The 144,179-nt window shown below is 40.1% G+C and overlaps 1 protein-coding gene across 8 annotated transcripts; it reads left to right on the top strand.

The window, feature by feature from the left end:
- Positions 1–18,713: 18,713 nt before the first annotated feature.
- Positions 18,714–71,613, top strand: LOC101678473 (myelin associated oligodendrocyte basic protein). 8 transcript variants are annotated; one of them, XR_006609316.1, is made up of 8 exons: positions 18,714–18,854; positions 25,614–25,690; positions 43,437–43,646; positions 43,908–44,153; positions 56,501–56,720; positions 56,840–56,881; positions 67,436–67,519; positions 67,633–71,613. XR_006609316.1 is itself a non-coding variant. In XM_045089183.1 (5 exons), exons 3-5 carry the CDS (start codon positions 43,441–43,443, stop codon positions 56,538–56,540), a joined length of 492 nt encoding a protein of 163 aa, XP_044945118.1. In that variant the 5' UTR covers positions 18,714–18,854; positions 25,614–25,690; positions 43,437–43,440; the 3' UTR covers positions 56,541–59,092. The 8 variants fall into 8 exon arrangements, 1 of the variants encoding a protein (XP_044945118.1); XR_006609315.1 differs by having other exon boundaries at positions 56,501–56,881; XR_006609314.1 differs by lacking the exon at positions 56,840–56,881.
- Positions 71,614–144,179: the final 72,566 nt, after the last annotated feature.

Below are 144,179 nucleotides of genomic sequence, written 5' to 3' on the forward strand. Positions count from 1 at the left end.
AGATATGTCTAGAAGTGCACCGCACCAGAAGAGGTGTCTATCTATATTTACCTGGGTAAATGAGGTAACCAGAATTTTCCTACTCTTCTTCTGCAGTATAATAAAAAATGCATTTGGTTTTTGCCCCTAGTTCCTGGCACAGAGCTCCTAAAGCCCTTGCAATTTCTTAAGCAAGAAGAAGAGGGCCTTGTGTGCTATTAAGATGACTCAAGGTGGGAGCCCCTAAATAGCTTCAGGGTGGCAGCTGTTCACCCCAAAACCAACCAGATGATTAGAGGACCAGAGCTTTCAGGCCAACCCCAAACCCCAACCCTGTGACCTCCAGGGAGGCCAGAGAGACCAGAGATTTTGTTCAATCACCAGTGATGGTGATTAAATCAATCATGCCTGAACAGTGAAACCTTGATTTAAAAAAAAAAAAAAAAGAAAGCAGCCTTTAAAGGGCTTTTGGGTTGGGGCACCTCCTGCCTCAGTCCATAGAGCATGCGACTCTTGATCTTGGGTTTGCAAATTCAAGCCCTACGTTGGGTACAGAGATGACCTAAAAAAAAATAAGTAAAGTACTTATGGGTTGATGAACACATCATTGTTCTGGGAGTGTGACTGTCCCAGAGAGGACGCAGAAACTCTGTGCAAACCCCCACTCTGATCCCCAACAGATCATGGCACCCAACATCTGTTCTGGTTTCTGGGGCACTGATGGCCAGAAATCACTAATTTCAAAAAACAAACTACCTTTGCTCAGCTTTGGGACTAAACTCTCCATGTAACCAAGAGAAAATGTCATTGTTTTTCTCTGCTCACGTCTCCTGGCCTATTTCTCTAGTCTCTTATGAACATCTTACCCTCCAGTCACACTGAGCTCATCTCTCCCTTCTAGGACTTCAAAGTGCTATTCCCTCTCCCTCTGCAGCTTTTTGTTTTGTGTTATATATGGTGGCTTTCACAATTTCCCTTGGAGGAAAGGAAGGAGAATATATTTTTGATTTTTTAGTTCAAAGTATGTTTCATGTTTTGGGTCCCTAGCTGGTTCGGTCAGTGAAGCATGCAACTTTTGATCTGGGGGTTTGAGCCCCATTTTGGGTATAGAGATTACTTAAAAAATAAAAGAAATTAAAAACTACCCCCCAAACCCTACACAAAATATGTTTCAGTAACAATGAAATACCATATGCCAATAACTCAAAAAGAAAAAAACTGTAATAGATATTTGGTTCAAAGATGCCCCTGAAAAATCTTTATGTGATCTGCAATCTCTCAATTATCTGTGCCCAATTATTTATTCTACAGAATCCTATCTGTGGGAAAACTTCCAATCCCAGTTAGCTCCTAGCTTTCTCTCTAGATATAATACCTGGAACTCTTTATTTTCAAGTTAGTATATTATCAGACCCTGCAAGTAACTTGAATGTCTGCCTAAGGAAGCATGAATCCATCCTAAAAATCATAGTTTTCCATAGCTTAGTTGTGCTTTGTAACCAGTTTTCTCCAATAGTCACAGAAAGCTGAGGTAGGAAAATGATGGGCTTCAGAGCTGATGGCCAAGAAAGAATTCTTGAGACATCTTTGGTGCAATAGGGTGGTTTTATTAAATCATGGGGGGACAGTTGCCAAACTGTGCAAAGAGCCAAGATGCCCTTCACCAGATGAATGGATAAAGAAGATATGGTCCATATATACTATGGAGTATTATGCCTCCATCAGAAAGGATGAATACCCGGGATGCCTGGGTGGCTCAGTGGGTTAGGCTGCTGCCTTCGGCTCAGGTCATGATCCCAGGGTCCTGGGATCGAGTCCCATGTCGGGCTCCTTGCTCGGTGGGGAGCCTGCCTCTCTCTCTGTCTCTCTCTCCTCCTCTGCCTGCCTCTCTGCCTGCTCGTGTGCTTTCTCTCTCTCTGACAAAATCTTTAAAAAAAAAAAAAAAAGAAAGAAAGAAAGGATGAATACCCAAGTTTTGTATCAGCATGATGGGACTGGGGGAGATTATACTGAGTGAAATAAGTCAAGCAGAGAGAGTCAATTATCATATTCACTTATTTGTGGAGTATAAGGAATAACACGGAGGACCTTGGGAGAAAGAGTGGACAAATGAGTTGGGGAAATCAGAGGGGGAGCAAACCATGAGAGACTGTGGACTCTGAGAAACAAACTGGGGGTTTGTTTGAGGGGAGGGAGGTAGGGAGTTGGTTGAGCCTGGTGGCCTGGTGGTGGGTATTAAGGAAGGCACGTATTGCATGGGAAACTGGATGTGGTGCATAAACAATGAATCTTGGAACACTGAAGAAAAATAATATAAAAAAACTCGTAGGGACAGGACCTGTGGACAGAAAGAGCTGTACTGGGGTTGTGGGGAGTGAGTGAATATATACTTTCAAGGTTGGAGGGTATTAGGGACAGCACAGGCCTCCCAGGTGTTTTGGAAACAAAGTTTCCAAGATTCTGAGGAGTCTAGCTATTGTTAGGAAAAGGTCATTTATTACTGTTTAGTAAAATCTCAGTCATGAGACCCTTTAGATGTCTATCAGTGGGCCATATGCTTGGAGGATGATTGCTAACGTGTATCTTGGGGGGTAGAGAAAAAGGAAGTTGCCAAAGGAATTTTTATATGTTAATTGTTTAAAAAGCTTTTATTTATTTGACACAGAGATAGTGCAAGTAGACAGAGCAGCAGGCAGAGGGAGAGGAAGAAGCAGGCTCTCCACTGAGCAGGGAGCCCAATGTGGGACTCAATCACAGAACCCAGGATTCATGACCTGAACCAAAGGCAGCCACTTAACCGACTGAGCCACTCAGGTACCCTGGAATTTTTATATGTTAAAGTAGACACAGGATTTTGGGGAGGGGGGTCAGGCTAAGATTGCCTCTTGGCCTTTGGAAAGTGTCAACACCAAGGCAGCTGAGTTCCTAGAGGAAGGTCACTCTGTTTCAAGGACTTGTCGGGCTGTAAGTAGTAAGGAAATTTATTTATTTATTTATTTATTGCTTTTGATGTGGGGAACAAAAGCAGACTCAGCTGTGAGTCTGTTTCTCTCCTTCTGCCCCATCACCTTGCTCGTGTTCGCTCTCTCTCAAATAAATAAACTCTCTTCAAAAAAATCAAAGAGGGGCACCTGGGTGGCTCAGTGGGTTCAAGCCTCTGCCTTCAGCTCGGGTCATGATCCCAGGGTCCTGGGATCGAGCCCCACATTGGGCTCTCTGCTCATCGGGGAGCCTGCTTCCTCCTCTCTCTCTGCCTGCCTCTCTGCCTACTTGTGATCTCTCTCTGTCAAATAAATAAAATTCTTTAAAAAAAAAAGTCAAAAGAAAATCTTAAATACCATAAGATGTTTATAAAGAAAGGCATTATAACTTGCACTCTATCTTGCAGGAAATAAAAAATGGAAGGAGTGGTTGAATGCTCAGCTTTGAAAACTGTAACATACCAATACTGGCAGTGCAGTCTGAGGACCCAAGGTGGGTGTCCAGCAGGATCAATCAAGAGGGTCCTTGACTTCATGGCTTCATGTAGGATGGAAATCAAACGTGAGCCAGCAGAAGGCAGAAGCAAAGTTTATTGAAGGTATATTTTACTGAAGATACTTATATCTATATATTATATAAATATATATTACATAATATATTCATTTATTATTATATAATTTTATATAATTATATATAATATAATATAAAATATAATATATAATATAATATTAGATATATATCCTCATATAAATATAATATATAGATATATATCTATATACGGATATATATGAAGATATATATCTATTATCTATGTATATATCTGTATGTATATATACATATATGTATCTATATAGAATAAATATATCTATATAGATATATTGTACATATAACATACATATAGATATATAGCGATCGTATATTATATAGATAGATATATAGGTACCTATCTATATAGATATATATCTATAATATACGATCGCTATATATCTATATGTATGTTATATGTACAATATATCTATCGTATATATTTATATAGATATATATCTCTATATAGATATGTATATGTATAAATATACATACAGATATATATAGATAGGTACCTATCTATATAGATATATCATATATATAACATATATATAGATATATAGCGATCGTATATATAGATATATTTATGTGTATATGTATACATACAGATATATGTATGTGTATGTATATGTAAAATATCTATATATATATAGATATATATATATCTTCAGTAAAATACACCTTCAGTAAATTTTGCTTCCACCTTCTGCTGGCTAACGTATATACATGTATGTATATATACATATATACATGTATATACATACACATATACATATGTATTTATGAATGTTGTGTATGTATATACATATATGTATATATAAATAGATATATATCTTGTATCTCTCAATTATACATATATATACAAATTATATATATTATATATTGTATTATATATATATACACGCATATATTGAGAGAGAGAGAGAGAGATGAGATACAGAGTCTTGACTTTGTTCAGAGTCTGGAGATTTTACTGAGGATGGTGGTCTGATATATGTGCCCTCTCAGGCATCGAGGAACTGATTGGAACAAAGACAAGGGCGCGGTGTTATTCCTTGGAGCCAAGGGGCCTTGGTGTCCAGATGTCTAGCTCTGGTGGTCTGGAATAAATAAATAAATAAATAAATAAATAAATAAATAAAAGCTTTATCTGGTCATACTCACCTAGTCCTTCTTTAGATGTTGTTTTTTCTAGGGAATCATTAATTTCTTGTCCCTTACAAGGAAGACATAGATTACATGCATTATGTATGGTGTATGTGAGGGGTTCAGGCATGTGTACCTTCTATGTATATAGTGAAGTGGGGGTACAGATCTTAGCAAGAATAGAAGCTAGAAAAGAAGCAACGGAAAAAACAATTTTCCTAAATGTCTCAGAATTTACTTGTACCCTTTCCATGCTCTCTGACCACTATGTTGGACATTCTGTCCATTGATCTAGCTGTGGATAACTGCTAATTCTTACCAATCAGCTATTGTGAACAACAAACAGAAATGGTCATTTCTGAAATATTTGAAAGCTGGGACTCATTGCACCCCCCCCCAAAATCATTAAATTACCACTTATACGTATTAAATGCAGCTAAAGGTAAATGTATTTTAGACAGTCTACTAATCTCTGGACTGTTGGATTTTATAATTATTTATTTTGGTCAACATAATGACGACTTTAGTTCTGGTATGACCAAATGCACCAGTTAGGATTTTGCCCTGAGCTTTGCATGATGGAATATAAATTGTATAATTAAAGCCTGTTTTTTCACTTGAAAACACTTGAAATGCATTGGCTAAGAAAAATATCCTCAATACAATGGGTCATGTTTTCTTTATCCTTTAAGTCAGTGTTTTTTACAATTTTCTCCAGCAAAGAAACCCCTCCCCTTTAGAGGAAGAGGAAGAGACAAGTCTCAACTCCAATCTAAAGGTGTCTGGGAAAATGAATCCAAATAAGGAAGAAGGGTATTTTTTTAAAGTTATTGTCTTGGGATAACCCTGGGGTGGCTCAGTTTGTTAGACTTTCCACTCATGACCTCCTTTCCACTCAGGTTATGATCCAGGGCTCCTGGGATAGAGTCCTCAGGCTTCCTGTTCAGCAGGGAGTCTGCTTCTGTCTCTCCACCTGCACCTCCCCCCACAGCAACCTTTCTCCCCACCCCCACTCATGCTCTCTCTCTCTCTCAAATAAATAAAATCTTTTTTTTTTAAAAAGCTCTTGTTTTTGTTTAAAATCTCTTGTTATTTTACTCCATAATACACATGAGTAAAATGGACACTGCTTGAAAATCAAGTCATCGTTTTATTCCTGAAGCCTCAACTACCCTTGGGGTCCTCTTACTCTTGACCTCAATAAATAAAGCATAAACACATTCTCCAAGTCGTGCACAATCCTAACACCATTCAGAATTAACAAAACAAAGCACACACATTTTACTTAAGACTGGGATAAGAGGGGCACCAGACTGTCTCAGAAGAGCATGTGAATCTTGATCTCTGGGTTATGAATTCAAGCCCCATGATGGGTGCAGAGGTTATTTAAAAAGTAAATAAACTTCAAAAAATATTGGTGTAGGAGACACTTTGTTTTTATGTACTCTGTCCTTAAACATTTCTAGATAGAGGAGGAGCAGCTCCAACTTTTTTTTCTAAAATTCAGTGAAAATGCAGAAAAGATTAGCAGGTGAATTTGAAACAGAAGCAAAATCCTGTGGCCATTTGTATTTTCGCAATAGCAAATAAACTACCAGCTGAGAGCTTTCCTGTAGTGCCAATTTGAATTACTTGTTAAGTACCACCAACAATCCCTGGTAAATTATCACATTAACTCTGGAATTATTGCTAAATTGTTAGGTATGAGAATAACATTATGGTCACTCTTAAGAAGTCTTGCTTTGTTAGAGCTCCATGCAGTGAATCCATATAGTGCTGATTTGTGCTAAGAGTAATTTGATGCCTGGGATTTGATTTTTAAACTTCTGATCCTCCACCACTCCCTCCACCAAAATAATGTGTATGGGCGGGGGGAGATAAAAATGGAGTAAATGAAACAAGAAAAGAAAATGTTCTTATTGGAAATAGGTTAAAAAAAAAAAAACCCAAAAAACAAAAACCACAGAACTCCCCTCTACTTTTGTATATATTTAAAATTCTTCATAATAAAAACTATCAAGTTATCAAGCTGAGCCATGTAATTCACTAAAATCTACTGAGAAAAAAATAAGATCAGATTAATATCCAATATTTAAGTGAAAATAACATACAATACAGCTTTCCCTGTATGTTTCCTGAAATAAAGATTCTGTGTTCAACCAAAGTATTTTCTGGATCTTGGGTTTGGCCTTGTTTTTGTTTTTAAACCAATCACTGCTATTAAGCAATATTCAAAATGTTAATTATTCATGAGTTCAGAATCCCATGTTATAAAATAACTATAATTGCAAACCACCATGCTCAAATCTCTACAGAGACTGAGGACATTTGTCACTGGAATGTAAAATCACACTTTGTGTGACTAACAAAGACGCTGCTAATGTTGAGAGATGCCCCAAGTTCCTTATTTGCATGCCTGAGTGCCCTGCCTTGCAGTATTTCTTTCTTCCAATCACTGGTTCCATGAGACCAAGTCTATATCCTCCCAAGTGTGGACTTCACGGCTTTACTTAATTGCTTTATCACTATGGTTGGATATTTGTCTATCTGTAATCTCCAAATGTTCAAGCATGAAGTAGTTTTCCTTCAGCAATAAAAGAGAATGTTATACTATATGCATAATCTGTTCAGATTATCTTAAACCTTTATTTTTATTTTTTTTATTTTTTAGAGAGGGAGAAGTGTGGGGGTGGGGCAGAGACAGAATCTAATGAAGGCTCCAAGCCCAGTGCAGAGTCCAATGCAGGGCTCTATCTCATGACCTTGAGATCATGACCTGAACTGAAATCAAGAGTCAGATGCTTAACTGACTGAGTCACTCAAGCACCCCTGTTCATTTTTTTTTTTTAAGAGTATTTCTTGAAGCTAACAACAAAGTAAAACTAAATGATGAGTAATGCCTCATATGGGGATGTCCCCAGTCTTAGCACCTGTTAATGGACAAGTTAGAGCAGCAACTGGTTATATCTGCTTTAGCAGCAAATGGAAGCAAACACCTGGCTAAATCATGCTTAAGGTTCAGGATGGGAGTCTTGACTGGTTCAGTTGGTAGAGCATGCAACCCTTGATCCCTGGGTTGTGAGTTTGAGCCCCACCTTGGGTGTAGAGATTACTTAAAATAAAAATAAAATCTTAAAAATTATGTACACACACATCACATAGGTTCAGGATGACCTTGGGCTCTGTTGATCTAGGTGGGGAAATCCTTCCCATACAAGGCAGACAAGTTCCCCAGGTTTGATGAAGCTCCACATCATACGAAGGGAAAAAGGGCAAGGCTCACAGGAAGACCGTTCTGTGGTCTGTCCTTAGGTTGGGATCCCCCTGAAGCAGACCCAGGGACAAGAATTCTAATACTGGGGAGACATTTCCAGAAAGCTTGTGCACTTAGGAGAGTAGGGGATGGGAGACTGGGCTGGCCTGTCACAGAGCAGGAAAGTGGTGTGGCCAAGTGTGGCTGCATCCACTGGGGACTCTGGAGACAGGGAATCTCAACAGAGAGGTGTTAGGGCAGGGTGGGAACTGATTAACAAGTTCCTCAGGTTTAATGATAATTGTGATTTGCTAAAGCTTCAAAAACTCAAGTCGCTTGGTGCTCCGTTCATTGAATATTTTGATTAAAGATTGATTTTGAACAAAACACAACCAAAATTTTATTTTTTTAAAAGATTTTATTTATTTATTTGACAGAGAGAGAGACAGCAAGAGAGGGAACACAAGCAGGGGCAACTGGAGAGGGAGAAGTAGGCCTCCCGTAGAGCAGGGAGCCCAGTGCAGGGCTCGATCCCAGGACCCTGGGATCATGACCTGAGCCAAAGGCAGATGCTTAATGACTGAGCCACCTAGGTGCCCCACAACCAAAATTTTAAACAATTCATTTACAAAAGTGAGTAGAGACACTTAATTTGATTTACAATGTAGTTTTGTGAAGGCTCCAACATCTCTAAAATCTGAGCATTAAACTTTGAATGAGAAATCAGCAAATTTAAAAGGACAGTCATTTGGGGGCACCTGAGTGGCCCAGGTGGTTGGCTCTTCAGATTCTTGGTTTCAGCTCAGGTCCTGATCTCAGGATCAAGGGATTAAGCCCCAGTTGGGCTCCAAGCTCAGTGCAGAGTCTTCTTGAGATTCTCTCTCCCTCTCACCCCTCCTGCTCATGCTCTCTCTCTCTAAAATAAACAAATAAATAAACCTTTAAAAGGATAGTCATTCGATCTAAACAAAAAGTCATTTTCATGGAGTGATCTGTAAATTGCACGTTCTGTGGGTGTCCATGTTGAAGGGCAATCTCAGGATGTAGGCTTCTCAAAACACCGACTTATTTTTGGAGTGGACCTTGCTGCTCTCTCAGCATATTTCTATTGTTTTTGGTGGGGGGTGTGGGAGGACCAGTGACAGCACCGGATGTGATGTGGGCCTGGAGAGAACGGTCAACAATTCCTGAGATGTTTTCAGTGCAAAAGGTGTTTTTATTAAAGCTTGGAAACAGGACCTCTGAGCAGAAAAACCAGCTCTGGGGATTGTGAGGAGCTTGATTATATACTTTTAAACTGGGGAGGAGTGGAGATAAAAGTAATTTCCAAAAGGATTTTCACATGTCAAAGAAGACTTACAGGATCCCGGAGGCCTGGTTATTGTCCAGCTAAGATTGCTTTCTGCCTCTAGCATAGCATTAACATTAAGACCGTTGTGAGTTCCTTGAGGAATGTCACCCTCTGCCTGTCTCGAGTATTTGTCAATGGGCTGCAGATTGTAAAGAAATTTAATATTTTCTACATTTCTTTTCCCTTGGTTCTCCTCACCAATCTATATGAATATGTATGTAATATATGTTGTGTTATATATGAAAATCACTTCAGAAGCATATTTAACATAGTTGTGATTGCTAACATGTTCATTGTTTACTCTGTCCACTGAAATAGATCACAGAGTTTGGATGAGATACATTGGATTTAATAGTTGGTGTATTCAAGTTTTATGACCTGGGTATTGTATTACAAGGAAGAATCAGTTGCATCTGTGTTGCCTCTTCTCCATTCCTCACGGAGGCAAGCTTGAATCACCTTAAAAAAAAAAAAAACCCAAAACATTTTATTGCTTTATTTGACACAGAAAGAGAAAGCGAGTGCACAAGCAGGGGGGTGGCAGAGAGAGAAGGAGAAGTAGGTTCCCCACTGAGCAAGGAGCCCAGTATGGGGCTCCATCCCAGATCTTCCAACCTCTGGATCATGACCTGAGTCAAGGACAGATGCTTAACCCACTGAGCCATCCAGGTGCTCCTTGAATCACTTAAAAAAATGGTGTGACTGCTGGTTACAGAGACTTAAAGTAACAGCAACTTCATTAACAAAGGGGCCTATTTTTCACTCTTATAAAGTGACTTCCAGAGCCTTGCAGCTCAGAGACTGTCGATGTCCTAGGGTCCTCTTCTTTGTGCTCTGCCTGCCTTAGTTCTTATTCTCCCGGTTGTAAAGATGGCCACCATTCCCTGTTATAGGCAGGGGGTGAGGGAAGAGGCAGGGAGAAAGGTTGCCTCCTGGCCAAGTGAGCCCCCTTAAAGACTCTCCCAAAGGCCCTCAAAGCCTCTGTCTCCACGTCATTGGCCACCACTGGTGGGAAGGCTGGGCTGTGCCAGTTTTCTTTAGAAGCTAAGCACGTGATGGCTCCAATATGAGAGGGGTACGGTGACTGGGGAGGAAAGCTGGAAGAGGTATGAGGGAGCCAATCAGTGGTTCCTGATGCACTGCCCTCCCCAGAGATCCCAGGATATTCAGAGGATCTCTCTCGAATTCCTACTGTTGTCAACCCCGGGGCAGAGGGTATCTGGATCAAGGGTTTAGAAAATTCATGTTGTCACATTTTTCATACTGTTCTCTGAGGAAACATAAGGATCTGGAGAGTTGGCTTCAAGAGTTTCACAGACAATAAATTATTTCCTACTGAAAGTGAAGATTTAATGTTCTTGTGAGACAATTCTGTCATTTTTATAAGTTTTATACCAATGATTCCCGATTCAAGGAACCTTAGTGTTTCTGTGATTTTTTTCGTAGCACCAATAGGCCAAAAGAAATACCTAGGGGCTCCTCTTACAAAGTAGCCAGGCCCAAATAACTTAAAGATTTATGTTCTAACAACTTAGTGGTGATTTGAAAAACATACATAAACTGAAAGGAATAGTATTTTTTATTGTTAGATGGCCATGATTACTTAGTAATGGGACATGTATACCTGTTGGGCACTGCACAACTTCTCAGATTTTGGAATCCGATTTTGACCCCACCATGCTCATGTTTTTCCTGTGATGCTTGCTTTTTAACAAGCTAATGTTTAAAGAGTAACCTTTCTAAAGATAATGACATCAACTAAAGGAATGCAGTACAATCTGCTGCTAAAACAGCAAACTATCTGAAGCTACTGGCCCACGGAGCATAGGACAAAAGACTGGTATTTTGGTGCATGCTTCTTGAGATTTTACACCCTCCATAGCACCCCTAGGGGCTTGTGGTGGCTCACCAGGGCTTCATGCACAGCTGGAAACCATGACTTTCACATACAGAATGCTACCTGAGATCCGGAGTGACCCACAGCACCTGTCAGCTTGGCTGGACTGAGAACACAGAGGTGAGGTTAACATGATGAAGCCATGAATGCGCCTATGTGCATATCAAACCTTTTTTTTTTTTTTTCCTTTCCAAACAAGATTTCCAAAACTTGTAAGACAACCCTGAAGCTGGATAGTCACTGCATTTGTCACTGTCGCCATGAAGGTCTGGGCAGCACTGTGTGAGAGAGGACATGCCACAGAAGGAGAAGGACAGGCCTCAGCAGACAAAAGCAGGGACTTACATATACGTTGTTATTTCACTGGGAAGGGATGGAGGATTCTCCCTGTAAGTAGCAGCTGCTTATGACAAATATTTGGTATATTCGCTTGACCAAGGGCAGAATTTCATTCTGGGATTTCTTTTTATAACGTGGAAAGACATCGCCCTTCTCTTTACTTCAAATATCACGTGAAATTCTCTTTATGGGTAAATTATTTCAAGGTATGTTTTGTGATGCTTCCAGCTCTTCTCTCTCTTCAGGTAATGGGGAGGTTTTAGGCTCATGAGATAATTATTGTGGGATATCTGTGGGAAAAACTGAATATTTCTCCTCATAAAGCCCTTTATAAGTGACTGTCTATGTAACTCCCTCCCGGAAATCAAAGCTGACCTGGCCATGTTTGCTTTGAATGAAAGTTCACTCATCACTGGCCTCACCGGGCATTGACCTCAAAACTTTTTTATTTTATTATTATTTTTAAAGATTTTATTTTTAAGCAATCTCTATACCCAACCTGGGGCTCAAACTCACAACCCCAAAATCAAGGGTTACCCTGAACTTGGAACAATTTTAATGGGTGGGGATCTTTTTTATGGGAAGGAAATCTTGCAACAGTTGTGTTGTACTCTTCAACCTCTCTGAGAAATGTGCCTAAGGCAGTGACTGAGGCAGAGTTGCTGAAGAGAGAGAGGCTGAGAGAGAGAGAGAGACAGAGAGAGACAGCAGGTGACTGGTGGTGCTGAGAATGCCCACGGGGACAATTTCCTTCCCGGAGCCTTGTGAGAGAGTGAGGTGGCTGGCTCCATGCTACCATGGAACATGGCAGATGCAGACCTTTCTCTAACGAGGCCGCTCTTGCCCAGAAGCCAAACTTGGAGTCGAGGGGAGAAGAAGAGGGCCACTGGGAACTTCAGATAAAAGCTACAGTAAAGGTTGTTAAAGATAGTCTGTTCTCGGTCACCTGTGTGCTATCTACACGTACTGTGCACTTTAGATTTACAGTATCAAAAACTAGATTTTTAGTTTGTTGTGGGACAATAACCCAGAGTAGCCAGCTTCCATTACAGAGGTAATATTACCATATTACTGCATGCCATTTGGTGCGATGGGCATTTTTTTTTTTTTTTATACATTGCATGGGATCTGTGATTTTCTTGAGGCATTTACTGAACAAACCACTAGATAATCAAATGGCTGTTTGGCTGCTTGGTGAGCCTAGAATTAAAATAAAGTTGGTTCTTTGTTGTTGTGTTTTAATTAAGATTGTTTCCATTACGTTGGGTCCCACTTCACTGTGTGATTTCTTGTTTCTGGATAACTGATATCAGTAACTGAACCCAGGGATCCCTCACTGCAGCACACTGACCCGTGAGACACCCTCCTTAGCCAATTTCAGTCAGGCTCCTCTGGACCCTCCTTCCAACCTTGGGACTTCTGGGTCTGTCTTTGCATCAACCGATTTTTTTTTTAAATTAAAAAAAGTTTTTAGTTTATTTATTTTTAGTAATCTTTACACTCAATGCGGGGTTCAAACTCAGGACCCCTAGAGTAAGAGTTACTTCCTCCTCTGACTAAGCCAGCCAGACATCTCTGCACTGACCAATTTAAAAAAAAGAATTTAATTTCTTTCTTTATTTCACACACACACACACACACACACACACACACACAAACATGCGCACGTGTGCACACACACACAGAAAAAGAGAGAGAGAGAGAAAGAGCAAGCACAAGCAGGGGGAGAAGCAGGCAGAGGGAGAGAGAGAAACAGGCTTCCTGCTGGGCAGGGAGCCCCATGTGGGGCTCGATCCCAGAACACTGAGATCATGACCTGAGCTGAAGGCAAATACTTAATTACTGAGCCACCCAGGTGCCCCTCTTCCCTGACCAATTTTAACAAGAATGTTACAAAGTTAGTTTAGGAAGAATCCCTCACCCCTAAAACCCCCAGGTGATGCCTGATCTCCTTGGCTTGTCTTCAACAAGAATCTGGTCAAATTGCTTTAATCAGGAGTATTAACCAGAAAATTACCTCTCGGTAATTTTACCACTATCTCTTCCAGCCTGCTCCTTGGCTACAAATCCCCACTGTACATGTTATATTTGGAACTGAGCTCAGTTTTATACTGAGGTTTCTTTCCCCCTATCACAATAGTTCCTGAATAAAATCTGTTTTTAATGTTACTATTGGGCTCTGGTTTTCTTTAACACATCACATTGACACATTCGTATTCTGAGTCTCTGTTTTTGCTAGAATCCTTGCATTTGCGACCCCATGTCCACCTTTTCCTTCTCCAGTGGTAATATTACAAGGGGTAAAATCCATGCCGGGGCGAGGAAGCTGAGCACCAGAGACATGTCTTCCACAGAGTGAGTTTTAACACAGCAAGTTGGACAAAACCAGATCCTTAATTAGGGAAGAACACAATGTACATTATTACACAGGTCCCCACTGGCCAGAACACAATTGTGACTGGGCCTAGCATAGTGCAGAGGGAGAGGGAGACCTTGGTGTGCAGCTTGGGAACATAGAGGCTTTGTCTGAGCGTCTGGCAGCTCCGTTGGTATCACAATCCTCTGTTTACCACTGAAAGCTGGGCACTGTGTAGGTAAAAATGTGTAAGATGAAGGTCAGAGTCTTGGAGGAGACAGATTTGCTCTGAAAGTGAAGATTGAAAGGCAAATGGGGAACCATTTAGGTTTGTTTCTCTCAGGTTTGATCACCCAATTCATTAGTAAATTCCATCTGACAGTAATTAAATGGTCGTATAGCTATTTATAAAACTTTGCCCCCCATATTTTTACAGGAAACATAGCATTGTTGTCATGAACCTGAAAATCTCTGACTTGTCTTTTATCGTTTTAATAAAAAAACAACTTTCACAACACATATTTTGATACATAATTTCTTCAGAAGCAACTATTGTCTAATTGTGGATATGACTTTATGTACCTTTCAGTTTTTAGGTGAAATGTGGGGATGTCCTTATCTCACCAATGGCTTTCCTAAGGTAACTTTCTTCCATAGATAATTTACTCACTTTATAATAATTTTCAGTAATACCCCTAACAAAACGTTTGCCATACTCTCTAACCCATTGCATGCTTGACTCTCTATGTGCTAATATAAAATGGTATTGTGTCTGACTGCTAGTGAGTCTCAGTTTATTTTTATAGTGATGAAAATGTTATAGAATTAGGTAGTGGTGATGCCTCCACAACCTTGTGAATATACTAAAAATCTCTGAATTTTATACCACAAAATTGTGAATTTTATGGTATGTAGATTATTTTTTAAAAAACCAATTACTTCATTTTTTGTTTAAAAGTGGCAGGTTGGAGCATCTGGGTGGCTCTGTCGGTTGAGTGTCTGACTCTTGATTTTGGTTCAGGTTTTGATCTAAAGTATTGAGATCGAGATCCATGAGTGGCTCTGTGCTTAGCAGAGAGTGCATTTAAGATTCTCTCTCTCCCAGAGGGCACAGATTGCATGGAGCACTGGATGTGTTGCAAAAAACAATGAATACTGTTACACTGAAAAGAAATAAAAAAATTAAAAATAAAAATATCAGAAATTTGAAAAAAAAAAAAAAGATTCTCTCTCTCCTTCTCGCTCTGCCCCTCCCCTTGTTTGCCTGTGTACTCTCTCTCCAAAATGAATACATCTTTACAAAAAAGTAATATGTTGGGGGTGCCAGGCTAGCTCAGCTGGTGAAGCATGGGAGTCTTAAACTTGGGGTTGTGGGTTTGAGTTCCATGTTGGGTGTAGACATTGCTTAAAAATAAAATCTTTAGGGACACCTGAGTGGCTCAGTGGGTTAAGCCTCTGCCTTCAGCTCAGGTTATGGTCTCAGGGTTCTGGGATGGAGCCCTTCATTGGGCTCCCTGCTAAGCGGGGAGCCTGCTTCCCCCTCTCTCTCTGCCTGTCTCTCTGCCTACATGTGATTACTGTCAAATAAATAAATAAAATCTTTCAAAAAATAAAATCTTTTAAAAATGCATTTTAAAAAGCAGCAGATTAATTACACATGCTTATTTTATCTATTCTCCCTTCCAAAAAATTATTAAAATTATAGCAGTAAAAAGTATATTTAAAAAAAGTAAAGAACTAAATATTTTATTCCAGAGGGGCAGTAGAGAATTTTTTTCAAGGCTTTAGCCCCCCAGGAAAAGGAGACACTAAAAAGTGAGAGATCATAACACAGTTTTGGGATATAGAGAGTGAGCAGAGGATGGTAAGTGATTTGGCAGAGTTGGGGAAATTCCAATTTAAGTGTTTTCAGGGCTGATGTTCAAAAAAATCAGGCCAAAATATGTGCCACTAGGCATGGTAGGAAGCAGGACAAAGGCCTGGTGAAGCCAACATTCCTAATGGGTTTCAAGCTTCACTGCACCAGCTTGGTCTGGTCCCTGGAAGTTTATTATGGAGAAATTTCCAGACTCACAATCTGTGGAGAGCACAGGAGAGATGGGCAGAGCTTGAAAAGGGGATACATCCACACAGTCATGTGGTCTCTTGTCTCTCTTGATCACAGGATCAGTAGCAAGATGTTCAAACTCCCATACCTTTACTACTCCTTCCAGTCTGGAAAGCAGATTACTCTTCCCTGAAGAAACTGAATGACCCTAGGGGAAAATCTTCCAGCCATTTAGACATTGAGCTCTGGACAGTATGGCTGTCCATCCTCTCAGCAAGCCCTGTGCTTGTACTCAGAGCATCCAGTCACCTCTTGAATGCCTAACAGACAGAAATGGACAGTGAAAGATCACTAGACAAAGGAAAAGGCTTTCAACAAGAAGGAGAGAGATGAAAACAAAAGAAGGATTAAGGAAACTGAGGTAAGCTGACTAACTCGATTCAAGGAACAAAGCTAACAAAGAAGCAAACAAGCAAAACAAGTAAGCAAGGAACCGCCACACAGTGTAATTACTATTTTCTTAGAGTTCAGAGAAAAGACTATGTGCTTTGAAAAAAGGAAAGTCAGCAAATAAGAATGAGGTCTTAGGATTTAAGAATCTGATTCCAAAAGAAAATATAAAATTCAATAGGAGGTATTTGGTGAATAAAATAAGAAAATGTCATAAAAGGCAGAGCTAAAAATCAAAGAATAGGCAGTTTCCTAGAGAGAAGAATGAGGAACAATTTAGAACAATTTAGTTTTCTGTCTTTACTTTTCAATAGCCAACTAATAAAAATTTTCAGACAGAAGCAAGAAAATGAGAGGGAATATATTAATAAAAAAAAACAGAAAAAGTACAGGATAGAGTGTTATAATTTTCCAAAGGATAATGATTCACCAAATGCAGATGAAAAAAGACTGATATTGAAAGAATGGGGGAGTTTTAGCACAACTGGGGTAAAATAAGATCTTGGACATTTCCAGAGATTTTCAAAAAATCAGAAAAGAATGGAAATCTGAAAGGTCTAGAACTTCTCAACAACAGCACTAGAGGGAAAAAAAAATACAGAAAATCAATACAGCCAGAGTTTTGGCTCTTATTTTCAACCCAGAATTCTATACCCAGACAAACATGCAACCAAGTAGTGAGAATAGAATAAAGCAGTTTTCAGGCATTCAAGCACTCAAAAAGATATACAAATATAGATAGAGATGACAGAGATAGAGATAGAGATAGAGATAGAGTTAGAGATATATTGTGTGTGTGTGTGTGTGTGTGTGTGTGTGTCTCCTTTCTAAGGAAGATTAACTAGAAGATGCGCTTCAGAAAAATGAGGGAGAAAACCAAAAATGAGAATGACATGGGATCCAAGGCACAGGTGATCCTTTACAGCAAACCAATGAAAGGAAGCCCCCACCTGCACTGACTTTGAGAGCAACCAGTCTAAAAACAGAACATAAGAACAGAGAATTACAGAAGACAATAGATGGAAATGATTATTTGATATATTAGAATGCTTGAGAAAATTATTGGAATCTGTTGGAATATTTGGGGAAAAAATGAGTGACACATAAATAAAAAACTAAGAAAATTAAAATAAACAAATGAAAGCAAACACAGGACAACTATTAACTCCAGGAAAAACAAAGTTGTAAAGAGAAAGAAAAAAATCACAGTTGATCAGAAGTTTCTGTAGGAAATATTTACATATTTATAGGAATATAGATACTGAGATAACTACATTCAGTGGATGAAGGAGATAAGAGAGCAAAGAGGAGAGAGTAAGAAAACCAAATCCTCATCAAGAAGCCAAAGGCCTTCAGTAAACAAGTATATAAATGGCTGTTTATGTAATTATTTAGCAATGTGGAAATAAATATAGAAAAAACAGCTTAAAAAAAGTTAAGTGTGGTTCCCTTTGGTGAGTGGGATTATGGAATAGGGTGAGGTAGAAAAAGGGCTATTGTTTTTCAACACAAGCCTTTTAAAATGGTGTATAGTTGACACACAAATCTTTTAATAACATTATAAATAACTTCATGCTAGTATTATTTTGATAAATACAAAAACTAATTTAAATAGTACTTACAGGGACTATGGTATATTAGTTTGCTAGGGCAGCAGTAACAAAATACCACAAATGGTGGTCTAAGTAACAGAAATGTATTTTCTCACAGTTCTCAAGGCTAGGATCTGAGATCAAGGTGTCAGCAGGAGTGGTTTCTTCTGAGGCCTGTGAGAGGAGATCTGTACCAAATCTCTCTCTGTGACTTATAGATGACTGTCTTCCCCCCATGTCTTCTTATTGTTTCCCTTCCATGTGCATCTCCATGTCCACATATGTGGGCACTGGATGAAGGGTGTGTGGTTTGTTGGTAGAGTGAGCCGGTATGATGGTTTGTTGGATCTGTCATATGGTTTGGTGTGAGGAGTTGGTGTGGAGTGTGCCTTCGTGAAGGATTTCACATGGAGTGGATTATGTGGGATGTAGAAGGTAGGGGACTGAAATATGTGGATGTGTGTAAAGATATAGCATCAGTGTGTGTGTGTGTGTGTGTGTGTGTGTGTGTGTGGTATGGCTGTAGCCTAGCTTAGCTTTTGTTTAGATTTTCCTTTGCCCTTTGTTTTAGTCTTTGTTTTTGTCTTTGTTTGGCCTTTGTTTTGTCTTTGTTTCACTCTTTGTTTAAACTTTCTTTGGCTTTTGTTTGGTCTTTCTTTAGCCTTTTGTTTAAAGTTTGTGTGGCCTTTTTGTAGTCTTTGTGTAGCTTTTGTTTTTAAGTGGATCTTGGCTGAAAACCCATCAAAAATACCTTTTGTAATGAAAAACCCGGATATATAATCTCTCCCTATATATTCTGCATGCATTGAGGTAGCCTCAACTCCCCCAGGGACCTGGCACAGATGTGGAGCCTGTTTCACACAACTGTTACTTGAAGGTAAGGAAATCCCATAGGTTTTCATCTAACTTCAGGTTGTCCTTCATCTACAAGTGGCAACTGCATATTTTTGTGGGGGCCATTTCATTATATTCCAGGGGGAACTTGCCGTAATAGCAGTCAAGATTGGGAGAACTTAAAATTGATAGAGTTATTCTAATGGGAGCAGAGGTCTCCTTCTGGAGTGTTCCACCTAATGTTTGGAAATTGTCTGAGCCTGGGGAGAGGCTCCAAACCCACACTCAGATCCTTTCAGATTTAAAGCCTCATGTTTCTAGAGCTAGATTAATGGAGCTATTGGCTTCTTCTTTTTTTATTTCTTCTTTTATTATTTGTCATGATTTGAAAATGAGTTTTTTCTTCTTATCTAGGAACAACTTCCCTCATGCAGCTGGGTTTATCTGTGGGGTATACTAATGGAACAAGAAAGCCCAAATCTTGTAAGAATTTTGCTCCCTGTAGATTAGCAACCTTAGATGGAAAGATGTTAATGCTTTGTCTTGTGCAGAATTTCTTAGAGAACAGAGTTTTCCAGTGTTATGGTGGCTGGAACAAGGAAAGAAAACATTATGTGTCAAGGGAATAAAGCAAGGAACTTGCCAAAAATATTAGGAGAAAAATAGGGAAAATTATTTTTACTGCTTTGTGAATGAAACAGGAAGAAAAAAGCAGATTGCTGTTAGCTGTATAGCAATGCTATTTTATGTTTATTTGGATTAAAAGGACAATGCCTTAGTGGATTTTAAAAATTGTTTCAGGGGCACCTGGCTGGCTCAGTCAGTAGAGCATGCAACACCTGTTCTCAGGGTTGTGAGTTCAAACCCCACATTGGGTGTGGAGCCTACAGGAAAAAAAATAATGTTTCAGGTTTGCAGAAAAATTGGAAACTATACAAAAATTCCAGATGTACCCAGATCACTGAAATGTTGACATTTTGCCACATTTACTTTATCATTCTCTTTCTTTGTATGTACACATACATATTATTTTTCTGAGCCATTTGAGATTAATTTTCAGATATGATCAAAATCAGAAAACAAACATTAAGAAAATACTATTATCTAATCCACAAAAATCTAGGTTTTATCCACTGCTCCAGGTGTCATTCCCAGATCATGCATCACTTTGATTACCATGTGTCTTTAGTCTTTACCTGAGATGGGCATTCTCTTTCATGATCTTAACAAGTTAGAAGAGTATAGGCCTGTTATTTTGTTAAATGTCCCTTGTTAAAAAAAGGAAACAAGATAGGATTAGGAGGGAGACAAATCACAAGAGACTCTTAATCTCACAAAACAAACAGGATTGCAGGGGGGTGGAGGGGTAGGGATAGGGTGGCTGGGTGATGGACATTGGGGAGGGTGCTATAGTGAGTGCTGTGAAATGTGTAAGCCTAATGATTCGCAAACCTGTACTCCTGGGGCAAATACTACATTATACGTTAATAAAATAAGTAAACAAACAAATAAATAAAATTTTAAAAATAAAAAATAAATGTCCCTTGTTTTGGGTTTGGTCTAATGTCTTCTCATGATTAAGTCCAGATTATGCAGTTTTGGAAGGAATATGCTTGCATTTCAGATCATACATCTCCAAATTCATACTTGAATCTGACTACTTACTTTTTCTTTTTTTAAAGAATTTTATTTATTTATTTGAGAGAGAGAGAGAGAGAGAGAGAGACAGCATGCAGTGGGGAGAGGGAGAAGCAGCCTCCCTACTGAGCAGGGAGCCCGATGCAGGGCTCAATCCCAGCACCCTGGATCATGACCTGAGCTGAAGGCAGATGCTTAACTGACTGAGCCACCCAGGCACCCCTGATTGTACAGACTGTTAATTTGAAGTCTGGTTTCTTTAATGGTCACTAGAATTTTAAATGAGTACCTAAACTCTTACAAGAAAATACAAAAAAAATTTAAATCAGAGCTTTTACAGGTAATTCCCAAGTATTCACCAAAAGTGTGTAACTGTTGCCCTGTATTAAAAAGGATAATTGCAACAATATGTACATGAACTTGATAGTCATATAGTAAAGTATTTAACATAGATTCTTTGCATGTGCTAGGTTCATATCTACTGCTTTATGAGTGTTCATTTCATGAACCATCTGCTGAAAACAGATACTGTTCACAAGAGTGGTCCTGGATGGCCACTCCAGGCTCCCTGGCAACCATTAGCATGCTGGCAGGGTGCTGAGAAAAGAAAGAACTTCCATTTTGTTTGTAAGTTAGAAAACTTCTGTTTGTAGGTGGCTGGCTGTTTTATTGTTCTGAAGATAGAGACCAACTTCCTAGCAGACTTCCTTTGTTTGGGGAAAGGTATTAAAATAGATTCTTAGGATTTCCAAATATAAAGCATCCATTCCCTCCACCCCCCACGAGGAAATGCCAAAGTCATCATAAATATAAATGTAGGGCAGTTCATTAACATGTTATATAATCTTTGTAGTCAAGTAAATGTATTATGGCTTTAATAGGACTGCTCCCTGGATGAGGTAGATAAATACTTTATTTTCTTAATATGAAATTAGATTAGAAATTTGGAGTTCTGCACATGCTACAATTTAATGTTGAGAAACTCAGCTTTGGGGAAAATAAACATTAGTTATTTTGATTGCCTTATCTGGTCCACAGAGATCACCTTGGAGTTTGAGAAAGAGACTTTTTCTTAAAGGATTGTATGTTCTCATGATGAGCCATCCTGGATTGGGAAATGAGGGCCTCTTTTTGTCATTCAGTAAAGAATTAGGGGCCAGGACATGGAAGGTTTGCAAAGCCAGAAGTGTCTTGTGGATAGGAATTGAGCTTTCTACAACCTAGAAATCTGCTGGGCTGGCTGGGACCATAGGATTAGGTTCCATTGTATAGGCTCCAAAAGCGACCTCTTTTGTTGGTTTCCCAGTCCTCTCTGGTTTCTGTTGCTCTGTTACCCCTAGTGCATTAGGTAAAACCTGGTGGTGTTAGCTGTGCTCTGTGTGGTTAAAAGACGAATCTGGGTTTTTTTGTTTGTTTGTTTTAAATTTTTAATTTAATTTAATTTAATTAAAAAAAATTTTTATTAACATATAATATTTGCCCCTGGGGTACAGGTCTGTGAATTATCAGGCTTACACATTTCACAGCACTCACCGTAGCACATACCCTCCCCAATGTCCATAACCCAGCCACTCTATACCTATTCTCCCACCCCCCAGCAACAATGTGGATGGAACTAGAAGGTATCATGCTAAGTGAAATAAGTCAATCAGAGAAAGACAATTATCATATGATCTCTCTGATATGAGGAATTTGAGAGGCGGGGTGGGAGGTTGTGGAGGGTAGGGAGGAGAAAAATGAAGCAAGATGGGATTGGGAGGGAGACAAACCATAAGAAACTCTTAATCTCACGAAAGACCAATCTGTTTTTAAAAAAGGTACTCAGGATTTTGTTTTCATTCATGCATGATGAAGGCAGCAGATCAGAAGATGATTGCCATTGTTACTCACGGTTCCGAAAAGGAGGATGCATGCTTGACCATGCAGGAAGTACCATTGCTGATCAGGAGCCAGAGAGAATGAGGGAAAAGCATGGACAAGAACTTTATTGCGTTTTTTTGTTTTTGTTTTTTCAGGAAGGACTGGGTGAAGTGAGGTAAACAGACTAGGTGAATTTAGGATGAGCTAGTTTGAATAATTTCAGTGGGTTTTGGTATGTGAAGGCTGTCCTGAGTTTTCTGGTTCCTGGCCTTGGGGTGATTGGGACAGAGGACTGTTGGCTTGATCTGTGGGACCTTGATCAAAAGGGTAATTGGCAAGTGTAGGCTCTGGATTGGTTGGTTTGCATGTGAAAGTCACACTCTTAGGGGAGTCCTTTACTCCCTAGGAATTAGCTACCCTGGGGAGGCACAATGTCTCCAGGATCAATAGGTGCCAGGTTATCAAGAATACAGAAAAGAAAATATAGTTCATACACAGCAGCCACATTTGGAGTGAATGTGCGTGGGGAAAGTAGGGCAGCATTCAGACGCTTGAAGCAATAGCTTTTAAGACCCAGGACATCTGATGAAGACAGGTTCATGGAATGTGTATCTATTTCTTATGCCAGTTCAAAAATTAATTATGAAGATAGATGGGTTTTCAGTGATGCACAGCAGTGAGAATATTCATTTTATATTGTTGTGTAACAAATTATTACAGAGTGTGTTAAAAAACCATGCCTGTTTATTAGCTAACAGTTTTGTAAATTAATTATCCTGTAGGATTGGTACTCTGCTTAGGGTCTCACAAGGCTGAAATAAAAGTGTTGGCTAGCTAGGCTCTTAGCTAGAGGCTCTGGGGCAGAATCTATACCCAAGCTCATTCTAGGTGTTGGCAGAATTCACTTCCACATGGCTCAGGTCCCTGGGCCCCTCATTTTCAGGTCAGCAGTGGTGGATTGAACTCTTCTCATGCTTCAACTATCTCTGACCTCTTCCTTTGTCATATTTCTCTGATTTCAGCCAGAGAAAATTCTTGGCTTTTAAGGACTCATTTGATTAGATTGGGCTCACCTAAGTAATTCAGGATAATCTCCCTATTTTAAGGAATATCTGCAAAGTTTCTTGCCATGTAAGATTATGTAATTCATAGGTGTCATCAACTAGGATTTGGAAATTGCTTGGGGGGGCCACGTTGCCTACCCCAGAGGGTTTATGATTAAAATGTTGAGCACTTGGTTAAGAAGGTATTTGCAAGAATCTCCATTATAAAGTTACAATTTTAAAAAAAAAATTTAACTTATTTATTTTAGAGATAGAGAGATACTTGGTGGGGGGAGGAGCAGAGAAAGAGGGATAAGCAGACTCCATGCTGAGCACAAAGCCCAATGCAAGGCTTGATCCCAGGACCTCAAGATCATGACCTGAGTTGAAATCAAGAGTCAGATACTTAATTGACTAAGCCACCCAGGCGCCCTGTTTTTAATTAATAAATGTTTACTTATTTGCAAATATCTTCTCCCAATTGATTTCATTTTGTTGATGGTGTTTCCTTTGCTGTGCAAAAGCTTTTATTTCACTGTAATCCCAATAGATTATTTTTGCAGTTTATTTTTAAAAATTAATTTAAATTCAAAAGGAACATACTCATCTGATTTGACAGAGAAATATTACGATAATTTTTACAGTTAGCAATACAGAGTTGTCAATTGCATCATTATTACTAAGATTAGTTATCACCTAAGATAAATTATCAACTAAGACAACTGTAATATTGTGATTTATAAGAAATACATATATTTGGTCATTCACATGACCAAAACATATTTCTGTTGTGTGTTCGGTCTTTGTCTATGGTTTCTAGTTCCTAAAACCTTTGAAGGTTTCTTCAAGGGCATTAAGGTATCTTGTGTTGTGATAATAAAATGAGGTTGGAAATGCCTTAGATATATGAGGATGGGGGCAGGGTGCCAGGAGAACCAATCATGTGTTAGAGAGATGGAAATCTCAGTCCTGCTCCCTGGCCTCTGGGGAGGGGAGAGCAGTTGAAGGTTGAATTTACCAATGGCCAGTGACTTAGTCAATCATGATTGTGTAATGAAACCTCTATAAAACCCCAAAGGTTTGGAGAACTTCTGGGCTGGTGAATGCTTGGAGATGCGGGGACAACATGTGCCTGGAGAGGACATGGAAGCTCCTCCTCCTTTCCCCAAACCTCATCCACTGTGTCTCGTCACCTGGCTGTTGATAGTAATAAATGTTTCCCCCAGTTCTGTGAGGCACTCTAGTAAATTAAGGGAGCGTAAGGGCAGGAGGTGGAGTGGGGTGGAGGTTGTTAAAACCTCTAAGCCATAGCGCATTGGTCAGAAGCATGAGTAATAGCCTGGGGTTTGCCACTGGCCTGGAGTCTGAAGTGGGGGGTGGTGGGGAGGCAGTCTTGGGGGACGGAATTCTTAACCTGTGGAATCTGATGCTATTTTCAGGCAGATAGCATCAGAACTGAGTTGAATTCCCTGACACCCTGCTGATGTCCCAGAATTGCTTGGTGCTGTGTGCGTGATGGGGGGACATGCCCCTCTTCCACAACATTGGGATTGGGTACAGGAACCTTAAAAGAACAACCACTCTGAATGATAGGTTTCTTTTGCAGGTTATTTTGTATCTAGAAGACCTCTTTGTTCAAACAACACTCCCAAGATCTGATATATAGTAAGAAAGAAGGGGCAAATGGTTATAGATGGCCACAAATCTCCATATTGCCCAGGAAAACAGGATTGATATTGTGAAGTTCTCAATTTAATGCCTTATCAAATTGGATTCCTTCCTCGAGTTTTTAATGTAAAAAACACATCTCTCTTCCAGATCTCCATGGGAGGAGGACATTTCAACTCCTTTCTTGAGATGCTTTACTTAATTGCTATGATTTGCGTTTTTAAAGCCAGACACCAAAATTTCATTTATTTTAGGACTTCCATTCATTAGTGTTATAAGCAAAAATCAGATTTGTAGACATCAGATTTACTAGGAGAAGTGATTGAAGACTGTTTATTTAATGACAGTGAATTACCTGGACATACAGCATTCTCTATAATGATAAATTAAGTTTGCATACAATTTTGTTATTATATTCTCTTTCTAGTCCCCAAATGACAGGTAATATCTTAATTAATCATCATATCCTTCCTAGGATGGTGAAAGTGAATCTCTGTGTATAATATAATCTCTGTGTATAATACTTTTGGATTAACTACAACTTAACCAAAATGCTAAATTAACCAGAACACATTCTACTGCTTCACTTTTAGGAAAAAAGGAGCAAATGATACCAAGACAAGCTCATAACAAAGATCTAATCACCAAATGTGTACGGATGAAAATACAGGTACAAATGAATTTCCTGTACTCTTTTGGATCTGCATCTAAATTACTGTATAATGATTACTAGTATTTGAAATGTCAAAGTAGAATGCAGAATCAGCAAAAGACTGAGCAATCAAATTTTCATTAAGAGTTAAACACTTTAGAAAAACTTATTCCAGGTGTTTCACAGTATCCTAGGTTTGGGGAGGTAGAAATATGGGAAAAAAATGTCTCTGCATGAGAAGGATAATGACCTCAGCCACCATTTATCCACTTTTGGCAAACTCATGCACTATGAATGCATGGGGGAAGAGCCATTCCATGAAAGAGAGACTTCCTTTCCCTGTATCTTCAAATCCTACTCAGGAGATTCCTTCTATTTCTTTGTTTCAGCTGAACCTAGACAGTCTTCTGAGAACAAGCTTCATCTGTCAGCTTGTCAAATGGGGAATATTTACACTCCAAGTGGCTCCAGAGTTTAGTGGACCAGTGTCCTCCCCATTGCCACTGTCAGGTCACTACTCCTTCCCTCTCTGGCTAGTCTTCTGTACTTTGAAACTTGTGCTTCATTCCTTGTGCCGGTCTTCACCTGACTTCTAGTCATATCTTCTCCACTGATGCTTCTGTGGTCAGCCCCCTACCCGCTGCCCTCCCACCTCCATCCATCAGTGTACGTGACTTTATGTCCATATGAATGAACTATTTATCCCTCCAGTGAATTACCCACTCTTCTTCATCCATCCATTGCATACTATGGAACTTGGCAGTTCTTGAAACTACTCCATTTCTGAATACAATGGTGCAAACATCTAGCATTCATTCACAACCCTCCTTTCCTTCAACTTGTTTTGTTAAGTACTCCACCACAACTATTCTTCTACTAGGTACTTGAGTTGACTTTCCCTTCCATTTCTCCATCAATTTATGAATCTGTTCATCAATTGTTCCTTTCTTCCTATTTTCTTTCTATTACTTATAGATTCTGGAATCCATCTTTTCAATTATTTTCCTGCAAATTATCTCCCAACCCTAGATGAACCATATGTCTTCTCCCTGTATGCACCCTGGCTGTTGAGAGCAACTGGGAAAACCACTACACATTAATGGTCAATGACCCGACCCAGGTCATTACTATCTGGCAGCCTGGTCTTCAAATGTTTACAAAATCTCTTTTATTCTTTTCAAATTTTCAGCTTTGTCATTCTCAGGTACATTTGCTTCCCATTTCACTAGAAAAATGGAATCCATTAGATGAAAACTTCATGCAGTCAACTGTTTTCCCTCTTCCAACAAAGGCTAACACTTCTACATGTGCTCTGTACTACATCTCCTCAGGGTTTTCTTAGGCATACTAATTATATTCTCTCTTATTTTATTTCAGTCTCTTCCTTTCAGCACTTATGCTTCTGATCAGTCTCATGATAACAAAGAAGTCAAATCAAGAAGCCAACCAATTCTCCCCCATCCCCAACAACAACAACAACAAAAGTCTGGAAAACACATACTCCTCTAGCTACTACTGCTCTCCTGCCCTTAGCTCTCAGATCTCTGGCCTGAGTTGTCTACAGTGTCTTTCTCCATCCTCAGCCACTATTCTCTTCACAAGCCCTCTAATTTACCTTCTGTCTCAGCCATTTTATGGAAACATTATTGTCAAAGTCATCAGTTATCTCCATATCACTTAATTCAATGTATTATTTTTCTTTTTTTTTAACTTTTATTTATTAAGTAATCTCTACCCCAATATGAGACTTGAACTCATGACCCCAAGATCAAGAGTTGCACGTTCTACTAGCTGAGCTGGCCAGGTGCCCCTCTATATATTATTTACAGTCCTCATATCACACCACCTCTTAGAATCATTCCACCAAGTTGACCACTCTCTCTTTTGAAACTGTTCCCTTTGGCTTTTATGATACCACACATTCCAGTTTCCCTACCCTACTCTGACTCTTCTCTTTACTCTTTGCCAAACACTTCCCCTCCACCTGCCCTGCAAATGTGGGAGGGCCCTGGGGCTCTGTCCTACCCTCTCCTCATTCCACGTTCTGCCACCAGGCAATCCCATCCATGCCCCTGGGTTCAATTGCTATCTATACTCCCAACATCTTAAATTCTGTCTTCTACCCAGATTTCTCTTTTGAATTGTTCACTTGCTATCTCCATCTAGATGCCCCTCAAACACCTCCAGTGAAGTGCACCTAAAACTGAACTCACGATTCATCCTCTTTCCTTAAAGCTTCTCTTCTAGAAGATGCTTCTACCACTCACCTAGTTCCATGAACTATACACCTTGGACTTATTCTTGACCCCCATTCCTGCTTGTTTGATTAGATGAGTGCTTTCAATATAATATAATAAATATAAAGATGGGAGCATAAAAATTACAAAATGGAACAAAGATAAGTGACATTTTATCTATCTGAGGAAGTCTACCAGTATAGCTGCTATTGGGTGAGTCAGATTGTAGCCTTGGACCCAAAAATTCAATAATCTGGTTCTTATTTCAGCTTCTCTCTGGCTGGTTCTTTTCTTTGTCTTCCTGAGACTGATGCCCTTTGGAGAACCCAGTTTAGCAGCTCTCACTTTACCCAGCTGTCAGTGGAGCAATAAATCCGTCCATCAGTTAATTTAGGTACCCCCTCCATCGCCCCCCCACCGTTGGGACCACAGGCCAAATTAACATTTAGGTTTTTCTATAAGACAATGTAAATCTGGAAACTTGGTTCCCTGTACAGGAAAAAGGTGGGTAGGGACCAAATCACAAGGAGTCTTGTGTGACATATTAATTAAGAAGCACAGGACTTCACTTTGTAATTGCAGGAAGACTCTGAAGTTTTTAAGTAGAAAACGGATGCATGAGGAAACAAACTCATGCCTTTAGTTCTTTCTCTTGGACTCTCCTGCCCCCTGTTTATAGAAAATTGTGGAAATAGTCATCCACATAAAATTCTAGTGGAAGCTTCCCTACCCATACACCACAGCAGTGTATCGCATAATTTTTAGAAAAAAAGAATGTCATGTTATCAAAATTACATTCAGAAAATTACTACGCTTCTTACATGGTTATCTGCCACCACTATAATAAGCAAGGTTTTTGCTTCCAAAACATTTGCTGAATATATTAGCTATGTCCTAAGGATACCAATCCTAGGTCACACTTGCTCCTTTTCCTATAATAGCAGGAGTAGGTAGTTTGTTGTCAGAAAGGGCTCTGCATAAGTCTATGCAAGAGTGGACCACTGTGCTGTGCCCTTGTCGCCTGGCACAGAGCAAAGCAAGCAGGGCTTTGTTCTCTCTCCAGATGGGCTATCAACCCCTAGACAAACCGAGGCCCTTTTATGCTGATATTTTAAAGCCTCAGCTGCTTCCCAACTCAGTGCTGGAGTTTGGCAAGGTCCTGCTGTCTGTCGAAAAGCACCCTGATTCCAAAAAAATATCTCTATGAAATGTGGAATAAATTTGCGCCACAGTGATATTTCTTTTTGTAGAGGAGGAGCTGGGGCTGAGCGGCCTTTGGAAAGCAATGGTAGGTGAGTGAGACCGCTGAACCTCCGGGTTTTATTCCAGAAACAACTCTTCCACAAAGCATTCCTCGCGTGCCAGCAGCAGGGGCTCTGACAGCCCAGGCGGTTCCCTGGGCAGAGCTCCAGCCCAGTGTCTGTTCTCTGAATTCTCACCCCCTGCGTGTCTCCCAGGCCCACTGGTCCGCTGCCTCTTGCTCACCTTTCGCAAAGACCTTCTTTAACTCTCTTTTCTGGGGGTCAGTCCAGCCCTTGAGTCTTCCAGAGTTAAGGGTATTTGTATAGAATTACTGGCTTATAAAGATAATTCTCAAAAAAAAAAAAAGATATTTCTCTCATATATATATGAGAGAGTTTTATATATTATATATATAACACATAAAATTCTTATTAGGGTTATTAGCCGTCTCCCTTTTGAGTCCATTTACCAGTTAAAAAAAAAAAGTCCCCTATGTTATGAACCATACTACTATACCTATGTGGGTCTGTTTCTAAGCTGTTTGGTCTCATTGATCTGTTGGTCTATTTCCAAGGCAATACTTTATTGTTGTTGTTGTTTAAGATTTATTTATGTATTTATTTGAGAGTGAGAGTGAGGATCAAAGTGAGAGAGAGAGAGAGAGGGAGCATGAGAACAGGGAGATGGAGAGAAGGAAAGAGAATCCTCAAGCAGACGCCCCACTGAGGGCAGAGCCAGAGGTGGTCAATCCCAGGCCCTTGAGATCATAACCTGAGCCGAAATCAGGAGTCCCATGCTTAACTGACTGAGCCACCCAAGTGCCCCAATACTCTATTGTTTTAATTAGTATAGCTTATGATGAGTGTCTCCATCTGGTAGAACAAGACTCGATGTTTATTCAAAATTGTCTTGACTCATCTTGGTCTCTTAAAGTTTGATAAGAATGATGTAATCATCTTGTCAGTGACATGAATATTTGACAATTATTGGACTAGCAATAAGTTTACAGATTTATTGGGAGATATTCAGTATACTTACATTGACAGTTTCTTTTGCAGCCTTCAAAAAAAAATTGCAAATTTCTTCATGAAGGTCTTGCATTTCTTTTATTAGATATATTTTTGCCTGAAGGTGTTCTTTTGCCTGAAGGTAGCCAGCTTGAATGAAATTCTTTTATTTTACATTTCTAGTTCAATCTTCTTAATCTATAGAAATGATTTTGATTTTGGAATATTGATCTTGTGTCCAGAAATCTTGTTTTTAATTCTAATTAGTTTGTAGAGTTTTAGTGTTTTGTTTTGCTTGTTGTTCTTGTTAAGATTTCACTAAAGTACAGTGTTGAATAGTAAGTGAGAGCATTCTTTCTGGGGAGTCTGATTTAGATGAAAATATTTCTCAAATTCCACCCCCAGTAAGTTGTTATTATAGATATTTTGGTAGCTAGCTTTTGATAATATTAGGAACATCCCCTTCTCTTCCTTCTATATTGAGTATTTATCATGATTCAGTATTGAATTTTAGTGAATGCTTTCTTAGTATTTATTACCGTTTTTATTCTCTCCCTTATTTTGTTAATATGGCAAGTCATAATTATAGACTTCCCAAATCTAAAACATTTGAGATTTACCCTGTCTACTTTGCATTATGAGACATTTTACCTATCAGATTGGTAAAAATCTGAAGGTTTAATAACCTAATCTTACTGTTGAGGTGATGGGAAAATGGGCTTTATCATGCATTGTTTGTAGAATAATAATTTGTACAAATCCCATGGAGAGTAAATTGGAAAACATCTATTAAAATCTTCAGAATTACAAGTGCACAGATTCTTTGACCTAGTGATCCCACTTTTAGAGATACATCCCTCAGATATTGCATGTGTGTGAAATGATGGATGCACAACTTTATTCACGAAAACATCATTTATAATAATAACAACAGATGGGACACAATCAAACTGTTAACTTGTAGGAAACAATCTTTGTTCTAACCCTTAGCAATTTGGAGGCATCTGCCATGCTTCCCTTCTGCCATGTGTCATCATCGACACTAGATCCTCATAAGCATCTCAGGTTTAACATGTTTCGCACACAGTATGTTCTCAGTTAATAGGTTGAATAAACGAATGTTTCTCCCCTCTCCTGCAGCTTTCTCTACCTCAGTAAATGTCTCCATTGGTCATTTGCTCAAGCCATAACATCGAACCCCACATCTGACCCATCCTCAAGTTCTATTAGATTTCCAAGACCCACCTCTGCTCCCCTATCCCGACTGGAGTCTGTCCTCTGTCATTGGTCTCCTTGCTTCCCCTCCTGCCTGTCTCCAGTCTACATTGCAAGAAGCCTGACTGATCTTCATGGAGCAAAAGTGGGAAGACTTACCTCCTCCAGTCAAGATCTCTCAATGCCTCCCATTCTTCCTATTCTTTAGCTCACCTTCATAGCCCTGCATGGTCTTCCCAAGCCTTACCCTGCAGCCTCACAATGCTCCAGCTATATCCTTTCTCTGTTTTCTCCAGTACATCAAGTTTTGGTACCTTTGTCTGGAACTCTGTCCTCCCCATTCATGGTGGACTCCGTTCATCCTTCAGATCTCAGACAGATGTCTCTTCATCAGGAGCCCTTCCTTAGCCTCCAGTCTATAGTGGTCTTGCCACTGTAGTCTCTCCTAGTACCCCACTCCCTTCCTCCAGAGCCCTCATTACATTGCAGTCATACATTGGCTATTCTGTTCCTGAGATGGTCTGATGAGTCTCCCTCCCTTGTCCCCTGAGCTCTGTGAGTACCCAAGCTTCTGTCTTATTCATCCCCAGCACTTCAACACTCAACAGATGTTCGAGAATGGCTGAGTGTTAGTGTTGTATTTAGCTTCACTTACTTCAATCTTGTTCTGTATATCATTTTTACATGTGCAGCCTGATGTCACCTGGACCCCTCTGTCACCTGTGGTCACAAGTTATTTACAAACTCCTCCTGACACTTCAGAGAGAGGTCACCAGCTTGAAAATTTGCCCAAGATTGCTTGAGGTCTCCAGACCAGTATCTCATCTCTTCAAGACAGGGTCTGAACATGCAGCCACCTTGCTGAAGGCCCCTGGCTCCTGTCCCAGCTCGTGTTGGAGCTGCTACCACTGGAGATGTCTGGGGGTGCTTGAGACACTATCACATGGGCTGTGAGCTAGCCTTAGTTGGCATGGCTGGCTTCCTCGGGTTGATGCCATGCAATAAGTAATCTAGCTTCCAGTGGCTTTCACTTGATATTTCAAACGTATTTTCTATGTTAATACATCTTCTTTCACCTTGTAAGAGGGTTGTCTAATATTCAGTCAGTCTTCAAATGGCTCCCTAATAGTTCTGTGATTATCATTTATAAGAATATTAATAATTAAACAAAAATAAAAGCCTTACTGGTTCCATTGTATTTGTACAAAAATGCTAAGAATCTCTTGCCCTTCTTCTCTCCTTTCATAAGCTAGCCTGATTTTAAGAAATCTTTAGAATAATGAATGCTGTACTTTCTCTGTTCCAACAATTTCTTGAAAGAGGATTCCCTCTTTCTGGGGAGTATGCAGAAATTAATTTGGGGATTTTCCTACCATTTACCCAGAAAATGTCCCTCCCAGTGAGTAAAGACCTACTTACTATTTCCCTTCCATATTCTTATATGATTACTGAAAATGTATTTTACTTCTGTCTCTTCTCATAGAATTACAGTTTAAAAGATTTTATTGTTAAGGGGTTCGTTTTTCAAAGGGTAAATGTTAAATTGTAAAATAGAGGCAAGTTTTGACAGAAATTCAATCAAGATTTGTAAGTATTCTAAGCCCTTGAAGTAATTCTCCATGATTTGAAATAATTTAGTATTTTTAATTAATTAGTTAATTAATTTTTAAGATTTTATTTTTGAGTAATCTCTACATGAGGCTCAAACTCACAACCTTGAGATCAGGAGTTGCACCCTCCACTGACTGAGGCAGACAGGTACACCTAATTTAGCATTTTAAATATTGGACATTTCATCTTGTTCTTGAAACCAGTCTATGAAAATTGCAATTCCTGGTTATTCCTATCTCTTCCTTACTGCTTTCCTAATCACTTGAAGGCAAAGAGGGTGGCAGTGGGGGCTTTGATAAGAATTGATAGCCATGTACGGGGAGAAGTTGGGTAAATGAAAGAAAAGGCCTAAGAAGAGCATGTCATTATTTGCTTAAGCCTTCTCCACTTTGTGAATTTATGGAGGAATTCTGCACTTTGTGAAGCTTATTCAAGGTAGGGGGAGAGAGGGCAAGCTAAGGAGGAAACATTCATATTCTCTCTTTTCTCCAGATGAAGTTTCAGAATCATGGCAGGAGATATGTTATGGTGCAGTGGAATCATCCTCATAGGTTTGATATTGTGTGCATGTGTGTGTGTGTGTGTGGGGGGGGGGTCCTGCTGACACACTTGAACAGGAACAGTGAGGATAGGCTGCAAGCCCCCTGCCCTCAGCCACATCCAGTGTGATCCATGAGTGAGTGCACAGCTTTGGTTGGGGAGTGGTCTAGGCCAATGACCCCAAGATAGAGCTCTTGACAACCCACCTGTAATGCAGGGCGTGCATGGGATCCAGATGTTGCCTCAAGTTAGACATGCAGGAGATGAGAGGACAGCTGGACCAGAACAGGCAACTACTGAACAGGGACTCTGATAACCAGTGGCTTTGCTGGGGTCAGCAGTAACTTGTCATTCACACTATGGCACTCCACGGCCAGCAGAGGAGGATACTACCCAGACCAGCCATCCCACCCACATGAAGCCATGAAGACTACCAGTTCTCCATACCCTTATCCACCTTTAGAAGGATCAGAGGGAGGCAGGGAATAGTTCTGTCAAGGTTCTGAATTTTCTTTTTCTTTTTTTTTTATGATTTTATTTATTTTTTTTCAGAAATAGAGAAAGACAGAGAGAGGACAAGCAGGGGGAGTAGCCGGCAGAAGGGGAAGCAGGATCCCAGCTGAGCAGGGAACCTGATGCAGGACTAGATTTCAGGACCTGAATCGAAGGCAGACACTTAACCCACTGAGCCAGTTAAGCTTAACCAACCGAGCCAGGCATCCCAAGGAGCTGAACTTTAACTGACCACTTATTCGGAAGAGATAATTTTTGCCAGAAGTGATCAAGGCAGAATAAATTCAGAAATTAGTTTTGTCTCTCCTTTCCCAGCCAATATTCAGCATGCTATGTATTTGTAATACTGTACCAGTTATATAATTATAGCAAAATGTAAAAGTCCTTTTTTGGGGGGTACAATGGAGATGCTTGTGAATAAATTAAAAATTTCTTACTAAAAAATAAAATAAAATTTCTTGCTTTGGTATTTTTTTAAGATTGATTTATTTATTTGGGAGAGAGACAGATTGAGAGTGAGCACAGGGCAAGGTGGAGGGGAGAAACAGAGGGAGAGGAAGAGAGAAACTCAAGCAGACTCTGTGCTGTTCATGGAGCCAACCAAGGGCTTGATCTCACGACTCATGAGATCAGGACCTGAGCTGAAACCAAGAGTTAGACACTTTACCAACTGCACCACCTAGATGCCCCATCTTACTTTGGTTTTTAATTAAAAAAATTTCCCAAGTATATATTAAGCATCCCATTCCTTAATTCATATAGCATATTAAGTCCTTGGGACTGATCATAATTTTCCTTTACAGTTTTGTTTTCTGAAGCCAGAATATTGTTCTCGCATAGGCATCAGACTCTGATAATCAGGGTGAAGTCTGGTCTCCTGTCTCTCCCATGTTGAGTTTCTTAAAGGAGACAAGTGCAGACCCTTGCTCATGGCTCTGACTGACAAGAACTGAAGGACTGTTCTGTTTCCCCCGTACTGACCTGCATCCACTCTTCACTTCACAGAGCTTGTACCCATTTCTATGTTTGACTTCCTGTGATGCCATAAAGAATACATGGCTGCAACATGTCAGCTCACTATGTGCATTGTCTTTTCTTGCCAGAGGACTGTCTGAGACAAGGGTCACATGCCACTTCTATTAACTAACCCATATTCCAATTCTCTTTTAAGAAAACATGGTGGAAAGGAAGGAAGGAAGGATGGATGAAAGGAAGAAAATCCATTTTATATTTAGGGTTCTAATATCCACCTGCAGTCTCCTTAGGGAATAGTGAAGCTATATGTAAAAGCAGCTGGTGATTATATAGAGCTGCTAGTGTCATCTCTAGAATGTGTGATTAAATTAAATGTGTGTGTTGACTAAAGCTTGCTAATTAATTTGCATGAATTAAGAAAAGATATAGTGGGTTCACAGAGTCTTTAAAATTTTTTTTTCTAAAGAACCTTGTTTTTATAACTTTCAAGGTCATTTGGGGAGGTCCCTTTCTGTGTTGCCCTTCTCATTGAAAAGATACTGTTGTCTAAGCCAGAACAGAGGTCCCTATGAGGACATCTGGAGACAGCACTTGTGGGAGACATCTTTGTTCATTCTCTCATTTTAATCACATGTCAGGTGTCAGAACATTGTTCTGAAACAGGCATTCAACAAGGACAGAAAACTTAAGGAAGCAGTGAAACAGTAAGGGTAAAGTAAAGCTTCCAGATTCTTCCCTAGAATTATGTATAGCACACCAAGTTCGAAGCATGAAAGAAGGAGTGATAATTTCTCTTTGGGTTAAGGGATGCTCTGGAAAGGCTCTAAGAAGTGACCTGCCTTTGGGCAAAGATGATGGAGGTGTTTTCTGTTTAATTGTTGGGTGAGAAGGAAGCAGGGGAGTCCTATGGATCAGACTCCAAAAGCTTGAAATAATCCTACCTCCTGGGAGCTGGGTCCAGCTGGTTTGGGCTGGATGCACACACCAGAGAAGAGTCTCTTCTTGAATAAAGCCTTATTACTAAAGAAAGGTCATATCCTTATGGACTTTTGCCTACATTTCATTGGCCAGAACATGATCACATGGGATTCTGTAGAGATTTAACTGGGCCTATCATGGTACCAAACAAAATCCAAATTTGCTGTTGAAGGGAAGAGTGGATATTGGGCAATCAACTAGTCATACTGACTGTGACGAATTTGTTATTTTATTATTATTATGATCTTGGAGCATTTACTTCTTCAGCCTTCAGTTTCCTCATCTCTAAAATGGGGTGAGTAGGGAACTACCTAAAATGATTATCTTGGGAACAAAAAATAATGGATATAAGGATCTGGGACATAGCAGTTATGCAATAAATAATGTGTGTGGGGGGGGTTCTTGTTCCTATCCCTTTGGTTCCTCTCCTTCTCTCCCTTTATCTCCTTCTTCAAATATCTGCCTTACTTTCCCTCCTCTAAGTTTTAGGATATATGGAAACATCTGGGAAGTGTGGAAACTATATTTTACAGTTTCTAATTAAAATTCTTCATCCTGCCAGATAGTTCATATTATATTTGCTTTTCAATTAGGTGATATCTTTTTTGAAAACATCATGTAGTGTTTATAATGATTTGTCTTTAACCATTAATGTAAATAAGGATGTAATTAATGCTTGAATTAAATGTCATCAGAGATACATACTGAGATTCTAGAGAATGTGTCTGGAGAAGTCTGTAGAATTAGGTCATTTGAATTCTTGATAAAAGGGGGATAGAATTTATTAAGTAAGTGATTTACATAAGGCTGAGCTCTAGGTTCTTTATCCACTCTATTTAATATTTTCAAAGGCTCCCTGAGGTATTATTATTTGTTTGTTCTTCCTCTCTGTTAGTGTCCCTAAAATTCATACGTTGAAATCTAATCTCCGATGTGATTGTGTTAGGAGGTGGACATTTGGAAAATGATGAGGTTATGAGGGAGAAGCCCTAATGAATGGAGTTAGTGTCCTCATTAAAAGAGACCCCAGAGAGCTCCCTTGCTCATTCCACTATGTGAGGACATAGCAAGAAAAATGTCATCTCAAAAATAGGTCATCTTCTCACCAGACACTAAATCTGGCATATTGATCTTGGACTCCCAAACCTCCAGAACTGTGAGAAGTAAATTTCTATTGTTTGTAAACCACCCAGTTAGATGAATAAATTGAGCATATTTATTCAAATTGTATTTGCTTGCTTGTCACTGAAATAATAGTGGTTAAAATGAGGTGGAAGTTTGACTTTTCTCTCATGTAAAATATGTCCAATTTTTTAAAAAGATTTTATTTATTTATTTGAGAGAGAGACAGTGAGAGAGAGCATGAGTGAGGAGAAGGGCAGAGAGAGAAGCAGACTCCCCGTGGAGCTGGGAGCCCAATGCGGGACTTGATCCCGGGACTCCAGGATCATGATCTGAGCTGAAGGCAGTTGTCCAACCAACTGAGCCACCCAGGCGTCCCAAAAGATGTCCAATTTAAATGAAGATGTAGATTTTTTAGAGGTTAGCCAGACTGGCTCTTGGTTAAGGGACAGTCAAGTTGTAACCCAGCTATCCTGTGACCAGAAGTTGGAGTTTTGACCACAATGCAAGCTGTATCCTGTAGGTAGATATATAAGAAGATTCAAATGTTTAGGTATTAGGAAGCCCCCTAAATTAAAATACATTTAATTTATAATGTATTGTGAACAGGTGCTTGGATTAGACTTGTTTATTAAATATCACACTATCTTAAAAAAAATTAAAAGGATGTTCAGTGTTCAAGAGTTAAACTTAGAACAGCAACTCCACAAGTCAGTGGACTCAGGCTCCTCTAGTCTTTGTGCTCTTCCATGGGGCTTCCTCTGAGGTGCTGAATGATCCAAGATGGCTGCTGTGCCCAAGAATAGATTGCTAGATGGTAGTTTGTGTCCATTTTTAACTTCACTAGATAATACCAAATTGTTCTGAAAGTCACAATCTTTTCAATCACATAAGGAACATTTAAAAATATTGACTATGAACTAGGCCATAAAGCAAACCTCACACATAAAGAGTCATTATCATACATGCCACTTTCTCTAACTAGAATGCATTAAAATTAGAAGTTAATTTACACTTGGAAATTTTGTGACAGTTTTTTATAAATAATGGATGAATCAAAGAACTCAGCCATATTTAAAATGGAGTAAAAATGACTTACATGAATATCTGTGGTATCCAGCTGAAGTTGCACTTAATGGAAAAGTTATAGCCATAAAAATATAGGTGAGAAATGCTTGACTCAATAATAGAGAGGGGAACCTGGCTGGACCAGTCAGAAGAGGGTGTGACTCTTGATTTCAGGGTCGTGGGTTTGAGCCCTCTAGTGGGTGTAGAGATCACTTTAGAAATAAATAAACTTTAAAAAAAATAGAGAAAAAACATGGACATAAACCTAAAAAACTTGAAGAAAAGAAATAATACCTACAGAAGCTAAAAAACTAGAAAAAATAAGAGCAAAGACAAACAAGAAAACCAAGAGTTTGTTTTTGAAAAGAGTAATAAAGTAGGATAACTGCTGCCAAGATGACTGAAGAAAAATGAGACAAGATGCAAATATATGATATGGACTATAAAGGGGGCTATAACTATAAATTTATCACAGCTTTTAAAAGCTGTAAGTATGCTATAAATAATGTATATATCTATAAAACTTAAGTAAATTAAATAATTTTCCAAATATGTAAATCTGAACCATATGTAAGGCAAGGTCCTGCGTTTTATTAACTATATATTTATATGTAAATATTATCAAAGAAAAAATGTTAAATATTTTGTAAGTGGTTAACTATGGGATACAAATTTAGGAACTTTTATTTTTATCCATCCAAGTTTTCTGATTCTCAAAAGTAAATATAGGTTTTAAAGCCCACTGAGGGCTGGTTGAGGAGGGATGGAGAAAGCTCGCGGAGTTCACAGGATGCTTGGCGTTCACATTCTCGTGTCCCATCATGCACCTCTGCTCTGACAGGGAGGTCCAGGCCGCTGTGCTGTGTGACATTCCCAAACCCATTCTTTACCCTTCCTTCTTCAGTGAGCTGTTTCTCCAACCTACAGGTTTTCTTACCCTAGGACAGAGACCCTTGCTTCTATGCAGCCTTATCCCATTCCCCTGGACAATCTCCAGTTGCCCAAAGTCCAGGCTTTTTTGGGGACAGAAGGGCTGAGCACAGGGGGCTCAACAGATAGTGTTGGGCCTGGTCAAAGGACACAGGATGTTGGAGTCGCACAGACATGGATTCATACTCCTTGCCTGCCTCTTTCTGCTTTCTGAAGTTGGTCCTGTCCCTTAGCTTCCCTCCTCTTCCGTTTGTTGGTGATAATGGCCATGTTCTGAAACGAGGTAAAGAGCCTAAAGCAACCACCATACAATGGGTGCTCAGTAAATGTGAGTTCTCGCCTTTGCTGTTAGTTATTTGTCTGTAGTTATAACTAATTTTCTGGTAAGTCTGGAGTGTTGGAAAAGGATGATTCACCTGTGAGCTGCTGTTGCTTAGTGTGTGGGGCTCAACATTCCTAAACTGGGGCATGGCTGGAGCAAAGAGTTGGAGAGCCAGTGCATATTCCCTATTAATCAGGTTACCCCAGCTAAACGCTGTATTTCCGCTACCAGGAAAAACAGTAGCCAGAACCTTTCCACAGACTATAAACACTTCACTAAGGAAAAGAGGGTATGAATTTTCAGCTGATTGCCCCAGAAGAATGTCAGTGTCCACGGAAGAGAACTGCTTTTCCTTTAAGGAACTACGCAGAGGATAGCAGAAAGTGAGGCTGCCCCCTGCTGGACATAGTAGGGGAAGGCAGAAGGTGAGAAAAGTCCTGGAAGGAGAATTTGAGAACTTTGTCCTGATGTGCTGGGGGAAGAGATGGCTGGATGAAGGTCTGGACAGGCATGGGGTTGGACATGGCATCACATCAGGTGAGTGGGAATTGAGAATTCAGTCAAAGCAGGAATTCAGAGTCACGGGAGACTTTAAATCTCCCTCTGACCCCATGCTAGTCATTCTTAAAAATTTGGGACACGTGCTAGATCTTCTGCTATTTGTGATGAATGCCTGAACCATTTGGGAAAAGAGGATTCCAGAAAGCTGGAGGAACTGGCGGATGTCCGGGTTGGCTGTGAAAAGTTGAGTAACATCGTCTTCATGTGGTTTGTCCTGGAGTGTTTCAACATTTCCCCCGAGAGCAGAAACTTGAGCTGAACTTTGCCACATTGTGCAGGACTTGGGTAAGAATCTGGCATATCTTTAAGGGTTTGATTGGGTCTTACGATGAATCAGACCCCAAGAATCAACCTTAGTTTCTCATTGGTCTAAAAATGCCTGTTTGTATGAAGGGTTTCTTTGGGTACTGCTAACCATACCCTTCTCTGCGAATTTAGAAATTCCTCTTCTAAGAGGCTGCTGCTCCTCCCACCTCTCTGGCTGCCTCTGCTGCTCCTTCTTCCCTTGACCCTCTCCTGGCAGTTTGAAGGTAGGCCCACTACCCATCCTGGGAGCCTTCCCTCGCCTGACTACTCACTCAGTTCATATTCACCACATCCATTCCCAAGGTTGTGCCTCTTCCGTAAGGTGAGGGACTGTCAAGATGAAGACCATAGCAGCTGTGGTTTGGATGCTCACTTCCCAATGAATGTCCTGAGAGCCTTCAACTCACAGTATCCCAGATAATGAGATACTCTCCTTCCCTCTCATCTATTTAGACTACTGATGGTCTGATGGCCTGACAATGTTCCCAATCACTAGGACTAGATCCTTCATGGTGACAGGTAAATCCTGTCCTGCCTCATCACCTGCATCCAGCCACTCTCTCATCTCCCACACTGTACTGCAGACAGTGTGGGCTCTTGGGGGGGGGGGGCTGTAGTTGGCCTCTCTGTGTCTTTCTTAGGTATCAACCATTCCCATCCCTCCACAAACTCTTATCTTTGTCCAAACCTTAGGGTGAGATGTAATGTTTGTCCCTATGATGCTTTACCTAATTCCCCAGCCCAGCATATTGCCACTCTCCTATGGACCCTCTACACAGTTTACCCACATATTATCATGTTGCACAGGATGCTTTCTTTGTACCCTCAATCTACACTGTGAGCTCAGTGTCAGCAGGATGTTTATCTGATTCTTGCCCTTTACTCCCTCAAGGTCTAGTATATAATTTGGGCCAATAAGTAGGTTTTGTGGCCATCAACACCTTTTGTTTATCCTTGCCTATCTCCCCAGCTTGTGGATAACTTTCTTGAGGACTGGACTAAGCATGATTCAGCTCTGTGTGGCAGCAGCTGAGCACTGTGCTGGCTTGACCTAAGTATAAGTGTTGAAGTGAATGGTTGAAGGTAACCCCATTAATCACTTAGTGTTTACTGTACCTCGAAGAACTGTAACATTAAAATATTTGGATAAAGCAGGGGAGCCTTTGTCCAAATGATAAAGAGGGGCTAGAGATGGAGATGGGACTCTAGGAGAATGTAGTATGACAGGAGAGGAAGACTTTAGATGAAGAGAGGAATCAAAGAAGAAGACAACTAGTTTGACAGCATGGAGGTCATTGGGAGGCTATGGAGATTGATTTTTCTTTGGGTGGAAGGAACAAGAGTCATTTTGGAGTACACAGAGGAGGAGATGTAGAAATGGACAAAAATAGTATCAATAATTTTTCAAGTACTCTGCCTATAGAGAGGAGGAGTTATAGAGAGGGGAAAAGATATAAAAGTGGGATGGAGAGTGACTTTTCTTTTACAATGGGATACACCAAACTGTATATGAAAGCTGAAGGAGTAGATAAAGAACTAAGAAACTTAACTACATAAAAAATATTTTTGCATGATACAAGCAGGTAAAACTCCTGGAAAGAACATTTGCAACACACCTAATAGGTGTAATGCATGGTTTGGACTATACAAACTGAGATGCAAAAAAATAGTTATTTTATTGTCTTAACTGCATTCAACTTGCTCCTCAGCCCTCATTTCTGTTTGCAGAAGACAGCCCCATCAAAAAACATAACAATTAGAATATCCTTTCAGTGTAACTTAGTTGTTTTTAATGTATTCATCTCTAAAGCCCAGATCATCTTTTCTATCTTCAAAGAATCCATCCCTTCTCGGTGCTTCCCTTGACTTTTGTACATACTTCTCTTGATCGCCATCACACAGTAATTACATACAGCACAACTGTGTGTCCAACTTGACCTTGGATTTGTTGAGAACAAGGACTTTCTCAGGGTCTAATATATGCATGTTACATGTGTATATTTGTTGACTCCTGTCAGTTAATAGTCGTTTAAGTCCCCCATGTTCTACAGTGTTTGTAGTATTAGGTGGGACTATTTCTGCATTTGCCACATTCCTAAAAAGCATGTTGGCAAGACATTGATCTTCCAGATTTATTCCTGCTTGGGAGTTTTTTCAAGTCTCAAATTTCTCTTTGATTCCTCCTCCATCCATTCCTCCTCTTTCTCCTCTTTCTTTTTAACTGAAATAAGCTGAAATAAACAGAAAGATGCACAAAATTTAAATGTGTACTCACTGAATTTTTTTTTTTTTTTAATTTTTGGAGGGGGAAGGGGCAGAGAGAGAGAGGTGGGAAAGAGAATCTTAAGCAGGCTCCACACCCAGCACAGAATCAGAGGTGGGATTTGATCTCACTACTTGAGATCATGACCTGAGCCAAAACCAAGAGTCAGATGCTGAACCAACTGAGCCACCCAGGTGCCCCAAAGTGAAATTTGACATGCATGTGCACCAAAGCAATCCCTCTCAGACCCAGATCCAGAACATTTTCTGGCTTCTTTGATGCCCCTTCCTAGCTTCTCCAAACATAGCTGTGCTCTGATTTCTAACACTATAGACTAGCTTTGTCTGTTTTTGAACCTCATGTAGATTGAGTCAAACACCTTGCATTCCTTTGTGTCCAGCTTTTTTTGTTCAACATGATGTTTGTGAGATGCAAACATATTGATCATTCTTTTTCATGGCTATGATGTAATTTTGTCTGAATGGTGATTATGGTTTTAGTACCAAACTAGTATTACTATTATTATTATTTTAGAGAAAAGGCCTTTCCTAAACCTAGACTAATATTTTGCTATAGATATGTTTGGTTTTATAATATTTTTCCTACCCTAAATGGCTCATTAAAACATAAATGAAAAATTATTCATTTTCAGAAAACATGATTAACAAGTATGCAAATAAAAATAAACCCTTAATTTAGTTCCTTTCCACAGAGTTGGCAAGACATTGATCTTCCAGATTCAGGATATAAGGCAAGGCTGAATGTTAATTTTGGACTATGGAAATAGTGGGAAGTAGGCTTCTTGAGTAGGAAGCTCCCTGCCTGATGTGCTGTTTTATGTCTCCCCATCACTACTTGCTACAACGATTTCTAGTGAGATGAGTCAGAAAACGACTAAGGAGGGTCCCAGACTCTCCAAGAACCAGAAGTTTACAGAGCACTTCAGCATACATTGCTGCCCACCATTCACCTTCCTCAACTCCAAGCGTGAGATCGTGGATCGGAAATATAGCATCTGTAAGAGTGGCTGCTTCTATCAGAAGAAAGAAGAGGACTGGATCTGCTGTGCCTGCCAGAAGACCAGGTAAGTGGTCTGCACCGTCCGGTCTCTCTGCAACACGCCCCTCCCCCCATCCTGTTCAGTTCGGTGATTTCTGAGCTGTTAATCCCCTAATGCCCTGCAGTCCGCTCCCTGTTAGGTTCTGCCCCTGGAAGGTACTGAAGGGCTATTGAAAGGCGGGAGGGGGAGCAGGTCCTGCCTCCCTGTTTCCAGCTCCTGTCAGTGTCCCTTAAGCAGCAGAAGAGAGCCATGGCGCCAGCCTCCAGCTTCTTTTGGCCCCCTCAGCACCGGACGCCGTGCAACATCCCCTCAGAGGCCCAAGCTCCAGCCAGCTGCACCCCCCGCGGTGGTCAGAGCACCAGCCAAGCCACGGTCCCCTCCGAGGTCTGAGCGTCAACCACGCCCCCGCCCAGAGGTCCGACCACCACCAGCCAAGCAGCGCCCCCCTCAGAAGTCCAAGCAGCCGCCGCGCAGCAGCCCCCAGAGAGGGCCAGGCACCAGCCGTGGGGGGTCCCCCATCAAAGCTTCTAGGTTCTGGTAACACCATCTCTTCCCTTTTGTTCCCCCAGCCCTAAGGTTAGTAGTTGCTCCTGTGTTTACTAACATCTGGGTTACCTCAGTGGCCCTCTCTTGACCTTACCAAACCTGTGTCAATTCCCTGCATTAAATCCCCTTATTGGAAATACCTAGTGTGGCTTGTTTTCCTCATAGAGCTGCCGGTACACTACTTCAGATGGCAGTATCCATTGCTTATTTTGTCTAGGAGGACTGCAATTAATTAATTTATCAACTCAGAGTATCCACCCCAGTAACAGATTGTGAGACTGAGGCTATCCATTGCTGTGCCCTAGAGAGGAGGAAGGGTGACTTTAGGGATGTGCATGTGTAAAAAATGCATGTATAAAAACAGAGAGGTTTAGCCAGTTCATTTATCCATCCTCCTGACACACTTCATCTGATGTTAATCTCAGTGGCAAGATCATTCATTCATTTATTGAGTCATTCAACAAACTTGATTGCATACCAGAGTTCCATATCTCATGCAGGGGGATGGGAATACAGCAGTGAACAAGCTAGGTTGTGACTCACCAGGGTGAAACAAGAGAATAGTTGGTCAAAGTGTAGGGCAATATTGCCTTAATATTGTCATAGTCAGTAAGTATACTGGGCTGTAGGAGCCTGGAGCAGGCTGCTCATCTGGAGCCTCACAGAGGAGGTTAGGCTAGGATAAGCAGAGAAAAAAAGGAGGCTTTTTTTGAGAAATTGCAGAGGGAAACAGTGAGCCAGAGACATGTTTATCTGTCCCATCTGAGACAGGTCAGATTCTTCCTCCTCCTCTTCTCCCCTCCTTCTCCTCCTTCTTCTTCTCCTTTTCCTTCTCCTCTTCCTCCTCCTCCTCCACCACCTCCTCCTCCTCCTCTTCCTCTACCTCTTTCTCCTCCCTCCTCTTCTTCTTTTTTTAAAATATATTTCAATTTTAGATCAGTTTTAGGTTCACAGCAAAATTGAGTGGAGGGTACAGAGATTTTCCATACATTCCCTGCCAAAGCACATGGCAGGCCAATCTTTTAGTCCTTTTAATATTTGGAAATGAAACTGTTTTTTGGGTTAATAAGCGGGTGCTCATTGTATTTGAGATTTTCATACTTATTCTGCATAGCATGTTACTGTGTGTGCATGTCATGCACTGTTTGCCAGTTAAGGATGCAGAAGAATCAACTCAGGATCATGTTAGAAATACCCCCAGAGAATCTAATTCCTTGGGTCACCGATGAGGTCTGGAGATATTTATTTCCAAAAAGCAGCACCTCCATCCCAGCATAGTGACACAGGTGGTACACAGACCACCCTTTGAGAAGCACTGATGCTTCCATCCATAATAAATGATCCACATTATCTGTAATGTGCAATAAAGACATGTGAAAGGGGCCATGTGTATGACACCAAAAGTGAAAGAATTAAAAATATGCAAGATCAGGTGAGGTTAATTTGTGAAGGAGGTAAGAGGCTGCCATCTTTAATTCTGGAATATTAAGTTGTATACCAGGTTACCTAGTCATTAATCAAGATGTCCCAGGGAGCCTGAGTCCAAGGGTGATGGCCAGGTAAGTTAAGATATGTGGGACTGGTTACGAAGTGTGAGAAGCAGAGGAAACTAACTGGATACATGGCAGGTCATCTGCGGGGGTGGCTTCAAGCCACCATTTGCAGTGAGTTGTGTGATGGCTGCTTGGGCGGCTGGGAGTTCAAGCAGGACACAGATGGAAGACCATGAAAGCCAACTTATCTGTCTGCACCCATCCTGCTGGTTTTATCCACCTGAACTCCAGAGACATCCTAATGTTGGTGTAACTTGATTCCCCAAGTTAACTGTTCTTATTAGGTTTCAGGCTGCCCTTGCCTCCTCAGTCCTTTTTGTTCACTGGTACAGGGGACCTGAAAACACCTGTTTGTAATGGTCCACAACACTGAGGGTGCACCATCTGAGCCCTTCTTGAGACACTCATTTTTCCTTCTCAGATTTCTAAATGTTCTGAGGAAATGCATTAGAGCCATTGCTTCACCACACTGTTTATTCCCTCTGTTGCTACTGGTTGGCTGTTCCCAAATCAAAGGGGTGGGAAGGTTAATGGGAAAAAAAATAAAATCACTCTTAAGTAGAGCTACTAAATTGCACTTGGAGAAAAGGTCAATAAAGAGCTTCTAAACAGACTTTCTGAGATAGTGCCATTCCCATTCCTGAGTTCTGACCTTTAAAGGTTAAATAAATACTGACAGAGGCCTATTGTATCCTTAGTAGCTCCCTTGGATAGATCTCAAAAAACAGAAAATATTCAAATCTTAGGATCTGATTGGTGTAATTCCTTGCAACCTGATTGAACATGGTAGCATTCTTGTATCTGATGGGAGGAAACCTTGGATCTTCCTCTTAGTTTATTCTACTTTCAATTCCTCAAGATTTTAGGATTTCACAGGTCATCCTTGTTTAGGGTTAACACATGTTTCCTGGGCCAAGCCTCTCTTGGCTCCTCGGTGCTCTGCTTTAGGTGCAGGTGATCTGTGGTTTTGTGATTGATTTGGGACCAGTCGCACAACTTTCAGCAGTGTGCCTTTGACTCATTCTTTCAACAAAATGTCTTGTACCCATTGAGCCCTGCACACCAGAAGCTTGGAGAACCAATCTATTTCTACATGTATTTTCAGGCCTATTCATCAAGATCATGTGCACAGCACTGCACCAAGCTCTGGGCAATCAAAGGAAATGATGTATGCCCCTGGTCCAGCTGCTCATGGTATTTGTGAGCGGCCCCTCCCTCGGTGATGCTGCTCTTCCCTCCAGAACTATGCGAAGCTTGGCTGCTTCCATTTTGCCTGGTCCCTATCTGGTCCCTCCCCTCCTCCAGCTGCTTTTTTACTCTCTTGTCTCACTTCAGCAGATGATAAAATCAAAGCCCAGGAAAGTAGCTGATTGGTAGAGAGTTAAGGTTCTAAGTGGTTTCAGGCTCTCCAGAGAATTTGATTTTTCAGAGAAAGAGTGCTTTAGCTTTGAGTCTCATATTGAAGCAAGCAGGGTTTGGTGTTTTATTGACCATGCATTGTCCTGAACGAGACATGGCACTGCATTGCTTCTAAAGGTTAGGACAAGCCCACTCACTGAATGACAACATGCTGGTTACATTGGCAATGGAGTATTAAACAGTATTAAACAGTCTACTTTCCCTTTGTCACTGTAGAAGAAGATATATATATATATATATCCAGCCACACTCATCCCACAAATCCTTATATATAAGTACACACACACATACGTATATAGCTGTGAGCTTGCTTGGAATTATTAGGACTGACAAACAACATGCATGTTTATAATGCAATTGTAAACACTGACATACTCGACAAGCTAGAATTTACTTCTGAAGATCACTGACCCAGAGCAATTACTCTGATGGTCTGATGGTCTGAGTGTGCACTGACAGAACTGGGTATTGGGGCTAAGCTTCAACTGTTAGATGGGAGTACCTGTCTCCTTTTCAGGTGTGCAGACCCGAACTTACTCCAGACAATTTCTATGTCCTCTCTTTGTCCTTCCTGATACCAAAAGGTACACTCTGCACTTTGTTCTTCTGGAAAACCATAAATCATTTTCTCTTTGTACAAGACTGGCTAAACTTGTCCTTCCAGTCCCTTTTCTGAGCCTTCCCTGTATTTACACAAGCAAAAACACTCACTTTGTACTCATGTCTTAGAAAAAATGTCTTACATGCTTGTGGAAAAACGTCACCCAGACATATATTATGCTTAATTGTATCTTTATGTTTACACCCTGGCAATCTATTTTTGGTCTCATCAGCCAAACAGAATCAGAAATTCATCTACCATTTCCCAGGTAATAGCAGAGTTCAGAAAAGGGCCTGAGCACTTTGCTCTTAGATCAGGCTCTGGTGTTTCTGCCTGCTTCTCAGATCGCATTATTGCTTTTATGAGTTTGGATAACTGAACCCTTAAGTCTTGCCCTACCTAAGTCATTAATTCCTTCCTGACCAGAAGCAGGCTTCTACACATCGTGGCAGTCCCCAGACAATAGTGCCTACGTAGAGCAAGTACTCACAGAGGCCTGGGTAAACCAGAGAGTTCTCTGGTTCAATGAGTTGTGTCTGTTCTTCTATTCTGACAATTCCTGCCTGGTCCCATGTCCTTAATTTAGACCACATGATTAACTACTTTCTCTAACAGCCTTAATGCCATTGTTGTCCATCATCCAGCCACACTCATCCCACAAATCCCTCACCTAGATCAAGCTGATGGTCCATGTGCTCTACTCCAACTTCCAGACGCTGAGTCCATTCATAGATGTGGAGAGTTGCTGAGCACAGCTAGGAAAAGCCTATAGCTTATAAGTGTTGGTGGATGAGCACCTGCCTCTCTCCAGACTAGTTTTCTTCCACCAGACCCAACATGTTTATTATGATATGCATCTGTCTTTCAATCCTTCTTGTTAGGGGAGAAAGAATTTTTTTCCTGAGCAGTCAACCCCTCGTTTCCTCTGCTTATGTGTGATCTGTGTAATCTTCCTCCCCCCACTCATGTTTCTTCCAGGGTCTTGCTGAACCTCCCTGACAACTTCAGCCTTTTTCTATTGTCTAAAGAGAAAGCACTTTAGCTTCTGAACATGTTGAATTGTCTCTTAATGACTGAGTTTGCCTCTGGCCCTGTCCCATCTCTCCTCTTCTCAGGTAATTTTCTTTCTTTCTTTCTTTCTTTCTTTTTTCTTTCTTTCTTTTATTTTCAGTGTAACAGTATTCATTGTTTTTGCACCACACCCAGTGCTCCATGCAATACGTGCCCTCCTTAATACTACTTTGGGTAATCCCATTTGGTTTCTGGTTTCTTTCTTTTATTTTTATTTATTTTTTATTTTCAGCATAATTAGTGTAAATTCATCACCTTAACTTCTCTACATTGCATTAACTCTTCAGCTCACTTTGCTCTGCTTCTTCCCATAGCACCTCAATGGAGTTTCTCCTATGCAGGTTCCTACAGCAGCAACAATGCAAGGGCAGGCAGTTCACTGGGGCAAGGAAGGTAATGCTGGTAATGCTGGTAATGCTGAAGGTAATGTCACACAGGGAAGTGTGACAGGAAAGGAAGAAGCTGATTCTATGTTATCAAACCAGTTCTCACTGTGGGTTCCTGGGGCTTAATCCTGCTAAAGAGCCCTAGAAGCCAGTGTAAGATGTGCACTCAGTTTTCCTATCTAAGCAGTAGGTGAAGGAACTGGGTTATTTTTACACCAGGTCCTGTCAGTCATTGGTCAACCAATGCTACTTCAAGAGTGGAGGTATTAATTCCTTGGCCCTTTGGTCTACCAAGCAGATGGCAAAGTGGGCTACAGCAGCAGGAAATAGCCCACAGACAGAGAAAGGTATCTGGAAATTCAGCCAATGTGCATACAGTGGTAAGGGCAAGGAATTGTAGACAAAGCCCCAATAACATCTGCTCTAACGGCTTCCCTATGCTCTTTGTGCTGCTTTACTTGATGAATGCTGAACCCCGTCTTTATATCAATGGTACTGTCTGTTAAATTTGTTGACTACTCACTCAGTCATTAATTTTTTGTACTCTTGCCTTCCATGACCCTCCTGTTTCGTAATTCTCTTTGTGGACTTTCCTTCTGTCCTTATTGTGAATCCTTCCTTTCCTGCAATTGATAAACCTTGGAATCTGCTGGGGTTCCATCCTGAGCCTGCTGCTTGGGAGATTTTCCTTCTTTCCCTTCTTTTCCTTCTTTTCCCTTCTTTCATGACTAGCACACTGATGACTTTCAAACCTTACTCCAGCCCTAACATTAAACTCACATTTGGCCTTTTTGTCTGGCAGATCACTCTGGATGTTGCCAAACCCAGCTGTTCCCACCTGACTGCATTCCCATGAAGACGTGCTCATTCTCTCATTTCATCTCGTTTCACCCATGTTGAAAACCTAACCACCATCTTAACTTTCAAACATCCCCAACAAATGACGGCTAATTTTACTTCTAGAATTTTTTTTGAACTATAACTTAGAGTATGCTAAAAGTTGATGAGAAGGTGTATCGACATGAGAGTGAGATTGAAAATATAAGAGGGGGAATGGAGATCATTGATAGAGTAAAGCTCCTTCACAGTATGTGTGGAGACTGGCCTTTGATGGGAGCAGGAAAAACCATTCAGTTTAGCAAAGGAGAGACACATTAATAGTCATTACGATGAAGGCAAGTTCTAACCAACGATGAAAGAGCTGGGGAGAGTTGAGAAAGTTAGGGTAGGTTTTGAATACCAGAGACCAGGCTGGGAAAACTACTGAGAGCTAGCTGAGCTCTGATCCTTGGAGCTGCATCTGAATCTTTTGTTCTTATGGAATTTATTCTCCAGGGAGGGAAACAAATTATCATCTCCACAATTGACAGTGGAATCATTCAACTCCACATCAAGTCTGCTTTTCTTACAGCTTGCTTTGTCTAATGTTTCCACAGCTGTTCTTAAACTTCACTGGGTGTCACTAGTGGTCTGACCTTTGTTTTTCATTCTCCATTCATTAGACTCCCTTTTTCCCTCTGGAACTTTGATTTTTATATTTATTATATTGTATAGTACTGTATTGTATTAGAGATTAGCCAATTTATTTAAACTAAAAAAACCCCAGCACTCATTTCTCCTGCCCCCTACTCCCCACCTTCCGCTTTCGGCAACCATCAATCCATTCTCTTTATTTCCCTTAGTGTAATGCCCTTAAGGCATATCCATGTTATTGCAAATGGCAGGATCTCATTCTTATTTATGACTGAATAATATTCCACTGTATATATAAGCCACAGTTTCTTTATCCATTCATCCATTCATCTATTCATCCATTGATGGACACATAGTTTATTTCCATATCTTGGCTATTTTAAATAATTCTGCAATGAACATGGAGGTGCCTATATCTCTTTGAGTTAGTGTTTTCATTTTTTTGGGGTAAATACTCAGAAATGAAATTTCTGGATCATATAGCTGTTTTATTTTATATTTTTTTTGAGAAAACTCCATGATGTTTTCCATAGTGGTTGCACCAATTTACATTCCCACCAACAGTGCACAAGGGTTGCCTGTTCTCCACATCTTTACCAACACTTGTTATTTCCACTCTTTTTGGTAACAGCCATTCTTACAGGTGTTGATGGTATCTTATGTGTTTTTGATTTGCATTTTTCTGTTGATTAGTGATGTTAAAGATCTTTTCATGTACCTGTTGGCCATCTGTATGTCTTCTCTGAAAAAAAAGTCTATTCAAACTCCTTTCTTCACTTTTCTCCCTCTCTAAATTAGAAGCCATGGCTCGACATTTTAATCTCTTTCAAAAGCACCCTGAAGTCCACTACCCTCTAAATATCTGTCTCATGTCTTTGGGAAAACTCTAACTTTGGGTGAATCCAGCCATCTGTCTTCACCATGTCTATTTCCAGGCAGCTGTGTCTCATTGGAAAATAACACACATCAGGACAGTAGTAGTTGGGTATAAGCAGAATTATGCTCATTATATCACTTAGCACTATTAACTTTTGGGCAGTCATAGTTCAGTTATGTGCATTCAGATAAAGGAGAAAGGCATGGACCCCACAAGTGTCATATATATGTATGTAATACACCCACCCATCCCAAACATAACCTACATATATCAGGTTTATTGAGATATAATTTGCATGCAGCAGCATTTGACTTTTTTGGCAAACAGTTCTAGACACACAATCATGTAACCGCCATCACAGTTGAGACATCACCTCATTCCCCCACCAAATTTCCCTCGTATTTCCTCTTTGCAGTCAATCAACAAACACGTGACAACCAATAATCTTTTCTGTCCCTATAGTTCTGTCTTATAAGTCTAAAATGTCATATAAATGGAATTGTACAGTATGTACCCTCTTGAGTCTGTCTTCTTTAACTTAGCATAATGCATTTGAGATTGAACCATGTTGTTGCATGAATCAGCAGTTTTTTCATAATAAAAATTGCTGAGTAATATTCCATTATATGCATGTACCTATCGTAGTTTTCCATTAACCAGTTGAAGGGTATTTAGATTGTTTTCAGTTTTTGGTGATTATGAATAAACCTGCTGTAAACATTAATGTGAGTGTAAGTTTTCTTTTCTCTTGAGTAAATAAGTAGAACTGGTATTGCTGGGCCATGTGGTAGATATATGTTTAAATGTGTAAGAAACTGCTAAATTGTTTTAGACAGTGGTTATATTATTTTGTATTCCCACTAGCAATGTGGAATGTTCTGCATTTTGTCAGTTTTTAAAATTTTACCCATTCCAATAAATGTATAGTGCTATCTCATTGTAATTTTAATTTTGTATTTTCTTAATGACTAGTGACATTGAGGATCTTTAAATGAACTTATATATCATCCACCAAAGATGGGTGGTATTTACTAGTTAAGTGTGTGCTCAATCTTTTTGCCCATTTTAGGGGTACCTGGGTGGCTCAGTCATTAAGTGTCTTCCTTCAGCTCAGGTCATGGTCCCAGGGTCCTGGGATCAAGCCCCACATCTTTCTGCTCATTGGGAAACCTGCTTCTCCTTCTCACACTCCCCTGTTGGTGTTCCCTCTCTTGCTGTGTCTATCTCTGTCAAATAAATAAATAAAATCTTTAAACAAAAGATCTTTTGCCCATTTCAAAAAGTTGGTTGTTATTTTTCTTATTGTTGTGCTTTTGGAGTTTAAAAATATATCTGGATATATATTAAATATATAATCAAATATATGAAATTTAATATATTTATCAAATATATGTTTTGCAAATATTTTCTCCCAGTCTATGGCTAGCTTGACTTGTTTTCTCATTTTTTTAACAATGTCTTTAGAAGAACCAAAATTTTAAATTTTGATGAACCCCAATTTTTCAATTTTTTTTCCTTTTATAGATAATGTTTTTTGTATTATATGTAAGAATTCTTTGCCTAACCCAAGGTCCCAAAGATTTTTTTCCTATGTTTTCTTCTAGAAATCTAAAACTTTAAGTTTACATTTATATTATTGTCCATTTTGAGTTAATATTTTGTAAATAGTGTGAAGTATGGATTGAGGTTCAATTTTTTTTTTTTTTTGCATATGGACATTCAGTTGTTCCAACACCATTTATTGAGAAGATTCTCCACTGAATTACCTTTGCAATTTTGTCAAAAATTGGTTGACTAAATGTATGAGTTTATTTCTGGACTTTCTATTCTGTTAGTTAATTTACATATCCTTCTTTTACCAACTTTATTACTATAGCCTTACAGTAAGTATTGAAATCAGTTTAGTGTGAATTCTCCAACACTCTTCTTTATTTTTGAAATTTGTTGTGATTATTCTAGTTCCTCTACTTTCCCATACAAAATTTAGGGTCATTGTGTGAATTTATACAATATATTCTGGTAGAATTGAATGGGGTTGTGTTGAGTTTATAAATCAACTTGGTGAAAACTGTAACAATATTGAATCCATGGACATGGTATATCTGCCCATTCATTTAGACCTTTTTTGTTTTGCATTTTCAGCATACGGATATTGTACATATTTTGTTTGCTTTATAATGAAGCACTTCATGCATTATATACATAAAATATATACTATATATAAAATATAACTGATATATAATGCATATCAATGTATATAAAATATATAAAATATAATTGTCAATATATAAAATTTATTTAACAATATATAAAACATAATTGATTTTTGTATATTGATCATGTAGCTTGTGATCTTGCTAAACTGAGTCTAGTTTTTTTTTTCTGGGGCAGACTCTGGGATTTTCTACATTGACAATCATGCCTGTGAATTTTTTTGGTGCTTTTTTTTCCCCCTTTTCAATATGTATGCTTAATTTTTGTATGGTTTAAACTACTATTTCACTTGAACATTTTCTTTAAAGAGAAATATTTTAACAAGATTAAGTCCTTGCAAAATTGGCTTTCTGGAACATTAAAGGAGGCTAGAGCCCAAATTAGATGCTCTGTTATATGGAGAGTCTTTATAATTTTCATCCCTCAAAGCTGTGCTACAATAAGATGACTAGGACATTTTATGTAAGATTTGACTTTTGTGTAATAATGACCTGTTATGTTCCTGTTTTGACTTGGTCTTTGAGGATGATGTACAGAGTATTTCATGTAGACATAGAACTTCTCCTCTCCTGTGTCTGCAGACTCATCATATTGTAATTTCTAAGGAGTCTTGGCATAGCCTTTTGACTTAAGGGTCTTCACAGTTCTTGCTATCAGAGGGCCACCTCTCCCCTGAGCTTGTCTTTTACTTCCATTACTACATTTCAGACACAGTAGTGTGCATCTCTCTTGCCAGAATCTGCATGAATCAGGACCTGGGACTCTTAACACTTATATCCCCAGGACCTGATTCAGGAGTTGGCTGATGTTACTGAGTGAATAAGACCTGAAAATACAACCTAGCTGTCATTCTGGCACAGTGGGAAGGACAAAGACTCTGACATCAGGTTTGAATCCAGGCTCTGCTGTCTGTCAAAGTTATTCTTTGAAAGCTATATTTTTCCCATTTGTAAAATGAGGATTTTTACCTTCCTCATCAGTTGTTAGTGTAAAGTGCATTTTTCATCATCTTATACTGTTAGGTAAGTGGATGTTATTAGAACTGTTATTTAATAGACACATTGTGTCATTTAATCCTGGCCACTAGCAGATCCTCCCCAATTCAGTTGCTTCCCCTTGTTGAACTGGATTTCATGGGCTATTGCTGCACAATTTGGCTACCCTTAGTGGAACCCATGTAGCTGCCATTGCCAGTGGAGGGCTAATTAGATAATAAGGAGCTCACACCATCTAGGATGCCACAGTGGCTGATTGCAGGGCTACCTGCACAGGGTGATGCCTGGGATTTGTGGTCTTCCATGTCAGTGCCAGCACCCAGGGTTTCATATCTAGCATGATTTATGGAACATTCTTTTATGAACAGGCTGTCATGCCTCGAGTTCGTGGAAGCAATCCAGAAAATGTAAAGAGATTTTCTTCTCAAATTTCCAGGGATGTGTTCCAACCTTCTCCGGCTATAATTTATTCTACAGGTTAAAATAAAGTATTTATTCTTTTATTTTTCTTGGTATCCAGCCCTGTTAGCTTGATATATAATTTTGGGTTTTGGAAAATGGTATTGTTAACACCTGACTGTGAATCTTATTTCTAATTTTAAAAACCCCCTCAGTTATAGGAAAAACTGTGTTTCTCATAAGTTTAGTTTTCAGTGTTAAAAGTATGGCACATTTCTTTTTTTATTAAATTAAATTTTATTTTATTTTTTCAGTGTTCCAAGATTCATTGTTTATGCACCACACCCAGGGCTCCATGCAATATGTGTCCTCCTTAATAACTATCATCAGTTTCACCCATTCCCCCACTCCCCTCCCCTCCCAAACCCTCAATGTTTCTCAGAGTCCACAGTCTCTCACCCTTCGTCTTTCCCTCTGACTTACCCCAATTCGCTTTTCCTTTCTTTCTTCTAATGTCTTCTGTGTTATTCTTTATGCTCCACAAGTAAGTGAAACCATATTATAATTGACTTTCTCTGCCTGACTTATTTCACTCAGCATAATCTCCTCCGGTCCCATCCATGTTGATACAAAAGTTGGGATTCCTAATGTGTGTATCTTGGTGGGGTTTTTTCTTGTTTGATTTTTAAATTAAGAACTTTGATGATGTTCTGAAACTATTTGACATGGCCTCATTTCCAAGGTAGTCACATAGAGTTCTGCTGTCTAAATAAATTGTGGTTAATAAAATGTAATCCCTCAGTTGGAGAACAAGCTTGCAAGCAACTGTTTGGAGACACATATATATAATGTTTTTACTGGGTGTTGTTTATCTCCTGAACACAATCTGTTCCCCATCAAAATAGCAACATGTTAATATGGCCACAGTTTTATAATGTGAGTTTAAATACCTTAATGTATATAAGTGTACATCATGTCTTTATGCCTATTGTCAGTAAAACTAGTTTTTTTTTAAGGAGTGGGGTGGTATTTTTTATTTCCTTTGTGTTTTCTGTGTCTTAAAATTATCTTCAATGATTAATCAAAAAACCAATAATTAATGTACAAAATATAGAACTTCAAAAGAATAATTTTTCTAGGCTTAGGCCAGGAAAAAGTTAACATATTATTTTGGCCAGATACTACCAGATTTGTGAAATTAAGAAAAGAAATTCTAAGGCTAGATATCCCAGAGAAATAATAACCCTAAATGTATCTATAAATTCACAATTATGTTAACTGAGCACAGAGAAAATGTTCATCACTTAGAAACGCTATGGATTTTTGTTTCTCTTTGTAAACCAGATTGAAAAGGAAGAGCAAGCCAACCCCACGGAAAAAGTGAGGGAGGAGTTTCAAGTGAATGGACCACCTCGGGACCTGGACTCACTGCTTCTTGACTCACGTGCTCTTGGGCAAGTCACCTAGCTTCAAATATGGCGCAGGGGCAGACACCTGTTGATGTGGCAACTACCAATGTCCACAGTCCCCTCGGGGCAGGGGTTTCCGGGCAGCCTGCCTGGAGGTGAGAGGGGGTATCTCTATGTGTCATACTCCAGTTGGTGGGTCCCAGCAGTGTCCCCTTGGGCTCCAGATCTCAGTATATGGCTCTTTTAGTCTCAGCTGCAGTCCTGTCTTTCACAGAACATGCACAGACCTCCAGAGTCTTTGGACCAGAATAGCCAGGTACCAGCCCTTTTATTGTCCTCCAATATCTTTTCCCCTCTATCTTTGGCATCCTGTTGCCTAGTTTGACATTTGATTCTTGATCTTCTTTGTAACTAATCCTCTGCCTGGTTCCTCTCTTTCCCTGTGCCATTTGGTTTTCATTTGACCTCTTCAACCAGTTCCCCTGTACCAGCACACAGTCAGAGGTACAGTTGGTTCTGGGGAAGATCCAAGTTCTTTTGAGTAAGATATTAGGTTAACAGATGAACCAGACATGCAAGGAAATTCCCAAGGAGGGTAGGAGTTGTCTAAATCTACATGTTAAATTCAGCCAGTGTGCTCTGTCAGAGATGAGAGTAAAGTCATGAAGAAGCAACTCCCTCCCACTCCCCAGGCCCCTGTCACCAACCTCACACAGGGATTTGTGAATGTCTTCTGGTCTCTGCCTGGGTGAGAGCAAATATTCCAAGACACTTTTTGAGCCTTTCTAACCCATATGGACAGATCTAACTCTAGAATTAATTGCTTCAACTTGGGCAAGTTGTCTGGGATTACTCAATGCCTTACTCCCTGCCCCTTTCCTAAAGGCTCCTGGAGACAACGATGCTGAGAGGAGCCATCTGTGAAGCAGAGATTCTGTTCTCCTGTGCTCCCACCTCAGGACACAGACAGATGGCCCCAGGGCCCTTCGTAGGACCAGAAGGGGTACTCAAATAGTTGCTATTTCCAGGCCCTAGTGCCCCAAATTCCTGGGGAGATCTGAGTACTGGTCCCTCTTTATTGTCCCTGGTTAGTGTTTCCACATACTCTAGTGGGATCAGGTAAAATAGGACAGGAGCTTGACCCTGGGGAAAGGAGAATTAAGTGGGGGATAGGGGTGAAGAATTGGGAAGTTAGGGTAGATAAGTAGTCCAAGATTTCCCTCCTTTGTAGGAGGTTAACCCATGATGTGTGCAGGTCTGAACCCAATTATAATGGAGTAAGGCTGGGAGTTGACTTCATCTCTAATTTTCTCCCAATATTTATAGCCAGAGACTCTTGGGAAGAACTTTAACCTTAAGTATGGACTCTCAGTCAGGGGCATAGGAAATAACCCCTGACTCTGCTCTTGTTAGACTATATCCCTACACACACACACTTTGGGTGGGGGTTGCCCCTAGGTTAATTGGAGGACTTTCAGATCATCTTGCCCTCTTGTTGACTGGTGTGTGTATTTGTGTATTGTTGGGGAGCTTGGCTTTGGGGAATTACTTTTGGGCTCTCATTTTCTCTCTCAGGCACAAATCCTGGAGAGCCCCTCCAAGTCTCATGCAATTCCGTTTCCCCCAAGAGGACTCTGACCACTGAAACTGACCACATGAGAAGATCACACACTAATAGTCTCCCTTTCGGGGGCCTGACCCTGACTTAGGGTTCTACTGTTTGCCCAGCAGCAGCCTTGCAGGAACCTGTCTTGGACCACTTTCCTTACTCATCTCAGAGTTGGGGGATGGAAGGAGAGCAGTTGGGGTGGGCTCATCTCTCTTGAGGCTCCAGTGGGGTCCACTCCAGAAGCTATCTCAGCTTGTTGTAAGCCCAAGCTTGGCTGATTTGTTTTTTGGCTTTAAAGTTGGGACCAAAGGGTGAGAAATACAGACAGTTGATCCAAATCCCACTCATCCTCAACCCTCCAACACTTTTCTACTTAGGAGAATAGTGGAGGGGAGCTGGAACTATGCTCCAGCCCTAAGGGTACAAGACTTATTGCCCTTCCAGGTTTTATCTACCCCATTTGCAGCTCAGAAGCCCTTTCCCTACCCAGCAAGATGACAGTTTCCTGTCTTCTTTCTGTTGTCTACTTTTGTATGTATAAACAATATGTTGTCATAGCTACTCAGTGCTTATGCTCATTCGGGGCTCTGTTCTTGCTATTCACTCTGCCTGTGATGCTCTGGTCCAAGATCTTTGCACTGGTGACTTTAGCTCAAATATCATCTCAGAGATGTTTCCCTTGGAAACTGACTGAGGTTTCCATAGTTACTCTCTATCCCACCACTTTAGATTTTTTAGTTGTATTTGTCTTCACAGCACTTATCACTCTTGGGAATTATCTTGTTCACTTATTTACTTGTTTATTGCTTAGCTCTCCTTCTGCTCTTAATGTAAACTCGATGATCACCAACACCTGTTTCCTGTTACATCTTCAGTTCCCAGCACTAGGAAGAACTCAATAAATACTTACTGACTGAATAGATGTTTGCTTGTTGTTTTTTAAATAGGAATAATTTTTCAAAAGTTTAGATACTTTCGAGAAGTATCTCAAAATTTATTGCTAAATTATATGTAACAATAAGGAACTATTGGTGACATTTTAGGGCACTCTTGGGGTAAATAGGAGGTGAGGAACAGGAATTTGACCATGAAGGGAAGCAGAGGATAGTCCAGTAGCTGGAGCATTCCATGAACTCAGGAGATGCTTGAGTATGGTGAAAGCTGCTGGTAAGGAAGCAGCGGAGTGGGTATACAAAGGAGGAAGAGATATTGAGGGAGTCAAGAGTGGAGGAAGTGGGGCACAAGTGAGGAGATCGGGCACAGAGTACGGGTTCCTTTTCAGTGGAAAAGGGAGAAGGAGGAAGGGAGGATATAGATTTTGGTCGGTTTGCAGTGTTAGAGGCAGGAGCTTGAGGCTGTTTCTGCCTATGGCTTTGATTTCCTCTTGATGTCAGTGGTGAAGTGAGCTATTCATGATGGGGTAGTAGGTGGTGTTGAGGGTCAGAGATATAAGGACAGTGAACAGGATTATGAAGAGATCACTTCATTTCAGATCTTTGAAATCTTCTTTAAAAAAAAAAACTTTCTACAGAGGAATTTAATTAATTAACTAACAATTCAAGGCAATATTTTGCCACTAAGTGGTTGCCTACAATTTCATATTTAGATATAAATCCCAGATCTAAACTTAAGTCCCATATGGTCTCAGATGGAAGATGAAAGAATTAGAGAAAGAAATGCAGAATCTAAACTTCTCAAGGAATAAAGAATCACAAGGAAGTTTTCACTATGGGAAGCCATAAAAATTCTGACAAATCACAGCAAGATGGGACTGTGCTCTGAGAGAGTAGTTTGTTGAATGTCCATCTGGACTCTCTTCCAACACCAGACAGATGTGGAAACTCAGGCCTAAAGGGTCCTGGGAGGTTTTCTGGACTGACTCCATAGCACATGTCTCAATCCCACTAATAACACCATTAATGGGTACTTATTATCTCTGCTAAACAAAATGAAGTATTCTTAATAGACAAAGATGATTCTATTAACACAACAATAGAGTATATGGTTTTAAGTTGGAGAGATTTTGCATACTCACTCTTGTTGGTAACATAAATACACACTTGTAGGGGGGTTGGTTAAGTATAGTGATAAAAATAATTTCTTTCTGTTAAATATCAAGTATACATCCATCCTATACTACATGGTACTTTGGGTTTGTAAGTGGGAGAGGTTGGCCATGGCTGCCATGACCACTGAAACCATGATCTTGGCCTTTTTGTTATCATGTTGCAACCTAGAAGTTTCCCAACTGAGATTGGTGGCGACCTGGGGCCCTTGGGGTACAATATCATAAGATAAGAGGGAGATGGAGCCAACAGGGCTCTAAGCTGCAGCTCCACATCAACTAAGGCAGCTTCTAGGGTCTATGCTGACTTCTAATTTTATATAGATGAGGGGTTCCACTGAAGTCAAATGGTCTGACAATCTCTGCTGTCACAACTGAGAGCAAATACTGGTACAATACTTATGCTAGTGATTTTCTAAATGATTCATTGAATCAAAGAGTGTACTATTTGGCATTGCATCATAGCTTTGGGTTCAGTTGACTGGTGTTTCAGTGACAAATTATTTCCTCTTAGGCAACAACTCACCCACTGCCAAGTTGAGTGTTTTGACTTAGAATCAACTGACTAGGTTTATCCAAAGAATGGATGAGCAAAAGTTCATAGATCAGCGAACAGTCCTGATAATTATACCTATACTTTTTTTTTAAGCAAATTTACGTTGGAATATTATATTCAACATGGTACTAAAAATCCATTTCTGTAGTATAAGCTACATTAACTAAACTACATCAATAACACATAAAATAGGTTTGCAGGGAGTGGAAAAAATGAGAGGTTAGAGTGTAAGTGGTAGTCTTCATACAAATCAAATATCTATCAGATTTGAGTCATTTGGTTAAAAAGATCTCAGAACAATAAAACTCAGTTCTAAAATAGTGTTAAATTTAAGTACCAGAGAACTGCAAATATTACTTGGATTTTGAGGCACATGCACTGTGCCAAGAGTCCATTTATAACTGAGGCTGGAAGCCCTTGGAGCCCAACAGTGGTATCTGGAGAGAATAGTGCACTCCTCTCTAGAGCCCAAAGGCTATAAATACTTTGTAGAGAGAGAGGTAGATAATCTCAAGTAATGATGCCTAGAAAGAAGATACTTTTACAGCAAGAGGGTCTAGGTTTCCAAGATTTCCTTTAGTTAGGAGATGGAAGTTCACCCAGAGGAAAAGTTGGGACTGTCTGGGTCCATGTTTGAGAAGATGATGATGATGACTGTTGGAAGTCTTCATCTGTTAGATTAGTGACACATATTCCTGATAAAGATAAGAAGTTATTTGCATCAGCATTAGTCAAAACCAGCCCTCACTGCAGAAAGTAAGAGATTTTGGGCCCAGTCTTTGTTAATGAAGCCACACTTGAACAATATTAGAGGTATATATATTATCAGAAACTAAAAATGATCCCTTGGCCCAGGTGATGGTTCATGCACAGCCCACTTTGAACTCTAAGCAAATCTGTTTGATTAATGCTGAAATAGAGATATCTCTTAGTGCCTAATACCATCACGGAGGGTTGGGTAGTCTGTCTTTCAGTGGGTGCAGCACTCAGTAGACATTATGGCTACTTTTCATCAATTAAATTTTGTGTGCCCAAAGATAAAGGATAAAGTTTTTCCTGAAACCCCCCAGGTTAACCTACATGGGTGGCAGTCCATTCACAGCTAATCCACTTCCAGGCATGCTTCTTCCAAGTGAATTGCACAGTGGGGAGTAGAATACCCCAGTACTCACAGGGAGTGTCCCATGGGAGCCAGGACCTCTTGTTGATAGAAGTTGTTTAGTGATCTTCCTGGATTTGGTTTTATGTCTGAAATCTCTGAAGTACACCAGATTCTGGGTTTGCTACTTGCAATTTCTGTCTCAGGGAAGGCAACAACTCTTTTCCATCCAGGAATAAATTTTAATGCACCAAAAAGAAAAAAATCTGGTATCTTAGGCTTTCTTTACCCTCACATAGTGATCTAATAGATTTATACACAATCTATATTCCCTCTCCATTTCTTTTTCTTTTTTTTTTTTTAAAGATTTTATTTATTAATTTGACAGAAATCACAAGTAGATGGAGAGGCAGCCAGAGAGAGAGAGAGGGGGAAGCAGGCTCTTTGCCAAGCAGAGAGCCCGATGCGGGACTCAATCCCAGGACTCTGAGATCATGACCTGAGCCGAAGGCAGCGGCTTAACCCACTGAGCCACCCAGGCGCCCTCCCTCTTCATTTCTTGAATCATCTGTGAACATCCCCTTCTGCCCCCAAAAGCCTCTGTTCTTTCCCTGTGGCTTATAAACTTTCTGAGTCACACCCTTTAACAGAATCTTAGTTTTCTGCTGATGGAGATCATTATGGATCTCGACTGCCAGCTGCAAGATTTTGCCTTTAATTTTTTTTTTTTTTAGACTTTAATTTTAAACGAGAGCTTTGCCTATAAGCAGCAAACAAACAAACAAAAAAAGAATAATTTTCCAACTTTTGTCTTCCAGCTGCTGCCTTGTTGATAACTCATTATTTGGCTTGGAATATAAATGGTGTCTGTTTTCTTCACCTATTTTTAATGTGGATTTTGGTACCATCTGATTTCCCTGACTCTTTATCTTTTTACTATGGTAATCTGCCAACTCACTCTTATTTTTAAAATGATCCTGTTTATTTCCTTCTCTATGATTTTTCTCCTCTGATGCAAAGATGAAGAACAAGTAGTGTCATCTGCAAAGCACATTTATTCAGAACTTCAACTCCATTATTTTCCTAAGCCACAGCTATTTTCTGAGACTTGATATCTCCCCTGATTTGCTTGCTGATCTCAGGAGGTAGGGCTGGGAAGGTAGGAACAGCCAGTGGCAGGAGGAGACCACAGCCTTGTCTCCGCTCCACCATTTCCAATGGCTACAGCTTCCTCTCCTCCAGCTCCTGTTTTTCTTCCAACTTGCATCTCTTTCCTCACTCATCTGTTTTTCTACAACTTAAATTCACAAAAGAACTTGGTTTTTAGATTTCCAGCAGACCTACCAACAACTCTCATACATTTTTATTGTTCTGGGTTTCATTCTGTCCTCCCCAGATCTTGTTCCCAGATGTTAGCTGAGATTCTGCCCAAACCATCAACACTTTGAGTTATCGGATCCCCACTTGTCAGGTCACCAAGAATGATCCAGTTGGGGTGATGACCCAAAGCCGGGTTTGTTTTGGCTCCAGTTCCCTCCAGGTCTAGTTTTCCTTGTCTTCCCACATGGCTTGCTGCCAAGCTACCACTCAATGTGCCTTGCAAATGTGCTAATCTCCATTAGGATGGTTATGTCAGGGCTATTTCTACTTCCTTAACTTGCTTTCACCTACAATTTTAATTTGCTGATATTTGCATTGTCTCATACTTCCAAAAGTTCTCAGTCAAATACTTGAACTTAGGTTCTCATGTGATACTCACCCCTTTCTTCTTATTAGGACTCTTGGAGTCTTAATAAGAGAATCTCTGGAGTCCAAAGGAAGATCTGGAAGCATTTGGCATCAAATGTGTATGTGGGTAGCAGAGGAGAGGGAGAGATATTCTTTCCTTTTTTTTTTTTTTAAGATTTCATTTTTTTTATTTGACAGACAGAGATCACAAGTAGGCAAAGAGGCAGGAGGAAGCAGGCTCCCCACTGAGCAGAGAGCCTGATGTGGGGCTCGATCCCAGGACCCTGAGATCATGACCTGAGCCGAAGGCAGAGGCTTTAACCTACTGAGCCACCCAGGCGCCCCTATTCTTTGCTTTTTGTGGCTTCTTTCCTTCTGCTGCTTCGTGTGTCCTGGGGGAGGTGGTTTCTTTCCCTTCCACTCCCTGTTTTCCTTTTGCTCAAAATCATATGCAGATGGAAGGTAGGGGGGTAAACATAGTGATGTCTTTTACCATATAGAAGGAGATTTGGTTGACATGCCATTCCAATTTCCTCTCTCTTCTGACTTGCAAAATTCAAGTTGCTGTAAAAATGAAAAAACATTAGTCCACATATATCACCCAATAAATCTTCATATAGCTGCTTCTCAAGACAGCTCTGTGTTCTGAATATTTTTAACTCTCTCTGGGATATAACTGATTTGGAATCATGTTATATAGTGACTTTCTCATGCAAGGATGCATTATGCCACAAACTTGTTTACTCCAGGACAGTATTTTTTATCTATCTATCTATCTATCTATCTATTCTATCATCTATTTAAGACAGTGGGAGAGAGAGAGCATAACCTGGGGGAGAGGCAGAGGGACAAGGAGAAGCAGACTCCCCACTGAGCAGGGAACCTGATGTGGGACTCGATTCCAGAATCTTGGGATCATGACCTGAGCCAAAGGTAGATGCTTAACTGACTGAGCCATCAAGGTACCCTATCTGAGAACATTATTTACACAGGGGAAAATTAGGCTTGTGTGTATGTGATTTCTTTCTAGATACAGAACTCATTTTGTCTTAAAATCTGAGTTCCCACTTTAAATTTTTAGGGGACCACCTGAACTTTGATCTTCATCCATGTTTTTTTTAGGAACCCTCCTTACTTGGAACCCAGGAGCACTAAGTACTTTTTTACTTGTATCTAAGAGATCAAAACAAAAGTGTCTGCAGGTGATCGAGAGATAAGTGTGGCCATCACAAGTATCCCTGGTCAACTGGGTTGATATTTGCTGATTGAATAAATAATGAAAATATATTGAAGAAAAAAAAATTGTTTTGAGACTTACTGAGTACTAATTAGAGTCTCAGAAGTGAAATTTCCAGCCATCAGGGCTTTAGAGACAAAGCTCAGATAACTATTCCAGAGGATAACTGAGAGCCCCAAAGTGTATGGTACCATTTCTTCAACCCATACTGGACAGAGACCAGGGCTCATAGATGCACTGCTCTATTGGTTGTATACAGGTTGTATACAGGTGCTTGCTCTATTGGTTGATAGTCTTGTGGTGGAAGGGTGTGAGTATGGGTCTGGGCCAAATCACTTTTCCTCTGCCCCAAGCAATATTACTATTGGTATTCATATTTAAGTTTTATCCGAATTAATACTTATAAAGTAAGATTTCATTTGAATATGTTAACCTTTTAGTATAACCTGTTTTATAAAAAAACTTATCTGATTTCTAAAAATATTGATTTCTAAATTTTTGATATTTCTTATCCTGTTGTCTATATCTTGGCTATTCTGTACAATTTCAATACATTCATGTTGGAGTAAATATAGTAAATTAGTAAGTTTTCCAACTGTTGGTGTTCAAAGTAGTGGTTCAAAGAAAGTTTCAGGAAAATGTGCAGGAATGCTGGAAAGACCATTTATGTGCATAACAATACTTGAGCTGGGGCATGGCTTTGTTTTTCATTACTTTAAGCAAGTCATTTAAGCCAAACTTCCCTTTTCAGGGCTGTTGTGCAGACCAAAGAAGATGAAATCTTTGAGTCTAAAAAATTTAACACACTTACATAGAAATAAATTTTCTGGAGGAATATTATAAAGAGTTCTAGTTGATAGAGGTCAGCTTACCTGTTCTTAGTCATACAGAACTTCAGGAACCTGAGTATTGTGATCAAATAGAGTCTAGTTGATTTGTTTATTGATATAGGACAATACCTAGAGCAACACTGGACTGCGAAAAGAATGTGTTGGTCCCATACTCTGGGCAGACAACCTTGCATGCACTATCCGTACCCCTCACCGAACAAACTTAGCTCCCTGAGGTGGGGCAACCTTGAGGAACATGAGATCTTTGGCTAACTAAAACACTGTGCCTTGCCAAGTGGTGTTTACAGTCCTAGGGTGGAGGCAAAGGACTCTGGACAAAGGAAGGGGAAGTTCATGGCAGAGGAGGAAAGAAACTCCAAAGGAATAAGACATATGAAGAGAAAGACTTTGGAAAGAGAATAAAGTAGACTTGATGACAAAATCTAAGTATTACCAATTGGATTATGAGGTGGTCTTCTGCTATAGTGTCTTTTGAAGGCTTCACTTCATTTGGAGTAGGATTTTTTTCTTTTTGAGATGCATTAACATGTTGAGCATGAATTTAAGGAGGACTTGGAGTAGAGTCCACACCAAATTGCTGGGTCACCTTTGATTTTCCCATATCAGTATACTATCTTCTGCAAGATACCTTTTCCCACTCCATTTGGTTATTATGATGACATGGGCTAACCCCCCTCATAAATAGCGGTGGGGTCTTCAGCTTAATGGCAGGGTTTTAGGACAACAGCTTTAACATTAAACCCAATAACTTTCTAGCAGAGGAAAATGGAGAGACATGGGAAGAGAAAAAAAGGACATAGTGGATAGACAGCATTTAGAACATGTCTACTACAGAGAATTATCCCAGGAACATTAGGAAGGCCACTTCAAAAATTCAGTCCCTATGGGTGCAGAGATGGTGTGACTGGGAAAAGAAGTGACTTGGGGTTAAGAGATCCAAGTTCTGTCTCTGTGTCTGTCACTACTCAGCTATGTTGCTCCAAATACTTTAATCTCTGGCCTTTGATTCACCCATCTATGCAAAGAAAGGGTACCTTTAAGAAAATTCCCAGGTCTGAAATTCTGTGATGTAAATGGACTATGTTGTCTTACATTTGAATAAAAAGAGCATAGGTGTACAATACAAGGATATCAGATCTGCAGTTTCTGTGCTTGTGAAGGGACTATGTACACATTAAGATGCTCTATTTCCTTGGTTAAGTTGTTGGTAGGTGGAGCCTATTAAAGTTCATCCACTGATGGTCAGCATTTTTATCTGGTGCCATTTTTTGTTGCCTCTGTCTCCCATCTCTCAGAGTGGTTGGGCTACATTTTTCCCATCTATACACCCTACCTGCCCTCTGCTACTCCTATACCTCCAGTCACTTAAAAAATGAACTCTGACTAGAAACTTTAAAGTTTTCTCTCTCTCTCCCTCTTCCTCTCTCTTTCTTCCTGAAAATCTTCCTATAAGTACTCTTAGATGGAACAGACCAAAAGGAAGACAATGCATGGAAAGAGAGCTCTTTCTTTCTTTGTTTATATACCTACTCTTTGAACCAGTCATGTGACCAGAGGGCATGAGGCTCTAAGATTTGCCCAGCTTCAGACACCTACTCTATCATTTGGTCAAAGGGAAGTATCTTTCTGAAGCAAGATGAAGGAGGCAAGTTGAGGATGTGCAGATACAACCTCTGGGAGAATAATATAGAGTTCTAATATGACAGGTCTTTCTTCCCTTAACAGCCTTGTGAAGATACCCCTCTGTTGTCTTCTGACCTCTGTCACTGCCAATGAGAAATATGTTGTCAGTCTACTTGTTCTTCCATTGTAAGTAAACTGTTATTTTTCCTTGGATTAAGATTTTTCTTTTTGTCTTTCATTTTATGAATTTTCATTATGCTGTCACTAAGTATAGACTTATTTTTTTTTATTTTGCTTAGGACTCAAGTTCCTTCAATCTGAAGATATATATCTTTCTTCAGGGATGCACACAAAAAAATATGGTTGTATAGCCACCATAATGGCAAAAATAAAAGTTTATCAAGTTTTGGGAAAAATTCTGATAAGCCACTGATGAAAATTTATAAACTATTTTAATACTTCTGGGGTACAAAATGGGGATGCTAGCAAAACAAGATATTATATAACTTATGATCAAGCAATTATAATTCTAGGTACTGATCCTGGAGAAAACTTGCATTCATGAGAAAAGGAGGCACACATACATCTATTCAGTAAAGAATTGTTTGCTATTGGAAAAGAAGAGAGAGAAAGAGAAAGGAATTAATAAAAATGTTCACTAATAGAATGAGTAAATCAACAATGGTATACTTATAAATAAAACTCTTAACAGCAGTTAAAACAAATGAATCATATATACCTATACCAGGTACACAAATTTGTAAGACAAATGAAGAATATAAAAAGCAAACAATTGATGGTAAATGCAATCTGATGCCCCATGCATACATTTTAATGACCCATAATACTATAATTGTGCGATAAGCAGAAACCATGATATCTCAAATGCTCTCTATAATGGAATAGATTTTAAAAAATGACAACAAAAAATGAAAGCCTATCTAAAAAATATCTATCCCCCAGAAGTCAAAAGGAAGATATGAAATAATTCCTGGCTTGAAGAAATAAGAGATTAAAACCTGTATAGAAATAGTCAACAATATTAGCCAGACACAAAGGAGTTTGGCGGGATAAGTGGGAGACTCATGATCAGCCTGGGGTCTTTCCAAGGTTACAAGTCTTAGAGAACAGAACACTTGCTCATTTTGGACCTGGGTTGTGCTGTGGCTTCAGGCAGATTTCTGACATGTGGACAAAGGGGTAGAGTTGAATACACCATCCCTCCCAACCTTCCTGTAGCAATAGGTAGGAAAGCACAGTAGAAGATAATGGAATGTTGCAGAATGTGGAGGGATGTAAAATGGGTAGTATTAGTAGAGGAAACTCAGGAGAGTGAGGGCATCTGAAGCAGTCTTGTGCTGGGGGTTGGGTGGCCAAGCACAGGCAGATGCCTGACACTCCAACAAGGCTGTGGCTCTGTGTCCTTGAGTGAGCACAGCCAGACCCAGCCAAGTTTAAAAGGCAAGTGGGAATATGGGGCAATGCCAGAGGAAGTCTGCTTAAGGTGTGGGGTTTGGGGGAGAGGGAAACCAGAGAGTAGGGAGGAAAAATGCTAGACTCAGGTAAGATCCAGCTCAGAAGACTATTCCTCTGCAAAGCAGAATCAGGCCAAGTACTCCCAAGGCAACTGGAAGAACAAATCAGAGCATTTGGCTTCCTCAGCTGGGGAGGCCACTTCTCTGGGCAAGTGGCAATAAAAAGGCAGGGGAATTGAACTACACAAAGCCCTCAGGTAGAAACGTTTCTCCTGCCTAAACTCGGGTGCTAAATGAACAACAAAATGAGAACCTCTACTATGAACACTTTTTAACAATGAGATATGTGAGGCCATTACATTCCTGGGAATGACACCAGGGGTGCCATGACAGTCCACTAGAAAGATCAAATTTGTCGGCCAGCCCCACTCAAACCTAATAAGGAAACTTAATATTCCTTCAGCCCATTTTAGATTTTGGCAGAGCCAGACCTCATACTTAGTAACTTCCTTGGTTCTATCCTCTATATCACTCAGAAGATACAGATATTACAGAATGCAAAATCGAGAAGGAAAGAGCATGGTGTATATTAACTTATGTTAAAAAACTGGATAATACCACAGAAATGTTAATAACTAGAAATTAATGAATTGTCTGTGTTTGTCTGTTGTGGAAATAAAACCCTTGGGGATGGATAAAAAATATCTGGAAATTACTTGAAACTAGTGGATAACTAAATGGATATTATAACTAAAATGTGCTATAATCCAATTGTGGCTTTTTTTTTTTTTTTTTTTTTTGTCTTCTAAGTGTTGGTTCTGGGAAGCATTATGCCATGAATACTGCAAAAAAAATACATAAAGCTCCAAATGCTATTCTATGTAAACTTCTTAAGTGGGGATTCTTGACCATAATGTTTGGCATATTAACTCTGATAATTCTGTATGTTAATTGATTTTATGTTCTGATATTTTGACTGGTTTTGGAAAAACTGAGTTGTCCTAAAGCTGAACCCAGAGTTGTCCTGTAAATGCCTGACAACAGGATTTTTGGGTGGAAAGCCCTGATTTATAGTGTTTGCCAATTTCCATGGTGTAAACACTTCTGCTATGGTTGATTGCAGGCTGTGAGCATGATGTCACTGAGTGCAGAATCAGGGGTGATGAATGCAGCCGACTCTTGTAAGTTGGTGTACCCACTAGTACCCAAGGGCAGGAAATGCAGTTTTTTTAACTAAAAATCCTGTCACATAGATATACAAAGGCACTAGTTAAAGAATAAATAAGAAGGAAAAATCAAATCAAATCAAACTGGGAGCTCAAACAGAGATAATTGACAGTGGATTTTTTTTTTTTTTAATTTTAAGAAGGGGTATTTGTGTATCACCTGCATTTTTTGTCTTTTATTATGCAAACAAGGCATCAGGGTATCACACTGAGTGCTCTGAACTCTTAGTTTCTTTGGTGTTCTACACAAAGGCTTGGGCTGCTTCCCTTCCAGATATTAGTGTGAAGACAGTGCTAACCAAAGAATCAATGGGAGCGCCACACTTTGGAGTCAGTTTCAGGATGGCTGAGCTTAAGTTCAAAACAGAAGAAATTCAGAGCCTTCTGAATTTGGAGGAGGCAATGCTGATATTTAGACCCATGGTTTGGTATGATAAATACAGAGCTTTTTTAAAATTAACATTAATGAAAATAAGGAAAATGAGTTGTTGAAAAATTGAAATGGATGAATAAACTCTTCTATCAGAGTAAGGAAAGAAGAACTTACTAAAATAGAGGTGAATTGAAAATATCAATACAAATTCTGAACATTTTTTAAAGGAGACTTTATCTGTTCTGTCCCTACAATGATTCATGCTGTTGGATATTTTTGCTATCATCTTGCCAAATTCCAGTCAGAATGTGGAACAAGCTTATTTGTAGAACTAGTGCTTGTGGCTTCTAAAACTATTTTCTAGTAAAAAAGACAGATACAGATACCCTTGGGGGATAGTTGATTTCATAATTCTGGGCAGAGGAAAAAAAAATCAGGATTAGCTTGTGGCTCTTAGGGATGTTGAAAGAAAGCAAAGTTGCCCTAAGGTATCAAAGAGGCGTAAGTCCATAATGATGTAAAAAAAAAAAAAAAAAGATAAAATAGATTTGCCTGAAAAACATACCTGGTCTCTGAAATTTTTTACTTAAAAAGCTGTGTATTGATTAATACAAATCATGTGAGGCCTACACTTAAGTTTTATAACCAACAGTTTGAAAATATCAGATGCTGTGGACCTGCAGCGGGACATAGTCAGAAGGATATCACCATACACTATGACTATTGTAAAAATCTCTGTGAAATGTGATATATGTGGGTAGTCAAGGATGCCAGTGGACTGGGATGCCAGGGTTTCTGATTATTCCAGGATGATCTTTAAGAGTTTTTTTTTTCCTATCTTTCCAGCAGTAAATCACAATCTTGCCTAAGTATGCCCAGAAATGTCTGCACCATGGATAGAGGCATCTCCTGAAAGCTGCACTGAGTTTTATCAACTAACCAGCACATGTGCACTATTGCAAATTATGCCATGTTGCTATAACCATTTATCCAATAATGATTCACTTCACACAGGAAGGGGTTCTGCATCCTATCTCTTTATTATTTTTATTATCGTGGGGTTATATGCCTCAGATGGCCAATCAGAACAAGCTTTTTTACCTGTAGTAGACCCCCTGGTCTCATTCCAAGGGGGAAAAAAGTCCTACTGACGTCAGAAAAATGTTAAATGGACACTGATGAACAAAAAATATTTGGTGTGTAATGTCAAACAACAACAAAAAAAACATGTTGGTGAAAAAGTACCAAAGGTATTTAAAAAGTAAAAGGAAAATGATGAAATAAAGGGAAAATATGCCATAAAAATATAAATTTTGAATGAGGTTTTTCTTTCTAAGGAGATTTTATAATGAAAGAATCAGGGGTGCCTGGGTGGCTCAGCAGTCATGTGACTCTTGATCTCAGAATTGTGAGTTTGAGCTCCATATTGGGTGGAGAGATTACTTAAATAAATAAAGGTTTAAAAATTAGATAAATTATTAGATAAAAATTAAAGAAGCAAAAAAAAATGAGTGAAGGAAAAGAAAATAGAATGGTAAGAAGTAAGTTTGTTCATAAATATATGAGGAAAAAAGTGTTTGTGTTAAAAACAACCTAAAGCACCAAAATCAAGTGGAAAATGAGTCAATGTAATGCCAGTTGATGTCTGTAAGAATTAAAGGTAGGATAAACCAAGTGAAAAGGTCATTTTAGCACCAGTTCTTGCCATGATAGCATCCTCTTCTTTGTAAAATTCGTATCTTAGACATATACTATAGTTACACAAAATTGGAATAAGACCAACTAACAACAGATTTATCATCAACAAAGGATAGCACCATGCCCAACATATGCAGGTAGGAGGTCAAACCACTTTCCTCAAAGGAGGTGGTGGTGGAAGTGTGCTTTGGGCAAGAAGTCAGCAGTGCTGTGGGGCAGTCTGATGGAGGCATTTTGGAAGTACTTGGTTGGAAACTCAATGGGATCTAGGGAAGAACAAGGAATAGAGGGTTTTGGCCTTGTATAATGTGTAAACCAAAGAATGAGGGATTTCAAGTCTGTGAGCACTGCCCATGGTCAGCATCAGCTACTCGGGATTGGCAGGTTTGCCCTGCTTAGTCTTCTCTGTCCGGGAGTCACTGTGAGAATTATAAGTCAAACATGATTTGTAGTAATGGGGAGAGCCAACTGCTGTAACCAAATTGTCCTTGTTCCTGCCATCTAAGGTGGGACCCCTGGAGAGAGGATGTAAAGGGAAGCTTTCAACATATGAACATCCCTTCTTTACTGGCTCTTTAAATCACAGAATTTGTGTTTTGGGCACCACTGAACATCTCCTGCCTGGATGTGTTAAAAAAAAAAAATTCAGAAGGCTCTATCTCTAGACCTTTGGTAAGCAGGAAAAACAGGGACCTTTGCAGATGGTGAACACCAGCATGAAAAGAAGACTGACTGGCTTTAATAGCAATTGCTGAGGAAGACTGAATTTTTCAGCCCTGCTGTGAACACTGAGAAAAACTTAGGGGTATTTCCTTCACAAGGTAAGGACTGGAGCTATCTTAGGAACAGAAATATAGATGTCTCTTTTCTGTAGTCATAGGCTGGCGAGTCCATAGTTCCAATAATATTCTTCTTACAAATTCACTCATTCCTACCCTCACTCTCCTTCTTCTCTTATTTACTTCCCTTATTCATACTGAATGGATTTTTATTTTGTGGTTTCTGATGATGCCCTACTTCTTCCTGGTTCTTGCCATCACTACTTTTATATAGACCAATACATCTTTCCCTCCAGGTCCTGAGCAGTGGCTTCCACTTGACACTGAGAATCTGGGCCTTCTGTTTCTAACTTTGCTCCTCTGACTAAATTTTAATACCCATGGGCCTCCACGCCCCCATCTCAAGAAACAACTAGACCAGATTGATCATCTCTCTCATTGTGGGTTAATCTGTCTCTGTTCTCCTATATTCCAGAAAAAATTTCTTGAATTAATTCTTTGCTAACATTAGTATTATACAGAATGGATCCTACAGTTTCTTTTCTTTCTTTCTTTTTTTTGAAGACTTTACTTATTTATTTATTTATTCAGAGAGAGAGAAATCACAAGTAGGCGTGGGGGGGGGAACAGGCTCCCTGCTGAGCTGAGAGCCCGATGTGGGACTCAATCCTAGAACCCCGAGATCATGACCTGAGCCAAAGGCAGGGGCTTTAACCCACTAAGCCACACAGGTGTCCCAGATGCTACAGTTTCTTATAAGAGTGAGCAAAATTTTAGAATCAGAAATGTTTCCATGCATAGGTATCATCTGAGCCCATAAGGCAGCAGAGTGGAGTTGTTGAAAGCTCCATACTAAAGAGAAGGCAAACAGAGCCACTATCCATAACATCTCTCTGTGAACTGGGAGCCATAACACAGGGAACCATGGAGACTCTGATGGTGGCCATGGGGGAAGGAACAAAGTGTCCCAGACCACGACCAAGAGCAGCCCTGGGAACAGAGGGGTACTGCTGAGGAAATAGAAATTTCTGAGGCTGGCCTACTGGACAGAGCATACACTTATTCACAGTCTTAAATGTATTTATAGATCAAAGCCAACTCAGCACAAGCTGGATGTTGTTAAGTGCTTACTAACAACTAGTAATGCTCCCAAATGTGGTTTTTAGAATAAACTGAATGGTTCCCATGCCTGGCCCAGCCACTTATCCATCATTGGAGACCATATAGACACCATGGCCTCCCTTCCACTGACAAGTGTTAAAGATTTATTGAGCTATTACTTATTAGATATTTTATAAGATAATGCATTATCTTGTTAATCATAAGCAGCTCTTTAAATACTATCATATTTTAGATGAGAAAAAATTAGTTTCAAAGACTCATCCCAAAGTCACACAGATGATATTTAGAAATTTGAAACTCTGACACCAATGCAAGCTCCATTCTTCAGCCCTCTTTTCCTGGTATATCTCAATGAACCGACACTGCCTGGTGTCCCACTGTGAGGCTGCCAGACCTTAAGGTTCCTTCCCTCAGGGATGGGTGATTCCTGCTGTTGTTGCCCCATGTAAGTGGTGGCTTGCTCCTATATGTTACTCCACACTTTATATTAGGTGGGGCAAGACCAAAAGTCAGATGTTTCAGCTTCATATGGGAATTTTTATAGAGCAAAACCCTAGGGTGCCTGGGTGGCTCAGTGGGTTAAGCCGCTGCCTTCGGCTCAGGTCATGATCTCAGGGTCCTGGGATCGAGTCCCGCATTGGGCTCTCTGCTCAGCGGGGAGCCTGCTTCCTCCTCTCTCTCTGCCTGCCTCTCTGTCTACTGTGATCTCTCTCTGTCAAATAAATAAATAAAATCTTTAAAAAAAAAAAAAACCCTGGTTCTCACCCTTTCTGGCTTTGCTCCTGGTTTGTGCCACAGCCTAATTCCCCCAGGTATGCTCCATCATCTTTCTCATTCATCTTAAAAAAAAGAAAAGTTACTATTTATTGATTGCTTACTATGTGCCAGACACTGAAATTTAGATGTATTTAATTTGCACAACAAGCCTTTGAGACACATATATATTATACAAGTTTTATAGAAGAAGAAAAAATCAGCACAGAGACATTAAGAAGTTGCTCAAGACTCCATAATTAGTAAGGAGTAAAGCTGGGATTTGAACTCAGCAGCCTGGATCCTGGCTTTCTCAATTTCCATATTGACCCACCATCCCCTGGGATTCTTGACTTTGCCAGTGCCTGACTCCAGAAACTGACCACAGCTCTTATCCTGGTTGCAACTTAATGTCTCACAGATAATGTGGGCTCCTCAATCTCCAGTTACAGTCCTGTAACTGGAGATTACAGGAGATTAGAACTGGTAATGTTTCACTGGATGCCTCCTGTCCCAGAAGCTTCTTGAGGCTCATGGCAACATTGCCAAAGCGCTCTTGGTTTGGTTTGGAAAGTCATTTATTCCTCTGTGCCAGTTCAGACGTACTCCAAAGCTGATAATCAAGAGTAACTCATGCCCTGAACTGCTATTTGTTGGGTAAATATCTGTCTAGACTTTTTTCTAGCTGTTAAAAGACCTGAAATCCAAATAGAAAATGTGGGTTTATTGTACTTGGTATCAATCACATGTGTTATTGGTGCTATACTAAGTAACAAACACAACATGATTAGTAGCTCAAAGACAATCAAAATTTCTGCCTTGGCTCAGATGACAGTCGGGCAATTACGAGGATTGGCTGGACACCTCTCCCCCACAGAGTTATTTAAGGCCCTAGCATAACAGAGGCTCTGCCATCCTCAGTACAGGGCTTTTGATGTCATGATTGTCCAGTCCCTTCCAGTCAAGAAGAAGGAGGATAGAATATGGAAGAATACACACGGAAGGTTTTCATGGGCCACAGCTCAGAAGTAGCACATATCATGTGTGTATACTTCCTATTAGGTGAAATTCAAACAAAGGACTCCAGCTGCAGAGGAGGCTGGAGATGGTAAGCTAGATGCATGCCCAAGGAAAAAACCTGATTCTGGCAAACAATAAATTATTCTTGCCATTTTCCACTTCGAATAAGTAATAGTCTATACATTCATATTTTAATTTTCTTCTTCAGTTTGCTTTTCTGAATTTTCCTGGGCTCAACTTTTATATATTCATAGTCTTCTATTTTATGGAGTGTGTCTACTCTTTAAGTCTATGGAAGGTGGAAGAAGAGAAATTAAGTAAATGAGCAACAGCACAAAGAATGTGCAGCAAAGTATAAAATGGATGCCTGTCATACGTGGAAGGGAAAATGAGAGGGTGCCAGATTGTTTGGGTTTTGAAGAAAAAGCTACATTTGGGTAACATTTCCCAAAATTTTACAGGTGTTGGGTTGCACCCTGGACATTGTTCACTTCAAAACCGGTATTTCTTTAATTATAATCTGGGTAACCTGAAAACTTTCATGTGACTAGGCACATGATAGATGTAGATGACTGAGGAATGCAGACATCCAGGCTTACCTGGAGTTCTAGTTATAGATATTTCATGAAAACAGAGCAAATAAAAGCCCTTCTATTTATAAATATTTCATATACTAAAAGGCAGTGTTTTTCTCATTTACCTTGAAATGTTATTCATCTCTAATTAATGTATGTCATTCTACCTTCAGACTTGAATACAGATATCTTGACTTGAATTTCATTAATAAAAACTTGTCTGATTAATTACTGGGAATTCATATATTGGACAAATATGTAATATTGAAAAAGGAATGAAAGCTTTGTTTGATATTATTGATAATCTCCAAGACATCAGAATGAAGAAAGCAAAATCCTGGCTTAGATTCACAGCAATGCCTGCTATTTTTCAGTTGAAGGAAATGGGAAGACTGGGAGACGTGGGTCACCTTTGCTTTTTCCCCATAGAAAAAGCCAACTCTTTTGTTTGTTTTGCTTTTTTGTTTTCTTTTGTTTTGAGAGAAAGCAAACTTTTCTGTGAGAGCCACATAATTGGGTTTCTGCTCAGGAACTGATGGGGAAAAAAAAAAATAAAAAGAAATCTCTTTAAAGAAAATATACCTGAAATTCCAATATGAACTTATTTGTGTGAGACAGCAATCTTCTCTTATACATTATAAGAAAGCAACAGATGAGGGGACAATGTATTAAATATCATTTAAGCAAAAAAAAAAAAAAAAAAAAAAAAAAGAGAGAGAGAGAGAGAAACAGCTAAGATCTAAGTTTCAAGGGCTGCAAAGGCACCAGAAATAAGCATAGTCTGCTTAACGGAAGTGAATAGAAAGGTGGCTGTAGGGTAGTGGATTTCAAAAATGTACTTCCTGTAGGTAAGGATACACAATGAAGTGATACAAAAACATTTCTTGCACATGTCAGGAACTGAAGGATTTGGGAAGTTGGGGTGAGGATTGAATAGCGACTATGTCAGGGTAGGAGAGGAAATGCATGGTAGAACCTTAAACAGATAGTTCAATTCTTTATTATTAGAAAATACATGATCTTTGATTCTAAACAACATCAACAAAGAAAATGTATGATAGAGAACAAGCAAAGGCAAATCTCAGAAACCAACCCCAAAAGACCCCCACAAATCAAATCCCCTCCAAAACCCTCTAAAACTTAAACAACAAAAATACCTACTTGCTGCAAACAGACAGGGAAATACAACTAACCAGTGCTGAGAATAATAAAAAGAAGTTGACCAAGAATCATGGAAAGATAAAAGTTTAAAAATCAGCAAAACTGACCAGATAAAGGATAACAAAGAAACTTGCAAAGCAATAGATGAACATTTTAACAAAATATTTTGTCTTGAGTTAAAAAACAAACAAACAAACCTCTTAAAAAAATCAATTGCTCCTATGAAGGAAGATTACCAAGCAGAAATAAAAAACCCAAAGGAAGTTACATAAAGTGAGCTGTCAAAAGAAAAAAAGAAGAAATAAAAAGCAATCTCTGTATAAAGCAACCTTGTAATACCTTGTTGGTTTGCAAGCTCCTTGGGATCTTCCCAGATGTAATCTGAAATCAGCCCCCAAACATGCAGGGCAGGGAGAGATGGAAGAAAGAGGCTAGCCAGGCACTCCAGGTTGGTAGGTGGCAGGTTTAATAAGGAAGGGAACTCACATAAGAAGCTTGTCTTTGTAAGCAGCAAGATGAATGGATCTTGGTACCTGCTTGAGAAACCTTAAAAGTTTATACAGAGGCCTTAGTTGAGTTCAGTCACACATACCCTGCAGGTATTCTCACCATAGCACCATCTCAAGGTCATGTCTTTGGAGCAGCCTCTGGGAGCAGGAGAGGCAAGTGGAACCCACATTCAAAGGACAGGGGTGGTAGTAAGGAGTGCAGAGTGCCCAAGCTCAGCTCATAGGTCAACCAGCAGTTCCTCCTCAACCTTCCCTGACACACCCTCATTTTTCTTTTAATGAGTAAATTCCATCAATGAATATTTGTAAGAGTTTCAACCAGGATAAAAACTGCCTCAGGCATACCCAAGGAGGAAGGGACAAATTCAGGCCACTATAACCCCATCTTTTCCACAAACATTCTGAAGAAGAAATAAGCACACAAAAAAATAAATGCACACTGCAAACCTTGAGAAAATGGAGAACACATAACATTTAATAATGTGACAGACCAAAGGCCAAATACATTTGTTATATTATTAAATGTAAATAGATTCAAATTACTTATTTAAAAAAATCAGATTAAGGGCGCCTGGGTGGCTCAGTGGGTTAAGCCGCTGCCTTTGGCTCAGGTCATGATCTCAGGGTCCTGGGATCGAGTCCCGCATCGGGCTCTCTGCTCGGCAGGGAGCCTGCTTCCTCCTCTCTCTCTCTGCCTGCCTCTCTGCCTACTTGTGATCTCTGTCTGTCAAATAAATAAATAAAATCTTTAAAAAAAATCAGATTAAACCACAAAGCAATTTATATAAGAAAAACATCTGAAATAGAGTGATTCAGAAAAGTTTAAAAAAAAAAAAAGGAATGGCAAAGGTATACCTGAAACATGAACCCGACCTCAATTTAAAAAAGACAGAGTTATGCGGGAAATAAAAAAAAAAAAAGACAAGGAGGGTCATATCAAATTAATATCAAACAAGAATATTAGTTAATGCCAAATAGTGAGACTAGTGCTTTTTACATAATGGTAGTGTGTACTTAATAACAAAAGTAACAAATATCTATTCACAAAATAATGCAATGTTAGCATTTATTAAACTGAAATTTAGGACAAGAAAGCAAATAAAAAGATTAAAGTATAGTAGATAAATTTAACTTCCTTCTCCCAGTTCATAACAGAGAAAGAAGGCAAAGAAACAAGTAAGAATATAGAAATCTTAATAACACAATTAGTGAGATAGGTGTAATTGACATGTATGGATTCATTATTCTTGCAAAGATAGGTGACTATGGAAGATCAAGAAAACTGGCCATTTTTCAAAGACATACAAATGGTCAACAGACACATAAGAAGATGTTCATCATCACTAATCAACAGGGAAATGTAAATGAAAACCACAATGAGATACCACATCCCACCTATTAGGTGTCTATTCCCAAAAAGACAAGAGATAATAAATGTTGGTGAGGATGCAGAGGAAAGGGAACCCTCCTACACTGTTGGTGAGAACGTAAACTGGTGTGCAGCCATCGTGAAAAACAGTGTAGAGGTTCCTCAGAAAGTTGAAAATAGAGCTACCCTGTGATCTAGGAATCCCACTTCTGAATATATATCCAAAGGAAACAAAAGCACTATCTCAGAGAGATCTATACTGCTATGTTAACTGCAACATTATTCATAGTAGGCAAGGTATGGAAACACATAAGTGTCTGTCTATGGATGAATATATACAAGTGTCTCACACACACACACACTCACACACACAGAGGAATATTATTCAGTCACAAAAAGAAGAAAATCCTGTCATTTACGACAATATGGATAACCTGGAGTGTATTATGCTAAGAGAAATATGCCAGACAGAGAAAGGTAAAGACACTTTGTGGGATCACCTACATGTGGGGAAAAAAAAAGTCAAGCTCATAGGAATAGAGAGTGGGATGGTGGTTGCCAGGGGCTGGAGGGTGGGGAAAATAGGGAGATATTAATACAAACTTCCAGTTATAAGATGAATAAATTCTTGGGATCTAATGTATAGCATAGTAACTATAATTAATAATACTACTTTATGGACTTGATATCTGCTAAGATAGTAGATCTTAAACATTCTCAACAACCAAAAAAAAGAGGAGGTAATTAATTGTGTGTGGTTATAGATGTTAATTAGTAGATTGTACAAATCATTTCACAATGTGTATGTGTATCCATCATCATATTGTATGCTTTAAACATATGGAATTTTATTTGTCAGGTATACCTTGTTAAAGTTGGAAAAAATCCTTAAGTTCCTCAATGTAAAAGAAAAAAAAAAGAATAAGAAAAAAGAAAGAAATTAATAATGATAAAACCCAGAAAGAATTTTTCCCCCTCTAATTTAGAAATACCACCACAGCCTACTAATTTAAAAAAATAAACAAAAATGTGAGGGGGGGCACCTGACTGGTTCAGTTGGTAAAGCATGTGACTCTTGATCTCAGGGCTGTGAGTTTGAGCCCCACGTTGGGAAATGAACCTACTAAAAAAATAAAGAAAAAGTAAAAATTAAAAAAAAAATACCACCACCATTCTGCCTCTCTCAATTTTTTGGTCAGAGAGGAAATATAAGGGTGCCTCAGTGGCTCAGTCAGTTAAGTATCTGACTCTTGATTTGGGCTCAGGTCATGATCTTGTTTCAGATTTCTTTTCCTTTTGTGCCCTCAGTTCTTGGTCACAACACTTTGAAGAATGAAGAGGTAGACCAGACAAAGAGTGATGGGCAACAAAGCCAAGTTTATTGGGTGATGGTATAAAGTTCACAAAGAGGGAGGGGACTTAAGAGGTTTGTTGTTGGAGTTTCTATGTCTAGGGGCTTTATGAGCTCTTTTGTGGAACTTCTTAAGCAACCAAGGTGTGTGAAAGCATGCCAATCAGGGCTTTGATCAAGCATCTGCCTACCTATTAGGTTAATGTTCAAGGGCTGATGGTCTTGTCTAAGCTGCAAAACAGGATGTTAGTGTTGTTTTGTCTTAGCTGTCCTGACTCCATGTTTTATTGTAGTGGACCCTGGTCCTGGCTACCTACTGTCCAATTAACTCCTAACAATTTCACAGTCATGAGATTGAGCCCTACTTTGGATGCTGCACTGACTGTGGATCCTGCTTGAGATTCTTTTACCCTATTCCTCTGTGCCCTGCTTTTCTCTCTCTCTAAAAAAAGGGGGGAAATATAAACCCCAATTTCAATATTTTGAGAAAACAATACAAATCGTAAGGATATAGTTAAAGCTCTGCTGAGATACGAGTTAACAGCATTAAATTCTTATTTCAAGGAAAAGAAGAATGAAAGTAAATGAAATAAGCTTGCTACTCAAATGTTAAACGGAAACAACAAATAATCCAAAGAAATACAGAAGAAAGGAACAATGAATATAAAGGCAGAAATTGATGAAGCAGAAAAGAGAAAGCAGAAGTGTTTTCCTGAGTGGTCCACAGAAAGCCTAAATACTGATCAGGACTCAGGCCAAAAATGTGTTGCAAGTTTTTTATCAAACTCAAGAAAAATACCAAGATAATTGATACTGCCACTTGCAACTGACATTCATTGCCAGTTGGCAACTTGCTGGATTAGGAAGAGAATGGGTTCAGTCGACATTTATCAAATTTGTTTCAGTGCTTTGCCAGAGTACCAAGACAATGATGAGAGAAGGAATTCATTAACTATCAAGGAACCAAAACACCTTTCCCAAAGATATTTTACGAATGCCAGGCCTTCACCTCACTCAATTATAAATAGATTGGTTCTGTGATTGAACAATTTCGGGCAAAAAATTATGTGGTAAATTTATGTGCTAATTTTATGTATTAACCTGATGGTCATGCAGGGCCCAGATGAAACATTATTTCTGGCCATTTCTGTGAGGGTGTTTCTGGATGAGATTAGCATTTGAATCAGCGACTCAGTAAAGCAGATTGCCTGTCCCAAGGCCCTCCATTTTGGTTTTGCTGAAGGTCTGGAAAGAACTAAAAGTGGGTAAAGAATGACTCTGTCCTTCTTTTTTTTCTACTTCACTGTTGAGCCAGGACACCTCATCTCATCTCAGTCTCTCAGACTGAGATTTACATGATCAGCTCTCTTAGTCCTCAGGCCTTTGGACTTGAACTGAATGATACCACTAGCTTTCCTGCGTTTCTGCCTTTCAGACAGCAGATCCTGAGACTTCTAAACCTTTACAATCATGTGAACCAAATATTCGTAAACTAGTTTCCTTTCATATATATGTACCTCATTGGTTCTGCTTCCTTGGAGGACCCTGACTAATACACTATGTATTGTATTCCATTTATGGAGAGTAATAGTTCCCATTAGTATGTTAGGAAACTCTGGGGAGGATTCTACCTTTTTAAGCAAACAGGTTCCTACAGTATCTCCTTAAATGATTTGACCGCAGAATCCTTTCAACACAAACATCTCTTAATACTCCATGGAGCACATGTTGGCATATGCCATCTTAGAGTTTACTCCTTTTATAAGACTTGATTAGAAAGAAGCAAATATTATTTCAAAAAATACCAGTGATATGTATTTGCTCAGTGGTCAACTTTCTATATGTATTACTAACAATTTATCTTGATACATCTAATATAACCTTAAAATGCTACTTTGCAAATTCCCTCCTCTGAGAAAGGAAGGTCCTCTTTCTGCCAAGTTCTTTTTCAAGGTATTGATGTCATCTGGAATCCAGTGAAAATTTACCAACCCTCGTTGGTGACTATAATCTTTATAGCTAAAATGTGACTTAGAAAGAAAAGATTAGAAACAAAAGAAGCTCTTAGAAAATAAACATTAAGGATGTATATGAGTCTCTAAATAAAGTTGACTTCTTACAGATTGTAAATAAAGTGATAGAAATAAAAAATTGGGTCTTACAAAAACTTCCCTTTTATATTATAAAGTAGTTCTGAGAAAAACTACCCAAAGCCATAGGGATCATCTCTTAAGAGCACTCAGACAAGGTAAGCCAGCCTGGAACACCCAACAGCAAAAGGGAACAGATCCCTATCCTGCTCCCAGCCCTTAGAACATGAGTGTTTTTTTTGTTGTTTGTTTTGTTTTTTTTAAGTTTTTTGTTGTTGTTAGTTTTTGTTTTTGTTTTTGTTTTTCTTTTCTTTCAAGTAATCTCTACACTCAACATGAGGCTTGAATTTACAACCTGGAGACCAAAAGTCGAATGCTCCACCAACTGAACCAGCCAGGTGTCTCTATGAGTGATGTTTTTATATTCCAGAGAGGATACTTAACCTTCTCATTCTTCCAAATCTATGTGAGGCTCTTAACATTCCCTTTATTCAAATGCACCAGGTGGCAGGGCATCTGGGTGGCTTAGCCAGTTAAGCGTCTGCCTTCAGCTCAGGTCATGATTCCAGGGTACTAGGATCAAGCCCCATGTCTGGCTCCCTGCTCAGTGGGGAGTCTGCTTCTCTCTCTGCCCCTCTGTCCGCTTATTCTCTCTCTCTCTCTGTCTCTCTCAAATAAATAAATAAACCCTTAAAAAAATGCACCATATAAAGTGGAAGGAGTATTGAGATCAGACAGGATGGCCCTCGTACTGACCCATGGATTGATTATTTGGTCATTTCTGAAAATTATATACCAACTTGATGCTACTAAGATACTTTCTATGGGCTTGGAAGTTGTCTTTTTTCTCATCAATGGTAAGCAGTTCTCAGAGTGGTATGGAGACTGTGTGGGCTTTGGAACCAGCAGTTGAGGGACTGGTTTCTGCACCATGACCTTCATCTGCAAGACACTGAGCACATGGCTTCTCTGAGCCTCAATTTCCTCATCTGTATAATAAAAAATATTATCTTTTCAAGAGGATGGTTGAAAAGTTTACAAGTAATGAATGTAAACGCTTTAGCACAGGTCCTGACATCTAGTAGATGCACAACAAATAATCAGATAGCAATATTATTATTATTGAAACATTCATGTATTTATATAATCCATGTTTATAGAAGGCCTGTTCTGCACAAGGGCTTTGGGGGACAGAGATGACTAAGATATGTTTCCTGATTTCTAGGAAGTTTCACTTTAGTTGGGGAGATATAATTGAATGGTTTTATCTATACTCCAAATCACTTTGGAACCAAATAACTTATATGGGATCCTAATCATTTATTTATACAGTGATGAGGTATATGGAATATACCCCCACTCAGTGGGGGAAAGTCACGTGTTCTGAACAGAAATTTCAACCTTAAGTGTGGGATTATTTACATTGTACTCTGGTCTATTGAGCCAAGTCAGCCAGAAAATAGCCATTGGATAGCACATTTTGGGTTGAAAAGCATCTATAGCCTACGTGGTTAGAGATATAACTGGAGATGCTGTCTTATTGTTTTGTGGCAGAGAATGACTCAACGTGATGTGGTTATAATGGAAAAGGCACAATATTAGAGACAGTTACTCTCTGTGGGGATCAGGTTATAAATCTGTAAGTTGAGTGTAGGATATTTGCTCTGTCTCTCAGAATTGCTGTGAGGATCCAATCACATGTGATAGTAAATGTAAAATGTAAAATACAGTATTAGTAGAGTTGGTATTACTTTTATTGAATATATTTTTATATTTTATGTTATTTTCATGATACTTTTAAAATGTGGTGATCACAGATCTCAGTTTTTTTGTGTTCTTCATTGTCAGCATGACTTGACAACCAATTAGGCAAAACTGCCTATGATAGTAGGAAGACAGATGCTTCAAGAAGAGCTACTCTACACTGTTACTGACTGTGTAAGAGAAGGATCCAAACATTTTTTTTATGTTTAAAAAAAAGAAATGCCTTGAAATCAAGTGTTTTAGAATTTCCTAGAGAAATAGAACCGATTATGTATAATTCTGTGTGTGTATTTATATATATATATATTTTTTTCACACAGTTTGTGTGAATATATAATTGTGTGTGTATTTATATATATATATGTATGTATATACATACATATATATATTCACACAATTACAGAGGTTGCAAAGTTCCAAGACTTGTGGCTGCAAGCGAGACTGAAGACCTGGAAACTAAGAGAACTGACAGTATAAGTTTCAATCCAAAAGCTAGCTCAAGATCCAAGAAAAGCCAGTGTCTCAGTTCAACTCTGAAGACAGGCAAAACTGATGTTCTAGCTCATGCATCCAGACAGGAGTTCTCTCTTGCTGGAGAGAGGATCAGCCTATTTGTTCTATCTAGGCCTTCAGCTGATTGATTAAGGCCCATGTACATTACAGAGGACAATATACTTTATTCAGGCTACTATTCAAATTAATCTCACTCCCAAAACACTTAGAGGCACTCAAAATAATGTTTGATCAAATATCTGGATATTCAGTAGCTCAGTCCAGTTGACACATAGAATTAACCATAACATCAAGTAAATTTTGTTTTCACATATACTGATGTGATTTTCAGAGGTGGGAAAATTGTAGATTTTTAAAACCTGCAGACTGAAGTGGATACAAATGATCTATTTTAAAGGCAAATAATGACTCACTAAACAACAAAAACTTAAAAAAAATTCTTGGTTATAAAAGAACAGGGGTTATTTCATTTTCCCAAGAATTTGCTGTCCAAATAAATAGCCATTAGAGGGAGCTCTGATTGCAGCTTAGAAACAAAAATTATTCTCCATGAATTGGTAATGTTAACTTGGAATTCCAGATTTCCATGTTTTAATGGAGACACAGAATATAGATTTCAAAAAAACTACGCTAAAACCAAATAAAGATCTTCTAACAATACCATTTTGTATATCTGAGCTTAGTGAGACCAAACTTGCTTCTTGGTGTCTAAGAGCCAAAATGGTGCAGGGACAGGGCTGGGTAGGGTGGGAAAGGTTCTGGGTCTGAGTTCCAGCTGCATCATGAAGCAGCTGTGTGCCTTCGGTCCTCAGCTTCCCTTCTCTCCTGGACTATTTCTCTCCTGAATAATCAAGACAATGACAGAGATTAGTGTTTACCACACATTGGTATCTGGATGGATTAATTGTAGGAGAATTTTTAAATTTTCTTTTTTCAAAAATACAACCTTCTTGAAAATGTTATATTCTCAAAAGCTGCTGGTCTTGAAAGGATTATTTTGCCCACATTCTCAGTCATGTGATGATACACTCACACTCAAACCAGCTTCTGCCCTGCAGTTCCTTGAGATGTGTTGAGAGTTATGTTGGTATCAAGTGATCCCTGTATTGAAGTGACAGCACTGAACTTTTCATGTGTTGCTAAGCCTCTCTGGAAACTTTAGGTTGGTGTTGGTGTTGGTGTTGTCATCAAAATGATGACAGTTGACTTATAATTAGCATTGTACTCATGTTATAAAGACAAATTTTCTCTTCAGCAGAGATAGTATGCAGTTGAAAGCATTGTTATACAAGGAGGCTTTAGAGTCATAAGTCATTTGGCAAACTGAGATTCTGATTTGACATTAAAAAAAAATATTGCAGAAGGGTGATTACTTACTACTTTGTATTTCTTTTATGTCTTTCACTTCTTGGGCTAATGAGAAGAGAACAGAACAATATTACAGGACCAATGCATCAGGCAAGTTAAAAGTCACATGACAATATACCATGTTGAATAAGCCACATACAACAAAGAATTTTAAGAAAGTTGGAGGTGGGTCGGAAAGTAAAAAGAGTTAGAAGCATTGAGTCCTCATTCAAACTATATGATAGACAAGCTGAACTCAGATCATAACAGATAGAAATATACTTGTAGAAAGTAAAAACCTTGTACAGATCTTGTTTTTGTGCCATCAACTCAAAACAGCTTGGTAGCAGAAGCTAAGAAGATTTTCAATACATTCTCATTATTTTAGACTGCACAATTTTATTGATTATTTTGTTATAATAATGGATCATTGTTAAATGAAAAAATAGCAATGACTGAGCATGCTCCAAAAGAAAAATAGAATAGGCCAACAAGTAAGAAAGACCAAATAAATTTACAAATAAATTTTTCTATTATTAAACAAACATTGATGTTTTAGTCTAACAAAACAGCATCATTTTAACACTACACTTCTACATTTGAATGAAAACAGTTTTTGTAGCTTTGCTTCTGAACTATCATCCCCAAAATACATCATGTCAAGAAGAGGGTGTTAATTAGGTACTTCATTTAATACCAAGTCTCCTTGTTGCCAATGGAGGGTACACTTGGCATGGCTTCCAGGAGTGTCTCCTCTGTGGTCTTAACATTGTTCCTTCCTACTTCTGCACTGTCCTAGAACCTGGCTAGATAGAAGGAAAAAAGGAAATGCTGGTGTCAGCAGAAAAGTTCTACCAAGTGGTTAATCCATTTACAGATCCCTGGGAATGGACTGCTGTGCCAACTGGGCATTCTGGTATTTTTGGCTCAAGCACATGATTCCATAGACAACAGCTGATGGTGTTTTGCTGGCAAATATAGCTTGGAGCTCTTAAGAACTTTGCATACTCCATTCTTAAGTGTGTTAATGATTTGGGACTAAAAGGAAAAGGACGACTATAGGGGGCCACAGTTTACTGGGACTTTCAGTGCCATTTACCTTTTAGGAGAAGGGAGTTTACTCTCTTTCAATGCCTCTATTCTTTCTCTTTCTTTCTTGTGTTGAGAACTTTTATATTGAACTTTTGCTAAGAGAGGTCATCGATCTTATCAAGAGTGTGTTTATCTGTCTCATAGAATTTCTACTCCACCCCTCCTAGAAAGAAATTGAGATTAGGTTTTACTAGTCCCCCAAGGGACTGTGGCAAGATGGAACAGGATCCCTGTGGAGCGAGCAGTTGCATAGTAAAAGAAGTAGGAGGAGACCAAAGGACAAGAGGAGAATATCAATATGTTTTGGATGGATTGAATGTGGCCAGAGAAGAATAGTAAGGAACATCCAGCTCTACCCTCAGGACTTGCAGGGGACTATGTGATGTTGTAACTCTTTAAAACAGTGACAGAGGTGTGTGAATATGAGGTTGTTCAAATTTTATAATACTGTGAGGTGGGCATTATTATACCCATTTTAAAGTTGGGAAAAGTCAGCCTCTAAGAGCTTACATGAATTTGCCAAAGGTTGTCAAACCAGCAAATGGCAGGGCTAGACTTCAACCCCAAATCTACCTGACACCTATACTGGGGCCCTTATCACCACTCTATCCCATCTTCCCTATCCTCTATCTCTGCCTCCCAAACTCTCCATCTGCTTTCTTCTTTCTCACCTGCAGCCCTTCTGACTAGTAGGATACAGGTAAGAGATGCAGAGTTTGCATCCAACCTGAAGCTCTGTGATTGGGAGATGTCAATAGCAGCCAACACTCATAACCCACATGTCTGTAAGCAACATGTTCTGCCCCACTCCACGCGTACTGAGTCATGCTCTCCATTTTAACAAGATCCCTGGATGATTAGCAAGAAGCATTAAAGTTTGAGAAGTCTGCTCAAAGCTACTCAGGTAACCTACTAGATGGTGATGCAAATTTGGGGGCTTTATCATCAATAGAAAATAGAAAGACCATCAGTTTAAAAGCATACCATATTATTAAGGAATATAACCAAGTGGATTCATTTCCATAACAGGGAGCAAGGCAGTTGTGAATCTTAATAAACCTGCATAGAGAATATCCAGATCACTATTCATTGAACACTTTGAGATGCCAGGCACATATTTCATCCATTTACTTCCCACAAAATTCTTGCAAGATCCATTTGCAGGCAAGGAAACCAAGGCACAGAGAGGCCATGTGACTTGTTCAAGTTCCCACATTTGGTCACTGCCAAGGTTGGAATTTGAATCTCAGTCTTTAGGCTCCAGGTCAATCTTCTTCTCACTAGTGGGCAGGACCTCATGAGAGTTCACCCTAGAGAAGAGGGGAGCATGAGATGCCCCTCACTGCTGCTGGTTCATAGGAAGCCGGAATCAGGGCTCAGAGGCTCAAAAGTGAAGATCACCCCATGTCACACCACAAGGAGAAATCCCTGATTCTGTGGCTAAGCTGACAAGAACCAGAGCCCTCTGGGCAGGTGAAAATGATTTTATTTTGTAATGTGATTTGGAGATGTTAATGCATAGGGATAAAGAATATTCTTCTATATCACCCTCATAATAAACATCAAATACACTAGTCTCTCCAAAGTCTTTAGGACTTCCAAGAAGTAATCGAATGTTATTTCATATTTTTGGTAATATGCATGGGATATAGAAAAGTGAAATTTTAGGTTTTTAATTAAATAGGGCAGACTGAACACACATATTTATCTCCATTTCCCCAAGAATTCCTAGTAAAATGACTGTAAAGGAAAAATAAATAAAATGAGCGTAAACAAAGGAACTCTTATATTTAGGAAAACATGGGTTTTTAAGGTTGTGAAATGTGAGAACTTAAGAAAGTAGAACAGAAGGAAAATCATTACTCTGATGAATAAAGCACCAAATTTAAGAATTGCCCTCTCACAAGTAGGACTGGGGACTCCTGAGAGCTAGAAGAACCACTGAGTTGGAGAGAATCTTGACAAGAATGTCACTGTTAAGTAGTCTCCCAGGGAAAGACGTCACATGGATATTCTGTGGTGTGGATGAGTGAGATACAGTAAAATGTCAGATACTCTGTTTTTTATATTTCCTGTCCCCTGCTCTGCTCCAGTCATCTTTCATTTTTCTCAGTCTGTAATACATATTAGGTTGTAATACATATTAGGTTGGTGTTGGCATTCTAGGAAACTGGGGGAAGGGCTTATCCATATCAAGAACAAAGCAGGGAGGAGAGGGCAACAAGGTTGACCAGAAGTCAACAAGACTGTCTCTTAGGGTCAGAGGGAGACCAGTGTAGAAAAATGTCTTCTCTCTGACTCCTTTATCCACCATAATTTCAGAATCTTCAGTAAGGTAGTAGAGACCCATTATATAGACCTTGTTTGGGCTAATGATACTCTGAGGAATGATGGGGAAATGGCTATTCCTTGTTTGGGGCAAAATGAGATGCCCAGAGAGGCAAGACAACAAACAGGGTTATCAGTGGAAAGAATTTGGAGTGGGCAGTCAGTCTTCATCCCTTAACTTTACTCTAGACATTTGTATCTGAAAGACTTGGGGACTGAGTAAGCTATAGATAAGAGGTCTCATTTAATTCATTTAATTGAGGGATTCAATTCTCACTTAATCTTGTGAGATTAATTTTTATCTTCCCCATTTTATAGATTAAAAAACCAAGGTTAGTGAGTTTTAGTATCCTGCTCAGTATAATGCAGCTAAAAATTATCTATAATTTGTATTCTGATTCTATTCAGTTACAACATTTGCATCTGGGAGGGGGCGTTCCACCACCATAAAATTGTATATTTTAAAGGCAGCATTAATGGGCTTTAATCCTTCCTTTCCAATTATCGCTTTCTTTGAACTTGTCCTCTTTGGCAGGTGGGGGCAGGGGCTGGAGTGAGAAATTTTTTTCTCCAAAGTTGTATTTTTATTTAAATAATCTCTACAGCCAGTGTTGGTCTGGCTGATCACAACCCAGAGATCAAGAGTTGCCTGCTTTTCCAACTGAGCCAGCTGGGTGCTCTGGAGTGAGAAATTTCAAAGTGAAGCATGATCCTATATATATTTTTTATCTTTAGTTTTTCCCCATCACTTGTAAAATTGGGGTGAGTTAGCATAAGGGGGGCATGCCAAGACAGATGCTATCTCTTTGTGTCTTAAATAATTGCCCATAGGTTTCCAGAGCTTTTAGTCAGATGGGTACAAATCCCTTGGTCAAGTATATGAAATAGTGTCTCTCACTATTTAGATGAAGCTCCAGGAAAGAGGGCAAAAATCATATGAGGTTCATTTCTTAATTTCCCACAGATCAAGCCCAGAGCTGTGTACATTCTGTGTGAACTATAAACATGTTGAAATTGGATTGGGTTGAACCCTGCTTCCTCATAGATAAGTCTGTCTACCATTTCCTCAAAGCCTGCTGAGAAATGGATGGGAAATAAGACTGCAGTCCATAAAGGCTTAGTAAAAATTCTCTCTATAAATTAAAAACAAAAACAAAACAAGACAAAACAAAAAAACCTCAAAACCTACATGAAGGGACACAATTCTTTACACAGGATGAACTTTCTTTGGGGCCTTCTCCAGATTCCCACTGTGCTACCATATCATTTACTCTATGAATAGCAATGAGATCTCTGGGGAGAGCAACATGAGTTGAGTACAGCTGCATAGTGGGTTACTCGGGCTCAGGTTACCTATATGAAGTGTAATACCTCAATAGCTATGTTCTCACCAATATGCTGTTCTACAAGATGACACTAAGGAAATTTGCTATCTGTCTGGCCCCCCACTGAACATAAGGAAATCAATCAACTTGAAACAAAATATCCACAAGTGGTTTTTCTGACCCAAGCACAGCTAGCCTTGGCTACTCTTTGAAGTTCACCTGTTAGTTTTAAGTTTGATTGTTCATTTTTTTTGGTCAAAGCCTTCTCAAACAAAGTAATCACCTCAGATTTTTCCTCCATGAACCAGTAGCAGAATTAAACTTCCACTTTCCTACTGAAATATTAGAGCAGAGTGCTTGGAAGCTTTGTATTTCCAGGGGCAATGACTGTTTATAATTTCATTGTTCAATAAACATGACTCAAGTGTTACTTAGCTAAATACCCATGTTAACTAGAATGGAATAAGATACAGAATTGCTCATAAAAATTTTAAGAAACTATTTTATTTGTGTCCTTAAGATTTGGTTCTATTGCCCCCAAGCTGAGTAGTTTGTACTGAAAACTTGCAAGAGCAGGAAATGGCAGTCAAGACCTTTAATGTTGCAAATAAGATATTAATTTCTGCAAAAGAAAAAGTCAAATCTCAAAGAGGAAAATTCAGAGGGTGAAGAATAGAAAAAAATTCCTTTCTTGATGCTCAGCTGAAATCTACAAACCCAGAGCACAGCATGAACTCTTGTTCCAACTCAATCAGTGATGAACATTAACTTCTACCATAGTGAAGTCAGCTTCCACCTGCCCTGCCAGTAACCGACAAGAAATTCATGGGCTGAATCTTTACCTTCAGAAGGAAATTCTATTCTCTACCCCAAGAGAAGACATTCATCCAAGTCTTTGTAACAAAGAAAGGCACCCATTCACTCCACCTAAGTTTTGATATTCAGAATTTGATATTCATGCATGGATCCATGGCGAAGGGGTTCAAATGAACATGTAACCAGTGAGATCCAGCTCAGCTACTCTGCCAGATGGTTCAAACTCTGCAGGATGCACTCCAGTAGATGTCTCCCCTGGCACATACTGGAAGGACGGCAGTGTGTTCCCTCCACATAGTTATTATCTTCTGTTGTTTCTTGTCCAAGGAAGCAGTGTCTCAAAGATAACAGAAACCATAGTGTTTGAAGATTTATTATAAGGGACCTCCCAAATTCTTTCCCTACTGCCAGCACTCTGGGAGCCAGGTTCTGGTTCGGAGCTTATTACTCCTCTGTTTAAAATGAAAGTGTAGACTTACACACCCAGGGGTCCTCCATGGCCTGGCGTCTATCTGCCTCTTTCGCCTTATCTCCCTTACCCTCACTCCACAATTAACACCCTGACCACGCTGAACTACAAAAACAAAGTTATTCTTACCTCTGGGGTTTTCATCCTGCCACCTCCATGTCTAAAAGCCCTCCCCCATCTTGCAATCTCTCATCCTGGTTCACACCTCCTTAGCATTGGTGACCATCCCAGGGATTTAGGTGTCACCTCTTTTCTGCCCTCATAACCCCTGGAGACCAGGGGAAAGAGTTCTGTGCTTGAGTTGTAGGAAGTACTTGCATTCCTGCCTCATTCCTTCCAGTTCAGTATCTTGGGCCAGATTTACCTGAAATCCTCCCTAGAGGTCCAACACTTGAAAACATCGGCAATTGCAAAATCTACCAAGGTTGAAAAGCAGAGAAAAAAAATCTTGGAAGCTCATTTGGCTGTATAACATGGTTTGACCTGAACTTATTTGGGGGAAAACCTGAGGCTATTTATAGCCTTTAATTTTTCCACTAAGTGTACACCTAGGTATGTTTCACATTGGCAATAATAATGTATTTGAAAAAACTTATTTATAAAAATGTGAACAAAAATTGTAATATAACTCTTAGAATGATACATGAGGAGTGAGATTGGGGGATAAAAGAGTTAAAGCTTCAAATACCTTAAAAGGATGTTAAGGCATAATGCTCTAAAATAGATATATCAAGAAATATCAGATATATTTAGTATTCAGAAATATGGTAGGAATTACCTATGTAGTCCTATAACCACAAAGATAAATAGATGTCCAAAGAACTTCTTTAGTAACTTCTACCAAACAGTAAAGGATAACTAACTCTAATTTGTAAGATCTCTTTGAGATAATACAAAGAGAAGAACTACTTCCCAACTCACTTCAAGGAGATTGCTTGACATCTCAGAGCAGCTTGGGAAACGAAATTTCAGCCCAAGTATTACACAGGAACGTGGATTTAAATTATTAGCAAACTAAATCCCATCATGTATAAAAGGGATAGTACCTACTGATTAGGGAAGGCTAATACTGGAGAATAATGATGTTTCAACATAAGAACATTAATTAGTATAATATGTGACCCATCATATTAACAGATTAAAGAACAGTCATATGGTTATTTCAGTTAATACAGAATAAGCTTCTGATAAAATTCAACATTGATTTGTGATTTAAAAATTAGGAAATCTATACTAGAAAGAACTTCCTAAATCTGAGAAAGAGTATGTACGAACAGTCACAGAAAATGCCCTTTGCCGCATTGAAAAGTTAAACGCTTCAGCTTTGAGGTCCTGAATAAGACAAAGATAGCTACCATCATCACTGTGTATCAACACTGTATTGGAGGTTTTCATGAGAAAGAAAAATAAAGAAAGAAAGTGGTCATTTTTATAGATATGAACACAGGAAATTCTGAAGAATCTATAGACAAATTAGAATTAATAAACAAGTTTTGCAATTTATTGGATGTAAAATCTCTTTGTCTATATATTTAGATATAGACATTCCAAATGAATTTGTATATTTTGAAGATTTTTTTTATAGCACTTGACAAATTGATTGTAAAGTTTGTATGGAATTGAAAAAGGCTAAGAATAGCCAAGATAGTTCTGAATTAAGAAAAATGAGGCATAGGATTTGCCCTACTAGATATCAAGACTGATATAAAACATTAGCAGTAAAGACAGTTTGGAATTGAAACAAGGAGAGAAAAATATTCCGGTGGAACAAAGAAGAGACTCTGGAGGCAGACCTGTTCTTATATGAATGTCTCATTTATAAGGACAAAGGCATTGAAGATCACTGGAAGAAGGGCTTTTCAATAAACAGTGGCTCAGTAAATAGGATATGGGTATCCATATAATAAAAAAGAATCTGACGCAACTTGACACTATACATAAACGTCAGTCCCAGGTAGATTAAAGTGAAAACTATGAAGATTTTAGAAGATGATACAGGAGAATATTTTCATGACCCTGGATAAGGAAAGATTTTTATTTTTTAATTTTACTTTTTTAAAGTAGGCTCTATGCCCAATGTGAGGCTTGAATTCACAACACTGAGATAAAAATGCTCTACCAACTGAATTAGGTTGGTGGCCCTGGAAAGACTGTTCATTATGAGATACAAAACATGCTACCCAACAATGTAATGATTAATAACTCTGAATACATTAAAGACTTTCAGGTGCACCTGGGTGGATCAGTCAGTTAAATGTTTGCCTTTAGCTCAATTCTTGATCCCGGAGTCCTGGAATCAAGCCCCATGTAAGCCTCCCCTCTCAGTAGGGAGTCTGCTTCTCTCTCTCCCTCTGACACTCCCCCCTGCTCATGCTCTCACTCTTTCTCAAATAATTAATTTTAAAAATTTTTAAAAAAGAGACTTTCATTGTTACTCTAAAGAGAGTGAATGTTTGAGACACAGAGATAAAAGAAGGGGCTAGTATCAAAGATGTATAAAGTTCTTCTGCAAATATAAAATCTGGTTTAAAAAATGGGCAAAAGTCCTAAAAAGACACTTCAGAGAGGCAGTGCAAACAGCCAATAAGCATATGAAAGATCTCTCAAACTTAAACCGACTAAGCGATACATTAAACTCTGATTAAGTACCATTAAACATATGGCTATCCATTACCCAGCCAGCAGATATGGCACAGATGATAAAACTCTGACAATATCAAGTGTTGGAGTCAATGTGCAGCACGAACTTTCACTTCCTACTGAAGAGAGCATGAATTGATACCATCATTTGTAAAACCTTTGGCATTATCCAGAGGATTTGAAGAGATGTGAACTCTGTCACCGAGCAGAGATCCTAGTTTATTTTTAGTATTTCGGGTTCTTCTGTTAACCATCCTAAGAGCATTTTATTATATGAAAAAGAGAGCTTTTAGGTTATCACAATTGAAAGTTGTGGCTTAAATGTTTATTACTCATTCATATTTGTGGCTTCCCCATATTCCCTGGTCCTCCTTTGGTTAATTGAAGTCATACAACTAGCAATGACTAGTTACAGTACGGCTAATTACAATGTGTTACAGGAGTTACACAGATGGGGTTATGCAACTTGTTCTGGCTATGAGCAGGAGGATTGCTGAGTGTGACTTTCCTGTGCTTTCTTCAGCTGCTGCAGCAACAGGGAAGTCATATGTTCCACATGGTTATTACCAGAAGCCTGGGTCTTTGGGTCTCCACTTGGAAGGTGGCTCCCAGAAGAGACATCAGATCCTCATTTTTAATGCACTAGAAATAAACCTTCATGAGTTGAGATTGTTACTGTAGCAAAGCCTAGCCTAAGTTGACTGATAGAAAAGGGATTTTTAATTCTATTTCTTCCAATCATCTATCTGATGTTGTCTTCATTCATTTGATGGTGTTATTGAGCATCTCCTAGCTAGGGCTTGGGCACTAGTCTGTAATGAGAGAATAATCAGGAAGGTAACAGAATACTGCTGTGCAGAACAGCTGAGGGTCAGGGAGGTCATCCTACCCTGAATAAATGACCAATCCATCAGGAAAATCTTCCAGGGAGCAGGGAGAGGTGGCATTCTTTTCTTTTCTTTCTTTCTTTTTTTTGGTGGTGGGGGGGTAAGGTATTTATTTATTTATTTATTTATTTATTTATTTATTTATTTGACAGAGAGAGAGAGTTGGACAGAGAATACAGCAAAGGGAGTGGGAGAGAGAGAAGCAGGCCTTCCACTGACCCAGGAGGGCTCATCCCAAGACCATGCAGGGCTCCATCCCAAGACCCCGGGATCATGACCAAAGGCAGATGCTTAGCAACTGAGCCATCTAGGTGCCCCAAGAGGTGGCATTCTAAGCAAGTGTTGCTCCCACGTCAGGAGATAAGTTTTGCTGGCCCAGACCTGGAGATGTGTGTAGTTGTTTGTCACTTCCCTAAGGATGGACCAAGGCAGCATGCATGCACAGGCTGCTTTTCTTACCCTTCCATTTGTAAAGTGCCCTCAACCACCTATTTTTCTGACATCTTTGGTGACAGGCCCTTTCGCAGTTAAGGAATTAGATGTGGAGAATGGTGAGTTCTCAGATTTGGAAGGGAAGATCCAGTGTAAGAAGGGTGACTTGCCTTAGTTGATCCTCTTTGACCCTCCAGGCCAGAGCTCTTTACCTTCCATTACCCTGTTTGTCCCCTGGCTCCCCAGGACTTCCAGTCCCCAGTAAGGCAGAGAAATTAAACAGGAGCAGAAGGGAAGCATATATAAGAGTCCATTATTGACCTCTATGGCCCCAGCAGGGCCCTGCTCAGTGCTAACTGGGTCAGCAGGTTTTGGCATCCAGGGGTTCAGTCCCATTCCACAAGCATTCAACAGCCGACCCTGATCTCCCCTCCAAGCCCAGGGAGTGTGTGTGTGAATGGTGTACTGTTGGCGATGCAGCGCCTAGTTCTTCAGGTTGTACACTGCAAAATGATAGCTGGCTTGATGAGCAATGAATGAGGGCTAAAATCCAGCCCATGATTCTCACTGGGCTGCACTATTTATGAAGTTGCATATGCTCACAGGGGACATTTTTTCCTTCTAATTCCCACAAAAGTGACTTTTAAGCAAGTGGCTGGTCCTCTTTACCATAAGCTCTAAGATCTCTCCCTCCTAAAATGTTCTCCTAGACTCAATCCTGTCTCTGTCCATAAGAAGTGGCATTGGAAATGTCACAGCTAGTTTTCCCTTTTACTTTCTCTTTTTCCTTTAGGAACCCACTTCTTCACTCCTGCTGTGGCTGTCCATTCTATTGCAAGTCTTTAGTGGCCAAAGCATTGGGTCAAAACAAACTTGATCAATGAGCAAAGAGTATCTCCCAATAAATGCAAGATTAAAATGGAAACTCACATCTGCCACACACTCATCTCTGAGGTGAAATATTTATATTTTCTTCCTCAGACCAAGGGAAAAGGAGGATCAGTTAACAGGTGGAAAACTGGGTAAGATTTTCATCCTAGGAACTAAATGGGGAAAGATTACAGTGAAATTAGGTATTAGACAGTCACTAAATTAACCAAGATTTCATAATGGGTTATTGAATAGCTTCTAATAGTCCTGTCAGCTGTACACCCATTTCTCAAAACATACATGGAGTGGTCTCTTTGTGGTGGAAGAGTGGGAAGAGTGGTGGATAATTTCCAACTTATATTCCAAAACTCTATATGAAGTATGTTTTAATTAGGAAATGAAATGCAGCATTTTTGAGTCATGTTAATAAAAAATTCTCTAAAACAGTACTGCTTGGAAGAAAATACCTGTAGCCTTCAGTTATGTCTGCAATACTAAGAAGTGTGGACCAATTTATCCACCAAGAGTAGAACTAGTTACCTTATCATAAGATGATTAAAACCACATACAGTCTAAAACTATACTGTCCAATATGATAGCAATGAGTCACAGGTAGCTATAGAGCATTTGAAATGTGGCTAGTCCAAATTAAGATAACAATTAAGTGCAAAATACACAATGGATTTTGAAGACTGATGTGAGAAACAGAGGCAGAAGAAAAATTATTAAATTTCCTTACCTACTGACAAGCCCTTGAAACAGGCAGAGTGACCCTCCTCTAGGGACTCAACTACCCCCACCTTAAGGCTTTGCTAAGGGCAAAGGACAATCCTAGCCTGACCGACCCCCTACCCTCAACCAGGATCCTGTAAGCCTACTTTTTTTTTTTAATTTATTTTTTATTTTCAGCATAACAGTATTCATTATTTTTGCACCACACCCAGTGCTCCATGCAATCCATGCCCTCTATAATACCCACCACCTGGTACCCCGACCTCCCACCCCCCGCCCCTTCAAAACCCTCAGATTGCTTTTCAGAGTCCATAGTCTCTCATGGTTCACCTCCCCTTCCAATTTACCTCAACTCCCTTCTCCTCTCTATCTCCCCATGTCCTCCATCCTGTTTGTTATGCTCCACAAATAAGTGAAACCATATGATAATTGACTCTCTCTGCTTGACTTATTTCGCTCAGCATAATCTCTTCCAGTCCCGTCCATGTTGCTACAAAAGTTGGGTATTCATCCTTTCTGATGGAGGCATAATACTCCATAGTGTATATTTATGGACCACATCTTCCTTATCCATTCATCCGTTGAAGGGCATCTTGGTTCTTTCCACACTTTGGCGACCGTGGCCATTGCTGCTATAAACATTGGGGTACAGATGGCCCTTCTTTTCCCTACATCTGTATCTTTGGGGTAAATACCCAGGAGTGCAATGGCAGGGTCATAGGGAAGATAAACTCAAAATGGATAAAAGACCTCAATGTAAGACGGGAATCCATCAGAATCCTAGAGGAGAACATAGGCAGTAATCTCTTCGATATCAGCCACAGCAACTTCTTTCAAGATATGTCTCCAAAGGCAAAGGAAACAAAAGCGAAGATGAACTTTTGGGACTTCATCAAAATCAAAAGCTTCTGCACAGCAAAGGAAACAGTCAACAAAACAAAGAGGCATCCCACGGAATGGGAGAAGATATTTGCAAATGACAGTACAGACAAAAGGTTGATATCCAGGATCTATGAAGAACTCCTCAAACTCAACACACACAAAACAGACAATCATATCAAAAAATGGGCAGAAGATATGAACAGACACTTCTTCAATGAAGACATACAAATGGCTATCAGACACATGAAAAAATGTTCATCATCACTAGCCCTCAGGGAGATTCAAATTAAAACTACATTGAGATATCACCTTACACAAGTTAGAATGGCCAAAATTAGCAAGACACGAAACAACATGTGTTGGAGGGGATGTGGAGAAAGGGGAACCCTCTTCCACTGTTGGTGGGAATGCAAGTTGGTGCAGCCTCTTTGGAGAACAGTGTGGAGATTCCTCAAGAAATTAAAAATAGAACTTCCCTATGACCCTGTAAGTCCACTTTAACAATTCCTTTGGAATCTTTATCTCTAAACCTCCAAGACAGTGTCGACCATCATTCTCAAGCATATGGCCCACTGATATACATCTAAAGGGTCTCAGAAGAAGGTTTTATTACTGGTAATGAATAATCTTTTCCCCAGACAATAGCTAGCCCCTCAAGGTCCTAGAAACTTTGCTTCCAAAATTCCTTAGAGACTTGCGCCATCTCTAATCCCCTCCCCAATTTACAAGTATATAATGGACCACTCCTCGCAACCTGGGGGCAGCAGTTCTTCCTGCCCACAGGTCTTGTCCCCGTGCTTAATAAACCACTATTTTACACCAAAAATGTCTTGAGAATTCTTTCTTGGTCATTGGCTCCAGACCTCACACCACCAAAACTCACCTATGTTCTAGAACTTCATCAAAGACTATGTACAAAACATTGTAAAATATCATATTAATTTAAAAATATTTTAAAAATAAAAAAAATTAAAATATGGATTACCTGTTAAATGATAATGTTTTCCTATATTGTGTTAAATCAAATGTTATTAACATTGACTTTACCCATTTCTTATTACTTTTAAAGATGCGGGCACTAGAAAGGTTAAAATTGCATATGGGGTTTGCATCATACTTGGACAGCTCTGGTTCAGAAGATGGCGGAAAACTATATTCTTGTTGACTCATGGTCAACAAGTCCCCCGTAGCCCATCTAGAATGGGTTCTCAGGAATCCATTTCTGCACCAATGGTGGGTTGGGTCTTTTCCAACTTCAGCAATCCTACTCCCCCCATTCACTTCTCATTCTGTTGGATGATACTCATTCAAGGTTCTGAAGACCATCTTAATCATGGGTTTTTACTCTTTCTTAAAAGGGCGCTGGCAGATCCACAGTATCTCAGAAGAGAATTGACTTAGACATTTCAGAGTCTTCAGATAGTTGCCTGTACAAGAGAAATAAACTCTTGTCTTGCTATTTTGATGGCATTTGAAAGGGTCCATGGATAAAAGGACGAGACCAATACAAAGCGAAGGTCAAGCAAAGCTTTATTTAGTGCCAATCATCGAGAATCAAACTGACCGGCCAGGGCCATCTCTTGCAAAGAAGCGGCCCCTCCCAGTCTCACAGACTAACTTTTATAGAGTAAAGGCCATGTGGTTAAGCCTGGCCATATACAGGTGGCCAATGGAATTACATTCTACCCCTTGATAGTCATCTAATTCAGCCTACGACCTTGGCTAGAATTTGTCTGGAGCCCAAAAGGCGGGGCTCACACTCCTTGGCGGGTAATACGTGCGCTTTCCCTTGACTGGACGTTTCCACCTGGCCTGGCTCATCCTTGGTGGGTAGGGAGGTAATACGTGCACTTTCACTGATTGGACGTTTCCATCTGGCCAGACACGTCCTTGTATGTGGGCTCCGTTATCAGGGGCTGGTCAATCATATTTAACTAGTTCTGTTTCTATGCACTTTTCTCTTGGGGGGAAGGGGCAGGTCAATCTAAGTTTACTTCATAAACAACAAAATGGCTCACTCTGGCTAAGTAGGCCCTTACAGCATTCCATAGCCAAACTTAAATGAGTTCTTATGCTAATACACTTTCTACCTCTTGACTTGATCTACCAAAGACTCTACCCTACCATACATGAAAAATAGCCCTGCATAAAGCTCATGGAATACTTTTCAGCCTGTCTCACATATTTCTTATTGCACCATCCAGAATATACTGAAGAAAGTAAGGCTATTGTGAAACTCATTTTACCTCTGAAATCTGCAAAAGGTAAACTGTCTTGCAAGAAGACTCAGCAAGGGTTAATGCTCAAATAAACCACAAGCTCTGGTTCTCTTCCAGCCCTGGATCTCTACAGCAAGGGAAGAAAGCAACAGAAAATGCCCTGATGCTCTGACACAAAAGCTCTAACTTTTGCTAATCCAGCCTCCACAGTGCTGCCAGGGTAATCCCTTGAAAATGCAGATTTGGTTGTCTTCACTCCCTACAAAACAAACAAACCAACTGAAAGAAATAAACAAAAGAAGAAAATCTCCCGAGGCCACAGAATGACCACCATGCCCCTTTGCCTGCATACCTGGACTTCAATATGCCTTCTCAGCCTCATGTCTCCCATCCCCACCCTGAAACTTCCTCTTCACAGTGCTTGGCACCTCTACAAATGCCCCAGTTCCCTTGGTTTTGTTTTCTCAGTTCATCTACTCTGGCTCTTTGCATCACTCCACCTTCTTCGTCGCCTGGCACACCCTTCAGGCCCAGAGCAAATGTCAGCTCTATTGGAAGCTTTCTGCAACCTTTCCAGGCAGAATTGATATCCTCCTTCTCTGGGTTTCCACAATCCTTTGTACTCCCTTTATGCACTATGCTATTATCGTATTGGGATCATCTCTAATGTCTGTCTCCTCCATTAGACTGTAAAATTCTTGAAGGCAGAGATCCTCCATCTCTGTATCTCTATGTGTAATAAATACTCAGTGGGTAATCCCATTCATCCCCATCTGTATGTTGTTATTTCCAAAGTCCATTTGCTGACTCTAGCTTCCCACACCACTCCCCAATTTCTAGACCTAGTCTTTAACAAATATTTTTCATTTGCTGTCCCATAGGGACTTGAAGCTCACTATGACCCAACCTGAACTCCCCATGTCCCTTACCCAAAGAGCTCCTCTCCCATGGCCCCTCTACTCCGCGTTTGGCACAATCGTCTACCTCTTTGCTCAAACCAGAAAATAGGAGGCATCTTTGACTCTATCTCTTCTCTAACCAACATTTCTCTCCTTCATTCCCCAAATCTTATTCTGTTATGTCAACTTCCCAACTATCAGTTCAATCTATGTACTTCACTTCATTCCTGCTGCATTCATTCACTCAGGACATCATCATCTCTAACCTGAATTACAGAAATCATGTTCCTTGACATCTCCCTGCCTTCAGATTTGCACCCAGCACCTAGAACAGCATCTGGCATGTAGTGAGCACTCAATAATTGCAGACTGAATGAACAATGACTGTACATAGATAGATGAGTGTGTGACTCAAGCATGTTACAAGGAGCCCCATCTGTTTAGATGTATTTCTTCCTCACTACCCCATCTTCCACTTCCTGGTCCAAAGACCCATGAAATTACTTGAGGGCTGTTTCTCTTTGAACTTTCTTAACATGTGCAGCACTCAACAGCTTTGAACACATTAGCATATCACTTTTGTCAGCTGAGCCTCACCCTCCCCCATGAGATAGACACCTATGGGAACCCCTTTATAGAAACTGAGTCTATCTTTTTCACAGAGTTAGAGAGTCTGAGTAATTTTCTCAGGGTTACCAAGGCCCTTAGAAGCAGAGGCAGGACTCGGGCAGAAGCATGTGGACTCCAAAGCCTGGCCCAGTTTAGCTGGATTTGGCTCATGCTCAGTGGAACACTTGCTCCTCAGAGAGTAACTGTGGCAACAGGATACGGAAGCCCAGGCAGGGGAGCCAAATGAAAAACCTTTGAACCTCTGCTGGCTGGAGGTCTGATGCCTCATCCTCACAGCTTGTGGAGCCTGGCAAAAAGGCAAATGAAGGGAAATCTGGAACCCAAGGACTTGAGGCTCTTCTCACCTCACTCTGTAAACAATGATCAGCAATAATCAGGGCTGCCTGTCCCAGATTGCTGCCAGCCATGTCACAGAGATGAAGCAATTTCTGCTCTGTCCTTAGTTTGCTTTCTGGGAACCAGAACTGCTGGAAAACGCAGAGTGCAGTTGATGAAATCTACTTGGTCAGGAAAGAACATTCAAAATTGGGAGTAATCTCAGGAAGAATTCCTTTCATCAGCTTGATGCCAGGAAATGGGCTGTTGAAGGCAGGGGGATAGTGGAAAGAAAGAACTGAGTGCATCCCAAATGGCCCTGTGGGCAGCCTGAGCTCTGGAGGGGTCCTACTACTTCCCAAGCTAGTCATGAGCTGACATGTACTCCTCATGTATTAATAAGAAGACTTCATTCAGATGACTGCCAGCCGCCACTTACCAAGCATCTCTGCATTTGAGGCACTGTGCCAGATCCTGGGCATGGAGCTGACACAGCAAGGCCTCTGCTCCTAGAAGCATAGTCTGGAAACGTAGATAAGATATAGACCTAAATAGCATGGTGTCAAATACAAAGTCTTAAGTTTCACAGAAGAGATTCTTACAAGGTCCTGGAGCAACCAGGACTGGGGAGAGAATGAGAACGTTCCTGACCAAAAGAGCCACATGGACAAAGACAAGAACTAGGCTTCATGGCAAGGAGTCTACCTACTAAGGGCTCCTCAAATTCAGCAATGGGAGAAGCACGGGGGTGTCTTGGTGTTTGACCATTTGTCTTTGGCTCAGCCCAAGCCCCGCATTGGGCTTCCTACTCAGCAGAGAGTCTGCTTCTCTCTCTCTCTCTCTTTCCCCCTCTGTCCCTCCCCACTGCTCACTCTTTCTCTCTCTCTCAAACAAATAAATTAATTTATTAATTAAAAAAAGACCTCAACAATGAGGGACTGGCAACTCTACTCAGTTTAGCCCTCTGTCCTTCTGGGGACAGAGGAGTTTAACCTCCCCAGTGGCTGGTAGCTAATAGTTTACATTTCTATAAGATTCCAAGGTCTTATGGCTATTTGGTTTCCAGGTTGTTAGTTTCCCCAGAAATAATTCTACCAGGCATGTTCTCCAGAGCACTGGATCCTGTCACCCTCCGCATCTCCACTGAAGCACATGTGCCCTTTTACCAATTATGGGATGTTGTTTTTGATCTTTCTTCTAACACGAACTCATCCGAGCAAATGCTCTGTATTCTTCTTCTGTAATATTTTTATCAGTGTGCAGGTACGCACTTGTGTTGTAATCTCAAGGATTCTTCACCACTCACAGTCTTCCCAGCATCACTGTTCCGTGAGTCAGGAGCTTTTTCCAACCCAGTGCTTGGTTCTCTGATGATCTGGACTGGATGAAAGTTGATGGGAATAATAATCTGAGCCATGCTCTTTGTTATGCTCTTTCTCTCTGTGTCCCCATCTATGGAGATGTACCTCTGGCTGTGGACATGCTCCCAGGCCTGTGGTGATGGCAGGTTGTGTCAAGGGGACACAAAGTCTTCCCTGAAAAGGCCTCACTTGGTGGCACTGTTTCCCTTCACTAGTCCTCAGCTTCTTTATTTGTGCTTATTTTATCAGCATCCTGAGGATGGATTCATCTCTGAAGCAGGTTTCACATTAATAATGCTCATAAGTGGGAATGAAGCTGAAAATAAACAGGCTAGATTAATAGTTTACAAGAACTGTCTCAAGAAGTACAGTAAAGTCCAAATCAGTAGTATGCTGTTTCCATGGAGCAGAGTTATCTCAAAGCTAAACCACAATCAGAACCCCAATTCTGATTTGCAATGAGAAATCACTACCATGGAGAGAAAACTCTGTATCCCAAGAGAGCCCATAAACTCCCCATGGGCAGTATTTTCCAGGGAGCCAAGTAATTCTCTGGTGGAATGGTAAGGACAAAAGCAGAACAAAGGAAGTTAAATAAAAGAACTATTCAATGCCATTAGGACATCATAGGGGGATGTTTTCCTCTTATGGTTGGGATAGTCTGAGAATGGCCATCTAAGAATACCCAGAGTCTGTTAACAAGGATTCACCATGTCTACATCCATCATCATCATAGAGATGTCTTTACCACCCAACCCTAATGCTCTAGGTCTACTGAGTGTGAACCTCTCTCCCCTGAACATAGGTAGCTTCTCATCATCCTTGCTTATCTGGAGTCTCTTGTTTCTACAAGGCTGGTGCAGACCCTTTTCTGATGGTGAGTCCTCCTTTAGGTGCCAATACACTTGATGTGATTAGAGTGAGGACCTGCCAAAGAGAGATCTGTGCTGACTCTGTACAGTAAGTTTTCTCCATTTCATTATCTGATGAATTTACAATCTGGCTGTTGAGGGATAATTTTGTTTCTCTTATTCCCAAGTTCTTATACCATAAACCATAAAATTCTTAGAAAGTCACCAGTCTTGGAGTCACTCTCTACCACCCTTGTCCTGACATCTTCTAGGAGTTCTAGGCTCCATGTGGGCATATAAGACTTCCATGGAATAAAGGCACGGGAATAATAGGTTAACCACCCTAAGATACAGCACCCAGCTGGCAGACAGACAGATACCCTTATGTCTAATCACTCCAGAAGACACACAGTGGGAGAGAAGAAAAAAGTTTTACTTTCTTTTTTTTCTTTTCTTTTTTAAAAATTTTAATTATTTTAAAGACTTTATTTTTGTTTGTTTGTTTGTTTGTTTGTCATAGAGAGAGAGCGAGCACAAGTGAGGGGAGAGGCAGAGGGAGAGGGAACAGCAGGCTTCCCACTGAGCAAGGAGTCTGATGCAAGATTCCATCCCAGGACCCCAGGATCATGACCCAAGAGGAAGGCAGATGCTTAACTGACTGAGCCACCCAAGTGTCCCAGAAAGTTTTACTTTCTTTCAAACAACAATAAATACCAACAATCAGGGCTGATACTTGGAATAAAACACTGGCTACCTATGGGTATTTGTTTGGCTACATCCATCTGCCTAATAAATAAAAGTGAAAACTTTTATTAGAGTCTGTCAATTGACTACCCATCAAATTCTCATTTCAGTACTGTTGTGAGTTTTCAAATTTTGGTATTATTTCTAGGTTGGGAAAATCTCTATCAAGTGTTTGCAACTTTATTTAATCAAGGACAAACAAAAGGCACTGTTATTGTCCTAGGTTTCTCTCTCAATTCACATAGGAATTTGGGTAAGCAAAGCTTTGTACACAGAGCTCTGACTAATAGAAGTTCAGCTAAAATAAGTAAAACTCCAAGGGGGGAACCCTTAGAAATGTTGGTAGTTACGTTGGCATTTTCCAGGAATCTGTTGACAGCAAAACCAACTTTTTTAAATTTCAGAAAGAGGTCAAGTTTAAAAGGAGCTTTAAAAGTTTCAAGACTCAGTGTCTGCCATGGGGAATGAAGACTAAAAATACTAAAAGCCAATATTTTGAGACAGTGTTTTTCATGGGGAAATGGGATCATTTTCAAAGGAGTTTAACTGGCCTTTGGCCTTCTATTTAGGTTCTTTCATGGACTGTGATATAACAGAAAGCAAATGAGCTTGGAGCTGGTCAAAAAAAGTAGGATATCTAGCTTAAGAAGCTTTGACAAACTGGTTTTACTTCTCTTTGAGTTTTGCTTTGCTCCACAGTGAAAATGTGGGAGATGATGTCAGGATTCAAGGTCTAACATGCAAAAAGTGGTCCATAATTGTTAATCTCCTTCCTTTGTGACATCTTTATCTTCTTTTATTTAAAAATTTTTATATGGTTCTACTCATATGTGGAACATAAGGAATAGTGCAGAGGATCACAGGAGAAGGGAAGAAAACTGAATGAGAAGTAACCAGAGAGGGAGACAAACCATGAGAGATTCTTGACTCTAGGAAACAAACTGAAGGTTGCCAAAGGGAAGATGGGTGGCAGGAAGGGGTAGCCAGTGATGGGCATTAATAAAGGCACATGATGTGATGAGCACTGGGTATTATACACAACTAATGAAACATTGAACACTATATCAAAAACTAATGGTGTTGATTCTCCAGTTCTTTAAGGCATAAAAAGAGCTGGTGTATTCTGGACTTTTCAGTTTTTTTGAGGGAGGCTTGGATGGCTATGTATTTCCCCCTTAGGACCACTTTTGCTGTATCCCATAGGTTTGGGACAAAAGTATCTTCATTCTCATTGGTTTCCATGAATTGTTTAAGTTCTTCTTTGACTTTCTGGTTAATCCAAACATTCTTAAGTAGGATGGTCTTTAGCTTCCAAATGTTTTAATTCCTTCCAAACTTTTTCTTGCAGTTGAGTTCCAGTTTCAAAGGATTGTGGTCTGAGAATATTCAGGGAATAATCTCAGTCTTTTGGTTTTGTTGAACCCTGATTTGTATGGGTATGGGGTCTATTCTGGAGAAAGTTCCATGTGCTCTCAAGAAGAATGAGTATTCTGGTGTTTTAAGGTGGAATGTTCTGTATATATCTGAAGTCCATCTGGTCCAATGTGCCATTCAATGCTCTTGTTTCTTTATTGATTTTCTTCTTGGGTGATCTGTCTATTACTGAGAGTGGCATGTTAAGATCTCCTACTATTAATGTATTCATATCAGTATGACTCTTTATCTTGATTAACAGTTCTCTTATGTAGTTGGCTGCTCCCATATTGGGGGCATAAATATTTACAATTGTTAGATCTTATTGGTGGATAGACCCTTTTAGAATGATGTAGTGTCCTTCTTTATCTCTGACTACAGTTTGGAGAATTAACACCATTAGTTTTTAATGCAGTGTTCAATGGTTCATTGAACCCTTTTCCCCCACCCACCTTTCCTTTGGCAACCTTCAGTTTGTTTCCCAGAATCAAGAATCTCTCATGGTTTATCTCCTTCTTTATCTCTGACTACAGTCATTAGTTTAAAATCTAATTTATATGATATGAGAATCACTACCTGGCTTTCTTTTGAGGCCCATTGGCATGAAGGATGCTCTCCATCCCTTCATTTTCAATCTGGATGTATCCTTGGGTTTCAAATGGGTTTTTTGTAGACAACATATGGACTGGCCTGTAATTTGCAACCTTGTGCCATTTTATAGGAGCATTTAGGCCATTCAGGTCAAGAGTGATTATTGAAAGATACATTTTTATTGCCATCTTGTTGCCTGTGAAATCCTTGTTTCTATAGATTGTCTCTGTAAATTTTTGTTCTGTGACACTCTTGGGTTCTTTCTTCTTTTATAGAACCCTCCCTTAATATTTCTTGTAGTGCCAGCATGGTGGTCATATACCCTTTTACATTAAGCCAACCCCACACACAAGAAGGGAAATAATCAAGATTAGAGCAGAGATCAATGAGATAGAAACTAGGGATACAGTAGAACACATCAAGGAAACTAGAAGCTCTTATTTTGAAAAAACCAATAAAACTGATAAACTGTTGGCCAAACTAATCTAAAAGTAAAGAGAAAGGACACAAATTAATAAAATTATCTGTGAAAAGGGAGAGATCATGACTAACACCAAGGAAATAGAAACAATCATCAGAAATTATTATCAACAGTTATATGCCAAGAAGTTAAGCAACACAGATGAAATGGATGCATTCCTGGAAACCTGTAAACTTCCAAAACTGAATCAGGAAGAAACTGACAACATGAATAGAGCAATATCTAGTAATTAGATTGAAGCAGTGATCAAAACCCCCCCCAAAAACAAGAGCCCAAGACCTGAAGGATTCCATGAAGAATTCTACCAAACATTCAAAGAAGAAACAATACCTATTTGCCTGAAGCTGTTTCAAAATATAGAAACAGAAAGAAAACTTCCAGACTCTCTTTATGAAGCCAGCATTACCCTGATCCTCAAACCTGGCAAAGAACCCACCAAAAAGGGGAATTTCAGACCAATATCCCTGAGGAATATGGATGCCAGGATTCTCAACAAGGTCCTAGCCAATAGGATCCAACAGTACATTAAGAAGATTATCCACCATGACCAGGTAGGATTTATCTCTAGGATGCAAGGGTGGTTCAATGTTCATAAATCAATCAATGTGATAGAACAAATCAATAAGAGAAGAGAGAAGAACCACATGGTCCTCTCAATTGATGCAGAAAAAAGCATTTGACAAGATACAACATCCGTTCCTGATTAAAACAATTCAAGTATAGCGATAGAGGGAATATTCCTCAACTTAACAAAATTTATCTATGAAAAACCCACAGCAAATATCATCCTCAATGGGGAAAAGCTGACAGCCTTCCCTTTGAGATCAGGAACATGACAAAGGATGTCCACTCTTGCCACTCTTGCTCAACATAGTACTAGAAGTTCTAGCAACAGCAATCAGACAACAAAGAGAAATAAAAGGTATTCAAATTGGCAATGAAGAAGTCAAACTCTCTCTCTTCGCAGATGACATGATTCTTTATATGGAAAAGCCAAAAGACTCCACCCCCCCCCATACTACTAGAACTCATACAACAATTCAGTAACGTGGCAGGATACAAAGTCAATGTACAGAAATCAGTGGCTTTCTTATACATCAACAATGAAAATACAGAAAGTGAAATTAGAGAATCAATTCCATTTACTATAGCACCAAGAACCATAAGATACCTGGGAATAAACCTAACCAAAGAGGTAAAGGATGTGTATTCAAGGAACCACAGAACACACATGAAAGAAATTGAAGAAGACACAAAAAGATGGAAGACCATTCCATGCTAATGGATAGGTAGAATAAACATTGTTAAAATGTCTATACTGCCTAGAGCCATCTATACTTTCAATGCCATCCCGATCACACTTGATCTTAGCCAAAAGGCTGAGAAGCGATTCAATGCCATCCTGATCAAAATCCTACCGGCAGTTTTTGAAGTGCTGGAGCAAACAATCCTAAAATTTGTATGGAACCAGAAGAGACCCCAAATTGCTAAGGAAATGTTGAAAAAGAAAAACAAAACTGGGGGCATCATATTGCCTGATTTCAAGCTTTACTACAAAGCTGTGATTACCAAGACAGCATGGTAGTGGCACAAAAGCAGACACATAGACTAGTGGAAGAGAGTAGAGAGCCCAGATATGGACCCGCAACTCTATGGTCAAATAATCATTGACAAAGCAGGAAAATATATCCAGTGCAAAAAAGACAGTCTGTTCAATAAATTGTGCAGGGAAAATTGGACAGCTATATGTAGAAGAATGAAACTCGACCATTCTCTTACACCATACACAAAGATAAACTCAAAATGGATAAAAGATCTCAATGTGAGGCAGGAATCTATCAAAATCCTAGAGGAGAACTTGTCAGTAACTTCTTCAACAGTGGCCACAGCAACTTCTTTCAAGATATGTCTCCAAAGGCAAAGGAAACAGAAGCAAAAATGAACTTTTGGGACTTCATCAAGATCAAAAGCTTCTGCACAGCAAAGGAAACAGTCAACAAAACAAGGAAGCAACACACGAAATGGGAGAAGATATTCGCAAATGACACTACAGACAAAGGGCTGATATCCAGGATCTATAAAGAACTTCTCAAACTCAACTCACTCAAAACAGATAATCACATCAAAAAATGGGCAGAAGACATGAACAGACACTTCTTCAAAGAAGACATACAAATAGCTAACAGACACGTGAAAAAATGGTCATTATCATTAGCCATCAGGGAGATTCAAATCAAAACCACATTGAGATAGCACCTTAGAATGGCCGAAATTAGCAAGACAATAAACAACAAGTGTTGGAGAGGATGTGGAGAAAGGGGAACACTGCTGGTGGGAAATCAAGTTGGTGCAGCCACTTTGGAAAACAGAGTGGAGATTCCTTAAGAAATTAAAAATAGAGCTTCCCTATGACCTTGCAATTGCACTACTGGTTATTTATCTCAAACATACAGATGTAGTGAAAAGAAGGGTCACCTGTACCTCAAAGTTCATAGCACCAATGGCCAGAGTCACCAAACTCTGGAAAGAACCATGATGTCTTTCAACAGACAAAGGGATAAAGAAGATATAGTGGAGTATTATGCCTCCATCAGAAAGGATGAATACCCAACTTTTGTATCAACATGGACAGGACTGGAAGAGATTATGCTGAGTGAAATATGTCAAGCAGAAACCAATTATCATATGGTTTCACTTCCTTCTGGAGCATAAGGAATAACATGGAGAACATTGGGAGATGGAGAGGAGAAGGAATTGGGGGGAAATCAGAGGGGAAGACAAACCATGAGAGACTGTGGACTCTGAGAAACAAACTGAGGGTTTTGGAGGGGAATAGGTGGGGGGAAATGGGTGAGCCTGGTGGTGGGTATTATGGAGGGCACATATTGCATGCAGCACTGGGTGTGGTGCATAAACAATGAATTTTGGAACACTAAAAAAAATAAAATTGAATTAAATTTTAAGAAAAACTAATGATGTAGTATACATTGACTGGTGGAATTTAACTTAAAAAAAAATGTTTTTATACAAGTGGTTTCTTTTTTCTCCCTAGAGAAAAATGCATTTTGAAAGTAAAGGAAAATGTGATTTAAAAAAAACCATAATAATAATTTTGATTCTTTGATTCTGTGAGTATCATCAACACTCACCTCTCTAAAATGATGAAGTTTGGTTAATTTGTAGTGTACTCATAATTGCAGAAAGCAGGCAAAAAGTTACTTTTTTTTTGAGAGTAGTTTAATATGAACACCACTATCAGTTGTTGACATTTCTCATGTATTTTCTCATTTGGCAAAAAGACAATTCGTCATGTAAAACTTGACATCAAGTGTGCTGTTGTCAAGGCCAGCTGCAGAATAGTTGAGATGGAGGCACTTGTGCCTCCTCATTATGAGATGATCCCTATTTTCTTCACCCACATTTGGGATGTTTTTCTATAATCTTCTCCCACATAAGTTTTTAGCTATCCTCTCATTTCAGCTGACCCTACAGATCACTTCAGGGAATCATTTGATACTTTCTCAAGTCAAAAAATGGAGGCACACATGCACACAGCTTTAGCGTCTTGCCTGAATTGTAAAGATGATACTGTAAAACTAGAACCTGAGGCTCTGCACTGCCAGTTAGGTCCCTGTCCCCTGCCCCAGGAGATGTACTGTGCCACTTGCAGTAACTATTTGCCTACAGTCCTCAATGAATCTCATTAATATTAATGTTATCAACACCCAGGAATCTATCTTAAGGTCCTCTGATGTAACAATCTGCCCACATGCATTATTTTCTTTTTTAAAAATTTTATTTATTTTTTTCAGCGTAACAGTATTCATTGTTTTTGCACCACACCCAATGCTCCATGCAATCCATGAGATACTTTAATCATTTATAATATCTGGCCAATAACTATTTCATTATAAATGGATTAGTGAACATATTAGAATCATTACTACCTGTAGTTGCTACCCTTGGGAATCTTTTATTCTCGGTCCTTTATTAAGAACTTCAAAACCCCTGACATAATGTCAATTAAATCAGATTAGCTGAAATTGGTTGTTGGGGCATTATAATATCCCTAAATCACAAATGTATGTATGTTCATTATTTATAAGCCTTTTGAATATTACTATACATTAGCAATAAAATAATCCAGCCTCAAAATCAAGGATTACCAGTCAATTTATCCTACATAAATTTACAAAGCAATATAACCTTCAATCCAAAAGATAAAGTGATTAAAAATCTACTGGTAGGTATGTGCAAATTTTCTTACATTGGTCCTAATATCTCTAAGAGAGAGAATACTGCAAGAATAGTAAACAAACTCATAGCTTCCTTTCTCCTATCTGTCTTCAGACAAGCATAGGCAGTATTCCCAATAGCCAGACAATGTAACTCAGTTCATTCCTACTTGGATTCCCAATTGTGTTGGCATCAGGCTATAATGGGAAGAGAGCATATTACATGCCTAAATCATTTTCAACAAACTGCTGGAATGTTTCCCTACTACTTTGCCTTCTTGCAAAATAATAAGCTATTTGTGCAAATCTGAAAGATACGTGACTTTAGTTAATATTTCTAAATGACAAAATGTCAGTAATTATTTAAGGCATGTATGCACAAAGTAAGAAAATCTAAGTAAAAGCACATGTAAAATTAAGCTTCAGTTTGAACATTAAGATTTCCTGAAACTATTTTTTCTTTTCTTCTGTGATATTTTAATAAAATTTTAATTGAGACTTAAAATTACTATTTTTGGTTTTGTATTATTGTGATAATCTTTCTTGGTCTAAAATCTAGTTTGTCTGATATCAATAAAACCACCCAAGCTTTCTTTTGGTTAGTACAAAAAAATTGGTATATCTTTCCCTATCCTTTCACTTTTAGCCACTTATGTCTTTATATTTAAAGCAGGTTTTACAAATAACACTGCAGATAAAGGGCTGATATCCAAGATCTATAAAGAACTCCTCAAACTCAACACCCCTAAACAAATAATCAAGTCAAAAAATGGGCATAAGACATGAATAGACACTTCTCCAAAGAAGGCATACAAATAGCTAATAGATGCATGAAAAATGGTCATCATCATTAGCCATCAGGGAGATTCAAATCAAAACCACATTGAGATAGCACCTTACACCAGTTAGAATGGCCAAAATTAGCAAGACAGTAAACAACAAGTGTTGGAGAGGATGTGGAGAAAGGGGAACACTGTTGGTGGGAAATCAAGTTGGTGCAGCCACTTTGGAAAACAGAGTGGAGATTCCTTAAGAAATTAAAAATAGAACTTCCCTATGACCTTGCAATTGCACTACTGGGTATTTACCACAAAGATACTGATGTAGGGAATAGAAGGGCCATCTCTACCCCAATATTCATAGCAGTGATATCCACAATAGCCAAACTGTGGAAAGAGCTAAGTTGCTCTTCCACATATGAATGGATAAAGAAGATGTAGTCCATATATACAATGGACTACTTACTACTCAGCCATCAGAAAGGATGAATACCCAATTTTTTCATCAACATGGATGGGACTGGAGGAGATTATGCTAAGTGAAATAAGTCAAGTAGAGAAAATCAATTATCATATGGTTTCACTTGTATGTGGAACATAAGTAAAAGCATGAAGGACATTAGGAGAAAGAAGGGGAAAATGGAGGAGGAGAATGAGGGAGGGAGGCAAACCATGAGAGACTATGGACTCCAGGAAACAAACTGAGGGTTTTCGAGGGTAGGGGGGTGGGGAGATGGGTTAGCCCAGTGATGGGTATTAAGGAGGGCAGGTATTGCATGGAACACTGGATGTTATATGTAAACAATGAATCAGGAACACTACATCAAAGACTAATGATGTGGAGGAGGAGTCAAGATGGCGGAGAAGTAGCAGGCTGAGACTACTTCAGCTAGCAGGAGATCAGCTAGATAGCTTATCTAAAGATTGCAAACACCTGCAAATCCATCGGCAGATCGAAGAGAAGAACAGCAATTCTAGAAACAGAAAAACAACCACTTTCTGAAAGGTAGGACTGGTGGAGAAGTGAATCCAAAGCGACGGGAAGATAGACCATGGGGGGAGGGACCGGCTCCCAGCAAGCGGCGGAGCAGCGGAGCACAAAATCAGAAATTTTAAAAGTCTGTTCCGCTGAGGGACATCACTCCAGAGGCTAAACTGGGGCTAAGCCCATGCGGGGTCAGTGTGGCCTCAGGTTCTGCAGGGTCACAAAAGGATCGGGGGTGTCTGAGTGTTGCAGAGCTTGCAGGTATTGGAACAGGAAAGCCAGCTACAGAGACAGAGCCAACAGTGAGCTCACAGCTCAGTGTTACCTTGAACCGGCCACAGGCTCGGTGAGCTCGGAGCGCGGCTGGAGGTCAGGCAGACGGGAGTTACTGGGCGCTGTTCTCTGAGGGCACACTGAGGAGTGGGGCCCTGGGCTCTTGGCTCCTCCTGGCTGGAGACCAGGAGGCCGCTATTTGTATTCCTGTCCTCCGGAAGTCTACGGAAAGCACTCAGGGAACAAAAGCTCCTGAAAGCAAACCCGAGCGGAATACTCATCCCGGCCCCTGGTAAGGGCGGTGCAATTCCGTCTGGGGCAAAGACACTTGAGAATCACTACAACAGGCCTCTCCCCCAGAAGATCAACAAGAAATCCAGCCAAGACCAAGTTCACCTACCAAGGAGTGCAATTTCAATACCAAGGAGAGCAGCAGAATTCCAGAGGAGGAGAAAGCAAAGCACGGAACTCATGGCTTTCTCCCTGTGATTTTTTAGTCTTGCAGTTAATTTAAATTTTTTCTTTTTCATTTTTTTTCTCTTCTTCTGCTAAAAATTTTTTAACTTTTACCCTTTTCTTTTTTAACGTTTTTTTAACTAGTTTTTCTAATATATATATTTTTTCTTTTTTATACTTTTCTTTATTCATTTTCTTTTTTTAATTCTTCTCTTATTTTTCTTTTTCTTTTTTTCTTTTTGAACCTCTTTTTATCCCCTTTCTCCCCCCCTCATGATTTGGGATCTCTTCTGATTTGGTTAAAGCATATTTTCCTGGGATTTTTGCCACCCTTTTGTTGGGGTTCCCTCGGAGGGGTGGAGGCGACCGGACCAGCCGGAGGCCCCTTCCTGGGGCTGAGCGGGATGGTGAGTGTCACGAACCCGGACGCACCAACGGACGACACCAGGCTTGGGGGATCTGTCGAAGCAGGATCTCACTTTATTGTGCGGGGGCACACCTTATATAGAGCAGCAGAAGGGAAGTGAGGACAGAGGAGGAAGAGCCAATAAGATCGGGCGAGAGGAGGAAGTGCCATAGGTTTCAGGAACCGAAACTGTGAAATTGGCGCCTGGTTGGCCGGAAGAGATGGCAAGCTGGCGCCATCTTTATTCTGGGCCGCACCCTGTGGAGGCACCTCTAGTTATGTGCCTTATATTTCCCCCTTTTGTTTTTTGTAGGCATGACTTCTGTCTTAGGTTGCCAGTGACAAGACAACAGGCTTACCCGTCATTGAGGGTCATACAGCATAGGTATGTCCTCTGTCTTAGGTTGCTCTGTGTCTCTCATTGGTCTTACCTGTCACTGAATATCATGCTGCTACGGGGGGGCATCTCCTTCAAGGCCTGTCTTAGGTTGCCCCAACCGATATGGGGTCTTACCCGTCATTGGCCAATAAAGATTAATGATAGATTTCTTCATCATGGGTGGCCAGTCTCTGGTAATGTACTTGAACATTCATTAACTGAATGGCTTCCATCCTTTTTTGTATAAATTGAGTTAGCTTATTGATAAGGCAGGGGCCAAAGGAAACGACAAGGAGCAGAATAAAGAGGGGGCCCAGAAGAGGGAGGAAGTATGGGAGAAGGCCACCGAAGCCGGTCCCGAACGGACTGTTCCACATCTCGCAATGCCTCTTCTCCAGGTCTTCTTGTAGTTTTCTAATTTTATCTTGAACTATGCCCGATTTGTTGGCATAGAAGCAGCATTCCTCCTGCAAAAACAAGCAGATGCCTCCCTTTTTGGCAGTTATTACTGCAGAAAACATCGTCAATGCATCCGAGATCTAGGTTAGAGGAATTATCAGCAAGGGGTGGCGCCCAAAGACAGGAGGTATTAGGGGAGAGGGGGGAAATATATATGTTGGGTCGGGGCGGTAGAAGCTGACATGATGAGGGGAGTAGGGATAATGAGATATTGTTGACTAAAATGGCCTGGGCCAGAAGAGGCCCATTCTTAAGGCATAGCCAGCAGTTCTGGGCGAGAGAGGGGTTGGAGGAGTTTATGAGAGTGAAGACAGTGTTTAGAATACTTTCAGTTTCGGGGTCAAGCTGTAGCACTCCCCGGTTCTCAGGTAAGATTAGGGGGTGATAGACAGGAGGAGGTTCTTGGCTCTTGATCATAATTTCAATCCTGCGCGATACAATTGCATTGCGGGTTTGACCTTGGGGCCCGCCCCCAGCAGATACTCCTATGGGCGCCACGGAGTTGAAGCAGACATCCTGCCCTGGGGTGCCTAACAAGGGGATGGCATCGAGTTGCTGCCGGCCCCCGTATCGCTGGGTGAGTTTGTCCCCCGCTTTGTGTACCAGTATGTTTTGTTATCAAAAGAGCATTGTTGGGCGGTGTCTGTGTAGCAAGCAGTGTGGAGTGAGGGATGGAATGTGGAGCATGGGCAAGGCCCAGGTTTTCCTTGTGATGTAGGGACGGTTCTGGGAGCATTCCAACAAACGTATGAATTTACGGCCCCAAGGCATTTATTTCCATCTAGAGATGTTAGTATAAGGGCAGTGAACTTATCTGAGCATGAGATTTTTGATCGGTTCCCTGTATTCCTCAGAGCAGGGCCTTGGCTTTACCTGGGTCGCCGAGTCCCGCAATAGTGACTTGTGCATGAGCCAGTAGGGTCAGGAGCATTGATAATATCATCTTTCGACTGTAGATCTGTGGGTCAGGTAGGGAGAAAAGGTTCCCCAGAGAGTTGTGGGCTCTCTGGGTCTGGGTTATTGTTGTTTTCTGGGGCTGGGAGGTATTTGATGTCTCGTGCGGGCACCCAAATAGGCTTCTTTTCTTCCGGGGGGAATATGCATCCAAACCCTCTACCTGTAGTGAGGAGGGGGTCAGGTCCCCTCCAATACCCAGTCAGGGGGTCTTTCCATCTGACCGATATTGAGGTATAAGGGGTTATGGCAGACCAGTGTCTTTGGAACGCTGTCAAATGATCGTATTTTGAAAAATTTAAAATATTAAGGGTGAACAGTGCCCTTTTGAGTTGATCATGTGGGGAAGGGATTCCCCCTTTTGTTTTTGTAATTGGTCTTTGAGGGTACGGTTTTGTCTTTCCACAATGGCTTGTCCTCGAGGGTTATAAGGAATGCCGGTGGAGTGGGAGATGTTACATTCTGAGAGGAAGGTTTTCTTGACCAAGTAGGTTAGCGGTGAGGCCAGGGGCCACTAGGGGGCGAATCTGTCCTCTGTTGCCATCTGGATCTACCCAACATAACGGGTTAGCAGTCTCATAAGAGCTGGACTGGCCTCCTACCCCCAGTAGGGGAGGGCCAGGGACAAGTTTCCAAGAAGGGGGGACTTCCTCTTGCCTGAGGACAGTGCGTTCAGCACCTGTATCAATGAGGCATTTAAAGGACTTGTCTCCGATGGTAAGACGCATTTTGGGGCGGAGGCCTGCGACCAAAGGAACTGTCCAATGAGCCTTGACAGGTGTTTTCCCCTTGTTTAACGGGGTTGGGGATTGCCCCGATTGGAGTTTAAAGGTTTGCCTTGGATATCAAACTTAGATCTACAATCCTTGGCCCAATGGAACCCCTTCCTACATTTAGGACATGGTGTTCGGGGCATATCAACAGGTTGTGGGGAGCTTGGTTTGCGCCCTAGGGGGCAGTTTCTCTTAAAATGCCCCTCTTGCCCACAGCCAAAGCACAGGTGGGGAAGGTTGGCCTGGTGGGGCTGCAATGATGCCTGCTGCATTACACACACTAGCGTCTCAAGGCTGTCCTGTTGATGCTCTCTTAAGGCTGCTGCCATAGCTCGTGCCTGATGTGATGTGGACCCAATGACTTTTGTAGGAATAACCCAGCGGTCCATAGATCTTTCTTTTAGGCCAGCACAGGCCATCTTATAATCTCGGGTCATTCCTTCCCATACTGCCATTCTGACGAAATGGTCTCTGAGATCCCCAGGGGGCATCTTTTTCTTAACGGATTTCTCCACCCAATCAATGAAAGAGGGCAAATCTTCATTAGTTTTTTGGTGTAACCCTGCTATTGGTGACTCAGAAGGCCCCTCCTCAAGTTTGCTCCAAGCCGCGAGTCCAGCGGCTCGGATCTGGTCCTGGTAAGGGGGGGGGATAGCTGCCTGTTGGGTTCCGGAGGCATACTGGCCATCAGTCCCAGCAAGCATTCCCATAGTTATAGGGATGGCTGGATTGGCTTGGGCATTTCTTTCTGCAATCTGCTGACATTCCTCTTTATAAAAGGCTGTCCACTTTATATATAGGGCCCCCGGAAGAATGGCCCTAGCTAGTGACCGCCAGTCAGCCGCCATACATGGGGAATGGGCCAGACCTCGGAGGATGGTTTCTGTCCAGGGGGCATTGGGCCCATCCTCCAACACTGCCCTTTTTGAGCTCCTTAAGGCCCCCAGGCTCCCATGGGTACCATGGAGCTGGACGGTTGCCTCCTGGGTTAACATTAACAGGGAAGAGAGAACAACTGGAGGGCTCAGGGGAGGTATGCTCTGGAGGGGGGGCAATAAGGAGGCGGAGGAGTGGGTGCTGACGGTTGAATAAAGGGGTTAGTGGAAGGGGGGCGCGCAGGGGGGCCCTCAGCCAGAGATCGGGGTTGGAGGTCCGGGGGCCAAGGAGCCGCGTCAAAGGGGTCTAGCGAGGGGTAGAACCTCTTTGGTTTAACAGGGGGGTCGTTTTTAGAAGAGGACTGCCCCATAACTTATGGGGGTACACTCACCTGTTGACCGATTGGCCCGTCAGCAAGAAGAGCGAGGTTCCTCACATGGGGCACCAGTTGTTGGGGTTCCCTCGGAGGGGTGGAGGTGACCGGACCAGCCGGAGGCCCCTTCCCGGGGCTGAGCGGGATGGCGAGTGTCGCGAACCTGGACGCACCAATGGACGACACCAGGCTCGGGGGATCTGTCGAAGCAGGATCTCACTTTATTGTGCGGGGGCACACCTTATATAGAGCAGCAGAAGGGAAGTGAGGACAGAGGGGGAAGAGCCAATAAGATCGGGCGAGAGGAGGAAGTGCCATAGGTTTCAGGATCCGAAACTGTGAAATTGGCGCCTTGTTGGCCGGAAGAGACGGCAAGCCGGCGCCATCTTTATTCTGGGCCGCACCCTGTGGAGGCACCTCTAGTTATGTGCCTTATACCCTTTTAGTATTTTACTTGCTCCTTCATATACTCTTAGCTGGACAAAATGACAAGGCAGAAAAATTCACCACAAAAAAAGAACAAGAGGCAGTACCGAAGGCTAGGGACCTAATCAATACAGACATTGGTAATATGTCAGATCTAGAGTTCAGAATGACAATTCTCAAGGTTCTAGCCGGGCTCGAAAAAGGCATGGAAGATAATAGAGAAACCCTCTCTAGAGATATAAAAGCCCTTTCTGGAGAAATAAAATAACTAAAATCTAACCAAGTTGAAATAAAAAAAGCTATTAATGAGGTGCAATCAAAAATGGAGGCTATCACTGCTAGGATAAATTAGGCAGAAGAAAGAATTAGTGATATAGAAGACCAAATGACGGAGAATAAAGAAGCTGAGCAAAAGAGGGACAAACAGCTACTGGACCAAGAGGGGAGAATTCGAGAGGTAAGTGACACCATAAGACGAAACAACAATAGAATAATTGGGATTCCAGAAGAAGAAGAAAGAGAGAGGGGAGCAGAAGGTATACAGGAGAGAATTATTGGGGAGAATTTCCCCAATATGGCAAAGGGAACGAGCATCAAAATTCAGGAGGTTCAGAGAATGCCCCTCAAAATCAATAGAATAGGCCCACACCCCGTCACCTAATAGTAAAATTTACAAGTCTCAGTGACAAAGAGAAAATCCTGAAATCAGCCCGGGAAAAGAAGTCTGTAACATACAGTGGTAAAAATATAAGATTGGCGGCAGACTTATCCACAGAGACCTGGCAGGCCAGAAAGAGCTGGCATGATATATTCAGAGCACTAAACGAGAAAAACATGCAGCCAAGAATACTATATCCAGCTAGGCTATCATTGAAAATAGAAGGAGAGATTAAAAGCTTCCAGGACAAACAAAAACTGAAAAAATTTGAAAAACCAAAACAGCTCTGCAGGAAATATTGAAAGGGTTCCTCTAAGCAAAGAGAGAGCCTACAAGTGGTAGATCAGAAAGGAACAGAGACCATATACAGTAACAGTCACCTTACAGGCAATACAATGACACTAAATTCATATCTCTCAATAGTTACCCTGAATGTTAATGGGCTAAATGCCCCAGTCAAAAGACACAGGGTATCAGAATGGATAAAAAAACAAAACCCATCTACATGTTGCCTCCAAGAAACTCATTTTAAGCCCGAAGACACCTCTAGATTTAAAGTGAGGGGGTGGAAAAGAATTTACCATGCTAAAGGACATCAGAAGAAAGCAGGAGTGGCAATCCTTATATCAGATCAAATAGATTTTAAGCCAAAGACTATAATAAGAGATGAGGAAGGACACTATATCATACTCAAAGAGTCTGTCCAACAAGAAGATCTAACAATTTTAAATATCTATGCCCCCAACATGGGAGCAGCCAACTATATAAACCAATTAATAACAAAATCAAAGAAACACATCAACAATAATACAATAATAGTAGGGGACATTAACACTCCCTTCACTGAAATGGACAGATCATCCAAGCAAAAGATCAGCAAGGAAATAAAGGCCTTAAACGACACACTGGACCAGATGGACATCACAGATATATTCAGAACATTTCATCCCAAAGCAACAGAATACACATTCTTCTCTAGTGCACATGGAACATTCTCCAGAATAGATCACATCCTCGGTCCTAAATCAGGACTCAACCGGTATGAAAAGATTGGGATCATTCCCTGCATATTTTCAGACCACAATGCTCTAAAGCTAGAACTCAACCACAAAAGGAAGTTTGGAAAGAACCCAAATACATGGAGACTAAACAGTATCCTTCTAAAGAATGAATGGGTCAACCGGGAAATTAAAGAAGAATTGAAAAAAATCATGGAAACAAATGATAATGAAAATACAACGGTTCAAAATCTGTGGGACACAACAAAGGCAGTCCTGAGAGGAAAATATATAGCGCTACAAGCCTTTCTCAAGAAACAAGAAAGGTCTCAGGTACACAACCTAACCCTACACCTAAAGGAGCTGGAGAAAGAACAAGAAAGAAACCCTAAGCCCAGCAGGAGAAGAGAAATCATAAAGATCAGAGCAGAAATCAATGAAATAGAAACCAAAAAAACAATAGAACAAATCAATGAAACTAGGAGCTGGTTCTTTGAAAGAATTACTAAAATTGATAAACCCTTGGCCAGAATTATCAAAAAGAAAAGAGAGACGACCCAAATAAATAGAATCATGAATGAAAGAGGAGAGATCACAACTAACATCAAAGAAATACAAACTATTATAAGAACATACTTTGAACAACTCTACGCCAAAATTTGACAATCTGGAAGAAATGGATGCATTCCTAGAAACATATAAACTACCACAACTGAGCCAGGAAGAAATAGAAAGCCTGAACAGACCCATAACCAGTAAGAAGATTGAAACAGTCATTAAAAATCTCCAAACAAACAAAAGCCCAGGGCCAGACGGCTTCCCAGGGGAATTCTACCAAATATTTAAAGAAGAACTAATTCCTATTCTCCTGAAACTGTTCCAAAAAATAGAAATGGAAGGAAAACTTCCAAACTCATTTTATGAGGCCAGCATCACTTTGATCCCAAAACCAGACAAGGATCCCATCAAAAAAGAGAGCTATAGACCAATATCCTTGATGAACACAGATGCGAAAATTATCACCAAAATACTAGCCAGTAGGATTCAACAGTACATTAAAAGGATTATTCACCACGACCAACTGGGATTTATTCCAGGTGTGTAAGGTTGGTTCAACATCCGCAAATCAGTCAATGTGATACAACACATCAATAAAAGAAAGAACAAGAACCATATGATACTCTCAATAGATGCTGAAAAAGATTTGACAGAGTACAGCATCCCTTCCTGATCAAAACTCTTCAAAGTGTAGGGATAGAGGGCACATACCTCAATATCATCAAAGCCATCTATGAAAAACCCACCGCAAATATCATTCTCAATGGAGAAAAACTGAAAGCTTTTCCGCTAAGGTCAGGAACACGGCAGGGATGTCCATATTCAACATAGTACTAGAAGTCCTAGCCTCAGCAATCAGACAACAAAAGGAAATTAAAGGCATCCAAATTGGCAAAGAAGAAGTCAAATTATCACTCTTCACAGATGATATGATACTATATGTGGAAAACCCAAAAGACTCCACTCCAAAACTGCTAGAACTTGTACAGGAATTTAGTCAAGTGTCAGGATATAAAATCAATGCACAGAAATCAGTTGCATTTCTCTACACCAACAACAAGACAGAAGAAAGAGAAATTAAGGAGTCAATCCCATTTACAATTGCACCCCAAACCTTAAGATACCTAGGAATAAACCTAACCAAAGAGGTACAGAATCTACACTCAGAAAACTATAAAGTACTCATGAAAGAAATTGAGGAAGACACAAAGAAATGGAAAAATGTTCCATGCTCCTGGATTGGAAGAATAAATATTGTGAAAATGTCTATGCTACCTAAAGCAATCTACCCATTTAATGCAATTCCTATCAAAGTACCATCCATCTTTTTCAAAGAAATGGAACAAATAATTCTAAAATTTATATGGAACCAGAAAAGACCTCGAATAGCCAAAGGGATATTGAAAAAGAAAGCCAAAGTTGGTGGCATCACAATTCCGGACTTCAAGCTCTATTACAAAGCTGTCATCATCAAGACAGCATGGTACTGGCACAAAAACAGACACACAGATCAATGGAACAGAATAGGGAGCCCAGAAATAGACCCTCAACTCTATGGTCATCTAATCTTTGACAACACAGGAAAGAATGTCCAATGGAAAAATGATAGGCTCTTTAATAAATGGACAGCCACGTGCAATTTTAATAAAATTGGACAGCCACGTGCAGAAAAATGAATTTGGACCATTTCCTTACAGCACACAGGAAAATAGACTCAAAATGGATGAAGGACCTCAATGTGAGAAAGGAATCCATCAAAATCCTTAAGGAGAACACAGGCAGCAACCTCTTTGACCTCAGCCGCAGCAACATCTTCCTAGGAACATCGCCAAAGGCAAGGGAAGCAAGGGCAAAAATGAACTATTGGGATTTCATCAAGATCAAAAGCTTTTGCACAGCAAAGGAAACAGTTAACAAAATCAAAAGACAACTGACAGAATGGGAGAAGATATTTGCAAACGACATATCAGATAAAAGACTAGTGTCCGAAATCTATAAAGAACTTAGCAAACTCAACACCCAAAGAACAAATAATCCAATCAAGAAATGGGCAGAGGACATGAACAGACATTTCTGCAAAGAAGACATCCAGATGGCCAACAGATACATGAAAAAGTGCTCCACATCACTCGGCATCAGGGAAATACAAATCAAAACCACAATGAGATATCACCTCACACCAGTCAGAATGGCTAAAATCAACAAGTCAGGAAATGACAGATGCTGGTGAGGATGCGGAGAAAGGGGAACACTCCTACACTGTTGGTGGGAATGCAAGCTGGTGCAACCACTCTGGAAAACAGCATGGAGGTTCCCCAAAATGTTGAAAATAAAACTGCCCTATGACCTAGCAATTGCACTACTGGGTATTTACCCTAAAGATACAAACGTAGTGATCCGAAGGGGCACGTGCACCCAAATGTTTATAGCAGCAATGTCTACAATAGCCAAACTATGGAAAGAACCTAGATGTCCATCAACAGATGAATGGATCAAGAAGATGTGGTATATATACACAATGGAATACTATGCAGCCATCAAAAGAAATGAAATCTTGCCATTTGCGACAACATGGATGGAACTAGAGCGTATCATGCTTGGCGAAATAAGTCAAGCAGGGAAAGACAACTATCATATGATCTCCCTGATATGAGGTAGTGGTGAAGCAACATGGGGGCTTAAGTGGGTAGGAGAAGAATCAATGAAACAAGATGGGATTGGGAGGGAGACAAACCATAAGTGACTCTTAATCTCACAAAACAAACTGAGGGTTGCTGGGGGGAGGGGGGTTGGGAGAAGGGGGGTGGGGTTATGGACATTGGGGAGGGTATGTGCTTTGGTGAGTGCTGTGAAGTGTGTAAACCTGGCGATTCATAGACCTGTACCCCTGGGGATAAAAAAAATATATGTTTATAAAAAATAAAAAATTAAAAAAAAAACTCATGATGTACTGTATGATGACTAACATGACATAATAAAAAAAAAGTACGTTTTCTTTAGATAACATATAGTTGAGTCTTGCTTTTTTATCCCATTTGATCATCTCTGTCCTTTAACGGGCATATTAAACTACTAACACTTAGACGGGATTATTGATATGATTGGATTAAGATCTGTTAGTTTGCTAGCTGTCTTTTATTTGTTCCATTTGTTCTTGTGATTTTTCCTCCTTTCCTGATTTTTCTGGCTTAACTGAGCATGTTTGTGGTGGTTACATTATATAAATTGTAGTAATTTATAAAATATGTATAAAACGCATATTTATAAATTTATGATTTATAAATATGCATAAAATACATGTTTATAATTTATAAAATTATATAAATTATAAATTATAAAAATTATAAACAAATTTATAATTTATAAATATGCATAAAATACATGTTTATAAATTATATACATGTATTTTATGCATATTTATAAATCATAAATTTCTCAATAAAATATGTGTAAATATGTATTTTATACATATTTATAAATTTATAATTTATAAAATATGTATCTAGTTTCAAATAATATTATACTATTTGCATGTAGTATAAGACTCTTACATTGCCTGTCCTACTATAGTCTGAACGTTTTTGTGTTTCTTCTCAGATTCATATTTTGAAATTCTAGCATCCAACGTGAATGCATTTGGAGGTGGAGCCTTTGGTAGCGTCCTTGGTCATGAGGGTGAACCCCTCATGAATGGGACTAGTTTTCTTATAAAAGAGACCCAACAGAGTCCCCTAGCCCCTTCTGCGTTGTGAAGGCAGAATGAGAAGTCTGTGATCTCAAAGAGAGTTCTCACCTAATCATGTTGGCACCCTCATCTCAGACTTTCAGTCTTCAGAACATTAAGAAATAATTTTTGTTATTTGCAAGCTACCCAGCCTGTGGCATTTTGTGATAGCAGCCCAAACAGACTAAGACAAATCCTTTGTGCCATCTGTCATACAATGTACTTTTACATAGGCTATAAACACACAGTACACTGATAGAACTTTTGCTTTAAACAGATAAGAGATGTAATTAAAAGTAAATGTTTTATTTTACATATATTTATTCCATTTCAAGTGCTCTGCATTTCTTTGTGTGGATACTGGTTTCTGGCTATATCAACTTCCTTCTGTCTGAAGAACTTCCTTTCTCATTACTTGTAGAGTAAATCTACTGACAATGAGTGTCCTCAGTATTCGTCTGTCTGAGAAAGTCTTGACCTTTGAGGGATATTTTTGGTGAGTATAGAACCACACTGTTGCAGTGTTTTTCCTTAGCACTTAAAAAACTCATGGTTTCTGATGAGAATTGGTGATAATTTTTTTTTCAATTTATTTATTTATTTATTTTCAAAATAACAGTATTCACTGTTTTTGCACCACACCCAGTGCTCCATGCAATCTGTGCCTTCTATAATACCCACCACCTGGTACCCCGAACTCCCACCCTCCACCCCTTCAAACTCCTCAGATTGTTTTTCAGAGTCCATAGTCTCTCATGGTTAACCTCCCTTTCCAATTTCCCTCAACTCCCTTCTCCTCTCCAACTCTGCTTGTCCTCCATGCTATTTGTTATGCTCCACAAATAAGTGAAACCATATGATAATTGACTCTCCTTGCTTGGCTTATTTCACTCAGCATAACCTCTTCCAGTCCCGTCCATGTTGCTACAAAAGTTGGGTATTCATCTTTTCTGATGGAGGCATAATACTCCATAGTGTATATGGACCACATCTTCCTTATCCATTCATCCATTGAAGAGCATCTTGGTTCTTTCCACAGTTTGATGACCGTGGCCATTGCTGCTATAAACATTGAGGTACAGATGGCCCTTCTTTTCATGACATCTGTATCTTTGGGGTAAATACCCAGTAGTGTAATTGCAGGGTCATAGGGAAGTTTTATTTTTAATTTCCTGAGGAATCTCCACACTGTTTTCCAAAGAGGCTGCACCAACTTGCTTTCCCACCAACAGTATAATTGCCTGAGGAATCTCCACACTGTTTTCCAAAGAGGCTGCACCAACTTGCATTCCCACCAACAGTATAAGAGGGTTCCCCTTTCTCCACATCCCCTCCAACACATGTTGTTTCATGTCTTGCTAATTTTGGCCATTCTAACTGGTGTAAGGTGATATTTCAATGTGGTTTTTATTTGAATCTCCCTGATGGCTAGTGATGATGAACATTTTTTCATGTGTCTGATAGCCATTTGTGTGTCTTCATTGGAGAAGTGTCTGTCCATATCTTCTGCCCATTTTTTGATATGATTGTCTGTTTTGTGTGTGTTGAGTTTGAGGTGTTCTTCATAGATCCTGGATATCAACCTTTTGTCTGTACTGTCATTTGCAAATACCTTCTCCCATTTCGTGGGTTGCCTTTTTGTTTTGTTGACTGTTTCCTTTGCTGTGCAGAAGCTTTTGATTTTGATGAAGTCCCAAAAGTTCATTTTCGCTTTTGTTTCCTTTGCCTTTGGAGACATATCTTGAAAGAAGTTGCTGTGGCTGATATCAAAGAGGTTACTGCCTATGTTCTCCTCTAGGGTTCTGATGGATTCCTGTCTCACATTGAGTTCTTTTATCCATTTCGAGTTTATCTTTGTATATTGTGTAAGAGAATGGTGGAGTTTCATTCTTCCACATATAGCTGTCCGGTTTTCCCAGCACCATTTATTGAAGAGACTGTCTTTTTTCCACTGTATATTTTTTCTTGTTTTGTCAAAGATTATTTGACCATAGAGTTGAGTGTCAATATCTGGTCTCTCTACTCTGTTCCACTGGCCTATGTGTCTGTTTTTATGCCAGTACCATGCTGTCTTGGTGATCACAGCTTTGTAGTAAAGCTTGAAATCAGGTAATGTGATGCCCCCAGTTTTATTTTTGTTTTTTATATTTTGATGTGTTTTAATCCATTCCTGATTAAAACGCTTCAAAGTATAGGGATATAGGGAACATTCCTGAACTTCATCAAATCTATCTATGAAAGTCCCACAGCAAATATCATCCTCAATGGGAAAAAAGCTTGCAGCCTTCCTGTTGAGATCAGGAACACAACAAGGATGCCTACTCTCACCACTCTTGTTCAACATAGTATTAGAAGTCCCAGCAACAGCAATCAGACAATAAAGATAAATAAAAGGTATCCACATTGGCAATGAAAAAGTCAAACTCTCTCTCTTCGCAGATGACATGATTCTTTATATGGAAAAGCCAAATGACTCCACCCCCTAGAACTCATACAACAATTCAGTAACGTGGCAGGATACAAAGTCAATGTACAGAAATCAGTGGCTTTCTTATACATCAACAACGAAAATACAGAAAGGGAAATTAGAGAATCAATTCCATTTACTATAGCACCAAGAACCATAAGATACCTGGGAATAAACCTAACCAAAGAGGTAAAGGATCTGTGCTCGAGGAACTACAGAACACTCATGAAAGAAATTGAAGAAGACACAAAAAGATGGAAGACCATTCCATGCTCTTGGATCAGAAGAATAAACATTGTTAAAATGTCTATACTGCCTACAGCAATCTATACTTTCAATGCCATTCCCATCAAAATTCCACCGTTATTTTTCAAAGAATTGGTGATAATTCTTATCATTGTTCTTTATAGGTGACTTGTCTTTTTTTTCTTGGGTTGCTTTCAAGATTTTGTTTTTGTCTTTGGTTTTCAGAATTTCAACTATGATATGTGTAGGTGTGTTTTCTTTTTTCATTTTTCCTTTTTAGGTATAGATTTATCCTCCTTGGTATTCTCTGAGCTTCTTGGATCTGTGGTTTGGTAACTGTCTCTTTCCTCTTAAGATTGGGAGTAAGGCAAGAATGTATGTTGTTACCACTCCTATTCATCATTATACTGGAAGTCCTAGCTAGATCTTCAAGGCAGGAAAAACAAAAAACATACAGATCAGAAAGGAAGAATAAAAATGTCCCTATTTCAGATGACATAATTGTCTTTGTAGAAAATCTTGCGAAGAAAAATTCCTAGAATGTAATAGAGTTCTGCAAGTTTGCAGGATACAAAGACAACCCTCAAAAATCAATTGTACTTCTATATACTAGCAATGAACAATTGAAAACTGAAATTGTGAAGAATAACATCCTTTATAATGGTTTCCCCAAAATGAAATACACTGTAAATCTAACAACAACTAATGTAAGATCTCTGTATTGAAACACAAAATGCTGGAGAAAGAAATCAAAGAAGACCTAAATAAGTGGAGACATATACTGTAGTCATGATTTGGAAGACTCAACATAGTAAAGATGTCAATTCTCCCAAAATGATCTACATATTTAAAGGAATTTAAATAAAAATTCAAGTAGGAGTTTTAGGGATATCGACAAGCTGATTCTAAAATTTGTATACAAAGACAAAGGCACTAAAATCGCCAAAATAACTTGAAAAAGTAAAATGATGTTAAAGGAATTACACTACCCTATTTTAAGAATTAATATAAAACTAGTCTAATCAAAACAGTACAGTATTGGTAAAGCAATATCCTCAAAGATCCACCAGATAGAACAGAGAGTTTAGGACTATGCCTGCACATATACAGCCAATTGATTTTTAACAGAAGTGCAAAGACAATTCAATGGAGTTATATTATTCTTTTCAACAGATGACACTGGAAAAACTGGATCTCATGCACAAAATAATTAAACTTGACCAAAACTTTGCACTTAATAGAAAAATTATCTTAAAGTATATCACAGATCTAAATGTACAATATAGAACTATCAGTCTTTTAGAATAAGATACAGGAGAAAATCTTCATAATTTGGGATAACGCAAAGAGTTCTTCGACATGATCCATTTTTAAAAATATTTTAAAAAATTTTAATTACAGTATAGTTAACATACAGTGTTATGTTAGTTTTATGTATACAAGATAGTGATTCAACAATTGTGTACATCATGCAGTGCTTAGCACACATGTATTCTTTAAATTGCCATAGACATGTACCCCTGGGGATAAAAATATAAAGTTAAAAGATCCAATAAAAAAAATTAAAAAAAAAAAAAAAAAAAAAAAAAAAAAAAAAAAAAAAAAAAAAAACTGATATATCTGACATCATCATCATCAAAAAGAAGATGCTGTGAAAGACACTTGAAAGAATGGGAAACCTGGTAGCACTAAATGCCATCAACAATCATTGCGTCTGGAACACTCACACCTCATAGGAGGAGAAAAAAATGATATAATCCTTAGAAAATAGTTTTAGAGTATCATAAAGTTAACTATACCCTTACCATATGATGCAGCAATTCTTTTTTCTTTTTTGAAAGATTTTATTTACTTATGAGAGAGGGGGAGAGAGAGTGCATGCACACATGAGCTAGGGGAGGGGAAGAGGGAGAAGCAGAATCCTTGCTGAGTTAGGACCCTGATGTGGGGCTCAATCCCAGGACTGGGATCATGACCTGAGCTGATGGCAGACACTTACTGGACTGAGCTACCTAAGCACTTCTGACCTAGCAATCCTAGGCCTAGGTGTTTCCCAGGAGAATTGAAAACATATTCTCAAAAAGACTCATACAAGAATGTTCATAGCATTGCTCGTGATAGACAAAATCTTTAAATAACCCAAATATCTACCAACAGTAAAATGAATAAGTACATGGCTCTGTTTATCTGATGTTTAAGGACAGATAAAGCTCGTCTATTGGGACAGAATATTGGTGCTTATGATGGGTAGGGAATATCCAGAAGGAAGCACATGGAAACTGTCTGGGATGACAGACATGTCCTATATCCAGACCACCTTGGCAGTGCTTTCAAATTCCCTCCTACTCCATATGTTCTTTTATAATGTGACTTCGCTACTATCCTGCCATAAGGCTTCTCTTCTCACTGAATGTGGTCTAGTGCTGTGACCTTTCCTGACCAACCAGATGAAGAGGTGATTCTGGCCCTTCTTTTCTAGGTTTCAAGGATATTTGACTGTGAAAATTTGAGCCATCAGCTTCTTTTCATAATACCTGAATTTTAGTCTTCAACACATGAAATTTCAATTTGTAAGACTTCAAATAAATGAGTTGCAGAAAATAAAATGTGTTACTGTGCTTGTGGCTTAGTTTCCAAAAAAAGAAAAGTGAAAATTTACCTTACCCGGGAAAACTGTCACAAATAAGAACCAAAGAAAGGGTTGCCTATTACTGTAACTTTCAAGCAACTTTCAAGGCTGGACCTTAATGGAGCATCACTCTAGTCTTGGCGTCTCAGAACACTCTGTGGAGCCCAGCTGCCCAAAGGGCCACACGAAGAAGAGAACTGAGGCCTAGGTCAGTAGGTTCAGCCAGTAGTGGGTCCCTATTGCCAGGATATTTAGACTTTCTAGCCATCCCAGTCACTGACTGACACCATGTGAAGCAGAACTCTCTGGTCAATTTCTTGAAAAATAATAAATTGTTCTTAAGTTATTCAGTTTGGGAACAATTTGTTTTGCATCAGTCAATAACCGAAACTTCTGGGCTACTAGTTACATGGGCATGGACATTTGGCAAAAGTCATGGATTATATACTTATATTCTCAGCATTTTACTGTGCATTAACTGAATCTCAAAAAGAAAAAAAAACACTTACAAGCAAAAGTAAAACATAAGTGTATTAACTAATCATGAAAAATCAATACCAATCATCGTTAAGAAATTTAAAGTCACTGTTATTAAAATCGGGAGCTGGAGGGGTGCCTGGGTGGCTCAGTAGGTTAAAGCCTCTGCCTTTGGCTCAGGTCATGATCTGAGGGTCCTGGGATTGAGGCCCACATTGGGCTCTCTGCTCAGCGGGGAGTCTGCTTCCCCCTCTCTCTCTCTGCCTGCCTCTCTGCCTACTTGTGATCTGTCTGTCAAATAAATAAATAAAATCTTTTAAAAAAATCAGGAGCTGGAAAGGGGTGTTGTATGACTTAAAATCACTTTCAAGATTTTAGCTAATTCAATATATAAGAAATTAATATGTGTATGTTTCAGAAAAGAAGAGAAAGAATAATGTTATCACTTTGTTAAAATTGCATACCTAGAAAAATTCAGGGACTCTAACGATACAGTAAGGTGAGCGAATTAGCTAGCGATCCCCAAGTGCTAGTGGCTTTCTCTGCATAAACAACACTAAGTTAGAAATGGAAATAAAAAGATCCAATTCTCAGTAGCAACAAAAACATACAATAACTTGCAAAGGTACAAAAACCAAATGAAGAAAATCACAAAACTTCTTTGAAAATAAAATATAAAATGAGATATGTTATATACCTGGTTGGGAAAATGTAGTAAGAAAATGTTAATCTTTCCAAACTATATGTGTATACACACAAACACTCTTCCAGTAAGAATCCCAACCTTTTAAAATTAACTCATTCAAATGACTTGACTACTCACAAGGAAGAGTAGCTATGATACTCTTAAGAAGTGAAATGATTGCATGTTTGCTTTATCAGTCATTAAAATGTGCTGTATAAAACTTACTGAAATTGGTAGGGCAGAACAGAATCCATACATGAATCTGAGAATGTAGGACAACTGATTTATGATGAAATTGACCTTTAAATTCCAGTGTTTATTCAGTATAAATGCTGGCCTAGGTTTTTGTTTGTTTGTTTGTTTTTTATCAAAAAGTATTGCATAGGGCACCTGTGTGGCTCAGTTGGTTGGGCGACTGCCTTCAGCTCAGGTCATGGTCCTGGAGTCCCAGGATCAAGTCCCGCATTGGGCTCCCTGCTCAGTGGGGAGTCTGCTTCTCCCTCTGACATTCTCCCCTCTCATGCTCTCTCTCTCTCTCAAGTAAATGAATAAAATCTTAAAAAAAAAAAGTATTGCATGGAGCACTTGGTGTGGTACATAAACAATGAATTCTGGAACACTGAAAGAAATTTAAGAAAAAAAAATTTAAAAAAAGAATGCCATATTAGTATTCCTGATCTCCACATACATCAAAGTATATTCTTGATAGGTAAAAATTTCAAATTCTTGAAAGCTCTTTTAGTTAGGGGAGGCTTATCAAGGGCGCGCACACACACACACACACACACACACACACATATTTTCTTGATAGTTTTTTTTTTTTTTAATGTGTACATTGAGAGGAACTCAGGGTTTCACAGTGCTACTTCTGAAGACTGTGCTGGGAACAGAATAAGAAATGTTGGCTCTGTGAACATATGGACAGATACATGCTAACACAATGAACTTATTTTTTTAAAGAGTTTATTTATTTATTTATATATTTGACAGAGAAAGTAGGAGAACACAAGCAGGGAGAACAGAAGAAAGAGAGGGAGAAGCAGACTCCCCGCTGAGTAGGGAGCCTGATGCAGGGCTCGATCCCAGGACCCTGGGATCATTACCCGAGCCAAAGGCGGATGCCTAACCATCTGAGCCACCCAGGTGCCCCTATACAATGAACTTATGTCTAAACTTTCTCTCTCCAGTATGTATAGGCTGCTACTGTGGGGAGGTCAAGGAAGGGGCTGGGAAAGGCAGTAAGGGGATAGGGATGCCAACACATGCCAACACAAGCAGGAGGCACACAGTCTGAAGTAAAGAGAAGAATGGGACACTTATTGCCATCCTTTGTCTTTTCTGCACTTGCCAATTAAAACTGATAGGCAACCACGATAAAATGGAAGTTTCTGAGCATTTGGTGCTTGTCCTTAGTTTGTAGCACAGATGGTGCATTTCATGTATTAAACTGAAGTAGTCACAAAGGCTTTGACTTTGAAGGTCTGTAGATCAGTGTGAAATACTTTGCTTTTTCCACTGTCACCCTTGGTGGACAAACAGGTGGCTGAGATGCAAGGTGTCTGTGGCTTTCTTCTTGGTTGAGGGTAAGCTTGTTCAGCCACAGTTTGACGGCTGTTATTATTATATCTTATTTCATCTAGGATTCCATCAGCTCTCAGTCATAGCATTATTTTCAGTACCGCTAAAAAAAGAAAGAAAACACTGCCAACAATCTAAGGCACAGCCTCACCAATGCATGGATTGGGTGGACTAGCTTTTTGGTACTTTGGAATGCCTTTCTTAAGTTCTGAGGGATTTGGCATTCCTTCCTCCTTTAGTTGCATTGTGTTGGGAGCTGATATGCCATTCTTGTGCATTGATCTCAATAACAAAATGTACCACGATTTTTTCCACCTGTGGATTTCCAAAGCACTCGGTTACTGCTTTGAAGGAAATGCGAGATTGCAATCATTCCTTTGACAACAAATACTTGCTGGTTAATATAAAATATATACGCCACTGCTCCATTTCCATGCCTTTCTATAAACGTAATGACTTTCTTATTTGATTGCCAGATCATAGTGAAATCTTTCTGAAGATCTTTTCAAAAACAGATTCAGTATCTGTGGCTCTGACAACGCATATAATTCAGTTGATGCCACAGCGTTGTGAACAGCCAAGGCGGAGTTGGTTTCTGATAACTACAGTGGTTCCAGCTGGCAGACAGTGTTTGGGAGACATATCCTGATTTCACAAATGTGAAACCATGAAGGAAAAAGTGATATGCTTCAGAATCAAAGAAATACCTTAGATCAGCTTCATTTTAAGTTTTGCTTTTTTTACCTAAGAACTCTTACAACAGCTCTGCCTCCACAAACATCCCTGTCACCTGGCCCATGTGTGTGCACCCCTGAGAGACAGCATTAGTTCAGGGACAGTGATGGCTCAAGCAGAAGCCTCCTGCCCTCAGCAGCAGATCACTGGCCTGAACATACATCCTATAGTCATTGATCTTCATGCTGGAGAAAGGAGCTGCCTTCTTTGGGCTTTGCAGAGCAATAAGAAACAATATCTTTTTCGTGTGGGTTTAAAAAAGGGAAATTATTTATGAAGGTCCAAAATGTAACTGCATAGGATTCTAAGGGCTGAAAGTGAAGACCTCCAGGCTCATGGGACAGAGCCTGTGAGGTCAGAACTTGGGGTCTCTAACTCTTGGCCCCTAGGCCTCTCCTATTCTTCTTCTTCCCCATCATAGACACTCACTAGAGTACTCGATGACTATGGCTCTGGCCCACCACAGCAGCAGCATGGGCCCAGATCTATATGACTCAGGGTCTGATCATAGCATCTGAGTTTTATAATGCACATTGTGGAAGAGAAACCTGTTAGACTCCACCCAGCCCAGCGGTGTGCCCTCTACCCCAGCTTTCCCCACCTCCAGGCTCGATGTCCATCTTTATTCAACTATGGCCAACTGCAGTGGGACCTGTGGATGTGATCACTTCTCCCACCAGATATACCACGATGTGGGCAGAGAAATAACAACTGGCTTATCTGGGACAGGAACAGTGCAGCTTCTAATCCCCATTAGACCCTCTGAAAGATACCACATGGGCCCGGTTTCATAATCTGTTAACTCACTCAAAGAAAATTCAACTTCCATAGGAGCCTACTGTGGTGACCAGGCCATGTCTGGCTCACCAGTTATGACAGAGGAAGAGGAAAAGGGTCTAATTTCTGGTTTTGGTGTTGCTACTTTTGTTTGCTCTAGCCCTACATAAACCTATCAAACATAGGACACCTTTCCTATGAATGAAAAAGTCATCTAAGTATGTCATCTAGTCCACCTGTGGAGACTCCCTCTGGAGTTCTGTGCTCCCAGAAGTGGTAAACAGTGAGAAAGCAAGATGAGTGTGTGAGGGTGGGAGGTGGGGTAGAATTCCATGGGTAGGCACATGGGTTGATGTACTTTATGGCAGAATATTTCTTTTTAAGGATTCATCACGAGTTTTCTTCCAATGAGCACATTTGCAGGGTGAGTGCAATCACAGGCTGAATGCAGCTTCTACCCAGCCCTGGTATTGCCTGAAGGCAGATGTCCTCATAAGTAGGACACCAGCCTTACAGAGAGAAGTCACTTCTATCATAAACCTAGGTTATGACCTTGGTTAGTGTCCTAGATGCATCCACACTTCTAACTTCCCCTTTATGAAATGTGGGGGAAATGGTGGCTTCTGGCCTAGCTAGCAGGATCCTTGCTGACAAAGAATGCTGCATTGGGGAAACAAAGGTGCTCACGCAATTATCAATGGTATTCAAAGTTGTCTTGGCTGAGAGCCCTGCCTATTACAGGATTTCTGCCTTGGGTGCCCAAGGCTTTCTCTGCCCAAAGACTGTTTGAAACTGACAGTACTGTATGTTCTATTGCTGGAAGAGGCAGAAGAGAAGAGGCAGGCTCTCTGTCCCAATAGACCCAAGAGACAGCCACGTGTTTCCTGCAGATGCTCCCTATCAGAGAGGCACCATCTTCACATCAAGGAAGAAGAGATCTACTGACACCTTCTCCCCCTGTCAACTCTCCTGTCTCTGCTCTTTGTATGGAACTGCCTTATTTCTTTGGTGGTGATAGAGTCCCAGGAAGTGTCCACAAAGCAGAATGACGGCTGATGTGAAGGTAACAGTGGACAAAGACAAACACCAAATACCCTTTTCTGAAGATGACTGGTGTGTATAAACATAGAAACCACACCAATTCTTCAATGGAGGCTGAATTGGAGAAAGCCTGGGTTATTCCCTACCATCAGATGGTCACTGGCTGGACGGCTTGATGAGAAATCCAGAGGCAGTAACCACAAACAGGAGTTTAAGGGTTTGGGCCTCCCTCGTGGTGGGAAGATGTCTCTTGGCTAAGTCACTGAAAACAAGCTTCTCAAAAGCCTGGGCTGAGTTTGTGAAAGTAAAGCAAGTTGTCAGGGTCATCACCATTCCTCTGGTGGCAGAGAACTTCAGGGCCGGGCCCTTCATAACTCTGAAATGTTACTCTGAGGGGACGAGAGGCCTCATAGCCTCAAGGACATCTTACACACCGTGGTTCATCTCCATACATCTCAGCCTCTCACAAAGATTTGGAGGTAGTTGGAGAAGCACAGGTAACACAAAAGAATACAAAGAAAATTTAATAAGGAATAAGAGTGAAAGAGACTAAGAGCAAAGGAAAATAACAGGGAAGAAATGTGGGGCTGATGGGAAGGAACCAGGCCTTTGTGCATTTTCCCTGGTGATGAAAGATTACACGTCGGGGCATTTAATGGCTCTCTTTTGTGACCCCAGGGACTGGAAGAGATCAGTTCTGGATTGTGAGTAGGGTCTGTTCTCTCTCCTCTGTTCTCAAGTGACCTGACCCCTTCTCACCACCCGGAGAAAGCCGCCTTATATAAACATCAGAACAGGAGGGTCAGAGTCAGAGGGCTGACCAGGATGCAGGAACCCAGAATCCTAGTGGGGGTCTAGTGGGGACCAAGGCCAGGGGAACATGATCCCAGCTATCCCCTCCTACTGTCCTGCCTCCCATCATCCATGTTCCTTCTCTGACACAGCTGTGGCTGCTGGTGTCACAGGGTGGGAGGGCGTGGAGGCAGCCCATTAGAGGCCGAACTCTTTAAAACATAACAATGTGGGGTGCCTGGGTGGCTCAGTGGGTTAAAGCCTCTGCCTTTGGCTCAGGTCATGATCCCAGAGTCCTGGGATCGAGCCCCACATCGGGCTCTCTGCTCGGCAGGGAGCCTGCTTCCTCCTCTCTCTCTCTGCCTGCCTCTCTGCCTACTTGTGATCTCTGTCTGTCAAATAAATAAATAAAATCTTTAAAAAAAAAAAAATAAATAAATAAATAAATAAAACATAACAATGTGACATGGAACAAATTTGTTAGTATTCTCAAACCTATTACAGATGAAGCTAACATGACTTCTTAAGAAGATCCAAATCAGGGGAGCCTGGGTGACTCAGTCATTAGGCATATGACTTTGGCTCAGGTCATGGTCTCAGGGTTCTGGAATGGAGCCCTGCCATCAGGCTCCCTGCTTAATGGGAGGCCTGCTTCTCCCTCTCCCGCTCCTCCTACTTGTGTCTCACTGTCCCTATGTCAAATAAATAATTAAAATCTTAAAAAAAAAAAAAAAAAGGAAGATCCATGTCAGCCATGGGGCACCTGGGTGGCTTAGTCCATTTGTGCCTTCAGCTCAGGTCATGATCCCACCCAGTGTCCTGCATCAGGCTCCCTGCTCAGTGGGAAGTCTGTTTCTCCATCTCCCAATCCCCATGCTTGTGCACTCGCTCTCTCTCTCTCTCTCTGTCAAATAAATAAAACCTTAAAAAAAGATCGATATCCTTTGAGTTAAATAAGCTAACGTACATTAACTTATTTACATTAACTTGTTTACAAGGAACTAGTGAGTTAGTTGAAACAGAATCTAAACACGGAAACTCCTGGGTGACTGGAAAGTTGGCACCTAGGTTCTGGACCACAACAGTGAGTAAGATCTCTAGAGAAGCTGTGTTCCATGGGGGTTAGTGGTTGGAGTATGGGAGAGAAGTCTCTTTCCTTGATTTTGGGTAAGCTTCCAATCTTCCTGTAGGATCAGGTTCTTCCTCTGAAAAGGGGGAATACAGCAGTACCCTCTTATCTGCAGGGGATACCCACTGGATGCCTGAAACTGAATGGTGCTGATCCCTACGCATACTTTTTCCCTCTATGTACATATGTATGATAAAGTTTAATTTATAAATAAGGCATGGGGGCACCTGGGTGGCTCAGTGGGTTAAAGCCTCTGCCTTCGGCTCATGTCATGATTCCAGGGTTCTGGGATCAAGCCCCGCATTGGGCTCTCTGCTCAGTGGGGAGCCTGCTCCCCCCTCCCTCTGCCTGCCTCTCTGCCTACTTGTGATCTGTCAAATAAATAAATAAAATCTTAAAAAAAAAATAAATGAGGCATGGTAAGAGAATAACAACAATAACTAATAATAAAATGGAATAATTTTAACAGACTACCATAAAAGTTACATGAACATGGTCTCTCTTTCTCCCTCCCAAAATATCTTACTGTGTTGTATTCAGCCTTCTTCTTGTGAAGATGTGACCAGTGAGTGCCTGCCTGATGAGGCGAAGCAAGGTGAGTGACGTAGACAGTGCAACGAAGTGTTAGGCTGCTACTGACCTTCCGATGATCCCTCAGGAGAACAATCATCTGCTTCTGGACCAACTCGACAGCGAGTTACTGAAACCCCAGATAAGGAGGGACTACTGTAATCATGGTTATGATCTTTGTGATTGTTGGGGGACTAAAAGGCCTGAGGTATGAAAGGCATTTAGAACTCTGGTTGTCATGGTAAACGCCCAGTGATCATAAACTACTGCTACTGCGTTACTTGACATTGATTTTTAAAAAGTTTTTATTTAAATTCTAGTCAGTTAACATATGGTGTAATATCGGTTTCAGGAGTAGAATTCAGTGATTCATCACTTACATACAACACCCAGTGCTCATCACAAGTGCCCTCCTTAATGCTCATCACCCATCTAGCCCATCCCTCACCCACCTCCTCTCCAACAACTCTGTTAGTTCTCTATCCTTGAGTCTCTTATGGTTTGCTTTCCTTTCTTTTTCCCCTCCTTTTCCATATGGTCATCTGTTTTGTTTCTTAAATTCTACATGCAAGTGAAATCATATTATAATTGTCTTTCTCTGACTTATTTCGTTTAGCGTAATACCCTTTACTTCCATCTACGTCATTGCAAATTGCCAACTGATATTAATAAGACAGTAACATTGACTTCCAGGAAATCATTACTAATTCTTTGTGGTGGAAGAAGATGTTTTATATCCCCCCTTGCATGAGGGATGAGCACTGTTGTCAGGAGCAGACTGAGGAAAGCCATATTCTCAGAGACCTGGCAACAGTTTTAGTTGGAAACTGAACTAATAGTACTCCTATTTCACTTTGCCTCATTGAGGAGACAATTGTGGCTGAGGGAAAGCACAGTATGGAAGAAGAGGTCTACCGGACACCTTCTCGCCCTGTCAACTCTCCTATCTCTCCTTTTCATATGGAAGTGCCTTATTTCCTCGGTGGTGATGGGGTCCCAGGAAGTTTCCACAAAGCAGAATGACAGCTGATGTGAATGTAACAGTGGACAAAGATAAGCGCCAAATCCCTTTTCTGAAGATGACTGGTATGAACAAACATAGAAATAGCACCAATTCTGCAATAGAGGCTGAATTAGAGAAAGCCTGGGTTATTTTATACCATTAAAGAGGTGGGTGGGGCTTAGAGAGATGCACTAAGAAGTAGATAAGGCTGATTTACAATTAAGATTAGGTTATTTTTTTTTTTTTATAAAATCCTTCATTTAAGAATGCTCAGGAGTTATTCTGTTGAGCAGGTTAAACAGCTTCCCTAACAATTTCATTCACACTATTATATTGCTTAGCAAACTGTTTCTTCATGTAAAGGCATTTGCTGAAGACTGTGCGGAAATAAAAATGCCATGGCTCTGCTCTCAGTCAATGGCATCATGGGCCACTTTGAAATTACCTTTAGTAGACTCAAAATTAGTATTGCCAGTATTCTCTCAGTATTATTAAGGGAAGGAACATAAGGAGGCTTCACGTGTATGTGTATGTATATGTGTGTGGGGGGTGTGTGAGACTGTGTGGTAAGAATGTGTGACTGTGTGTGCACATGTGTGTGTGTGTGTGTGTGTGTGGTTTGCCACTACCCATAGGGCCTGGCACACAGTCAGCCCTCAGGGGAACGTTTACTGAATGACTGAGCATTGAGCCTAGACGGGAATTTCTGCCTCCCAGGAGCCCACCCACAGTGCACATGCTCTTCCCTGAGAAGTATTTCTGGTGACAGAGGATCTACAAAGCCCTGGGTAGGTGGGACTGGGTTTAGGGGGTGGCCCAGGTCATCTAGCAGTTCAGGGATGAAGGACTCAGAGAAGATCCCACAGCTGAATCTGAGCTGAGAAGGAGGGAGAGGTTTGGAGCACAGCTGTCCTGACTTGGAATTCTGGGTTTGTCATTTGTGAGCTGTGTGACCCAGTTACTGGTCTTTCTGAGCCTCAGGTTACTTATCTGTCAGATGAAAGTAGTAAGGTTCATCTTACAGAACTGCTGTAATAAATCAGTGAGGGAAAAAAACAAACAAACAAACCCACAACACATGCAGGACATGCAGAGACAGAGACAATACCCCTGACTGGGAAGCTTTGTAATAAAAACCCGTATCTCCCTTCGTGTTACAAGGAGAGCTTCCACTGAATCCTCACCATACTCAGGCCACTGGCCTGCAGTGCTCCATACCTTGTTTTATTTCATCCTGACTGCAGCCTGAACTTTAGGGACTTCTACCATTCCCATTTTGCAGCTGGAGATGCATGGGGAAGTTGAATTCTATCACTCAGATTAGTTCACTAATAAATAATGGCATCCGGAGTCCAACCAACCCCCAGACTTCAGTGGGAAACCACCTTCCACCTTGTTTTCTATATTGACTGCTTTCAATGGTGGGCCACGAGCACATGTTGGATAGACACATTAACCAATCTGTTTCTGGAAGCAACATTGGAAGCAGGGAAGTCAGGAATATGATCCTCATTTTGCAGATAGAGAAACTGAGTTTGAGAGGCTGTTTTCTCTACTAACAATGATCACAATAGCTCTTTCTGAGTGGCTAACAAATGCTCAAGAGTGTCTGGTCTTGCCAGGAGAACTGCCTTCATGGATGGTTTGTGCAAAGACAAGGTCGCACAGCGATTCACCTAAGAGGAGCCTGGCCAGATTCCAGGGGCTCTCCAGATGCAGAAGATGGATGCGGAGAGGACTCAGAGCCCCCAGTTCTCAGTGCCACAGGAGAGCTGTTGGGACAGGAGGGCATGAGGGAACCCACCATATTGACAGGACAAGTCAGGACACATTCAAGAACCCACACTTCCCTCATGGCCTGCCTCCATTTCAGCACATAGTTCTTACATCTGCCTTAGGCCGTCTGTCTCGGGATCCCTTTACACTCTTACAAGGTATGGAGGACGCCCCAGAAAAGCTGGATTATATGGGCTGTAGCTACTGATATTCACCCTATCAAAAAGTACTGGCAAGAAATTAAAAATATGTATGTACTAATTCATCTTAAAATAATAATCATACACTCATGTATGTTAAGACACATAACATACATAATATGCATAATATATTTTCTGAAGCAAAAAAAATGTTTTACAAAGAAGATTGACCTTTTTGGATTTATGAACTATAGTTGGTATCAGGATACAGAGCTTGGTTTCACAGCTCTTCATGATTTTTGTAGGAATTCTGCTGAAAGCACTTCAGACCCTTTTGCTCCTTAGTATTTAGATTATATTTAGATACATTTTAATGGATTTCTTTGGAGGCTTAATGCCAACATCTACTCTTCCAATTAATTAAGTGTCAACTCTGCAGTTCCTGCAGGCTAACAGATTTACCTTCCAAAATGTGCTTCAGCCCGTTGTAATAAATGATATGACCTTCTGCAATGGAAAATGGAAGCCTCTGGAGCAGAGAAAAGCTACAGCATTTATTGGAGTGCTATGGATGGTTGCCAAGGCCAGGCCGGAGCTATAGATCTGTCAGTAGCAAGGCTGAGGGTCAGAGCACTTAAGAAAGACTTGGGAGGGTAAACACAGAGGAGAAAGGGAAGAAATTCACCACTCCAGGGTGATCTTTGTTTCAGGAGCTCACAAGCATACCACGTGACAAAGTAGATGTTGTAGTCTTCAGAATATGCTTTGAGGAAGCTTCTTCTGGCCATTCCTCGATTCTCCTGGAGTCCCTCCGTAAGGCCACCAGCCACTGTGAGCCTGGGAGTGAGTCTCCCATCGAGGCAGGACTGCACCACACTGCTGGTCTCCACACACTTATGATAGCCCTCGTTGCCTGTGTCCTGGGACTCCCACTCTTGATCTTCCTCCACTGGGTTCCCTGATTTGATTTTTAATTATGGCAAGACACACATGCACAAAATTTACCATCTTAATCATTTGTAAATGTACAGGTCAGTGACATGAAGGACACTCATACTATTGTGCAATCATCGCCACCTCCAACTCCAGAACTCTTGTCACTTTTTGAAACTGAAGGTCTGGACTTGTTGAAGGACAACTCCCCATTTCTCCTCCCCTCCAGCTCCTGGAAGTCACCATCCTGCTCTCTGTCTCTATAACTTTGATTATTTTAGGTACCTCATATAGATGGGATCATACAGTATTTAAAGTTATGGATATGCCACTTTTTGTTTACCCGTTTATTTGTCAATGGACACTTGGGTTAATTCCACTTTTTGTCTGTTGTGAATAGTGTTGTTCTGAACATGATTCCAAAAAACACCTCTTGGAGACTCTGCTTTCAATTCTTTTGGAAATATAACCAGAAGGAGAATTGCTGGGATCTTAGAGTAATTCTTTTTCTTTTTCTCCTCCTCCTCCTCCTTCTTCTTCTTTTTAAAGATTTTATTTTTTTATTTGTCAGAGAGAGAGAGAAAGAGCACAAGCAGGGGGAGCAGCAGAGGGAGAGGCAAGCTGCCTGTTGAGCAGAACTCAATCCCAGGACTCTGGGATCATGACCTGAGCTGAACGCAGATGCTTAACAGGATGAGCCACCCAGGTGTCCCTGGATCATAGGTATTCTATTTTTAATGTTTTGAGGAAACTCCATACTGTTTTTATAGGGCTGCGCCATTTTACATTCCTGCCAACAGTGCACAAGTGTCCCAATTTCCCCCATGTTCTTCAATACTTGTTGTTTTCCACTTTTTGTGATAGTGGTCATCCTAATGGGTGGCTCACTTACTCTGATTCACCACAACAGCATGCACAATACAGTGCCTGGCCCAAGGGATGACCACAATGAGTGGCTTTTAAATAGAATGCCTTTTTTTTTTTTTAATTTTTTATTTTTTATAAACATATATTTTTATCCCCAGGGGTACAGGTCTGTGAATCACCAGGTTTACACACTTCACAGCACTCACCAAAGCACATACCCTCCCCAATGTCCATAATCCCACCCCCTTCTCCCAAACCCCCTCCCCCCAGCAACCCTCAGTTTGTTTTGTGAGATTAAGAGTCACTTATGGTTTGTCTCCCTCCCAATCCCATCTTGTTTCATTTATTCTTCTTCTACCCACTTAAGCCTCCATGTTGCATCACCACATACACAATGGAATACTATGCAGCCATCAAAAGAAATAAATAGAATGCCTTTTTGTTTCAGGCACGTATTGAACCAACTCTCCCTCTGATCAGCCTGCTCCATCTCATTAAAGCCATCTTTGTTGATATACAGTGATAACTTGTATCAGGGATGTGAAACTCTTTTACCTAAAGGCAGACTCTCCAGACATATCCTGTCC

The sequence above is a fragment of the Mustela putorius genome, unplaced genomic scaffold (genome assembly GCF_011764305.1).
Source record: "Mustela putorius furo isolate JIRA1106 unplaced genomic scaffold, ASM1176430v1.1 tig00003834_pilon_pilon_pilon, whole genome shotgun sequence".
Taxonomy (NCBI): Eukaryota; Metazoa; Chordata; class Mammalia; order Carnivora; family Mustelidae; genus Mustela; species Mustela putorius.

Bases quoted from the DNA above. Each gene is read 5' to 3' on its own strand.
- LOC101678473 (XM_045089183.1), top strand. From the start codon at position 43,441: ATGAGTCAGAAAACGACTAAGGAGGGTCCCAGACTCTCCAAGAACCAG. The intron at 43,647-43,907 runs GTAAGTGGTCTG...TGGCCCCCTCAG, and splicing joins TGTGCCTGCCAGAAGACCAG to CACCGGACGCCGTGCAACAT. The intron at 44,154-56,500 runs GTTCTGGTAACA...TTTGTAAACCAG, and splicing joins TCCCCCATCAAAGCTTCTAG to ATTGAAAAGGAAGAGCAAGC.